Source organism: Bubalus bubalis, chromosome 10 (genome assembly GCF_019923935.1).
Source record: "Bubalus bubalis isolate 160015118507 breed Murrah chromosome 10, NDDB_SH_1, whole genome shotgun sequence".
NCBI classification, from domain to species: domain Eukaryota; kingdom Metazoa; phylum Chordata; class Mammalia; order Artiodactyla; family Bovidae; genus Bubalus; species Bubalus bubalis.
In genome coordinates, this window is record NC_059166.1 from 84,471,972 (window position 1) to 84,616,150 (window position 144,179).

The window sequence follows — 144,179 nt, forward strand, 5'->3', positions numbered from 1 at the left end:
AGGAACTGTACTAACCATTAACATTGCTAATCTACCTAAAATTACATTTGTGGTGGTCAATCTATATAATTCTTTTTAATTGTCTTGGTTTTGGATGTGGTTTTCTCAACATAAGAATATACTATAGAGTATTCAGAGAACTATAATCTTTCCCCCACAGGAAGAAATAGTTAGCAATGGTTAACTATCACTAACTAGCTATTGCAATGGTCATTTCTTTTTTGTACCTACAAAGTAAAATTTAGAACATTTTCTGTGGTTACTTAATTCAATTGTTAATGAAGAGAGGTATATCACAATAGCTTTTTAAAACATTTTTCAATATCTGTTGATGAATTTATTCTCTTTAAAGTATATTCATTGATAACAATTTCAGTGGTAAAATGTCATAATTTAACTCTAATGATCTTTATCTCATTCGACCCACACAACAACTATTTGAAGAAGATAAGGAATGTATTATCATCATTTATCAGATAAGAAGAGCCTTAAGGAGACTCTTGTCCAGGCCTTGGGCCTTGTCCATACCCACACATCTTAGGGCCAGAGATAAAAACAGAACTGAGGCCTCCTGATTCCGGGACCAGGATGCTTTCCATTATAACATACTATCTATCTTCCTAGTTGCTCTTTTTTTTTTTTTTTTTTAAATTATTGACTTATGTATTTATTGGCTGTGCTGGGTCTTCATTGCTGCGGGCTTTTCTCTAGGGGCAGCAAGTGGGGGCTTCTGGCTAGTTGTGGTGCTCGGGCTTCTTATTTCGGTGGCTTCCCTGTTGCAGACTCCGGGCTCTAGAGCACAGGCTCAGTAGTTGTGGTGCCTTAGCTAAGTTGCTCTGTGGCATGAGCAATCTTCCCAGACCAGAAATCAAATCCATGTCTCCTGCATTGGTAGGTGGATAGGGTTTCTTGACCACTGAGCCACCAGAGAAGTCCCCTAGTTGCTCCTAAAATCTGTGATCTGTTGCATACAAAGCAAGTGCCAAAGAAAAATTCTATCAGTAAAATGAGCAATGTCCTAGTTAGGAATCTAACAAAATATGATCAGACTATGTTGTTTTCCTTTGGTCTTGTTCTTATTCTAGACCAAAAAGGAATAAATAAATTCATACTACCAGAAATTTACCAAGAAACTGGTTATTTCACAGTTTTGAGGATTTTGTGCCCCATACTAATTCATATATCATCCTTTATTTGGAAATCTTTTGTATTATTCTGGACCAAAATAGATAGGTAATATTAGAAATGTTGCTGAATCTGATTCATTTTTGATAATTAAAATTTGTGACATTGCAGATCAATTAAATTAGCTCCGCCCAATAGACCTTATGACTTACAGATGGTTTAGTTTCTTGGTAAAAATGATCTCAGTAGAGCATGAGAAAATAATGTTTCTTTCACTTTCTAGTTTGAGTTTAAAACTAGGGATAATTTTATGATTGTTTAGGCCCTATTCACTGCTAAACCCTTGCAATTTTATTCTATACATGCTCTGGCTAGGGAGAACACTGTCCAATTTACAAAGACATTTTTTCTTTAAAGAATGCCTGTTGATTCTAGATATAAAATTGACTGATGTCAAACATTTAAAAGAAAAGTAAAAGTTATAGAAGGCAGAGATGTGATGGGGAAATTACTCTTGATTTGAGTCTCAAAAAAATAGGTAGAGCTTAATATATGTAGTAGAAACTCACTGAATGTTTGTATATAAATTAGTTTAACATGTATTCATGACATATATCTTAGCTTTTATCTTTTCTAGAAAAACCAGTGATATCCACAGTCTAGGTTAGGAGATCCTGTTGTTTCTATTGCCCCTCAGCATACTTCTGTAGCAATTTGTCATCAATGGTGTCGTTGAGATTAATATCATTTTTATTACTACATTTACTGGGGCGGCCAGAGACTGAGGCAGTGAGATTAACTCATCTTCCAAGGTTACACAGTTAGTAAAGGAAGAGTCATTAGTCAACACTTACTACTCTTTATTATACTTGTTTTACTTGTCTTTCTGCTGCACTGTTGATTCTTTGTGGATTACACCTGAGTAATCAGCTTCTACAATATCAAGAGCAACCAATATTCTTTGAGTAGTCATACTGTTTTACATGTCTGATTTCATTTAAATCTCACAACGTACGTATGCTTAGGTACCAAATTCAACTGATTGTACCATAAGATACATTTGGTAGTTATTTCTTTTGAGATAAACCACATAATCGAAATGATTTCAAAAGGCTATAATTATTTTTCACATTTTATTTATTGATGATTTTAAAATAATCTTATTCTTCAGAATAGATTGAATATAAATGAAAATTGCAAAGTACAGTGTTCCCATATACACCCCACAGAGTTTCCCTTATTATTAACATCTCATTTTCATATTGCATATTTGTCACAGTTGCTAAGCCAATATTGAGTCAGTACTTTATTCAAACTTTCTCAGTGTTTCTTTTTCCTTTCCAGGATCCCATCCAAAATACTATGTTACTTTTAGTTTTCAGGTCTCCTTAAACGTCTCTTGTCTATTACAGTTTCTCAAACTTTCCTTGCTTTTGATGAACTTAGTTTTGTGGAGAACTAAGATATTTTGACTTCCCTGGTGGCTCAGATGGTAAAGCATCTGCCTACAATGTGGGAGACCTGGGTTCAATCCCTGGGTTGGGAAGATCTCCTGGAGAAGGAAATGGCAACCCACTCTAGTATTCTTGCCTGGAAAACTCCATGGATGGAGGAGCCTGGTAGTCTACAGTCCATGGGTCACAAAGAGTCGGACATGACTGAGCGACTTCACTTTTTCAAGCTATATTTTTGTAGAATACTCCTCAATTGGAATTCACCTAATGTTTTTCACATGATTAGACTGGGGTTATGGGCTTGGGGGAATAAGACCACAGAGGTAAAGTGTTATTTTTATCACATCAAAGCAAGGGTACATATTATCAATCTTTCTTATCACTGTCACTGTTGACCTTGATCATCTAGCTTAGGTAGTATTTGTCAGATTTATCTACCAAAAAGTTACTTTTTTTCTTCCCTTTCCACATTGTACTCTTTGGAAAGAAGTTACTACAAGCAGCCCTTACTTAGGGAGTGGGGTGTTATACCCCATACCATCGAGTGGGGAGTAGCTACCTAATTTTTTAGAATTCTTCTGCAAGGGATTTCTCTCTTCTTCCCCCTATATTTATTTGTTCAATCACTTCTATCTGTTTGGACTCATGGATCTTATTTTACACTTTGGGTTACAAGGTAATACTACTTTCTCTATTTTTTCACTCAAAGTGTTCCAGCTCTGGGCACTGGGAGCTCTTCCAGTTGTTTCCTGTGTCCCTTTGTCAAAACTCACACCAATTTGCATTTCTTTTCTTGAGCACTTCGTGACTTCCTGGTACTAAAGGATGTTTGGGGATCATCTTATACATTCCTACCCAAGTCCTAGAATCAGTCATTTTATCTTTGTTTACTTTGATAGGAGAATAGTGTTAGGAACCAAAATCTGGGTACTAAGTGTGCTTGTTGCCCAGAAGGCTGTCACTGCCTCTAAGCCCTCGCAGCTGACAGAGCAAAGATACATGTGTGTATACACATCTCTATCAATAAATTAAGCTAATCATGATTTATATGGATTTCTCCAACTCTATTACCCCATGGCTAATTTATAATAATCTTTTCCTTGCTTATTTATAAGCTTCTACTTCAACAATGAGAAACCTGGCTCATGCTATTCTCCATCCAGTTAATTAATTGTTCAGTTCCAGTGGACTCATATAGCAGTATCAGAACTGTGGACTTATACTCCTGTGGCAAACAACCTTAGCAACTAGAGTACATTGCCTATAAGCATTTCCTTTTGCCTTTAGTCTTATAGACTCTGCTGCTGCTGCTGCTGCTGCTGCTAAGTCGCTTCAGTCGTGTCCGACTCTGTGTGACCCCATAGACAGCAGCCCACCAGGCTCCCCCGTCCCTGGGATTCTCCAGGCAAGAACACTGGAGTGGGTTGCCATTTTCTTCTCCAATTCATGAAAGTGAAAAAATAAAGTGAAGTCACTCAGTTGTGTCCGACTCCTAGCGAGCCCATGGACTGCAGCCCACCAGGTCCCTCCATCCATGGGATTTTCCAGGCAAGAGGACTGGAGTGGGTTGCCATTGCCTTCTCTGCTTATAGACTCTACTCACTTCCAAATATACTAGGGCAGCAAATTTTACCCTGACCCTCTTCAATGTGGTTGTTCCATACATTCTGTAATACACTTACATTCTTTTGTCACAGCCTGTATTCCATCCTGCTATTCCCCAACCTTCTAAATGAATAATATATTAAGGCTCACTCTTTGCTCTAAAGCTCTATGGATTGTGAGAAATGCATAGTGCTATTTATCTACCATCACAGTATCATATACAATAGCTATATTACCCACACAATTTCTTGTACTAGACATATTTAGCCTCTTCCTATCTCCCTGAGCCCTTTGGAAACCACAGATCTTTTTACTTTCTCCATAGTTTTGCCTTTTCAGAAATGTCAAATAATTGGAATTGTACATTATGTAGCCCTCTTCACACTAGTTTCTTTCACTTAGCAATATACATTTAAGTTTCATCCATGTCTTTCATGTCTTATTTCTTTGTTTTGCTGAATAATATTCCACTGTATGAATGTACCACAATTTCTGTATCCATTGATCTATGGGAGAGCAGGTTGGTTGCTTTAAGTTTTTGGTGGTTATGAAAAAGCTGCTATACATATCTATGTGCAGCTTTTTGTGTAGACATAAATTTTCAGATTAGTTGGGGAAATATTCATGAGTACAATTTCTAGATTGCATGGTAAGACTATGTTTAGCATTGTAAAAAACTGCCAAACTGCCTTCCAGAGTGGCTGTACTACTTTGCATTTCTGCTACCAGTGAATGAGAGTTTCGTCTAATGTGTACCTTAACCAGCGACTGGTGTTACCAAGGTTTTCTTTTCCTTGTTTTTTTTTTTTTTAATTTAGTCATTCTAATAGGCATTTAGTAGTATCTCATTGTTTTAATTTGCTGTTCTCTAATGACACATGATACTGAGCCTCCGACATGTTTCTTTACCATCTGTATATTTTCTTTGGTGAAGTGTCTGATTCTTTTGCTTAATTTTAAACTGAATTGTTTTATTATCGTTGAATACTAAGAATTTGTTGAATGCTAAGAATTCTTATTATATTTTGGATACAAGTCCTTTATCAGAAAAATGTTTTGCAAGTATTTTCTCCAAGTCTGTGGCTTGTTTTTTCATTTTCTAAACAGTCTCTAACAGAGCAGAAGTTTTTAATTTTAATGACTTATCAGTTTGTTTGTTTTTGGCTGTGCCATGTGGCATGTGCGGTCTTAGTTCCCTGACCAAGGATTGAGTCCATGCTCCGTGCAGAGGAAGTGTAGAGTCTTAACCACTGAACTGACAGGGCAGCCTCTTAATTTTTTTTTCATGAATTGTGACTTTGGTGTTGTATCTAAAAACTCATCATCAAAACCAAGGTCACCTAGATTATATCCTATGTTTTCATCTAGAAGTTTTATTATTTTACATTTTACACTTAGATTTGTGATCCAGTTTGAGTTAATTCTGGTGAAAGATGTATGGTTTTTGTTTTATTTTGTATATGGACACAATTTTTTCCAGAACAACTTGTTGAAAAGACTATTCCTTTTCCATTGAATTGCCTTTGTACTTTTGTCAAAGATCAGTTGAGTATATCTGTGTGTCTCTTTCTGGGGTACTTCTTCTATTGTTCTGTGTATACATCCTTTTCTCAGTGTTGCACTGTCTTGATTACTGTAGCTTTACAGCGACTCCTGAAATCAAGCAGTGTAAGTTCTCCAATTTTGTTCTTTTTCAGTATTGTGTTAGCTAGTGTAGGTCTCTCTCTTTTTTTTAATTGAAGTATAATTGACCTACTGCTGCTGCTGCTAAGTCATGTCAGTAGCGTCCGACTCTGTGCAACCCCATAGACGGCAGCCCACCAAGCTCCTCTGTCCTTGGGATTCTCCAGGCAAGAACACTGGAGTGGGTTGCCAGTTCCTTCTCCAATGCATGAAAGGGAAAAGTGAAAATGAAGTCGTTCAGTTGTGTCCGACTCTTTGCGACCCCATGGATTGTAGCCCACCAGGCTCCTCCATCCATGGGATTTTCCAGGCAAGAATACTGGAGTGGGTTGCCATTGCCTTTTCCGAATTGACCTACAAGACTATGTTATTTCCAGGTGCATAACATAGGTGACTCAGTATATCTATACATTAGAAAATTATGACCATGATGTCATTACCATATCACCCAACAAAGTTGTTGCAATATTATTGATTGTATTTCCCCATCTTTACATTTAATCCCTGTCACTCTTTTTTTTTTTTTTTTTTGGTAACTGGAAGTTTATCTCCCTCACCTATTTCACTCATCCCCTATGCCCTTCCCCTCTGGCAACCACATTTGTTTTCTGTAGGTATGACTGTTCTATTACATTTTTTCATTTGTTTTGCTTTTAGATTCCACATATATGTGAAATCATACAGAACTTGTCTTTCTAAATTTGATTTATTTTTCTTAGCATAATACCCTCTAGGTCCATCCATGTGGTCACAAATATAAAGATTTCATTCTTTTTTTATAGCTGAATAATAAATCTACTGTGTGTGTGGATATATCTCTATCCGTGTGTGCATATATGCTAAGTCACTTCACTTGTGTCTGACTCTGTGATCCTATGGATTGCAGTTACCAGACTACCCTGTCCATGGGATTCCCCAGGGAAGAATACTGGAGCAGATTCCTATGCCCTCTTCCAGAGGATCTTCCCAACCCAGGGACTGAACCCAGGTCTCCTGCATTGTAGGCAGGCTCTTTACCACTAGCACCACCTGGGAAGCCCATCTATATCTATAGCTATATCATCTGTCTAGCTATACACATCTTCTTTATCCAGTCATCTATTGATGGGTGTGACAGACTTTATTTTCTTGGGCTCCAAAATCACTGCAGATGGTGACTGCAGCCATGAAATTAAAAGACGCTTGCTCCTTGGAAGAAAAGCTATGACCAACCTAGACAGCATATTCAAAAGCAGAGACATTACTTTGCCAATAAAGGTCCATCTAGTCATGTATGGATGTTACAGTTGGATTATAAAGAAAGCTGAGAGCCGAAGAATGATGCTTTTGAATGGAGGTGTTGGAGAAGACTCTTGAGAGTCCCTTGGACTGTGAGGAGATCCAACCAGTCAATCCTAAAGGAAATCAGTCCTGAATATTCATTGGAAGGACTGATGCTGAAGCTGAAACTCCAATACTTTGGCCACCTGATGCGAAGAACTGACTCACTGGACAAGACCCTGATGCTGGGAAAGATTGAAGGCAGGAGGAAAAGGGGACGACAGAGGATGAGACAGTTGGATGGCATCACTGACTCTATGGACATGAGTTTGAGCAAGCTGTGGGAGTTGGTGATGGACAGGGAAGCCTGACGTGCTGCAGTCTATGGGGTCACAAAGAGTCAGACATGACTGAGCGACTGAATTGAACTGAACTGATTGCTGTGTACTTAGATTGCTTCAACATCTTGGCTATTGTAAATAATGCTGCAATAAAACTAGTGTTTTTATTTTCTTTGGAAAAATACCTGGAAATGGGATTGCTGGGTCACATGGCAGTTCTATCTTTAATTTTTTGAGGACCCTTCATATGTTTTCCATAGTGACTGAATTAACTTACATTCCCACCAACAGTGTGCAGAGGTTCCCTTTTCTCCACATCCTTGCCAGCCCTTGCATTTCTTGTCTTTTTGATAACAATTGTCACAGGTGCCAGGTGCTATCTCATTGTGGTTTTAATTTGCATTTTTCTGATGATAGAGATGTTGAGCATCTTTTCATGTGCCTGTCAGCCACCTGTATGTCGTCTTCAGAAAAAACGTCTATTCAGATCCTCTGCTCACTTTTATTTTTTTATTGACTTCTGAATTTTATTTTTCTTTCAATTACATTATTTTAAAAATTTATTTATTTTTTAATTAAGAGATAATTGCTTAACAGAATTTTGTTTTCTGTCAAATCTCAGCACTTTTTAATCAGCTTTTTTCTTTGATATTGAATTCTTTGTATATTTTGGTTATTGACTCCTTATCAGATACATCATTTTCCATGATCTGATGGGCAATTTTAAAAGAGTATTTAAACTGCTGTATGAGAAGGAGGAAAGAAATGCATGCAGAGAGAGCAGATAAGGGGTGGATGAAGTGATTAAGGTGAGGAGGAGGTGATGGAAGCTTAGGTTAAAGTGTATGCAGCGGAGCTGAGCGAAGTGGAAGGAGTCAAGATACGTTTTGCAGTAGCAGTGATCGGGCTTGGTCATGGATTCGATATGGATGGTAAGGGAGGGTAAAGTGTCGGTGATGGCTTGGGGCATGTGTAGTAATGAAAGAAGATGAAGCAAGAACAGACGTGGGGGAAATATGTTCTAACATCTCAGATTCAGACGCCTGAGGCCCATCAAAGACAAAGTACCACACGAGCTGTGAGATTTATGAACTTGAAAGAAGGCTGTACACTGGAAATACACATTTGGGAGTTATACAAAGATGGCAACCAATGCCATGAGAATGGATCAAAAGGCAGGAGGTGTAATATAAGAATTCTGATATTCAAAGATGAGAAAGAAGAGGAGGAGCTAGTGAAAAAGAATGAGAAAGGGGGAGCAGATATAAATGACAGTAGAGAAGCCAAGACTTTCCTTCAGCTTTGCCTTTTAATTTTGTCCATGGATTCTTCAGGGTCACGGCTGTTTCTCCAAGGTCTAAGGAAGGTCATTCACTTCTGTGCAGTTGTTCTTCTCCTGCAAATGTCCTACTGAACAGCTGCTGGGCCCCAAACACTTTAGCTCATCACTAGCAACTTTCTTTAAATTCAATCACATATGGCCATTTTCCTGAAGGCATCCCCAGAATAAATATCAAGATGGCTGGTGAAAGATGGCTTCTGCAGTCAGCTAAATGCTGGCCTGGAATCAAAAGTCAGATTTTCAATACTAAGTCCTTGAAATTCAGCCAGTCTCTTTATCACGTGAATTGGTTTTCTCTCAGGGGTCTCTTTTGTCTTCTGCTATGATGAAACCAGACTGACTGTCAGTAATGGGAAGGTAAGAGCAAGGTGAAGAAGTGTTCTCCTTAACACTTTCCATTTATCATCAGATTTCATGGTCAAGGTCTATATCATTGGTGAAGATGGTGATATTATAGGATGTAGTAAATGAAAGAACTGTAAACCTAGAAATACTCAGTTGAGTGTGATAGACTCTTTCTGGATTATAACCAAGCCAGAAGAACTGGGAGCAATACTGTGCTTTGGCACTCATCACTATGTCCCTGAATGCACAATATGGCCTTGAAGTATAGCTATGTGAAGAGAGATAGGACCAATAGCACTGATATAAAAGAGTCTAGACTGGGTGTACGTACTGGGGGTCTCAAAATAATGAATATTCAGTGCAAGATGTTTGGAGCTGAGATTCTTGGGCAGGGAGTAGTGTTTGCTCCTGGAAGTGTAGATTAGAATTTCCAGAAGTTACACAGTTTGAAAAAGACCATTCTGATTCATAATTCTGGTGGAGGTGGTGATGAGCGAGCCTCAGTTCAGTTCAGTTCAGTCGCTCAGTTGTGTCCAACTTTTTGCAAGCCCAGGAACTGCAGCATGCCAGGCCTCCCTGTCCATCACCAACTCCCAGAGTCAACCCAAACTCATGTCCATTGAATCGGTGATGCCATCCAACCATCTCATCCTCTGTTGTCCCCTTCTCCTGCTGCCCTCAATCTTTCCCAGCATCAGGTCTTTTCAAATGAGTCAGTTCTTCGAATCAGGTAGCCAAAGTATTGGAGTTTCAGCTTCAACATCATTCCTTCCAATGAACATCCAGGACTGATCTCCTTTAGGATGGACTGGTTAGATCTTCTTGCAGTCCAAGGGACTTCCAAGAGTCTTCTCCAACACCACAGTTCAAAGGCATCAATTATTTGGCACTCAGCTTTCTTCACAGTCCAACTCTCACATCCATACATGACTACTGGAAAAACCATAGCCTTGACTAGATGGACCTTTGTTGGCAAAGTAATGTCTCTGCTTTATAATATGCTGTCTATGTTGGTCACAACTTTCCTTCCAAGGAGTAAGCGTCTTTTAAAAATTTCATGGCTGCAATCACCATCTGCAGTGATTTTGGAGCCCCCAAAAATAAAGTCAGCCACTGTTTCCACTGTTTCCCCATCTATTTGCCATGAAGTGATGGGACTGGATGCCATGATCTTAGTTTTCTGAATGTTGAGCTTTAAGCCAACTTTTTCACTTTCCTCTTTCATTTTCATCAAAATGAAAGAAAGCTCTTTAGTTTTTTACTTTCTGCCATAAGGGTGGTGTCATCTGCATATCTGAGGTTATTGATATTTCTCCTGGAAATTTTGATTCCAACATGTGCTTCTTCCAGCCCAGCGTTTCTCATGATGTACTCTGCATATAAGTTAAATAAACAGGGTGACAATATACAGCCTTGAGTGAGCCTAACGTATACTTTATGCCCAGCCTCCAATATGCACAGTTAAAAATTATTATAGGGACTTCCCTGGTGGTCCAGTTGTTAAAGACTCCAAGCTTCTACTGCAGGGCATGTGGGTTTGATCCCTGGTTGGGAAACTAGATCTTGCATGCTGCAACTAAAAGATTCCCCATGATCAACAAAAAGATCCTGCATGCTGCAACCAAGACCTGGTGCAGCCAAATAAATAAATAAACAGTAGAAACATGCGATTCTAGATTGAGGAGAAATCAGAGCTAACCAAGGCCTTTGCATTTATGACTCTCTCATTTCATTTGACTCTTTCTTCAAAGATTCTTTTTTTGGTACTTATTTTTTTGAGCATTGTATTTTAAATGGAACTAAGATCCCACATGCTGAGTGGTCTGGCCACCAAAAAAAAGAAAAGATAAAAAAGACAAACAGAAAAAAATTATTATAATAAATCCAGTGAAATATAAATAAACTGGGAAAATACATTTGCAACATATATAGCAAACTGTTAGGGCTATAGTCCATGGGTTCATAAAGAGGAGGACATGACTGAAGCAACTTAGCACACACACACAGAGCAATAACTTTATTACATAAAATCTCTTATAAATCAGTAAGAAAATAGATGTAACTAATAGAAAGTGTGCAATGAATACAAGTAGACAGTTCTCAAAAGAAAGCTTAAATGCCAATAAACATGATTAACTGTTAAGCAACAGTAAATATCATTATCAGCCTATCTGGTAATGATTATAAACATAATTAAATTCAGCAAGAATAATGGGGTGTAAAGAAATGAGCACACTTTTATAATTTTGGTGGAATTATGAACTGATATACTTCTGGAGATTAATCAGTCATCAGATACCCAAAATTTTAAATTAAAGCTCCTTGACCTAGAAATTTCCCTTGTAGAAATTTATGCTAAGAATATAGTTAGACAAGTTCACAAAATTGTGTACACACATACTGGTGTACTAATAGTTAAATTGCTATAATAGCTCAAGTTGGAAACAATCTAAATTGCAGAGACTAAATAAATTGTGGTATATCCATATAATAGAATATTATGTAGTCAGTATTTTTACATTGAACAGTGCTCCTAATCTGTTGTTAAGAAAAAGATTTCTATTTTTAGAAAGCAGATTATAGAATAGCATTAAAATAAATAAACATTTTTGTAAAGAGAAAAGAACTTATATAGACATGTAATGCATGCATGCTAAGTCACTTTAGTCGTGTCCGACTCTGTGCGACCCTATGGACAGCAGCCCACCAGGCTCCTCTGTCCATGGGATTCTCTAGGCAAGAATACTGCAGTGGGTTGCCATTTTCTTCTCCAATAGATGTGTAAAAATCTGGAAAAAGAAGAGAGATGAGATTGTGAGGGATTTTCACTTCACTGTTTTATGTGTAATTTTTTCAATGCACAAGAATTATCAGGAGAATCAATATCCACTTCATATAATAAAAATAATTATATACAAGGTAACAAAAAGGTAAACATCCTAAAAAATTTTTAATGAAAGATGCCTTAAGGCAAAGATTGTAATTCCAAACTAGCTAAGAATATACGTGGCTCAGCCGTCTATGGGGTCGCACAGAGTCGGACACAACTGAAGTGACTTAGCAGCAGCAGCTGGTAAAGAATTTGCCTACAGTATGGGAGACCTGAGTTCTATTCCTGGGTTGGGAAGATCCCCTGGAGAAGGGAAAGGCTACCCATTCCAGTATTCTGGCCTGGAGAATTTCATGGACTGAATAGCCCATGAGGTCACAAAGAGTCGGACACAACTGAGCAACTTTCACTTTCACTTTCTTTCATGGTGTAATGGATACCACACAGTTTTTTACCTTTGTGGAGTAGGGGGTGGAATGGCCAGTGGAATTAACAGAAAACTAGAACTAATAGATAGCAATTACTATTGTATAGCCATCGATTTTCTTCATTTTCTGTGAGTATGATCCACTTGGCAACATTTACTTCTGTAAGATTCAGGGTCTCTCTACTGCTCTTTATCAGACTTCCTTTCACTCCTGACTCAACAGATTTTTAGGTTCTGCTTTCTTTGAAAGCATAGGTTGCTGACAATATGGACAACATGGAAATACAGAAACACTAGGGGAAAAAAGTGGATAGCTTGATTTATGTTCTTAACTCTGTATGGGCTGGAAGACATTTAAAATACATTTTGCTATTTTATGTAAAGTGCTCTTTTTATAATCATATCCTCTCCTTTAGTTTTTGTAGGTAACTGTGTTGTATTTATATTCACTCCCCAAGAAAGAACTCTGTTCTCAGAATTTTGCAGATACCAACCATGGATGCTTGTATTTGATTTTGTTCTGACATAATGCCACCAAGATCTTGGTTAGATGGCTGCCACTCTAGCTGAGTGGACATGCAAGTCTTCTGTTGCACAAATAGGGTAGGTAGACTTTGGGTTTGGTCAGCCAGTGGTGTTTGTACACACCTTGTGAATTGAGGACTGGCCTGTCAGTCTCCATGCTGGGTGATAGGTCAGGGCAGGTAAGTTCTAGGGCTCTGGTTCTTGATGTACGTTTGGACAGCCCATAAATGCAAACATACTACTCTTCCAGGTAGGTCATGGAGGTGGTGCAAGTGCCCTGCCTGACGTATCTGTCATCACTTGTCTAGGATTTTCGTATATGTGACAGGCGCCCCCTAGTGAATAGAGGCACTTAAGTTGGCCTCACTATAAAAAAGAGGCTGGGGAAATACCATCTGAAATGGTTTTAAGAATTTGATACTGTATTAAACAAGCAGAGACGCTGAGATTTTGCAAATGTGAAAGGAAAAGAGGAGAGGGATCTGCTCTCCATAGAAAGTATTCAGGATCTCACAATGCAGAAACAGTAGTCAATTTTCTAGATGAAATTCAAACTAATCTGAACCTTGCCAGACCATCAAAATAGAAGAGTAAATTGTTGATCATTATTCACTCTTATCCACTCCAGTATTCTTGCCTGGGAAATCCCATGGACAGAGGAGCCTGGCAGGCTACAGTCCATGGGGTCACACAAGAGTCAGACGGGACTTAGCAACTAAAACAACAATCCACTCTCCAAACTTGACAGGATGTTTTATACATAGTGTATAGCTTCTAGAATCAGACAGATGCACATAAATTTAGGTTGAGACTTGAGAAACCATAATTTCAATACAAAAACCTTCAATCTGGTTTTTTGATAAATTGCATTTTGTTCGGTTAATTTCCAAAAAAAAAAAAGAGCATATAATGAAGACTCTGGTTGCTTGTGTGATACAATAAATCAGTTACTTTTGGTTTTCTCTTCTCTCCTTAGAATGTCTGCCACTTACAGTTTTTTATGTTCTGAAAAAATATATTATCATTTTGACATAATCATAAATACTTATTTATAGCACTGGGTTGGGTCTTTGAAAAGGAACCCAAAATAATTCTTATCTTCCAGGATGCTTCCAATATAAAATAAAATCAAAGATCATATAACAGGTCAATTGGAAAACAAATAACTATGACAAAAGATAGTATTCAGATTATTGTAATACTGTCAAAGAGCACAAGAAATTAACACTGCACTCAAAGGCCTGTATTTATTGATCAATCAGTGGCCTTTAACTGGAGCATCCTAAATCAACAATTGGTGAAAAGGTTACACATAAAGTGGGTGACATGCTTAAATATCAAGTAGGTGAAAAGGTTATTGGACTATTCTCAAAGGTCTTGTTTGATGTCAGAAGCTAATTATGAACTGAGTGTAGTGTAGTTTTGGTACTTTTTAGAGGTTCATTTTTCAGGGCTAAGATTATCTTGTGGCCTCCTATCTTCTTCTTATCTAAACAATAAATAAACAAACAACTCTTCCCTCTTTTGCCTAGATTGCCTTTTGTCTCCTGAGTGATCATCCTTTCAGATTCACCACAACTCCTTCAGGTCTGAGCAGACTTCTCTAACTGAAAGGCCTCTCTAGGCCCTCTTTCTTCTCCTAAGGACCTCGTTTAATTATTATAATCTCATTGAACAATTACACTGCTTTGATTACTCCCTGAATATTAAAAGACTCTACCTAACAATAAACGCAAGCATTTATTCAAATTATTTGTAAACTTGTTAATGATTAGCTCCCCAAAGTCCATTCTCCATCACCGTAGCTCAGAAGACAAATATCCTTTTACTTATTTAGAAGGATAACTTCAGCATCTTCCTTATCGTGGTGACATCAGTGCAGGTGGAGGTGAAACAAACAAACCAACCAAAAATCAAAAACAAAAACCCAAGGGACATCGAAATGATTGACAAGTAAGGACCAAAGAATGTCGCTCATCAGCCTTGTCCACACGACTCCCATCCTTCCCCTGTCCTGTTTTCTAAGATGCATCCCGGGCGGATGCGAGGTCACCTGTGGGCAGGCGGAAGACTTCTCCGCAGCGGCCTAGAGGGAGAGGGAGGCGGGAAAGGGGCTGGGGATGCGGTGACCCGGGAGGAGAGGGCGCGGGGAAGCCCCCGTGCGGGTCTCCCCGGACGCCGCGGCCACAGCAGGGACCCGAGGCGCCTGCGCGGCCGCCGCCCCCGCCGCAGCATCCCTGCGCCGGGTCCCCGGGCGCGCGCGAGCGCGCGGGAGGGAGGAGGGGCGCGCTGGCCCCTCCGCCCCGCGCGGCCACGTGATGCCGGCCGAGGAGACTGGAGCGGCGGCGGCGGCGCGCGGCGGCAGACTGGTGCAGCGCCCGGCGCGCGCGGCGGCACCTCCTCCGCCTGCTTCTCCTTCCCTCCTTCTCCTCCCGGGAGCCTCGACGGTCCCTTGCCCTCCGCCCGGCTCCTCGCCGCCGCGTCCCCGCCGCCGCGGGGCCCCGAGGAGGAGGCGAGGACGCAGCTGCGGCGCCGCCGCCGCCGTTAGACGGGGGGACTCGCGGGGGAAGGGGGTCCCCCGGCCGCCGCCGCCGAGGCCAGCCCTCCCGCGGGGTCTCCGCTTTCTCTTCGCGTCGCCGCCGGCGCCCGCTCTCGGCCGGGATGGGGCTCCTGGACTCGGAGCCGGGCAGCGTCCTGAACGCGGTGTCCACGGCGCTCAACGACACCGTGGAGTTCTACCGCTGGACCTTGTCCATCACAGGTAAAGCCGCCGCCTCGCCATCCTCGCCGTCCTCTCCATTCTCGCCATCCTCCCCCGAGGGGGGCCTCAGCCTCGGCCCCGACTGCCCTCCGACCCCCGCCCGGCGGCTGTTGGGGTGCTGCGGGTCCGAGGACCGGCCGGCGGGCGGGCGGGCGGGCACTGGTTAAATCGGATCCGAACGTTAAGGCGCTCCCCTCCCCCGGCGCCCGCACGGTTTCCCTCTTGAGCTCCTTCCAGCGGGTCTCGCCAGGTTTCTCGGATGCAGGCGCTTCGATCGCAGCTGGAGCCTGGCGCAGGCCCGCCCCACCCTGTGGCCGCGCACCTGCCGGGCTCTGACCGTTCTCTCCGGCTCCGGGGTCTGCTGTAACCTTTAGGAACATTCCGTGATGGGGCTCGGGGGAGGGGAGCAGGGCCCGGGGTGGGGGTAGGGGGTCGCTGTCCTTTTGGGCTCCTGGTTGCCTTGACACACCTGCCCGTAATTTTCTTGTCTGGCTCGTCCGTCCGCAACATCGTTTGGAAGGAAAAGTCGGAAGCCATTGTTCGGCTCCTTGAACCTGGGAGGGGGTTAGTTTCGGAGGCTTTTTCATCCGCACGGAGGTTCCAAGTGATTGTCTGCGAAGGCTTTGCGCAGTGCAGTGCGGTCAGGGGGAGGGGGGGAAGCTAAAACAACCGGGAGAGAAATGGGGAATCTGTAGGATGGGGGGGTCTCTACAGCAGCACCTAGAGGTGGTCCCAGAAGCCTGCATGGGTATCATTTTCTTAAATTGACCAACTTTTCTCTTTCGCCCTCGCAGTTTAACAGGGATCCTTAGTTAACTGAGCTAGGCGGCTTTCCTGCCTAAGGGGAGGCAGTTGTTATACTTTACCATTTTTTTTTTCTTTATTTGCTTCAGTTACTTTTGGGTTTAAAGCGTTTACAAAATTTTAAAATAATAAACGAGGCCAACAGGATTTTAGGAGGGATCTTATGTTTTATCATTTGCCAGTCCTTTTGCAGTACTGCCCTTCATGCCAACAGTGGAAGAGGTTTACATGACATGTTACCGTCGTGCCTCCCTTCCCTAAAAATGGAAATATATTCCTATAGTTTGGTGTCTGTTGTATAGTTTGGTGTTTGTTGTTAGAGGCAGTGGTTGCAGCATGAATACATGGATATATGTTGTGGAAAAAAACGTATTCTGAAATTATTTCTGTGGGATACAAAATGATTTTTTGGCATTGCCTCGGTTTTAACTTCAGCAGAGTTCTTTTTGAGAAGATGTTAAGTTTGACAGTGAGAAATAAGCGATTTAATTAGCTGTTGCACTTGAAAATGGTTAAAAAGCAGTTTTTAATGGAGTCATTGATTTTTAAAGTCTCCCTTCTATGTAGTGTCCATTGAGGTTTTTGTGGTACCTACAAAAACTGGGAGAGATGTATCATTTCCTTCATCTCTGTGATTTTGGTTATTTAAACATTGCATCAGGGTTTCCCATTACACAATTGTGCAGAGCTGAACATCAGGCATATTGGTTGGCAGATAATTGCACTTTGCATATTTCAGACTCCAGACATTGTCAAGGTCCTCCAATCTCCATATAGCCAGCCACACCCAGGACTTCTCATGCCTGTCTGTCTTCCCTCCCTCAGAGCTTTCCCACCTTTGGGAAGGCTCCATTTCAGAACCATTGAGAACAAAGGTAGAATGTACCTTTCTGTGATGGTTAGTTCCTTCCTAATGATGCTGGTTGGAGAAGGAAATGGCACCCCACTCCAGTACTCTTGCCTGGAGAATCCCATGGATGGAGGAGCCTGGCGGGCTACAGTCCACGGGATTGCAAAGAGTCGGACACAACTGAGCGACTTTACTTACTTACTTACTTACTTAATGATGCTGGTATTAAAAAAAAAAAAAAGTCACAAATGAAGTGGGAAATTTCATGCAGTTGCCTCATGTGAAAGCTTTCCTCTGGCCTGTGAAGGGCAAATAAAATAATATAGTATCGTGGACCAAGCCTGAGAAATGAGAGTAGCTACCAGAAAGAAGTGACCTCTCACTAGCAGGTCAGAAGGAAGGTATTTGCCCATGCTCTGGCTATCCACTTACGAAACCTGAGACTGCTTCCTTGCTTTCTGTAATGAGCTACCTAGTGTAGGTAGATGGTATTTCTTAACCAACTTAGAGGCTTAGTGGGATATAGTCTGCTCTGCTTGCTGCTGTGTAAGGAGGACTATTTCAGACTCAGGCAGAAGAGCTGGTCTGAACCCAGCGCTGCCCCATTTCTTCTCACCCTGTCGCCACACCCCCGCTTCTACGCTCTCCTGTCTTTGACTGATTCATAGGACTGATTCCAAGAGGCCCTCCTTCCTATAACTTCATGAATATCTGGGTGAAGGAGTTTCAAAGTAGAAAAGTAGCTTAGGAGATGAGGCTGAAGAAAAAGTTGAAGAATTTGAAAGGAGGGTAAGATAAAAGTGGGCAGAGAGAAAGATGGTCTTGAGAAATAGTGGTGAGTATGGCTAAAGAATGCAGATCCTCCAGGGAGAGCAAGAGATGAACAAGGCTGCCTGCCCTGGAGCGCTTTCATCCCCACGTGGTAGCTGTGGGCTTCTTGCTTTCTGTTCTGTCAGTTCATTAAATATTTCTCTCCCCTGAGGTGTCTGCCTAAGTGTAAAGTTAGTGTCAAGGTTTCTGCCTAACTCTATCTACTTTGGGCAGTCTAATAGGAATAGTTACACACTTGGGGAGTACATTTGATGATTCCAAAGATTTTTGCCCTAGGGCAATGTCTGGAAAAATTAAAATTTTTTGCTATTATATTAAATGATGGTATTTAGTAACACATGTCCAAAGCAATGCATAAAAACCGGGCTTTTCAAAGACACATATCTAGCAAATGCAGAATATGTCCTGCAGTGTATGAACATGCAAAATGTTATTTTTACCATGTAATTAACAGTGTTTACCTTGGAATTGAAACTGTGAAAGAGCTGTACTCTTAGAAAACCTTCAAAAATAATTTTTCTCTGTATTTTTAGATATTTTGAACAAGTAAGTGAGTCTTAGTTTATAATATAAAGGAAAGTATAGACTGATACAGGACTTTTTTAATACCAGTTGGTGGCATGAGAATAGGTACTCTGATGTCATTGTGGTGTTTTCCTTCTGTTCTTTCATTTTATGAATACATTAAAAGCATTGGACTGGGATCCTAGGCTCAAAGTGTATATCTACTCAAGAAAAATTGTAGGTACGATTTCAAAACTGATGAGTCAATATCCCCAACTTACAAATACCCTAATTGTCTATATTTTCCATTGCATTTATTATTTTAGTAATTACTTATTAGTAGCATTTTGTGTTAGTAGCATTTGTGTTAATGCTACTTATTAGTAGCATTAACAAAGAAACATCTTAGAAAGTTAATAACCAGCATGTCCACTCTAAGGCCAGTTGTCTCTGGAGGTACCATATTTCTTTTTGACCACATGTTTGTAAACAGCCATTGTTCATGGAATATGTTTGCACATTGCATGTGTGCTCGGCAGGGCACTGCTCTATGTTCACTAATATAGCAGACTATAGTTGGGTGAAAAATGAGTTGTCTACTTGGGAGTTGTGATCAAAGTAGGTAGATGAGTAGGACTTGAGATCAGAATGTGAAAGGCCAGTCTATCTGACCTTCCCCTCACTTTGGAGGGTCAGATGGGAGAAGTGTGGTCCAAGAGGGTAGAGGCCTCTTGTGGGGTGATGATAAAATCTGGAAGCGAGGCTTGTATAAACTTTCCTTCTTATCTCATCACTTGCCATGTGCTGGCACTGTTCTGGGCTCTGGGATAGAATGAGGACAAGTGGTCACCACCCCAGGCAGCTTGTGAAGTCTGGAGATGACACCCATTCCAACTTCCTTGCTGTCATGGTCTCAAAGCAGTGTGGTCAGAGTCAGGGTCAGGCCTCGCTGGAGCCTGGGGAAGGTCAGGAAACTCCTCTACTCTCCGTGTCTCCACTTCCACTTGCCTGGCAGTCTTGAGTTGTGAGAAGGGTGTATGGCTCTGTCTTTAGAGTATTTAAGCTGTTTCACCATGTGAAATTGATGTGGATGCTGTTGGAGAGTGTTTATTAGGTTGACTAAAAATGGATGTCAAAACTAAAAGTCCATGGAAACTAGGAATGAGTTTAAGGGCCAGTGAGTCAGACAGGTGTGCTGAAACTTGAGGGCTCACGGAAGGGGGTGTTTAACTCAGCTCAGATAGGCAAGGGTCTGTTCCACAGTTTCCTGGGCCCCAGAGGCGCATGGGTCTTAAACAGGTTATTCAGTTACACTGGGGCTTCCCAGGTGGCATTACTGGTAAAGTATCCACCTGCCAATGCAGGAGAAGCAAGAGACAACAAGGGTTCAATCTCTGGGTCAAGAAGATCCCCTGGAGTAGGAAATGGTGCCCCACTCCAGTATTCTTGCCTGGAAAATTCCATGGGCAGAGGAGCCTGGTGGGCTACAGTCCATGGGGCCACAAAGAGTTGGGCACTATTGAGCATAGCACAGCATTATTGCATATTGATCTTGTTATTTGTCACAGCTAATGTATAGTTGTTTTTTTAAATCCACGTCATTATCTAAAATAGGTTTTCTGTTTGGACTAGTGTGGGAACTCATCATTTTCAGTGTTTCTTTGAGAAAAGACATTCTAAGTTCTAGACACTGAAAGACAAATACATGTTCATCTTCTAATGTGGTGTCTCCCTTAGGCCATGTTTTCAACGAAGTCCTCCTCTTACCTTTTTTCACAGCCTCCCTGCAGCCTCCAGGAAGTCCATGCTGCTGCAGGGTTTTGTCTGTTTGTTTGGTCCTGGACTCTAATGTCTGATACTCTTGTCCATTCCGCCAAAGTATCCAATCACAGATGGAATGCCAGGAGGGGAGAACAATGCAGGCTCTAAAACGGGAATCGGGACACAGTTTTACACAGTTAGATTCTTTGGCTTTGGGAAACAAGGTTTTAAGAATTACATAGATAATTATATCAGTGAGTGCTTTTGTGATCTTAAGAGCCACAGGAAGTTGGTCATCCTTTTAAAATTCAATGTTTTGTTTTTTTCCTAAGTCCTGTGATAATGTCATTAGTGAATGATTTAATGTTAACCAAAGTATTATCTTTGAATTATTGAGTCACTTATTATTTCGAATTAGACGTCTGTGGTCACATAGAGAAGAGTCGGGTAGCAGAATCTGTCTTTTCTCACGTTGAGATGGCTCTTTTTTCTTTTTCCTTATCAGGACATTTTTTCCTGTTCAAGGTGCCATTGTTTCATTTTCCCTTAGGATGAGAATGTATTACAATATATATGTTACAAAATCATAGGGATCTTGACTTTTGGAGAAGAGAGGGGAGTAAGAAGTACTTAGCCTCTCAAAACCCAGTTTCCAGCTCTCCTGTCTGCGCTGGTCCCTGTCCACAGGCCCGCAGCTCGAACCAACCTGGAAGACTCACGCTTGAGTAAAACAGGTGCACTTGATGTCGGCTGTCACACTGCCCTTGCCTTTCCTGCCCTTTGCCCTGGTTACCTTCCCACATGCCCTTCACCAGGCCCCGGCTCAGTCTCTCTCCCACGTGCCCAGCGCAGTTCATTGCTCCACCTGACCCCATTACCCTGAGCGCTCGCTCATGTGCCTTCTTGTGCAGTTTCTTCTGAGACTCTGTTTTCTTGCGCTGTTTTAACCTTCATTATTACTTATCTTTTCCCTTCTTTGTACTTTTCTCCCCAACACTGGGGAGTGTCCGTTCATCTGTTGACTTGACATGACTCTCTTAATCTAGCTTGATTTCAGATAGTGAAATTTCAGATACATTCTGATTGATAAATATTAGTAAGGCTTGGGATTACACTAAATTATGGAGAGTTTAAGGGGTTACAGTAAATTATGGAGAGTTTAAGAATGATCTTTATCATAAGTTAGTCTTAAATCAGTCAGTGTTGACTTGATTTAATGAAGGAATCAAACCATAAAATCACTTAGTAGCACAGAATATTCTCAAGAGATGTAGAACCAGATGCCGTTCTTCCTCTCTCTTCATCATCTGCACATAAGCACTGTGATGTGTGTGCAAGTGAGGCGTCCATGTGGTGTAGGAGATGGAGAGGACCCTGGACTGGGGTTTAGACTTTAGGCTTTAGTCCTGGACCTGCCACTAATTACCAGTGAGTGTGTATAGCGGGCACTTTGCTTTTCCAAGTCAACTTTTTTCATATGCAAATTGAGTTGAATTAGGTAATCTCTGCGGAGAAGGCAATGGCACCCCACTCCAGTACTCTTGCCTGGAAAATCCCATGGACTGAGGAACCTGGTAGGCTGCAGTCCATGGGGTCGCTAAGAGTCAGACACGACTGAGCGACTTCACTTTCACTTTTCACTTTCGTGCATTGGAGAAAGAACTGGCAACCCACTCCAGTGTTCTTGCCTGGAGAATCCCAGGGATGGGGGAGCCTGGTGGGCTGCCATCTATGGGGTCGCACAGAGTAGGACACGACTGAAGCGACTTAGCAGCAGCAGCAGCAGGTAATTTCTGAGGTCTCTCCTGGCTCTTAAATTCTAAATATAGGTGCAGCTTTAAAACATTCTTTACATAGATAAAGCAATTTCAAATAAACATATACTGATAAGTAATTGAAAACCTGACTCCAGGCAACAATTCCAGTCTTCACCAGTAAAACTGTTATTAGTGCTGTGTAAGGAGAAGGCAATGGCACCTCACTCCAGTACTCTTGCCTGGAAAATCCCATGGATGAAGGAGCCTAGTAGGCTGCAGTCCATGGGGTCGCTAAGAGTCAGGACACAACTGAGCGACTTCACTTTCACTTTTCACTTTCATGCATTGGAGAAGGAAATGGCAAGCCACTCCAGTGTTCTTGCCTGGAGAATCCCAGGGATGGGGGAGCCTGGTGGGCTGCCGTCTATGGGGTCGCACAGAGTCGGACACGACTGAAGTGACTTAGCAGCAGTGCTGTGTAAATATTAAAAATAACAAGTTCATGTTTAGTCCTTTTCACTTTCTCTTATTTGCGTCATAAGGGATAGGTGAAGGAATAAAAAAACGCAGAGATGCAGATATTTAAGCCCCTGTTTTTTTGATGTAGTACTATGTTTGTTGCTGTAATACTCTAATGATCTAGGTATTTCTCAAACAACCCAGAGTTAACTATTTTGTCAAAAATAATAGCAGTAACGTTAAAGAGTAAGTTTATTATTTTGAGGATGGCTTTTTACATGGTTTTGGAGAAGTTACTCATGATTTGAGGGGGCTTATATTTCTGCTTGTACAATGAGAAGATTTGAAACTACATGTCCCCTTCAGGCCTTTTTATTGAATTCTCAGAATAGCTCCTAAAGCAATGGCTTAGATAGTCTAAACTTAATTTTACTTCATACTTTTTTTCCTATAGAACATGCATATTTTATCATACATTATTAGAAAAGATTTTCAGTTTTAAGTACTCTTTGAGCATTTCTAGCAAATTTGGAAGTATGGCTTAAATTTTTTGTAAAATTGCTACTAATATGTAGGTTTTAGCATACAGGGAAAACAAAAGAAATTAAATGGTTTTGCTGTGTGTTCCTTAACTTTGGTTAGGCACTTTGGTATTAAAGCATCTTACTTTTGTCATTTATTCTTCTCCATGGAATATTGTAATTCTTAAAAAAAAAAACTCAATATAATACTTTATTTGTATTTAATTAGAATTTGAAAGTCAAATGCATTAATCCACTGAGGAATCAGTTTCTCGTTGTTAGGTGTGATCACATCAAGGCATTTGTGATTTTTGAACTGATTATTTGAAGGAGTAAGCTTCTCTTTTTTCATTTTGTTTGTTTATCAGATGAAAACTTAGGCACAGACATGTATTGTTAAAGAATTTCATGTATATTTGTTTACCCATATTCAGAGCAGCTCTGTTAATAATGGCCGAGAGTGGGAGCAACCCAAATACCCACTGATGGGTGAATAGATAAACTGTGATATATGCATACAATGGAATATTATTCAGCCTTAAAAAGAAAGGAAATTCCGACACAAGCTACAACATGGCTGAACCTTTTGCGCGTTATACTAAGTAACAGAAGCTAGTCAGGAAGAACCAAATACTGGTGATTATGAAGTCCCTAAAATAGTTATATTCATAGAAAAAGAAAGTAGAGTGGTGGTTGCCAGGGGTTGGGAAGGTGGTGGGGAGACAGGGACTTGTTTAATGGATATAGAGTTTCAGTTTCAAAAGATGAGAAAGTTCTGGAGGCTGGTTGCACAACATTGTGAATACATGTAACACTAATGACGTGTACACTAATGACATGTATACTTTAGAAACGGTTGAGATAGTAAAGTTTATGTATTTTTACTACAATTTTAAAAAGATTTTCATGTGTTGTAAAATTAATATAGCATCTCTAGAAATGATCTTTCTTTGGTGTTCATTGCCAAAACACTAAAACTGTTTGTTTGTTTGTTTATCATAAAATGTCTCTCTTTGTAGAGTATTCATGCTGCTGCTGCTGCTAAGTCGCTTCAGTCGTATCCGACTCTGTGTGACCCCACAGACGGCAGCCCACCAGGCTCCCCCGTCCCTGGGATTCTCCAGGCAAGAACACTGGAGTGGGTTGCCATTTCCTTCTCCAATGCATGAAGGTGAAAAGTGAAAATGAAGTCGCTCAGTCATGTCCGACTCCTAGCGACCCCATGGACTGCAGCCCACCAGGCCCCTACATCCATGGGATTTTCCAGGCAAGAGTACTGGAGTGGGTTGCCATTGCCTTCTCCGTGCTGTTGCTTTTTAAAAAAAGTACCCAAATGGTACTAGAAGGCTTCCCAGGTGGCACTAGTGGTAAAGAACCCACCTGCCAATGCAGAAGATGTAAGAGATGTGAGTTTGACCCCTGGGTCAGGAAGGTACCCTGGAGAAGGGAAGGGCAACCCACTACGGTATTCTTGCCTGGAGAATCCCATGGGCAGAAGAGGCTGGTGGGCTACAGTCCATGGGGTTGCAAAGAGTCGAACATAACTGAAGTGACTTAGCGCACATGCATGCAAATGGCCAGAAAGTAGCAAATGACAGGGACTACAGCCTTGGCTTTGTATTTTGCTTTACAGGATTACCGAGAACTTCACAACTCTGGGGTTTAGGCCTGGCCAGCAGTGATATTTTCCATGTTTAGAAGTTAACTTGTACGTGACAGTGTAGTGGAAACGAATTGAAAGAGGTTGTTTCATCTCTTAGCCCAGTGCCCTTGTTTCCCATTGTGCTCGCCCAGCAAGAAGGCAAAGTCTCTTATTTTACCTTACCTTACACTGCTTTCTCATGGACATAGTATCACCATATAGAATTCTAAATCTGAACAGAGTCATAATACCACTAGAGGTAATCTAAAGAAAAGCATCTGAAATGCTTAATGGTGCTGTAAGGGCTGTTGTATGAAATTAAACTAAAGTATTATATATATATACACACACACACACATACATATATATGTATATATATTTGTTGTTTAGTTGCTAAATTGTGTCCAACTCTTTTGTGACTGCATAGAATGGGGAAACAGTGGAAACAGTGACTGACTTTATTTTTCTGGGCTCCCGCCATGAAATTAAAAGACGCTTACTCCTTGGAAGGAAAGTTGTGACCAACCTAGACAACATATTAAAAAGCAGAGACATTACTTTGCCAACAAAAGTCCGTCTAGTCAAGGCTGTGGTTTTTCCAGTAGTCATGTATGGATGTGAGAGTTGGACTATAAAGAAAGCTGAGCACCGAAGAATTGATGCTTTTGAACTGTGGTGTTGGAGAAGACTCTTGAGAGTCCTTTGGACTGCAAGGAGATCCAGCCAGTCTATCCTAAAGGAGATCAGTTGTTCACTGGAAGGACTGATGTTGAAGCTGAAACTCCACTACTTTGGCCACCTGATGCAAAGAGCTGACTCACTTGAAAAGACCCTGATGCTGGGAAAGATTGAGGGCAGGAGGAGAAGGGGACGACAGAGGATGAGATGGTTGGATGGCATCACGGACTCAATGGACATGGGTTTGGGTGGACTCCAGGAGTTGGTGATGGACAGGAAGGCCTGGCGTGCTGCGGTTCATGGGGTCGCAAAGAGTCAGACACGACTGAGTGACTGAACTGAACTGAGACTGTAGCCCTCCAGGGTCTTCTGTCTATGGGATTTCCCGGGCAAGAATACTGGCGTGGGTTGCCATTCATTTCCTTCTCCAGGGGACCTTCCTGACCCAGAAATTGAACCCGTGTCTCCTGCATTACAGGTGGATTCTTTACTACTGTGCCAACTGGGAAGTCCATATACCATATATATGAATATATATATATAAAATATAAAAAGTGGTAGTGGTATTTAGCCTGAGAAGGTGAAGGTGACTTCCATATTATGGACTCGCCTAGGACCTTAAAAAAAAGTATATTCAAAGTGAATTATGAAAGTGTTTGCCAAACTTCATAATATAAGAACTAAAAACTTATTAATTAGTTATTTAGTGAAGAGGAATTCAGGATCCATTATGGATATTCAGCAAATAGAACAGTTAGCAAGAGAAGATCTTAACCAAAGTTTCCGTTAAAACACACCTCATACTCCAGTAGTATCTCAATGTTTTTTTACTTTTAGTTTTTTTAAAGCCACACTGATAGCACTAAGGGTGGTATTTGGACTTTGAACTCTCAGATTAGCACATGGAGGATGTTTTATGACTGCTTTTTCTGAGAAGCCCAGCAAAGTGTGAAAATGAGGTGAGAAGATTACTTGCCTGCATTCTGTCTTGGCTTCCTGTATGCATAACATTATTCTTCTATATCAAATGTACATATGTTTAAGTCCATTTCTTCATCATCAGATCAGATCAGATCAGTCGCTCAGTCGTGTCTGACTCTTTGCGACCCCATGAATGGCAGCACGCCAGGCCTCCCTGTCCATCACCATCTCCTGGAGTTCACTCAGACTCACGTCCATCGAGTCAGTGATGCCATCCAGCCATCTCACCCTCTGTCGTCCCCTTCTCCTCCTGACCCCAATCCCTCCCAGCATCAGACTCTTTTCCAATGAGTCAACTCTTCGCATGAGGTGGCCAAAGTACTGGAGTTGCAGCTTTAGCATCATTCCTTCCAAAGAAATCCCAGGGCTGATCTTCAGAATGGACTGGTTGGATCTCCTTGCAGTCCAAGGGACTCTCAAGAGTCTTCTCCAACACCGCAGTTCAAAAGCATCAATTCTTTGGTGCTCAGCCTTCTTCACAGTCCAAGTCTCACATCCATACATGACCACAGGAAAAACCATAGCCTTGACTAGACGGACCTTTGTTGGAAAAGTAATGTCTCTGCTTTTGAATATGCTATCTAGGTTGGTCATAACTTTCCTTCCAAGGAGTAAGCGTCTTTTAATTTCATGGCTGCAGTCACCATCTGTAGTGATTTTGGAGCCCCGGAAAATAAAGTCTGACACTGTTTCCACTGTTTCCCCATCTATTTCCCATGAAGTGATGGGACCGGATGCCATGATCTTCGTTTTCTGAAGGTTGAGCTTTAAGCCAACTTTTTCACTTTCCACCTTCACTTTCATCAAGAGGCTTTTCAGTTCCTCTTCACTTTCTGCCATAAGGATGGTGTCATCTGCGTATCTGAGGATATTGATATTTCTCATAGAGTTGTTAAATAATGCCTACTGTGAACATTAACATAGGTGTATAAAATGGAAATTGCAGCATTTTATAGTCCATAATGATCCTATACTAGAAGCTCAGTAAATAGCAGTGAGTTTCAGCATATGAAGATGGTATCTAAATTCATGGTTAAAAAGTATATATTATACATATGCATATACATCTGCCTCTCCTTGTGACCTATGACTGCCCTAAATCTCCCCCACTGGCTTTTATGAATATGTAATTTTTTAAACCATGAATATAGATATAGTCTGCACATGGTAGAACTCACTACTGTTTATTGAACTTCTATTATAGGACTTATGAATTATAGAAAGCTATGATAGGAATTTTATGTACTTTGTATTATTTAATGTTTCTTCGTGTCCTTAGAAGAGGACTTCCCTGGTGGCTCAGTGGTAAAGAATCTGCCTGCAATGCAGGAGACTTGGGTTTGATCCCTGGGTTAGGAAGATACCCTGGAGAGGGAAGGGGCAACCAACTCTAGTATTCTTGCCTGAGAAATCTCTGGTGGGCTGCTGTCCGTGGGATTGCAAGAGTCGGACACAATTTAGTGACTAAACCACCACCATGATGAAGAGATAGACTTAAAACTGTACAACTAGAAAGTAACAGAGCTGGGATGAAATTGAGATCTTTTACCTCCGTCTTTCATTGGTGACCTTTGCATAAAGCAACACAGCCTCCTTACTCGTCCTGCAAATACTGTTTTATTGTCCAGTCATCATGGTGAACATTTATTGAATGTTTATTATGGGCCAAGCTCTCTGACCAGTGCTTTGTATGTGTCACATTTAATCCTTATACTCCTTTGGGTTTAGTATGTAACTATCCCCATTTTATTTATTTTTTTTTTCAGTTAAATTTTTTTTTTTAATTATTTTTTATTGGAGCTTCCCAGGCAGGTTCGATCCCTGAGTCAGGAAGATTCCCTGAAGAAGGAAATGACTACCCACTTCAGAATTCTTGCCTGAGAAGTCCTATGGACAGAGAAGCCTGGCAGGCTATAGTCCATAGGGTCGCAAAAAGTTGGACATGACTTCACGATTAAACAACAGCATGTGTGGGTGCTCAATTGCTCAGTCGTGTCTGACTCTTTGTGGCCCATGGACTGTAATCCACCAGACTCCTCTGTTCATGGGACTCTCCAGGCCAAGAATACTGGAGGGGGTTGCCATTTTTTTCTTCCAGGGGATCTTCCTGACCCAGGGATCGAACCCATGTCTCTTGCGTCTCCTGTATTGGCAGGTAGATTATTTACCACTAAGCCACCTGGGAAGCCCAAGCAACAGCAACAGCAATTTTTATTGGAGTATAGCTGCTTTACAATCTTGTGTTTCTACTATCCCCATTTTCTAAGCAGATAGACCAACCTTCCAGATAATATCCATTTAGGACCAACCCTCCCAAATTAAGCCTTCGTGTAAATGATCTGCACCTCGTATCACACATTGACTCACTCACCTTGTCTGCGTTACTGCCTTTTCTCCTTTGAAGCTTCTGAGTCCGTCCCTATTTTAGCTGCTCTCTATGAGAAATTTTATAATTTCTCTCGCTTTTCACCTTTATTGTGTTCTCTGTACAGATATACTTGGAACCAGAATTCTTTTTTCTCTGTGTTAACTCCTTTCTTCATTCTTGCAGGCTCTTGGGTGACTAGTATACAGCTGAGTTCATAAAACTCTACGCTGGCCATTGAACCCCTCAGAGCCTTGCTGGTGATGACCTGCACTCTCTCCAGTCTGCCCATCACACTCTGACCTCTTAGTCTTTTCTCGCTCAGCCTCCGAATTCTTCAAGAGCTGCCCTTTCCTTCAGTTCATCCAGGCATTCTTCCAAACTGAAAGCAGCATTCTCTGCCCTGAGCCCAGAGTGGGTTAAAGCAGACAGACATTTCCCCTGGTCATCACCCTGACTCACCCCCGAGTCCTCCGCTATCTTCAGAATGTTTCATTTCTAGAGTAAATCTCAGCTGGTGACCTGTCCCCTTGTATCCAGACCTTTCTTCTCTGCTTCTGCCTATTTCATCTCACTGATACCCCAAATCTTCCTTGGCTTGAAGAATATATTAAGCATCAGATTTTAGACTGGTACACAGAAGAGGTGGTATTTAGTTTATCCTTGTCACAGAGATAAGATCTTTCTCAGACTCTTCTTGACAGCAGTTATCTACATTTGCTCATTAAAAATTTCTTTTAGCAAGTTTTTGCAAGTATTGTTGTAGAGATGCATCAAGGAACAAGGGCTGTAGCCCTGGCCCTCATGATACTTCTAATAATTGGAGGAAGACATTGACTACACCTCTTTGGGGTGCTTTCAGTGTACAGCATAACATGAAGTCACTGTTATTTTTTATAGTCTTTAGAGGCGAATGGATTTATAACAATATCACCTGAAGATTAGTGATTAGCTTCCAGGTGTTAAAAACATGGAGTTGATTTGCAGTTGTTGGTTCTAATTTATTAAGGAGGGGTGAATAGTTACAATGTGTAGTACATACTTCTTGATGTCTTGACTATACTCCAGAAGCTACTCAGTGTCTCTAGTTGGTTGCTGGACTTGTGTTTTTCTTTTGTCTGTGGGAGGTTAAGGGCTTCCCTGGTGGCTCAGATGGTAAAGAATACACTTAAATGCAGGAGACCCAGTTCGATACCTGAGTCGGGAAGATCCCCAGGAGAAGGGAATGACCATCCACTCCAGGATTCTTGTCTGGAGAATTCCATGGACAGAGGAGTCTGGCGGGCTGCTGTCCATCGGGTCACAAAGAGTCGGACACAACTAAGCGACTAAGCATTATGGGAGGTTAAATAGAGGTAGACGTTGTTAGAAAACAAAACTAGCTGATTTATTCAGGGAGGCTCTAGGAACAAACAAATCAAAATTACATGACTTGATCATGTATTATATAAAGTAGGCCCACACTTCTGAATAGACTAAAGCAGTTCTTAGACTTTAATGTGTTAATCACCTAGAAAACTAATTAAAGCACAGCTCTGGCTTAGTAAGTCTTAAGTGAGGCCTGAGAGTCTGCATTTCAAGTAAGTTTCCAAGATGTGCTTTTCTGCTAGTGCAGAGACCACACTTTCTTTTTTTTTTTTAATTATGTATTTATTTTTGGCTGTGCTGGGTCTCCACTGCTGCAAGCAGGGGCTCCTTGCTAGCTCCAGCGTGCGGGCTTCTTGTTTTGGTGGCTTCTCTTGTTGTGGAGCTTGGGCTCTAGGGCTCGTGGGCTCGGTAGTTGCAGTTTGAGGGCCCTAGAGCTCGGGCTCAGTAGATGGGGTGCTCGGACCTAGTGGTCCCTCGGCATGTGGGATCTTCCCAGACCAGAAATGAACCTGTGTCCCCTGCACCAGCAGGTGGATTCTTAACCACTGGACCACCAGGAAAGCCTGGGACCGCACTTCAAATAGCACAAGGATGGAGTTTTAATGTTTTTGATAATCTACTATGTACTACATACTAGGGCTTCCCTGGTAGCTTGGACGAAAGAATCTGCCTGCAGTGCAACAGTTCGCTCCCTGGGTTGGGAAGATTCGCCTTGGAGAAGGGAATGGCTGCCCACTCCAGTATTCTTGTCTGGAGAATCCCAGAGGAGCCTGGCGGAGTACAGTCCATGGGGTCGCAGGGAGTCAAACACGACTGAGAGACTGACACCGCAATCACTGTGTACTATGATAGGAAAACAAGAATTTCAAAATATTATTTTAAAATTTTAAAATATTTTTAAGAATTTTAAAATAATGTTATTAATATATATTTAAGAGAACCACAGCAATGGCATGGATTTATATAGAATACTTGTTTTTTTTCCCACTCCAACAGAGACTTTGTATTTTTTTTTAGAATGATATTGATCAAGGACTCTTGCTCATTTTATAGGAATCAAAAGGGCAGTTTAGAAATATCTTGAATGTTAGGAATCTGTATAGTTATAAAATTGAGTCACTTTGCTGTACAGCTGAGACTGGCACAACAGTGTAAATCGACTACGTGTGTGCTCACTCACTTAGTCGTGGCAGACTCTTTGTGACCTCATGGACTGTAGCCCACCAGACTCCTCTGTCCGTGGGATTCTCCAGGCAAGAATACTGGCGCGGGTCCCCATTTCCTTCTCCAAAGGATCTTCCCGACCCTGGGATTGAACATGCGTCTCCTGGGTCTTCTGCGCTGGCAGGCGGTTCTTTACCACTGAGCCACCTGGGGAGCCCTGTAAATCAACTGCACTTCAATAAAAATAAAATGTCTTGACTGTCGATTCTCACAGTAGCCATAATAATAGTAGCTGTTTTCTAGATACTTTGTGGCCTTCAGTGTGCTTGGGCTCAACCATTTGTGGGTGCAGCCACCGTGGGAACCTCTGTGGTTTTAGAGATCACGTCCCTGCCCTGTCTGGCATGGGACACAGTTAAGCAGACAGTGCCAGGACAGTGTCATGGCATGCTAGAGGCAGTCACAGCGTGCTTTAAAAGTTTCAGAAGAAATTCATGTTTAGTGAATTTTGAGTGCAAAAAGGGTTCGTGTTGGAGTGGCTTCCTGCAGAGGGTTTTCAGTTTGAACCTCAAAGCAACTCTGATTTGGGTAATCTAGTGGCGCTAGTGGTAAAGAATCCACCTGCCAGTGCAAGAGGTGTGGGTTCGATCCCTGGGTCAGGAAGATCCCCTGGAGTAGGAAGTGGCAACCCACTCCAATATTCTTGCCTGGAGAGTTCCAGGGGCAGAGGAGCCTGGCGGGCTACAGTCCATGGCGTGGCAAAGAATCAGACGCGACTGAGTAACTGAGCACGCACACATTATCACCTGCATTTTACATAGGAGAAAACTGCGGCCCAAGAGTTTCAGGTTCAAAGCCATGGGGCTGGAAAATGACCGATAGAGCTGGAATCCAGCTGTTGTCAGTTCAGGTCCTGCCCTCTGTTCCTGAGTGCCATATTCCCTCTGCTTTGTGTGACTCCCCAAGTCGTCACCCAACTAAGATTATTCCCTCCTGTAACCATGTGCCCTTCCTTATCAATTCTGGGAATTTGAATCTTCTAAAATTTTAAATTTTTACTAATTTTTCTTTTGATGGCCACTGAGCCACCTGGGAAGCCCTGTAAATCAACTGTCAGCTTAGACTACTTGCAGAAGAAAGTTCCTTCTAACTGGTAGAAATCCCAAGTTCTTAAAAGCTTTAGAAGAAATAAGCCTTTCAAGGAAAGAAGAGGCCTATAGAGCTTTTTAAGAAAATTGTTTTACTATACATAGTTTGTTGTAAGAATTAATTACAGTTGTTTGTATACAAGTAGAAGTTTCCAAGGACTTGGGTTACTTCAAAACTATTGGACTAAAAATATTTTATTATTTATTAAAATCTGGCTTACATTTTCTTAAAAGGATGCTTTTGCTTTTTTAAAAAAACTTTTTTCAAATAATTAAAAATTTAGAGTTAGACTTGTTATGCATTTGCTCTCCTGAATAAATTATAAAATGTGCTATATTCTCAGCATATTATATATGCTAAGAATATGTTATAAAATATATATGCTGAGCATATGTTATAAAATATTCTGTCTTCTCACTTTATAGTCTTCTGCTAAGATTAATTGCTGATGGTGATTTTTCTCTAATTTGGTTTAACTCTTGGGAGAGAGGAGGATTTAGTGGTTTGATTATTGTCAATAGTAAAGACAGTGCTGACATGTACTGAGCTCTTGTTCTCTGTCAGACAGTGTACGTCGTGTCTTTTTCCTCCCAGCAACCCTAACATCACCCATAAAGTCAGAGAGACTGGGTAGCTTGCTGGGGCTTATTCAGCTGGTGAATGAGAACGCTGGTGTCATAAGGCTGCTAGTCCGACTTGAGAGTTCATATTCAGAGCCTAGAGAACACCTCTAGGTTGGGAAGAAAAGGCCTAGAAGACATAGAGGGCTTGGCTCTTAGCCAGAGGGGCTCAGATGATCCCTGACATAGGACCCACCTTCCAGGTGATCCCTAACACATGACCCACCTGCCTGGAGATGCAGAGGGAACAGGGTGCAACAGAAGGAAGGGCCTGTGGCGTCCACGTGTGCTGGGAACGTACCCATTTAACTATCACCCATCAACCTTGTGAGACAGTTATTTTTTCTCATTAAAAAGAGTTGGAAAGAACAGTTGATCCTGCATCCATAGAGTCTGTTGCCCATCCCCTCTCTTGGTCCTCACGTCTTTCTCTATTTTCTCTTCCTTCCTCTCTGGTTGCTTCGCAGCCATTGATCCCACTCTTCCCTTAGGTGTTCCCCAGGGTTCAGCCTTCATTCGTTTTAGTCTTTCATTCTGTGTGTTCTTTCCCTTGTGACCTGAAATCCTGGAGGGGTTCTCACTGCCAGTGACTCCTCTGTGTTTCTGCTGCCCTGGCAGTCATCTGCAGCTCCAGACCCTGCTGGATACCTCCTGCTGGGTGTCCCACGAGTGCTTCAGACAGAAGAGGTTTAGAAAGCACCTGATTACCTCCTGCTCCTCTTCCTTTATGCTCTGTCCCAGATCCACAACTTCACCATATGTGCCACCAGCCGGGCCAGAAATCTGGGAGTAACCCCGAGCTTTTCTTTCGCTCTCACTTCTCACATCCACATCAGCCACCAAGCCTGTAGATTTTGCTCTTGTGACTTTCACATCTGCCTATCTTTTCCATTGGCAGTGCAACCCTTGAATCCAGGTTACACTCATTTCTTGCACAGTGTAGTGGTCTCCAAGGCTGGCTGCCCCGCCCATCAGCATCAGCAGGGGAATTTGAAGGTTGTAGTACTGAGCCCTACCCACAGAGATGTTGATTCAGTAGATCTGGGGTGGAAACTAGGAATCTACATTTTTAATCAGCAGATGGTTCTTCTGTGGGCAACAGACAGATACTTGAAAACCACTGACCCAGCTGGTTTTCCTGCCTTTCCCCTTCAGTCCATCCCCTGCTGCCTCCATCAGCATCTGCTGAAAGCCACATGTGGTCTCCAGTTTCTAACCAAGGAAGCATCTCTCTGTTATCTACAGGATAAGTTCCAGCCTCTTCAGCAGAGTTTGTGAGACTCTCCCAGGTCTAATCTGACCTGTAAATCTCTAGTCATTTCCTGTCATCTTTCCTTGTATATATCCTCTACCTCGGGCTTCCCTTGTGTGTCTCAGCTGGTAAAGAATCCACCTGCAATGTGGGAGACCTGGGTTCGATCCCTGGTTGGGAAGATCCCTGGAGAAGGGAAAGGCTATCCACTCCAGTATTCTGGCCCAGAGAATTCCATGGACTACTTGTATAGTCCATGGGGTCGCAAAGAGTCGGACACGACTGAGCGACTTTCACTTCACATCCTCTACCTCAGGCCTGCTTAGATTCCAGAGTAAGTTTTATTTCTTGATTTGTGGCTCCTTATACATATGGTTCTCTCTGCAGGAAAGCCTTCTGCCCTTCCTATCTGCTTGCCAAGTTTCTCCTCTTTTCTTCAAGGAATGGTTTGGGCATCAGCTCCGGAAGCTGCCCTTGTCACCTCTCTCCTGTCCCCAGACTGGCCTCTGATGTTGCTCTCAGAATCCTGCAAAGCAATTGATTTGTCATGTCTGTCTCCTCTAGTAGATGATGAGTTTTGAGAGGTAAAGGACAAAATGACCTGTCCCCAATCAGTGAGCTCAGAAGGGATGGAAGGGCTGTTCTATTTACTATGCTGGGTGATTTTTAAGATGTAAGTTAGGTTAAGAATAAGCAAAACTGTTGGTGGGGAAGGTATTCAAGGGAAGCCCCACTTCAGATGGACCGTATTTTTGGTACCATTAAAAAAATAAAGGTATAATTTACACATATTAAAGTGAACTCTTTTCTAGTGAACAGCTTGTGAGTTCTCTTGAACACATAGTTGTTAAACATTACATGGCCTTTTAATATAGATAAATTGTATGATTATTGACCAAACTAGTGTATGTCAACCAGTCTCACTTGGCATGAGCTTTGTGAAACAGTCAGAGTGTTTTAGATGAAAACAGTTTTTTGAGAAAGAAGTTAACCCTAAAGGGTCTGGAAGGTTAAGGTAATATGTCTTGGTAATTCTTATTTTTGAAATAAAGTTCTTTGCTCCGAAACTTGATTTGCAGTAACATTTAACTTTAGATGTGCTTAACTTTAATTTAAAATTAATTTAATTATTCACAACTTAAATAAAGGAAACTCATTTCCAAAGGAGACAGCTTTTCTACTTATAGAAAGAGAGACCTCATGGTTAGAAATTTCTGAATTTATAGGCATAATTTATTTTGCCAAAGCCCTTCTCATGGGTTCTGTGGAAATAGAGAATAAATCTGGTGCCTCTTTAGGTCTTTCAGTATTTGATGAGGCCTCCTCTTTCAAAAGCTATGCATCCTTGGTCTTTCCTCAGTATTTGGTGTCGTGTCTTCCAGAGCGTCGTGACCCTAGACCAGGTCTGCTGGATGCAGCACCTGAGAAGGTGCGAGCCTCAGTGTGTTTATCTCTTGTCCTTCTTTCTGCTCAGAGAGCTTCTGTAAGTCTCTCTTGTTTTCTTTCCCTTTAAGGACCATGATGGATAGTCAGAGTTCTATTTGAAAAATTCTTCAGGCCTATAATTTAGGCCTGAAATCAGTGGGCATGGTGACTGAGAAGGTGGGCTCCACCTTCTCCTGCAAGTCTCTTGGTCTCTATGCATCTCATTTTTAAAATAAAGGGATCATTTCTAAATCTGAAATTCTACACATCTAATTTATTATTGTTTTTTAGTCGCTAAGTCATGTCCGACACTTTGCAACCCCATGGACTGCAGCATGCCAGGCTTCCCTGTCGTTCACCATCTCCCAGAGTTTGCTCAAACTCATGTTCATTGAGTCAGTGATACCATCCAACCATCTCATCCTCTGTGGTCCCCTTCTTCTCCTGCCTTCAGTCTTTCCCAGCATCAGGGTCTTTACCAATGAGTCAGCTCTGCACATCAGGTAGCCAAAGTATTGGAGCTTCAGCATCAGTCCTTCTAATGAATATTCAGGGATGTGCAACGTGAAAGGCTTAAAATTGTTAGTGAAAGTTGCTAAGTCATGTCTGACTCTTTGTGACCCCATGGACTGTAGCCCACCAGGCTCTTCTGTCCATGGAATTCTGCAGACAAGAAGGCTAGAGTGGGTAGCCATTCCTTTCTCCAGGGGATCTTCCTGACCCAGGGATTGAACTCAGGTCTTGAACCCAGGTCTCCTGCATTGCAGGCAGAGTCTTTACCATCTGAGACATGAGGAAGGCCCAAAATTGTTAATAAATAGACTCAAAAATAAGAGCAAAATCATCAAAATAGGACGGCATAGACATGTTAGTAAACATATTAATAAAATAAAATACAGAAAGAAGACAATATGACGAATCAACTAGAGTTCAATTTATATACTATTTGTGCCATATTGACCCTCTCCCTCCCCTGTAAGAGCTTTTCATAGAGAGCATTCCCAAGAATGTTACATAAAACCCATTTGAATCTTGATATTCCTTGATGACAGAATCTGACTTCAGTGTTGGCAAGAGGGATAGTGTTTCGATAGAATTTTTCTTTTTTTTCCACCCCTAATAAATTCATGGTGTGGAACCCCACCCATCACTGTGTACGGACAGCATACCAGAAACATGTCTTCTTTTACTCTAATGTGCATGATATATATTTGGATCCCGTGTAACTCAAATAACTAGAGGATTTAATTCCTTCAAAAGATTATTTAAGGGCTTCCCTGGTGGGTCAGTGGTAAAAAGTCTGCCTGCCAATGCAGGAGACATGGGTTCGATCTCTGGTCCAGGAATATCCCACCTGGAGTAACTAAGCCTGTGCACCCCAGCTACTGAGCCTGTGCTCTGGAGCCCGGAAGCCGCGACTTCTGAGCCCACGGGTTGCAACTGCCGAAGCCCACATGCCCTAGAGCCCACGCTCAGCAGTAAGAGAAGCCACCGCAATGAGAAGCCCTGGTACCACAATTACGGAGTAGCCCCTACTAGCCGCAACTTGAGGAAAAAAGCCCGTACAGCCACAACGAGCCAGCACAGCCAACAATAAATAAAGAGATAAAAAGTGATTATTAAAAAAAAATAAACACCAAACTCAGAAGAAGAGGTCAGACCAGAGGCAGAGGGTGTGGGGATAGGGCATTGGAGGATGGCCACAGGACAGTGTGTGATATAAGGAGAATACGTGCAGGGCTCTGGCTGTGAGAAGTGGGTCCCTGGCCAGCGAAAACTGCTTGTTTTCCTAACCCAGTATTCCTTATCTTCAATCCCATTCTTTCTCTCTGTGAAACAGTGAAAGCTGCTCAGTCATGTCCCAACTCTGCGAACCCATGGACGGTAGCCCACCAGGTTCCTCTGTCCATGGGATTGTCCTGGCAAGAATACTGGAGTGGGTTGCCTTTTCCTCCTCCAGGGGATCTTCCCGACCCAGGGATCAGACTGGGGTCTCCTGCATTGTAGGGGGATTCTTTACCATCTGAGCTACCAGGGAACCCTTCTTCTCCTTGCTGTTGTTGTAAAAAATAGCCATTTTTAGAAGTTAGAAGAAAAACTCCCAAGGGGTCACTTAGTGTTCTGCTACTCAAGGATGGTCCATGGAACATTGGCATAGCCTCACTTGGAACTTCTAGAAAGTACAATCTTACTTCTAGAAAGTAAATCTTCCTAAAGGTGAGCCATACCCCCAAGCTACTGAGTCAGAACCTTCACGGTAACTATGCTCCCAAGTGATTCTTTTTCTTGTTGAAGTCAGAGAAGCGCTAATCCAGTTTCCCTGCTCCCCATCAGGCTTTACAGATGAAGGGAATGAGGACAAGTTGTGCCCTTAAGGTCTTACCCACAGTCGCAGAGCTGGCCTTAAAAGAGCCCGCCTGTCTGCTAGTGGAGTCTCGCATGCCTTCTCTGTTGCGCCTGTTACTCCTTTTCTACCCCTTCCCACCTCTTTTATCCCTGTTGGGCTCTGTCGGTATTTCTTCCTGTCTAGACCTTCAGCTTCTTACTCGTGTCTCTTTAAATATCTCTGTTCCATGAGTAACACCGTGCATTAAAAGATGGGCATTTTTTTTTCCAAAAGAGCTTTCTTTTATTTTATTGAAAGATTTCAGTTCTTTGAAAAGTAACAGTCCTGAACGAAATGCCAACTTTTATGTGGTTTGAGAGAGTCTGTTAAAGAGAACCTCAGTTCTCCCACCATTCAGAGTTCATTGTTCTTGGTTTTACAAAATTATGATGATATAACCAATCATTTATGTCATGTGTAAACTTGCTATTCAGGTTTAAGGAAAATAATATTCAAATTAATATTTTAAGCAAAGTTTGAGGCTTACGTTCAAGGGTTGCAACAACCAATGTGTGTTTTGTAGAACTGTTTGTATTTAATGGTCAGGAAGATCCCCTGCAGTAGGCAGTGGGAACCCACTCCAGTATTCTTGCCTGGTGAATCCCATGGACGGAGGAGCCTGGGAGGCTACAGTCCATTGGTTCACAAGAGTAAGACATGATTGAGAACGAGCATGAGCTCTTGAAGATTCAGTTCAGTTCAGTCGCTCAGTCGTGTCTGACTCTTTGTGACTCCATGATCAATTAACATTCTTTCTTTTTAAATTTTTTACTAAACTTTTTATTTTGTATTGAGTATGGCCACTTAACAATGTTGTAACAGTTTCAGGTGGACAGCAAAGGGACTCAGCCACACATATACATACATGTATCCATTTCCCCCCAAACTCCCTCCCAAGAATGCGCATTTTTATTTATTCTTGATTTGGGGGAAATTTTGGACCCACCTCTCTAATTTTCCCTTGCTTGATGCTCGGAACTGCCTTTGAAGTCAGTAGGAATTGTGTATATAAGAGTAAGAAATAACGTATAATGTTAGAAATTAGAATCGCCTTAAGGTGAATTTATCTTCCTTTCTTTGTTACATAGTCAGTTCAGTTGCTCAGTCCTGTCCAACTCTCTGCGACCCCGTGGACTGCAGCACACCAGGCTTCCCTGTCCATCACCAACTCCCGCAGCTGCTCAAGCTCATGTCCATCAAGTCGGTGATGCCATCCAACTGTCTTGTCTTCTGTCATCTCTTTCTCCTCCTGCCTTCAATCTTTCCCAGCACCAGGGTCTTTTCCAGTGAGTCAGTCCTTCCTATCAGGTAGCCAGAGTATTATAGTTTCAGCTTCAGCATTAGTCCTTCTAATAAATATTCAGGACTGATTTCCTTTAGAATTGACTAGTTTGATCTCCTTGCAGTCCAAGGAGCTCTCAAGAGTCTTCTCCCACACCACAGTTCAAAAGCATCAATTCTTTGGCACTCAGCTTCCTTTATAGTCCAACTCTCACATCTATCATGACTACTAGAAAAACCATGGCGTTGACTAGATGGACCTTTGTTGGCAAAGTAATGTCTCTGCTTTTGAATATGCTGTCTAGGTTGGTTATAACATTTCTTCCAAGGAGCAAGCGTCTTTTAATTTCATGGCTGCAGTCACCATCTGCAGTGATTTTGGAGCCCAAGAAAATAGTCTTTCACTGTTTCCATTGTTTCCCCATCTATTTGCCGTGAAGTGATGCAACCAGATGCCATGATCTTAGTGTTTGGAATGTTGAGTTTTAAGCCAGATTTTTTCACTCTTTTCTTTCACCTTCATCAAGAGGCTCCTTAGTTCCTCTTTGCTTTCTGCCTTAAGGATGGTGTTATCTGCATATTTGAAGTTATTGATATTTCTCCTGGCAATCTTGATTCCAACTTGTGCTTCATCCAGCCTAGCATTTCACATGATGTACTCTGCATATAAGTTAAATAAGCAGGGTGACAATATATAGCTTTGATGTACTCCTTCCCCAATTTGGAACCAGTCTGTTGTTCCATGTCCAGTTCTAACTTTTGCTTCTTGACCTGCATAGATTTCTCAGGAGGCAGGTAAGGTGGTCTGGTATTCCCATTTCTTGAAGAATTTTCCACAGTTTATTGTGATCCACACAGTCAAAGCTTTGGTGTACTCAATAAAACAGAAGTAGATGTTTTTCTAGAACTCTCTTGCTTTTTCTATGATCCAGCAGATGTTGGCAATGTGATCTCTGGTTCCTCTGCCTTTTCTAAATCCCAATTGAACATCTGAAAGTTCTCAGTTCATGTACTGTTGAGGCCTTGCTTGGAGAATTTTTAGCATTACTAGCATGTGAGATGAGGGTAATTGTGTGGTAGTTTGAACATTCTTTGGCATTGCCTTTCTTTGGGATTGGAATGAAAACTGACCTTTTCCAGTCCTGTGGCCACTGCTGAGTTTTCCAAATTTGCTGGCATATTGAGTGCAGCACTTTCACAGCATCATCTTTCAGGATTTGAAATAGCTCAACTGGAATTCCATCACCTCCACTAGCTTTGTTCATAGTGATGCTTCCTAAGGCCCACTTGACTTTGCCCTCCAGGATGTGTAGCTCTAGGTGAGTGTTCACACCATCGTGATTATCCAGGTCATGAAGATCTTTTTTGTACAGTTCTGTGTATTCTTGCCACCTCTTCTTAATATCTTCTGCTTCTGTTAGGTCCATACCATTTCTGTCCTTTATCGTGCCCATCTTTGCATGAAATGTTCCCTTGGTATCTCTAATTTTCTTGAAGAGATCTCTGGTCTTTCCCATTCTATTGTTTTCCTCTATTTCTTTGCATTGATCACTGAGGAAGGCTTTCTTATCTCTCCTAGCTATTTTTTGGAACTCTGCATTCAGATCTTTCCTTTTCTCCTTTGACTTTTGCTTCTCTTTTTTCCTCAGCTGTTTGTAAGCCCTCCTCAGACAACCATTTTGCCTTTTTGCATATCTTTTTCTTGCAGATAGTCTTAATCCCTGCCTCTTGTACAATGTCATGAACCTCTGTCCGTAGCTCTTCACGCACTCTGTCTATCAGATCTAATCCCTTGAATCTGTTCATCACTTTCACTGTGTAATTGTAAGGGATTTTGACTTAGGTCATACCTGAGTGGTCTAGTGGTTTTCCCTAGTTTCTTCAATTTAAGTCTGAATTTGGCAATAAGGAGTTCATGATCTGAGCCACAGTCAGCTCCTGGTCTTATTTTTGCTGACTGTATAGGGCTTCCCCGTCTTCAGCTGCAAAGAATATAATCGATCTTTCTTTGTAATTTTCTTTGTTACATAGATTATCTCATAGCAGAGTTCTTTTGCTCTTTGCATCTATCCCATGGGAAAAGCCCTCTAGTTTGTGGATGGAGGTGGGACACCCCGGCAACTCCTTTTCTCATGACCGGAAGTAGAGCCAAGCTTTAGGATTTAGGGGCTTTGTATTAGTCTTTTTCTATAATATAGAAAAATAGAGATCTAAGTAGATAAATACCCCATGTTTTAAGGGGCCTTTTGACATAGAAAGATATGAGTGCAGAAGGACAGCATAGTGACATTAAAGAAGACTGCCCAAGCACTAATGAGACCACAGTGGCACAGTGCCTTCAGTAAAAGCCGTCCCACCGTCTTTTAAATTATCCTCCCTATAAGAGGACTACTATCCCTCCTGTCTTTTAAGTATTTTAGTTTATTTTTAGTTCTGGAATATGTTTTGATTTGAGTGACAGACCATAATTTCTATGAATAGATAAGATAGTAGGCTTCCACTGTAAACTATAAAGTGAAAACAGTTCCTCTGGGTTTTCTATTCTTGTTCTCATATTTGTGTTTTGTTTTTTTTTTTCCTTCTTTTTGAGTCAGTATCCCATCCTTGTTGTTGTTTAGCCACTAAGTCGTGTTCAACTCTTTGTAACCCCATGGACTGTAGCCCACCAGGCTCCTCTCTCCATGGGATTTTTCCAGGTGAGAATACTGGAGTGGGTTGCTGTTTCCATCTGCAGAGGATCTTCCTGACCCAGGGGTGGAAACCACGTCTCCTATATTGCGAGGGGATTCTTCTTGACTGTGTCACCTGGGAAGCCCCATCCCACCCTTCTAGCAACTCTTCTTTTATGGAAACCATAGTTATTAAATCACTTCCCAACTTTGGAAGCTATGTGATTAAATATTTTTGTACTTGTGTTTCACATGTTCTATCTTATTTTCTGTTGACAGTAATATAGGAACAGACTAATTTATTTTTATGTAAAGTATTTTGAAAGATAATTAACTTATCCAGAGCTGTTTCACATATATAGTTTTAATAAAACTGACAGTTTAAATAGAGAGACATTGTAATGAGCAATCAAATTACATTCCTTTAGGCTAGGTTTTAGGAATTGGCTAAAATTTTTTAACTATTGAGAAATATATTATTTTCCTCAAAATACAACATAGAAATAATATGCATTACCAAGAATAAATTAGACATTAGATTCACAACCTTCAAAATGCCATTTAGCTTTTAGAAATATAAAAATTGACTTCAGTGTCTTTTTATAATGTAAATTTTTGTCTACCTCATATTTCATTATTATGCATCTCAGAAATATTTGTGGCAAAACTGTTATAAATTTGATTCAAGATTACATATTTGAATTTAAAGACAGCTGACTCAATTTAAATGAAATAATGTGTTACATTGGAGATATATATATTTACACATACATAAGGTAAATGATTTATAGCTTTAGAGAAAAGCACTTAAGTTGATTATATTCATGGGAAAAGAATAAATTCATGTTCTCAAGAAAAAAGAAAAATGTCTTGAATATGGTGGTTGCCATTTAAATAAATTATCAAACTGTAATGACCTCTAACTTAATCCTCAACTTAATTAAGATATAACCATACTCTTGTCTTCAGCATCCAGAAATGTTCCAGGGGATGGCTTCCATTCTCCACACCTTTTCAGATTACTAAATTTTTCCTGCTTTTAGCATAGGAGGGAGCAGCTTCCAAACTGTGCTGATTTATTTCACATGTTTAATATAAGGTCAAGTTTCTCCTTTAAGTATTTTCTGTCTGTGAAACCTTTGATTAACGTTTCATCCCAAGCCTATTCTGTATTTTCAATGAACCTTGTTTCGTCTCTTTGTTGTCAAGGTTCTCTGTCAAGTGTATAAGGTGTACCTTATATAATGCAACTTCACTTCCAAAAGCTACTCCCAGGAATTGGTCTTGTTTCTTTGGTTTAAATGTCATGTAGTTTTTAAATGTATATCTTTTTAATTGGAGGATAATTGCTTTACAGCATTGTGTTGGTTTCTGCCTCACATCAACATAAGTCAGCCATCGGTATACATATGTCTCCTCCTTCTTGAACCTCCCTCCCACTCTGTCCCACCCCTCTAGGTTGTCACACAGCACTGGCCTGAGCTCACTGCATCATACAGAAAATTCCCACTGGCTATTTTACATATGGTAGCATACATGTTTCCATTCTACTCTCGCAATTCATCCCACTGTGTCCACAAATCTGTTCTCTATGTCTGCATCTCCATTGCTGCCCTGCAAATAGGTTCACCAGTACCGTCTTTCTAAATTCCATATATGTGTTAATATACGATATTTGTTTTTCTTTTTCTGACTTACTTCGCTTTGTATAATAGGGTCTAGGTTCGTCCACGTCATTAGAACTGTATGTCATGTGTTTTTGTTGGACCTCTAAGGATCTGTATTTGGTCACGGAGGAAAGCTAAGTTGAAATGTGGCACTTCCTAATAATTTCATTTGATAAAATGTTTATCATGTAATGAATTTTGTGTCCCCTCTGTAGATAAACGCGTCGAGAACTGGCCTCTGATGCAGTCTCCACTGCCTACACTTTCCATAAGCACCCTGTACCTCCTCTTCGTGTGGCTGGGTCCAAAATGGATGAAGGACCGAGAACCTTTCCAGATGCGTTTAGTGCTCATTCTCTATAATTTCGGGATGGTTTTGCTTAACCTTTTTATCTTCAGAGAGGTAGGTTTACTAAAGTTCACTTTATACTTCCTCAGGTCTGTTGCAAATTAGAAAATAAGAATGTGTAAAACTATGATTGGAATGTTGTGCCGTAAGATAACTGTTAGCTCCTCTAAGGGTAAATTTTATGTTATTGACATAAGCATGGATAGCAAAAATCTGAAACATACATAAAGTATAGGACTTGTTTAAAGTGAAATTTGGGAGCAGACAAACTGGATTCTAAAATAACCCTTACTAGTTTTTCTGACATTGGAAGTTCCTTAACTTTTTTGAGGCTCATTTCCCCCATCTATAAAATGGGCATAATACCTATCTTCTAAAGTATCAGAGATAAGTGAGATAATTTTTGCATAGTGTTTAGAACATATTAAGACCTCAGTAAATAGTTGTGGCTATTTATATTTCTCATTCAGCAGTTTCAGGTTTGGTAACTGATGAAAATATGCAGATGTAAAATACTGATTTCAAATTTAAATCCTACCACATAATATAATTGTATTAATATTTTAGGTTGGAACTAAAATAAGTTAACTGTTATACAGCTGTTGCTGCTAATCAGTGTATACTTTTCTGGACAGCAAGAAATTCTCTATGGCATTTTAAAAGGAAATCCTAAAAGCTAGACTGACCCAACCACTTTTTTAAGTTACAAGAGTGAAAGGAGTTTGTTTTCCAAGAGACTCCTCATTAGTGTTCAACCTGAACCCAGCAAGCTGAACTGGTGATGCTAAGAAAATGAACCGTATGCTCCTTTTAAAAAATCTCTTTAACTAACAGCGTAGCCTATAGAAACTCAACATCATAAAAAGCTTTAATTTATTTGGCTACTTTACCTAATTTGTTAGATGCAATCCACTCTGGTTCAAAACTAGAAACCCATGCAACTCTTGCAGCATGGTTAATCACAGTTTCTCTTAATATTATAATACAGATAGAATGTCTCAGTCCAAATTTTACATGTCATTTTAAATTTAGATTTCAACTTAAGAATAAATTGATGGATGATTAATTTTAGAAATTCCAACATATTAAATGTTTAGTGCATTTGAAATTTATTTTTAAGACAATATTGCTTTTAAAAATATTTTGGAAGTTTGCACATTGTATGTAGTGCTTTTAAATGCTGTATCTTCTAAAACTTTACTCCAAATGTTATTTGCTTTTTCCAGTTATTCATGGGATCATACAATGCAGGATATAGCTATATTTGCCAGACTGTGGATTATTCTGATAACGTTCATGAAGTCAGGGTAAGTACATTAAAAATACTGGTAATCAGTAGAAGTTGGTTTAATTTTGTAGTCTCTAGTCTGTGAAAAACATGCTTTAAATGTAGTGGTAAAACTATAGTGGGATTGTTTTGAGTCAGTAAAACTACTTTTTAAAAAATATACATAATTTAAAATCCATTTTCCTTCCCCATTATCTTTTCTCATTTGGTGATTTGAGAGTGAATATGTGTTGGACTACTGAAATGCAGTACTCAAAAGATAATAATAATAATAGTTCCATGTTTAGTATAAAGATTATATTTTAGATTTTTGGTTTTTTGGGTCAAGAATAGAAACTCTTGAAGTTGAATTCATTTGTTAAGAAAGTATGAAGAAGACAAATATAAATGATTTAATGTTTAGTAAATTAGGCATAGCACAGCTTGTATAGGTATAAACCCAGTTTTTATTTATATTTGAGAAAAATAGACTAGTAATACAGTGTTATCATATTTTACTTTGTAGTCACCTACATCAGTAAAATTGCCATTTTACTCAAGTGAAGAAACAAATTATCTTACTTTGTTAAGTATTTATTGAATGCCTCTTGTATACTGTGTTCATATTAAACATGTGTCCATAACATATGTTATATATATGTGTGTGTTTTATATTAGATATAATATATGTAGTAATAATATAATATGTAGTAGCTGGCCCTGAAAAAAAATAGCTCTTTAGCATTGGGGTTCAACAATATAAACACCAGTATTCATCAAGACCCAAGATTTGCTTTAGTGTATTTATGATTTTATGCCTCTGTCTTCATTTCCCCATTAGAAGACTTAACATGCTGATGAAAAATCACCCCTTTTGGTTGTCACGTTGGTTTTAATCATTCAACAAATGTGTATTGAACATCGGCTATACACAGATAGTGCGATGGTACTGGGAACCCAAGTGGAAAGGCAGACAGGGATGCAGCCTTTGTGGAGCTGACTTTCTAGCTAAGGTGGGAGAGGCAGTTGTGTAAACAAAAGGTTAACCAGGAGCTCAGACCTGAGATTGCCTGAGGGGAGCCCCTTTGTTTTGGTTTGTTGCTAGAGAACCTTCTCCTGGTTGGAGCAGTGGAGCACTGGTCTTGCTTGCATCTGGAGAGAGAAAAGGAAACGTGTCGGACTTGCTTTCTTTGAGGAGTGAGCTTAGATAAACCCTTTGGGTGAAACAGCATGTTAACGTTTGGGGGATAAAGTTTTTAAAATACCACTTTGGCCATTGTGTGCCTGCCCTCTGGCATGCATAAATTGATCAGTTCTTTAAAAATGTAGCTGTTGTGAGACCTGAAATCTAGGAGGAGAAAGGACAAGAGTGGCAGCAGATTGTATTTGAACATTTCTTCCCTCTCTGTTATTCCGAGATGTGGCAGAATAAGTGTTTTACTCAGAGACTCATCTTTGTATTCGTTGTTATGTAGCTAAGAACGATCTTCTCACTTTGATATAGCTATTCAGTTCCCTGGTGGCTCAGATGCAAAAGAACCTGCCTGCAGTGCAGCAGACTTGGGTTTGATTGCTGGGTCAGAAGATCCCCTGGAGAAGGCAGTGGCTACCCATTCTAGTATTCTCGCCTGGAGAATTCCATGGACAGAGGAGCCTGGCGGGCTACCATCCATGGGGTCGCAAAGAGTCAGACACTACTGAACGGTTAACACTTTAACAAACTAGAAAGAAGGATTGTTAATTACTGTTTATGAATCATTGCTGATTTAGAGTGCCAGATAAGAGGGAAAATAAGACATGACCTCTTCCCTTCTAGATAGAGTTTGCATACTCTGTTGCGAAGTCAAGTCCAAGTCCACAGACTATATCTCACCAGGCTCCTCTGTCCATGGAATTCTCCAAGCAAGAATACTGAAGTGGGTTGCCATTTCTGGCTCCAGGGGATCTTTCCGACCCAGGAATCAAATCTATGTCTCCTTCATTGGCAGGTGGATTCTTCACTGCTGAGCCACCTGCAAAGCCCCTTACTGCACCAAAATGTTACACTTTAAAAGGATTTTCCAGGCAGTAGTACTGGCGTGCGTTGCCATTGCCTTCTCCGACTAACATAATAGTGAATATTAAATATAATGTTGCTGTCAGTAGTTCCCTATTTCAAGTTTGTTTTCAAACAGCTTTATCATTTTCAACAATGTTATTATGCAAACAGACTCAGTAAATAATTCTCAGTTTGTAAATACATTATTTTTTTCTTTGGCTGTTCTCTTTTTTCCTTGCCTACACTTTATAATCATAATTTTGTTTTTCAAAAGCGAACAGCCAAACCAAAACAAGCACAAACCCATGGCATCCAACAGGTGCTCTTATCAAATGAAGAAAGACCCCATCAGCTCTGAAGAGCCTAAGCCTTCCTGTGAATGCATCTGCCAAACTGCTGACACACACAGGTTTACCGTCAGATTTCAGTTTTGTACCGGCGCCTTTGCTGTTGGTATATAGGGCAGATGTCATAGAAAATACTTGACATAAGAAAGATGAATCTAGATTACTATTTTAGTGGGATTCTTGTGAAATATTTTAAAATGTATATACAGAGGTCACCTCTCACTGGATCCTTGGATCCTTAATCTCAGCGTGTAATGTAATCTTTCTCCACCATCTGGTGTCTTAATTAGAGCTCAGGAAAAGAAAAGACTTACTCATGTAAGCAGGATTATATTTATGACCTAGGAAATATTTGTTGCGTGTGTGTGTTTATTGCAGTTTATCATTTTAAAAATTTCACTGCCTAATAAAAAATAATGTGGTTAAGTATTTTGTTGCACATGTTAAAGTGAGAAAGAGAGACCAGTTGCTACTCAAGCATACTTGCAAGAATATCTGAGGCTGGAATATAGGCTAGTCATGAACAACTGAAATACCTTTATAGAGTAAATATCTCAGTTTCTCTACCACATTGAAAACCATAGCAGTTGAAAGTGTTCACAGCACTGCAATCAGCAGGTTGGTACCCATGACATCCAGCTATGAAACAGACTGAAAATTTCCTCTGAACTGTTGGCACAGTGTAGATATAGATTTGGACTCTTTTATTTCCCATCCTGTTCCCCATGAATAGATGCCTACGTTTCACACCCACTTAAACAAAAATGATTCTATGCCTCATACATTTTGTGCAGTAAAAATTGCTTCAGACTTAACTTTAGTAGACAACCATGTGATAGTATCATCCTGGTGTTTATAAAATGCTTTCCCTTTCTTTCTGCAGATAGCTGCTGCTCTGTGGTGGTACTTTATATCTAAAGGAATTGAGTATTTGGACACGGTGTTTTTTATCCTGAGGAAGAAAAACAACCAAGTCTCTTTTCTTCACGTGTATCATCACTGTACCATGTTTACGCTGTGGTGGATTGGAATTAAGTGGGTTGCAGGAGGACAGGGTGAGCATCCTCAGGAATATGTCCCCGTGTACTAAATTATATAAATGTGTCGGGTGGAAAGTGGTGAGAATTTGACTTGGTCTAACAGCAGCCCCCTCCAGTTTTCTTGCCTGGAGGATTCCATGGACAGAAGAGCCTGGCGGGCCACAGTCCATGAGATCACAAAGAGGAGGCTCATGACTGAGCAACTAACACACACCCCCACAAATATATAACTTACTTCCAGGCTTAATTATTCCTGTGTTAATGTCACTTTAAAGAAATTTGAAGAAAGTAGAGCTTTAGCTGTTTATCTGTGACTACTTTCACACCTAAAGATTTACCCCAGAGATTAGCATAAATGAATCCCAAATGTAGCAAACAGTATTTTGAGAGGGAGCAATTCTAGTGGTTCTGATCCAGAGGATACCAAGATAGAACTTCTCCATCTGAAGGTTCCGTCTCTTCTCCAAGCCCAGAGCCTGCTCTTGCTCTCAAATAGGCCCCAGTGCACCTACTGCTTCTTACTCAAAGGAAATTGTATGTAGCCTTCTCAGTATTGAAGAGAATCTGAACTCATAGTTTGGCCAAGATCTGCCTCCAGGTTTTCAGATGCCTGTACATTGGAGATAATTCACATCATTGAGCTGGAAACAGACCGTTCCTCTGATGGGGACCCAGGGTACAAGTCATACTACACTTCACCTTGCTACTTTACTTTTAAACTATTTAGAAATCTAAGAAATGAGTACTATTTTGTTGTAGCTATGTGTATCGGCATGTGTAAAGACAATAATGAAGGATTTACAAATCTGTTTAAACCATTATATGTACCCTGGCTTTTATTCCCCCAAGAGCAACAGAATGAAAAATGATGTTGGCAGTGTTAGGACCTACTTAAGTATATTGGGGCCTATTTGAGCCACTTGGGAAGTCCTTTGCCTTGAAGAACACCCATTTTTATTTATATGGTAAAAGCCCGAGTCTAAACTGGAAAAATATTTGGCATTATCTGAAGAGAAGGCTTGTCCATTAGAACTATTTTACAACTTTTATTTCTCATCTATACTCAGAATTAAATGTTGGAAAATAATGTAGATTGATTTATTTTACATTCAAATGGTTTATCACCTAAATAAAGATTTCTGTGTCTTGTAACTACCTCTTTTCTAAAGCATTTTTTGGAGCCCAGATGAATTCCTTCATCCATGTGATTATGTATTCATACTATGGGTTAGCTGCCTTCGGCCCGTGGATTCAGAAATATCTCTGGTGGAAACGATACTTGACCATGCTGCAGCTGGTGAGTTCTCAATTAAAACACTGAGAATGTTAGACTCTCATTAATTGTGAAGTGCTGAGTTATTTTCAACCATTTTATGTTACCAAACTGGCTTTCTCTGTGCTCCAACAATAGGAGTTGAAGTTGATAGAATAGGAAACAGGAGTCCAAAATGGCAGTGGCTAAAAGACAAGGAAGGGAAAAGCCCGCGCAAGTAGAACAAAGGAAGGTCTGAGGACCTCAGGTGAAACAACAGCACTCTTGGTTAGCCCAATTTGCATTGGGCAGGCCCAGGAGGAGGGAAAAACATAAAAAGAGGAGCCAAAGGGCTCTCTCTCTCTCTCTCTTTCTCTCTCCCCTCCACCCTGCACGCTGGGGCATTCTTCTCTTCGCGTCTTTGGGTCAACATGCCCTCACGCCTCGAGGATGGATCTTCCTGCTATTATCTAAATAAAATGGAGCTGTAACACTGATTTGTCTAAGAGCTATAACACGGTCCATTTGAACCCTGAGAGCTAGAACGCGGTCTGTCCAAGACCCGAGAGCCGTGACACGCCAAGCGCTTTAATGTCCGTCGCTCCAAATCTTTGTTGTGGACGAAACAGAACCGAGGAGCATACACTCGCCTGACAGAAAAATAACTTCTTTCTTAGTTTTTTCCCACTTAAAATGTTATTATTACCTCTCTTCATTCTGCCCTTAAATAAAATTTCTGGTTTTTACTCCCATTTTTCCATCCTTGTGAACAGATCCTATACATTTAGAATAGGAAAGTTGTGTAGAAGTCACAGAGCCAAGGAAGGGGTGGGGTAAAGGATGGGACCAAGGGGAACTTCCCTGGCCACCCAGTGGTTAAGGCTCCATGCTTCTACTGCAGAGGGTGTGAGTTTGATCCCTGGTCAGGGAACTAAGATCCCGTATGCAGTGCTGTGTGGCCAAAAAATAAATAATTTAAAGGACCAAGGATCAAAGAACTCTTAATTCTCTAACACACAATCCTTAGAGAGCAGAGCTTGGTATACTCAAATGTTCATCTTCAGAGCAGACAGTTCGCAGCACCAGCCCCTAGTAGGACTTCTGGTAGCATCTGGGTGACTCAGTGCAATCTTCAGAGCTAAAGCACCAGCCCAGTAATCAAACCGGAAATCCAAAACCAACCTGGTAGCTATTCTTCAAGCCTTGGAATTTATTATAATTTGCTTTAATCATAGCATGTGCACAATTTTATCAGTGGAATCACATTTGGAAATATCATTCATCTCTGTTTTAAGTTGCCAAACAACAGGCTACCCAAACAGGAAGCACAGCTTTTGGGGAGTGCTGGGTGTGCAGGACTCATTTGTAAGTAAAATGCTACAGGAAGCTTCCTCCAGTTTTTGTGTAACCTGTTTACACAGTTTGTATAATTCATTTCTCTCAGTTATTAGTAAATGGACCCAAGAAAATGAGATGAAGACAGAAATCATGTGAACTGTTGTTACCTACTTTGTGGGAAGACTGCACCTGATTCTCCTTGAGCGATGCCCCACTCAGTCACCCCCCAGTCACCCCACCACCCTTTTCCAGCGTTGCAGGTTCTAAGAATCATTGTGAAATCAAAAGTCCCTAAAACCTGGATTTTGCCTTGGGAAACTTTTAAAGTTTTTTAGTCTGATAGAAATTTGGAGCTATATATGGGATAAACTTTTAAAATAATATTTAATATAATAATATTGATAATGCTATCCTTAACAGAGAAGCTGCAATTGCCCATTTTAAATAGGGTGTTAATTTTGTGAAGGGTAGTGTATTTCCAAGGCAGAAGTTCTCACAGCAGTGAATCTTGTATGTTAACCTTGTAAAAAATTAAGTGTTTAACCCCATGGAATTAACCCCATGGAATTCATAAACTCTTATATTGAGAACCATCCTCTCCTTTTATACTTATTATCAAATATCTACTAAGTTTTACCAAGAATCTTAGTTTTTAAAGGATTGTGTTAATTCAATTTTTAAATTAATTTTTAATTAATTTTAAAATGCATATTTACCTGTCTCCTATAAGATAACAGATAACCATTTTGATAAACTCATTTTTAAAAGTATTTTTAAAAGTATATGTACCAGCTTGCTAACAACTTTGTGGAAAGAAATCAATATATTTGGGAGGAAAACAAAAACTGAAGTGCCTTCACTCTCTTAGGCCAGTGATAGTCCCTCTCATTAGATAATGTTATTCAGTATTATCCAAAAAATAATCCCCAGGGTCCAGAGGCCAAGGGCCCAGGAATCATGGGGATCAATGCAGAGCCCTGCCCTCAGGTGGTACTCGAGGGGAGAGATGGACAGTCCAGAAGTCAGCAGATGCAAAAGGCATAATTCCTATGAAACAGAAAACCAGCACAATCCAGAACCCTTTGGTTAAAGGGATGGAGGACCCCATTGGGTGGGGGTATTTGGGTCCTAGCAGGAAGCCCTCGTTGAGGACACGGTTTTGAGATGTGGCCCGCGTGAGAAGGAGCCAGAGATCTCTTAGGTCGTGGGCGCTGGGTCACGCACGGGCCTGTCTTAGGAGCACAGAAGGTGCCAAGGTCGTGACGAGCTGTTTGCTACCCAGAGTAAGCGTACCTGTGCTGTTCTGTTTTTCAGGTTCAGTTCCACGTTACCATCGGGCACACAGCACTGTCCCTTTACACCGATTGCCCCTTCCCCAAGTGGATGCACTGGGCTCTCATTGCCTATGCAATCAGCTTCATATTCCTCTTCCTTAACTTCTATGTGCGGACGTACAAAGAGCCTAAGAAAGCAAAACCCGGAAAAACAGCAATGAATGGTATTTCAGCGAATGGTGTGAACAAATCCGAAAACCACCTAGTGGTAGAAAATGGCAAGAAGCAGAAAAATGGAAAAGCAAAAGGAGAGTAAAGCGAACTGGGCCTTACCTGGTGTTGACAGTGAGGAAGTTCCCACTTCATTTAAGATTTCAGGGAAAACAGAAGCAAATGAGGGTTTGAGGGTGGGGAGCAAAAAGGCAAATGTGCTCTATGTATTATTAGTAACCTTTAGATTGAGTAAAGTGTTAAATACAACACCCAGATGTTTTATTTATGAAGTTTTTATTTTAAACATTTTTTTTATCAGCCTTGTTGTTGTCAGACCAAAGCAATCATCACGTGACTTTGGAGACCCTTCCCCCGCGCCCCTCCCCCTGCATTCACATCAACAGTGCATGAGATTTTTCATTTCTCTTCATCCTTCAGTTTGATGATCACAGAAACATGGTCTTTATGCATTTTTTTTTTTTTTTTTTTTTAGCTAAATTGCAACTTAAGTACTGATGAAAATCAGTTATCTTATCTTTTCTGGTCCCAAACTGAAAATGCAGATATTTTAAAACGTGCACATTTGAATTCATTTGCTGACTGGAATGATCAAGTCTCTCCACCTGTAGTCCAAAGATACCCTTTTGGTTGGAATTAAATTTTAAAAATCTGATGATCTTTGTAGACTCTTAGAGGCTTTATGATGATGGTGTTGGTGAAAATAGAATTACAGTTAAATCCTGTCCAGTGGCTCAAAGTTCACTGTGACCTGCAGCACAAATCACTGTGGGAAACAATTTTTGTGATGAAAAGGCAGCCTTTCAATACTCCTGTTACTACTAGGTATATATTATGAAAATTAAGATTACTGTCTGATTGGAACATGAAACAACTCATGTGTCTACTAGTAACATCATAAAATAGTTCTACATTTATGTGCTGTTAGAAGAGAGTATGTTGATTTTTATCAGGCTTTCCTTGTTTTGATTTGTGGCTGTTACTGATTTTTCATATGTGGAAATATACCTACCTCTTCTGTTGGAAAGAACATTTAAAATTAAATAAATTTTAATTAAAAAATCAAGGAGTCCTCTAATGTAAATTTTAATACTAACTTTCAAATTCACTAACTTTTTTTTTTTTTTTTTTACATATAGCGTACAGCAAGCTTTTTTGTGAAATTATCCTTCTCTTTCAATGTGTTTAATTTTGGAGTGATATTTTTCTGTGTCAGAGTTGCAAGATCTTATTTGTAACTAGATACGAAGTGTAAACCCGTTTTGGTGCGATATTCTTGACTCCTTGGTGCTAAAGATCATTAAATTCAATGCTTGATTGTTACAAGGTGTTAATTGCTAAGACATAAAGTGAGTAAAAGTGAGAGTAGTCAGAACCAGAAAATTAAATTTGCTCTTTACCAATGAAGTATTTCATGTAATGTAAAAACAACTGGAAATTCACTAGGAAAGAACACGTACTATGTCTTATTACATAGGTTAAATTGCTAGTGGGTATTGCACAGAGATCTTGTGACCAAAAAATAAAAAGGCATGAGTATTTCTAAGTATCTTTAAGATATCAAAACTGCATGTGCAGGATGTAATGCTGTTTGTGCAGACTATTTCAGAATACTTTGTAAACTATGAAATATTTATTGTGCTTTCAAATTACACACTCCCCCCCTCCCCCTTCAAGGCATGCAGACATGAGAACTACAGAAAATTTGCAGCACGTAATAGTTTGATCTAGGAGGATTCAACACTTTTGTTTTTACCGCTCAGTTTGTAATGACTAGAGATTTGTAAATCTTTGTGAACATTCTGTACTGGTTCCCTAGAGCTATTCATTCCCCGCTACCTGATTTCAGCACAATAAATATACTACTGCTGTGGGAAAAATGATTTTTTTGGCTACTCAGTTTGTTATAATATAAATCTGCTAGATATTTATTTATTTAATTCAGTTGTTAATATTCTAAATTATTCCCTGCTGCCAATTTCTAATGTAGACAAGAAATGAAACTAGAACTTGGGTGTCAATAATTTCTGGCAAAAAGCTTATTTTTTCATGGTAGCATATTTTTATTTTAAAACTTAGATGTTTCTTTGGAAGAATTTTTGGATCCTGACATATCCTTTTGTTGTGAATTCTTACATTTGTCATTTCAAATGTAAGCTTTTTTTAAAGAAACTTTTAATTTTATATTGGAGTGTAGTTGACTAATAATGTATCGGTTTCAGGTGTACAGTGAAGAGATTCAGTTACGCATATCCGTGTATCTATTCTTTACCAAATTCTTTTCCCATTTAGGTTGTTATATAATACTGAGCTGAGTTCCCTGTGCTATGCAGTAGTAGGTCCTTGTTGGTTATCCATTTTCAATATAGCAGTGTGTACATGGTAACACTATTTAATGGTGTGCTGTTTTTTGTTCTAAAAATAAAGTTAGCAAGTTCTCCTGTTCTGATATTTAAATCCTCCTGTCCTTACTATACTTTAAGTTTTTTTTTTTACCAAAGATGATTTTAAGATATAATAAATACAGCCTTTTCTGATTGCTTTCATAATTTCTCTATCACCCCACTAAATACACATGCCTCATATGTAAAAATCAGTGAGGAGGATTGCATCCTCTTTCTGGTAAAACTTTGTCATTAACTTAAAAGTTTTCTAACACAGAAAATAGGGAATTTCTGAAATATTTGCATTGACTAGAAATAGTTGAGATGTGTTAGCAGTGTGTTTTCCCATTGAATTGATAACTATGGCTCTCTTTCTTCTCTTTTCTGTGTTACTCCTGGCTCTGTTTTGCTGGTGGACGCTGACTAGTTCCAGTTTTAGCATTATTAATTTAGTTATTCTCTTTCTCACTCTTTCTACACATACTCTGAGGCATTCAAAACTATTTTCCTATAGATGATTATATTCACATTTTAGAACATGAAATCTAGCAGTGCTTTTTTATTTATCAGGAATATTTTAATTTGAAAGCTTGCTTCATATAGGTTAGTTAGTTGCTCAGCCATGTCCGAATTTTTGCGACCCCACGGACTGTAGCCCACCAGCCTCCCCTTGTCCATGGAATTCTCCAGGTAAGAATGCTGGAGTGGGCTGCCATTCTCTCCTCCAGTTCTTCCTGACCCAGGGATTGAACCAGGGTCTCCCACATTGCAGACACATCTGAGTCATCAGAGAAGTGCTTCATAGAGGGATACCCTATAAATGAGAAAGAGAACCTAGAGATGGAGGTGATTTTGCTGTCATATCTGTTAATAATGTAGTTGAAGCCTTGGGTATTGACTGTTGGGGCAGAGCTTTTGAATCTCACCTTCAGTAGAATGTGACGGCATGCTGAACTGTTCACAGTCTCTCGGCTCTTTCCTTATTAGCGCCTTAACCTCAGCCAGCCGTAGTTGTAACATTGTCCTTACTGAGAAAGAGATGACTGTGGATGTATGGGCTGTAAGTGGCATCCTCACGACAGACCTGGGTGACTCAGAGTTAGGATTTTGCTGGATGATCAATAGGGTCCAAGAGCTGAGAGGCTGAGCAACTGCCCAGGCACACAGCATCTGAGCAGGAAACACAAAACCTGCTTGATGAAATCAATCATCTGCCACTCGGCAGGTAAGCAGTTTTGACAGGTAACCTCAGAAAGCAAGTCCTTACTACTGGGTTTTATAATCCATCCTTAAATTAAGCTTAGGTACTTCAGGCAGGGGCTTCCCTGGTGGCTCAGCATTAAAAGAACCCACCTGCCAATGCAGGAGATGTGAGTTCGATCCCTGGGTCAGGAAGGTACCCTGGAGGAGGAAATGACAACCTATTTCAGGACTCTTGCCTGAAAAATCCCATGGACAGAGGAGCCTGGTGGGCTATATAGTCCATGGGGTGGCGAAAGAGTCGGACACGACTTAGTGACTAAACAGCAACAACAGTTTTAGGCGGAGGACATCTGAACCAGAAGGATCTTTGTGAAAAGGAAGAAATGTAGAAACATTTCTTGTGTCAAAACACTGATCACACAAGTGTTTTTTCAGGTCAGTTTTCCTGATGTAATAGAGGGAATGCACAAGTGTCAGTTGAAGGGCACAGCATTTTTTTTTAAGGTTTTATAATAGGAGGCTGTAACATAACTCGGTGTTCCTGAAGATTCAGAAGTCTAAATTAAAAGTTATAATTGACATACAGAACAAATACCAGGTGAGGACTGTGACATATGAAAAGATGGTAATAGCTTCATTTGGATGGTGACTAATTACCATCCTGGCAGGGGATGATCTGAATTATCTCTTGGTGTCCTTTTGCACTTACAGGTATAAATTTTGCTGTATCTTTTGAGAAATTAAATGTTTTTCTATCTGTTTAAAAGAAATCCCAGAACTTAAGTCTCCTTTTTTGTCTTTTTCATTTTACAACATAGAGACATGTTTACATGTCCACATGTGACCAAAATTTCCTTCATACTGTTATTTCTTGGAGATCCATCTGATCTTAAATTGAAATTCAACTAGAATTTTTTTTATTTTTTTCTATTCGCATAAGTATGTGCATGCATGTCACTGGCTTCACCTGTGTCTCACTCTTTGCATCCCTATGAACTGTAGCCCACCAGGCTCCTCTGTGCATGGTGATTCTCCAATCAAGAATACTGGAGTGGGCTGCCATGCCCTCCTCCAGGGGATCTTCCCCGGTCCAGGGATAGAACCCACATTTCTTACATCTCCTGCATTGGCAGGCAGGCTCTTTACCACTAGCGTCCTCGTAGGTGAGGTTTCCCCAAAGAATCTGTTCTTAAAGCAGTATCTTCTTTAAGAATAAATGCATGCTGAAACACATCATTTGATATCTATCTACCTAATCTAATGCAGCTATCAGAAAGTCACATTGTAACTGAACATCTCCACAAAGAATATGTCCACATTAAAAGCCATTCTAAGATGAAAAACTCTGGGAAGGTTTAAATAATACAACCATTTCTAAAAAGACAAGGTCTTGAGGTTACTGGATATCCCACTTTAAATACAAGACTGTGCGTTGTAAAGAGTATTTGTCAGCCCACAGGCATGTTCTGTATCCACTGTCAGTCTCCACATACCCTTGAATCCTTTTCTTTCAATTTTAGAGAAGCCAGTCAGGTAGTTCCTTTCCTCAGTTTAATTTTTTTTTCTTCCTTTTTTTCATTTGCCATGAAGAGAAAGGAAAGCATCCAGTTGAGATTCATTCTTTGTCATCCCTGATGCTGTAGGCTTAGACTAAGATTCTCCTCCCTGTGAGGTAGCTATCCTAAGAACCAGTCTTTCAAGAATAATGATTACCAAGCTATTTGGTAATGAGAGGGTGGGTAGCTTATTAGTCTTGCACAGTATTATGTTAGTGACATTCACACCTCACCTTTGAATATGATTTATGTTCTAATTTCCTCAGTAAATCTGGGAACCAAACACACTTTAACATTTTTCTAAGCAGATTATATATAGTTAGGGTTTATCAACTGTATACGTATATGTGAATTTCAGATATTTTCCATGTTCAATTCTCATAGTGAAAATTCAAGATGTTATTTGGTCACAAAGATAGTTGCTCATTAAAGATATATTTATTTGACAACGTTTACATGTTTACGTTAGACTTGGAATTATTATCACCAGCCCTTGTAAAAGTGGTGTCTGGTCTTTTTGTCAGAAAGAAAAGGAGTATGGGAGCTAGTCCCATATGGGAGTATGGGACTTGAATTTGGGGAACAAATTTCTAATTTATCCTCAGAGTTGAAATTTGGAGTTTACATCCCAGAGTCTTCCGTACATAGTAACTACTTTGGAAATCCAGCCCCATCTTTAGGTTTGTGTGCTGGATGTTAACAACTCTATGAATCCATTCCTAACCCTTTGAAATGCTCTCCTTCCGTCCTTTCCTCCCTTTGTGTTACAGTCTGGAGGATGAAAGAGTACATTTCTCAGACTCCCACACAAATTCAGGTGAGCTAGTTACTTGCTGCTGCTAAGTCGCTTCAGTCGTGTCCGACTCTGTGTGATCGCATAGACGGCAGCCCACCAGGCTCCGCCGTCCCTGGGGTTCTCCAGGCAAGAACACTGGAGTGGGTTGCCATGCCCTTCTCCAGGGGATCTTCCCAACTCAGGAATCAAACTGGGGACTCCTGCATTGCAGGTGGATTCTTTACCATCTCATCCACTAGGGAAGCCTCAGGGAGGCACTTATGAGACTTTTGAAAGACAGAAGGGAGGTGGATGCCATCTTTCTGTAGTAATGCAATTGTATGAGTAGACTCCTTACTAACATATATGTTGGCAATAGCTGAACTGCATGTTCTACTGTCTTGGCACCACGTTGGTGAAGGCAGGCACTGGTAGTGGTGATAACAGTCATGGCAGATGTGGTCATGGGAATTTGAAGTCAAAGACTTAGCGGGTGGCCTCCTGACTTTTATTCCCCCAAGTTACCAGTAATAGTATCTAATCCTTTGAATTACAGCCCTTTCTGCCTGAAATACATTGAGTGATATCTGTTGCATGCAGTGAAGTATTACATACTTCATGTAAGTATTACATTACTTACATAATGAAGTATTCAGTACCAAAATGTAATCAGGAAACAGGCTGCTTGAGATAAGAAGGTGGCATTGCTTATCTGACCTCGTTGAGTTTATAGGCAGTGACAATTTCATGACCAGTGGGAAATGAGATACTATTTTCCACGTAGCAGATAGCTGACATTTTCACCATGGTCACCTAGAACAAAATAACTACTAAAAGCAAAGTCTTTGGCAGACCTAGTGGTGGCATTATTGAAGTATTGTGATTATGTAAAGTTTAAAATAAAATAAAATTAAAAAAAAAAATAAAGACTTGAGTGAGATGGATGTTTCTGATTGCCCTGCAGAGCTATCAGAAAGAAAAATCGCTCATTCCTAGCTGCCCTAAGAGGCCCTCTTACATCTTGTAGTGGGAGATCTCACCTTAAAATGAGCTCCAAAGTTTGTCCAAAGTGGTGGCAGAATTACCACTGAAGTTCACAGCCTCAATAAGTGAAAGTTGTGGTGTTAAGTGGGAAAGAGTGGGAACCAAAGAATTGGAATGGGGACATTTGGATGGATTTGGATGAATCCGAGAACCTGAATTTCTAAATCCCATTGAATATCTCTAGCCAAGAAAAGCAGCACTTTCTTCCTGGTCAGATATTAGTCCTTGGTTACTTGAGATCCTGTAATGACTTCAACCAAGGTTGTTGTTGCTCTTCAGTCCCTAAGTCCTGTCCGACTTTGCAACCCCATGAACTGCAGCTTGCCAGGCTTCCTTGTCCTTCACAATCTCCTGGAGCTTGCTCAAACTCATGTCCATTGAGTCACCCAGCCATCTCTGTTGCCCCTTTCTCCTCTTGCTTTCAATCTTTCCCAGCATCAGGGTCTTTTGCAACGAGTCAGCTATTCACATCAGGTGGCCAAAGTATTGGAGCCTCAGTTTCAGCAGCAGTCCTTCCAATGAATATCCAGGGTTGATTTCCTTAAGGACAGACTGGTTTCATCTCCTTGAAGTCCAAGGGACTCTCAAGAGTCTTCTCCAACACCATAGTTCAAAAGAATCAGCCTTCTTTATGGTCCAACTCTCACATCCATACACGACTACGGGAAAAACCATAGCTTTAGACTATACAGACGTTTGTTGGCCAAGTGTTGTCTCTGTTTTTTAATACACTCACTATGTTTGTCATAGGTTTTCTTTCAAGGAGAAGTGTCTTTTAATTTCATGGCTGCAGTCACTGTCTCACCCAAGGTGGAGACCTTCTAAAACAATGCTGATCTTCCTCGTGTCTGCTTTCTACTCTTTTACTGTCATCAGATCTGCCAGAAGAATTAGAGCATGCTCCAGGGAGAAAACACAGAATCTATCCTGGGATGAGATAGCCTAGAATTAACAGATCAGATCAGTCACTCAGTCGTGTCCGACTCTTTGCCACCTCATGAATCGCAGCACGCCAGGCCTCCCTGTCCATCACCATCTCCCGGAGTTCACTGAGACTCAACGTGCATCGAGTCAGTGATGCCATCCAGCCATCTCATCCTCTGTCGTCCCCTTCTCCTCTTGCCCTCAATCCCTCCCAGCATCAGTCTTTTCCAATGAGTCAACTCTTCGCATGAGGTGGCCAAAGTACTGCAGTTTCAGCTTTAGCATCACTCCTTCCAAAGAAATCCCAGGGCTGATTTCCTTCAGAATGGACTGGTTGGATCTCCTTGCAGTCCAAGGGACTCTCAAGAGTCTTCTCCAACACCACAGTTCAAAAGCATCAATTCTTTGGTGCTCAGCCTTCTTCCCAGTCCAACTCTCACATCCATACATGACCACAGGAAAAACCATAGCCTTGACTAGATGGACCTTTGTTGGCAAAGTAATGTCTCTGCTTTTGAATATGCTATCTAGGTTGGTCATAACTTTCTTTCCAAGGAGTAAGCATCTTTTAATTTCATGGCTGCAGTCACCATCTGCAGTGATTTTGGAGCCCAGAAAAATAAAGTCTGACACTGTTTCCACTGTTTCCCTATTTATTTCCCATGAAGTGATGGGACCGGATGCCATGATCTTGGTTTTCTGAATGTTGAGCTTTAAGCCAACTTTTTCACTCTCCACTTTCACCTTCATCAATAGGCTTTTTAGTTCCTCTTCACTTTCTGCCATAAGGGTGGTGTCATCTGCATATCTGAGGTTATTGATATTTCTCCCTGCAATCTTGATTCCAGCTTGTGTTTCTTCCAGTCCAGCGTTTCTCATGATGTACTCTGCATATAAGTTAAATAAACAGGGTGACAATATACAGCCTTGACGTACTCCTTTTCCTATTTGGAACCAGTCTGTTTTTCCATGTCCAATTCTAACTGTTGCTTCCTGACCTGCATACAAATTTCTCAAGAGGCAGATCAGGTGGTCTGGTATTCCCATCTCTTTCAGAATTTTCCAGTTTATTGTGATCCACAGTCAAAGGCTTTGGGACTTGGATAATTTTTCCCTGCCTTGATTCTATGAATGCTAAGCAAGCAAAAATAAACATGTCTTAGGGTTACCCTGAAATTATTTTTAAAGAATTTTACAGAATTGAAATTATTAATATATATGTACTTATCAGAATAATTTGAGGACATAACAGTGAGGAGTAGCTTTAATAATTTGTCAAATGTTTAACCTGAAATCAGGAAAACCTGGAATCATTAATGGCCTGCATCAGAGTGAGACATATGTTAGAAATTCATTGTGTTAACGGAGGAGAGACTCCAAAGGCTAAGGGTGTTAGGAATGTTGCAGGTTATTTATTGCATGTGACTCTCCTTGACCGCTGTCTCATCATATTTGAGAAATACAGTGTTAACTGTACGTTGGTCATATGTCCTTGAAAATTTCTGTAGTGGCTGTTTTCTGTAGGCTGTGGACTGTAAGGAGGAAAACTTCTTCTACCCTCTTAGATTCTTGACTGTTTGGTTCAGTTCAGTTGCTCAGTCGTGTCCGACTCTTTGAGACCCCATGGACTGCAGCACGCCAGGCCTCCCTGTCTATCACCAACTCCCAAAGTTTACTCAAACTCATGTCCATCGAGTCAGTGATGCCATCCAACCGTCTTATCCCCTGTCATCCGCTTCTCCTCCCACCTTCAATCTTTCCCAGCGTCAGGGTCTTTTCAAATGAGGCAGTTCTTCGCATCAGATGGCCAAAATATTGGAGTCTCAGCTTCAGCATCAGTTTTTCCAATAAATATTCAGGACTGATTTCCTTTAGGATGGACTGGTTGGATCTCCTTGCAGTCCAAGTGTCTCTCAAGAGTCCTCTCCAGTGTCACTGTTCAAAAACATCAACTCTTCGGGGCTCAGCTTTCTTTATAGTCCAATTCTCACATCTCTACATGACTACTGGAAAAACCGTAGCTTTGACTAGACAGACCTTTGTTGGCAAAGTAAAGTCTCTGCTTTTTAATATGCTGTCTAGGTTGGTCATAACTTTTCCAAGGAGCAAGCGTCTTTTAATTTCATGGCTGCAATCACCATCTGCAGTGATTTTGGAGCCCCCCAAAACAAAGTCTGTCACTGTTTCCATTGCTTCCCCATCTATTTGCCGTGAAATGATGACCGGATGCCATGATCTTAGTTTTCTGAATGTTGAGTTTTAAGCCAACTTTACCTGTGAATTAAACTGACAAGAGTTTTTATCAGGAGAAGAGCTTTATAACATTTATTGATGTTAATATTTTTAATTTTATATGCATAGGTGAAGAAATAAAAAACCTGAAGAAATGGTTAGCCTTGGGAATTATATACCATTTTAACAAAAGACAACAAATTGTAGAGAAGTGACTGGACAAAGGATTCTAGGGCTCAGACTTTGTAGGAAAGTAACTAGAAAACATATGGGAGAAACTCATGGGAGACAGGGTTATTTTGTAAGGTTGTTTTTTATTTTTTCATAGTGCAGACTCATCTCTGTTCCTTCTTTGTTTTCAGGGATAAGGGTTGTTCTCCCTTTTCTGATACAGGAGGAGAGGAAACAGCCTCACAGGGAAAATTTATTCCCTGCTGTTAGGCAGTCAGAGGGAGGGCAAAGAGCTCTTTCTGTGTCTGCTTTTTCTCAGTTGCCTGCAGCTCAAAAAATCCTTGTTGTCAAAGTGAAGTGCTTTGGGGTAATGTACTCTGATCCTTCAGGATGATGAAGGAGGGAAAGTGCTGTTTCTGAAATACATTCTCTGACTTCAGTAGGAATGATGGTATTGCCGATTGCTAGAGGCCAAATGCCAGTACTTAAATGCCAAAATGGACATGGTTATAGTAATGGGCAGCTGAGTCTGACAGTTATTATTATTAGGCCATGCCACATGGCTTGCAGGAAATTATTTCCCTGACCAGGGATTGAACCTGTGCCCTCTGCAATGGAAGCATGGAGTCTTAACCACTGGACTGCCAGGGAATTCCCCTGAGTCATTATTAAAATAGCTTCATCTGTATTTATGTGTGTGTGTGTGCATGCTCAGTCATGTCTGACTCTTTATGACCCCTTGGACTGTAGCCCACCAGGCTCCTCTGTCCATGGAATTTTCCAGGCAAGAATGCTGGAGTACATTGCCATTTCCTCCTCCAGGGGATCTTCCTGACTCAGGGATCGAACCTTCATCTTTTGCATATCCTGCATTGGCAGGAGTCTTCTTTACCAAGTGCACCACCTGGGAAGCCTGAGTATTAATGGTGGCTGTTAATTTATTATGATGTCCCTAGGACTGAAACAGATAGGCAACCTACTTGATTTCTATCTCTCACTCTAAACTTAGTGAGCACAGGTGTGGCTTGAGTCTCCATGATAGACACAGCCCCCACACCAGTTTCTATACTTGAGTCATTTCATAGACCCAGGACTTCCTAAATGAAAGGAATGTGGGAATGTGGGGTTCCCTTGAGAAAATTCCCTGTGACATTGTCACAAGAATGCAGTATAAATTCTACTAGCTTTCACCCAAAGGGAAGGGAAATAAGCAGACTTCAGGGGAATTACTGGATCACTGAGCCCATGCTGATCGTCAGGCACCCAAATTCCCACTGTGACCATCAGTCAAAACCGAGGCTTAAAGAGGCTGGGGGATAAAGGTAATTTTGGCCGAAGTCCATCTCACAGTGGCCCCATGGATCCCCAAACCTACACTCTTTGGCTCCTGAATGTACAGTGGATTAGTCATACTCAGTCTTTGGCTGAATCTCAACATTGGTTCCCTGAGTGGAATGAGGGCTAATATAGATTAAAGGCCCAAGTCAAAGCCCTTAAATATCAATCACCTCCTTCTTGAAACAGTGGACCAAAAGGAATACCATGTTTCTCCATGAATGTTAGAGGTTCATGCCAGCAACGAAGGCATGAAGATTCAGGGGTGATTATTTTTATTATACACTAATTTAACTCTCCAATTTGACCCTAGCCAGATATTGGAGAGTCTTGGAGAATGACCGTGGATTATTTATGCATATATGCATGCATGCTTAGTCCTATCTGACTGTGCAACCCCCTGGACTTTAGCCTGCCAGGGTCCTCTGTCCGTGAGATTCTCCAGGCAAGAATCCTGGAGTGGGTTGCCATTTCCTCCTCCAGGGGCTCTTCCCAACCAGGGATCAAACCCATGTCCCCTGCATTGGCAAGCGGATACCTTACCACTGAGTAATCTGGGAAATGTTAACTTAATCATGTAACTCCAAGTTCAGTGGCTGTTCTACTGCTGCTGCTGCTAAGTTGCTTCAGTCGTGTCCAATTCTGTGCGACCCCAGAGACAGCAGCCCACCAGGCTCCCCCGTCCCTGGGATTCTCCAGGCAAGAACACTGGAGTGGGTTGCCATTGCCTTCTCCAATGCATGAAAGTGAAAAGTGAAAGTGAAGTCGCTCCGTCATGTCTGACTCTTAGCGACCCCATGGACTGCAGCCCACCAGGCTCCTCTGTCCATGGGATTTTCCAGGCAAGAGTACTGGAGTGGGGTGCCATTGTCTTTTCCAAGTGGCTGTTCTAGACATGGTCAATTAACTGCAACAAATCAATATAATTTTGACATCTGATACTTAGCTATCAATCTTTAAATGTTTTTCTTCTCCTTTCCAATAAAGAGGAAACAGAAGTAGTTTCTTTCACCTTTATTTTTTTGTGGTCTTACTGCAGGATAGTGTTGATTATCTAGTATTCTATAATAATCTATAAATCCTGTTTGTCTCATTGCACCATAAGATATTTCTTGGTTCATCCTGCTATTGGATGTGGTGATTAGTGATGAGATGAGGTAGAAAGTGAAAGTGTTAGTTGCTCAGTCATGTCCAACTCTTTGCGACCCCATGGACTGTAGCCTTCCAGGCTCCTCTGTCCATGGAATTCTCCAGGCAAGAATACTGGAATGGGTTGCCATTCCCTTCTCCAGGGGATCTTTCCAACCTAGGGAATGAACCCAGGTCCTCTGCATTGGAGGCAGATTCTTTACCATCTGAGCTACCAAAGAAGCCCAGGAGGTGGGAAAATACCATGGTTCCTTGCTAAGTGCCCAAGAGGTGGTGGGAGTGGGAAAAAGCGTGTAAATTCAAAAGCCATGACATCAACAGTTTGGGGCAGTCCAGTGGTCTATAGCAGATGGGGATTTTTTTTTTTGTCTTCAGTGAAAGACAATTGCTATTCTTTGTTACCCATCAGTATTAAAGAGGTGAATTTCTTAGACTGCTATATTTCGCTGGACCTTTGAAACAGCATATATACATTTAAGGGGCTACTTTAACCAACTTATCAAGTAACCCATCAGGCTGCTAGTTCTGGACGGATCCAGAGTAGGAAATGGCTTTGTTCCTACTATGGACTGCCGTGCAAGTTACTCTGCTATTTGAGCCTTAAGATCCAACAGATCAAATGGTTCTTGAAGAATCTGACAAAAGGCAATCCTATAGGGGCCTCTGGCCAGCCTTAATGTAGAATTACAGTGCAGTCCTCTAGGGCTTTAGGGTAAAGCCACAGTCTAGTCTCCAAATATGCTATTTTAAAGAAACAGATCTTGGACTGCTTCCAGACTGTGGGAGAAATTTGTGTAGCTGACCACAGACTATCACATGACCATGGAAGCTGTACTGCCTATCGTGGACTGGGTGTTATCCGATTCATCGTGTCATAAGCTAAGCCATGCACAGCAGTACCCTTTCATCAAGTGGACGGCCACGAAGGCCCAGGTGAGTGGCGTGGGCAGTGCCTTACCCTGCCACAGCATCAGTCCTGCTGTACTGTCGCTTCCCTCAGCCCACGAGTTTGACCTCTTGAAAATTTCTGTGAAATATAGATTGATTGTGTTTACACGCGTCTGATCCATTCTGCCTTGCTTTGTGTCCTAGGACACTGACCCATGTGGACACTGCATCACTTTGGCTCCCTGATCAGCTGGATCTAATCAATAGGAGATCAAAAGTGGACGGATAGAATGCATAGAACATCTGTTCCATGCTCTTTCCCTACTTGGGTGATGCATCTCTGACCCTAGCTACTTCCCTCCACAACTGCAGTCCCTGCTGGGAAATCTATCCACAGTTTTAATTCTCACTAAGCTCTGGGAGCACTGCTTTCTTCTCTCATTTCTTCACTTCTACAGGTGATAACAGCATCACACTCTTGCTAGGGTCTGGGTACCGCAACATCATTTGTTCCTTTAACCTTGCTTACACCTCTATAAGCCATCTCTATAAAAGGTTTTTCATTTAAACCATCTGTGATGAATTTTCATTTATTCTGGAACTCTGATTGAGAAAATGAAAAAGAAAATAATTGTGCCTGGTAAATACCCTTATGGCAGAAAGTGAAGAGGAACTAAAAAGCCTCTTGATGAAAGTGAAAGAGGAGAGTGAAAAAGTTGGCTTAAAGCTCAACATTCAGAAAACCAAGATCATGGCATGTGGTCCCATCTCTTCATGGGAAATAGATGGGAAAACAGTGGAAACAGTGTCAGACTTTATTTTGGGGGGCTCCAAAATCACTGCAGATGGGGACTGCAGCCATGAAATTAAAAGACGTTTACTCCTTGGAAGGAAAGTTATGACCAACCTAGATAGCATATTGAAAAGCAGAGACATTACTTTGCCAACAAAGGTCTGTCTAGTCAAGGCTATGGTTTTTCCAGTGGTCATGTATGGATGTGAGAGTTGGACTGTGAAGAAGGCTGAGCGCCGAAGAATTGATGCTTTTGAACTGTGGTGTTGGAGAAGACTCTTGAGAGTCCCTTGGACTGCAAGGAGATCCAACCAGTCCATTCTGAAGGAGATCAGCCCTGGGATTTCTTTGGAAGGAATGATGCTAAAGCTGAAACTGCAGTACTTTGGCCACCTCATGTGAAGAGTTGACTCATTGGAAAAGACTCTGATGCTGGGAGGGATTGGGGGCAGGAGGAAAAGGGGATGACAGAGGATGAGATGGCTGGATGGCATCACCAACTTGATGAATGTGAGTTTGAGTGAACTCCGGGAGATGGTGATGGACAGGGAGGCCTGGCGTGCTGCGATTCATGGGGTCGCAAAGAGTCGGACACGACTGAGTGATTGAACTGAACTGAACTGAAATACTATTCCACATAAAATGCAAACACAAGCTGGAAATGGACTGCAGCAGTGTTACAGCTTCACTTGTGAGCCAGCCTGAAAATGTGTGAAAGGATGTATGTATGTATGTGTTAGCTGCTCAGTCATGTTCAATTCTTTGCAACCCCATGGACTGTGGGCTGCCAGGTTTCTCTGTCCACGGAATTCTCCAGGCAAGAATACTGGAGTGGGTTGCTATTTCTTTTGCCAGGGGATCTTCACGACTCAGGGATTGAACCTGAGTCTTTTGGGTCTCCTGCATTGACAGATTCTTTGCCACTGTATCACCTGGGAAGCCTATCCTAATATTGTTTGATTGTGGACTAAAGTAACTTGAATTCAGGCAAAGAAGATCATGAAAGGAAAGAGTGTGATTTCCTAACTAAATACTGAAGCGCGTCAAAATTTATTTATTAACACAATAAATTCAAAGAACTTTCTATATTAGCATTTATTGTTTTATATTAGGAATTAATTTGCACTTATTATAAGACAGTACTGGAATAGCTCTGGTTAGAATAGCAGGAGAGATAATCAGATTAAGGGCTCCTGGTTGGGCACTGTGACAATAATAGAAATTAATGACTTTAAATCCAGAGGGGCCTGCCATGGATTCCTGGATTAAGAACCATTACTAATACCATGCCAATCCCTGTATACATCTATAAATCGCCTGCAGTTTGAACATAAATGTAATGGTGCATAAAGCTATTATAAACATCCATGTGCAGGTTTTGTGTGGACATGTTTCCAACTGCTTTGGGTGACTACCCAGGAGCAAATTGCTGGTTCATGTGGTAGGAGTATGTGGTTTTTTTTGGTAAGAAACTACTGAACTGTCTTCCAAAATGGTTGTACTGTTTCCCACTCTTGCCGGCAACAAATGAGAGTTCCTGCTGCTCCACATCCCTGTCAGCGTTTGATGTTGTCAGTTTTGGAGGCTACTGTTCTAATGGGTGTGTAGTGTCATCTCACTGTTATTTTCATTTGCAATTTTCTAATGACATAGAATGTGGAGGATTTCTTCATATCTTCATTTGCTGCCTGTCTGTCTTATTGGATGAAGTATCTGCCCAGGTCTTTTGCCCATTTTAAATTTGGATTGTTTATTTTCTTACTGTTGAGGTTCAAGAGTGCCTTGTGTATTTTAGGTAGCGGTCCTTTGTCAGATAGGTCTTCAGCAAATATTTTCTGTTAGTCTGTGGCTTGTCTCCTGCTGTCTTGATAAATCATATTTTTTAATTACCTTAAACTTATGCTTCATTTTTTAGAGCATACAGACTAGAGGAAACATATTCCAGGTTTGTTTTATTCTTGCTAGTTAGACATAAATTGTGATTTTATAAATATATTGAGTCATAACGATCAGACTATTATGAAGGCAACGGCTCTGACTTCTTGGAATAATCAGTCACAGACATTTAATCATTTACATTTCTCATTAATATGATTAGTTTCATTTATATATTGCTGAAACGAATCAGCCCATTTTTGCCATCATTGTGCTATAGACTCAGCAGGGAAAGAAGGGATTCTTTATTCCAGTAAAAATTTGAGGTGGCTTGGTTCATCTCATATTTTATTTTTATAGTTAAAATTCATGTTAGTTTGCCCACTTCTATATCACAATTGGGTAGTCAGGTTTAAAGAGAACTCAATGAAATATTGCTGGAAAAGCATTTAGCCTATGGCCTGGCACATACTACTGCTACTGCTGCTGCTAAGTCGCTTCAGTCGTGTCCGACTCTGTGTGACCCCATAGACAGCAGCCCATCAGGCTCCCCCGTCCCTGGGATTCTCCAGGCAAGAACGCTGGAGTGGGTTGCCATTTCCTTCTCCAATGCATGAAAGTGAAAAGCGAAAGGGAAGTCGCTCAGTCGTGTCCGACTCTTAGCGACCCCATGGACTGTAGCCTAGCAGGCTCCTCCGTCCATGGGAGTTTCCAGGCACATACCAAGTGTTCAGTAAACAGTCCATGTTACCACAGGGTTTCCGTAATTTTATTGCCACTGTAGTAATTACAGCATCTTGTTAGTACTGTCATATAGTTGTAATATTACATAATAATTTGACTTATAATGTCTCATTTTTAAAAAGATTATTTATTTTGGGTTGTGCTGGGTCTTCATTGCTGTATGCAAGCTTTCTGTAGTTGCAGAGAGTGGGGGTTACTCTCTAGTTGAGTTGCGTGGGCTTCTCTTCACGGTGGCTTTTCTCGTTGCAGGGCACAGGCTCTAGGCACTCGGGTTTCAGTAGTTGTGGCATCCAGGCTCAGTAGTTGTGGTGCACAGGCTTAGTTGCTCCCCAGCATGTGGAATCTTCCTGAGGCAGGGACTGAACCCATGTCCCCTCCATTGGCAGGCACATTCTTATCCACTGTACCACCAGGGAAATCCAATTTGTCTCATTTTGATTTATACTTACCAGCAATCTTGGGAAGTGCTTCTCACCTGCCATGGTTTTCACAGTGCTGCTACATGGCCAGCTCAGTTTAGGAAAGAGATTAACACTCCAGACTGGGAGCCTATTTCAAGCAGTAGCATCAATTAATAAACATTATATGCAATTAGACGTTCCTATTCATGGAATGAGAAGAAGTGGGTTACCATGACCTAGTGGGACCTCTTATCATTGTGGGTGTAGAATATTATTAACTATTTTCTGGTGAGTGTGAAGGGTCAAAAGTGACTAGAAGAAGAAGTAAAAAGAAATAAGACATATGAAAGTTATATGATTTTTTCTTATAGAGTTACTAAATATTTAGCATAAATTAATACATTGCTTTAATCTTGGTCTCTGAAAGTTTTATTTAAATATAAATAAATCTTAATATGAAAATACATACAGACACACATATATATTTATATTGTATCATTGTGGTGTAAGTTCTTCTTAAGATACCTCCATGTGGCTATGGAATTGTACTGAAATTAACTGTCTTTCAAAGACTTAATTTTGAACATCTTTATTGATGATTAAAATTACAGCAATTTATAAAGTTTGTAAAGGTTGAGATAAAGGTTAAAATTTCAACAGTTTATGCAACTTTTACCCTTTCATATTCAAATTTAAGTCAGAGGTTTCCTAATTGTAGGCATAATTTACATAAAAATTTGGGAAACAGTACTGTAATTGAGGGAACAATTCCTTGTCAAGAGGTAGCATATTTCTGTCAGAATTTAGATGTTATACAGAAAGTTTGCTTATCATTTTAAGGTAATCGTTCTTTATACTCTCAGATTAATATCGAATACACTCATTTGACAAGTGTCTTGTCATTTCTCTCTATGTACCAATTATTGTGTTAGCTGAGGAACATAATAATATACATGCTAAACTTTAAAAAATGTCCCAAGTATTTCTTTTTTTTCAAAATACATCCCAAGGACTTCCCTGGTGGTATGCTGGATTGGAGTCCGCCTGCCAGTTCAGGGGACCCAGGTTTGATTCCTGGTCTGGGAGGATTCCACGTGGAGCTAAGCCTGTGGGCTACAACTACTGAGCGTGTGCTCTAGAATCTGTATGCCACAACTACATAAGCCCGTGCACACGGAGCCTGTGCTCTGCCACAGGAGAAGCCACCGCAATGAGAAGTCTGTGTAGTAGTGCAAAGTAGCCCTCGCTTGCCACAAGAGAAGGCCCAGGCATCAGTGAAGTCCCAGCGCAACCAAAAGTAATCAACAAGATAAAATATTAAAAAATGCATCCTAAACTTTTGAAGAAGCCAATGACTTGTGGAGAAGATGGGCAAAGAAAATGAAATATTTTAAATGGTGCTAAAAACTAGATCCAGAGAGGAGAGAGAGTTAGAACCACTTCATAAAAGCTTGCTTCTAGTTTATAAAGAGTTTCTTTGTGTATTTGTGTATTTTGTGTATTTCTTTGTGTATTTCTAGACACATAATTTTTTGTGTCTAGACATGCATATATTTGTGTTTAACATTTATGGCGGCCAGTGCTATCTTAGGTGTGACATCTAAGTGTGACAAACACCTGTTTGTTCTCTGTATCTACAAATCTGAGTTTCGTTTGTTTTTTTGTGTTTTAGATTCCACATGTAAGTGAAATCATACAACGTTTGTCTTTCTGTGTCTGACTTAATTTAACCTAGTAAAACACCCTCAAGTTCTATTCCTGTTATCACAAATGGCAAGATTTACTTCTTGTTTATGGCTGAGTAGTATTCGTGCGTATGTGTGTGTGTGCATGTGAGAGAGACACCTTCTTTATCCATTCATGCATCATTGAACACAGATCATTACAGTGAACACAGGGGTCCATATACCCTTTTGAATTATTGTTTTCGTACCCTTCAGAAAGAACCCCAGAAGTGGAACTGCTGAATCATATGATAGCTCTATTTTTAATTTCTTTTTGAGTAAATTCTATACTGTCTTCCATACTGGCTGCATCAGTTTACATTCCCATCAATAGTGCATGAGGGTCCCCTTCTCTCCCTATCCTCACCAATACTTGTTTTTTTTTTTTTAATAATGGCCATTTGGACAGGTGGGGTGATATGGTGGTTTTGACTTGCATTTCCCTGGTGATTAGTGATCATGAGCATCATTTCACATGCCTCTTGGCCATCAGTATGTCTTTGGAAAAATATGTATTCATATCCTCTGTCCATTATGTCTTCCCTTGTGGCTCAGCTGGTAAGAAATCCATCTGCAATGCAGGAGACCTGGGTTCAATCTCTGGGTTGGGAAGATCCCCTGGAGAAGGGTAAAGGCTACCCATTCCAGTATGTTGGCCTGGAAAACTCCATGGACTGTATAGTCCATGGGGTCGCAAAGACTTGGACACGACTGAACAACTTACACTTTCATAAAATATTTTTCCATTTGTGTCCTTTTCCATTTCTTTCACCAGTGTCTTATACTTTTTAGGGTACATGTTTTTCACCTCCTGAGTGAAATTTACTTCTAGGTATTTTATTCTTTTTGATGTATTTGTAAGTGGGATTTTTTCTTGATTTCTCTTTCTGATAGTTTGTTATTAGTGTATAGAAGTGCAAGAGATTTTCATACATTAATTTTGTATCCTACAACTTTACTGAATTAGTTTATTATTTCTAACTTTTTTTTTGGCAGTGTCTTTAGGATTTTATATGTATAGTATCATGTCATCTGCAAGTAATGGCAGTTCTACTTCTTCCTTTTCAGTTTGGATTCCTTTCATTTCTCTTTCTTGCCTACTTGCTGTGGATAGGACTTCCAATACTAACTTGAATAAAAGTGGCAAGTGTAGGCATCCTTGTCTTCTTCCTGATCTTACAAGAAAATCTTTCAATCAGGTGTGAGATAAGCTGTGAGTCTGTCATACATAATCTTTATTATGCTGACATATAATGCCTCCATACCTACTTTGCTGAGGGTTTTTTTTAATCATAAACGGATGTCACATGCTTTTTCTGCATCTGTTGAGATCATCACATAATTTTTATCTTTTATTTTGTTAATATGGTGTGTCACATTGATTGATTGGCAAATGTCGAACCCTGGAATAAATCCCACTTGATCTGATGCATGATCCTTTTACATATTATTAATTTAGTTTGCTATTATTTGGTTGAGAATTTTGCAACCATGTTCATTAGGGATATGCATGCATGCTAAGTTGCTTCAGTCGTGTCTGACTCTGTGCGACCCTATGGACTGTAGCCTATCAGCTTATCTCACACGTAATTGAAAGATTTTCTTATAAGATGAATTTATTGAGACTTGTTTTATGGTTCAGTTCAGTTCAGTTCAGCCACTCAGTTGTGTCTGACTCTTTCAACCTCATGGACTGCAGCACACCAGGCCTCCCTGTTCATTACCAACTCCTGGAGCTTACTCAAACTCAGTCCATCGAGTCGGTGATGCCATCCAGCCATCTCATCCTCGGTTGTCCCCTTCTCCTCCTGCCTTCAATCTTTCCCAGCATCAGGGTCTTTTCAAATGAGTCAGCTCTTTCCATCAGGTGGCCAAAGTACTGGAGTTTCAGCTTCAACATCAGTCCTTCCAATGAATATTCAGGGCTGATTTCCTTTAGGATGGACTGGTTGGATCTCCTTGTAGTCCATGGGACTCTCAAGAGTCTTCTTCAACACCACAGTTCAAAAGCATCAATTCTTTCGCACTCAGCTTTCTTTATAGCCCAACTCTCACATCCATACACGACTATTGGAAAAACCATAGCTTTGACTAGGTGGACCTTGTTGGCAAATAGTGTCTCTGCTTTTTAATATGCTATCTAGGTTGGTCATAACTTTTCTTCCAAGGAGTAAGCATCTTTTAATTTCCTGGCTGCGGTCACCATCTGCAGTGATTTTGGAGTCCAAAAAAATAAAGTCTCTCACTGTTTCCATTGTTTCCCCATCTATTTGCCACAATCCATTCTAAACAAGATCAGCCCTAGGTGTTCTTTGGAAGGACTGATGCTAAAGCTGAAACTCCATTACTTTGGCCACCTCATGCGAAGAGTTGACTCATTGGAAAAGATTCTGATGCTAGGAGGGATTGGGGGCAGGAGGAAAAGGGAATGACAGAGGATGAGATGGCTGGATGGCATCACCGACTCGATGGATGTGAGTTTGAGTGAATTCCAGGAGTTGGTGATGGACAGGGAGGCCTGGTGTGCTGCAATTCATGGGGTCGTAAAGAGTTGGACACGACTGATCGACTGAACTGAACTGAACTCAATGGGACCAGATGCCATGATCTTCATTTTCTGAATGTTGAATTTTAAGGTAACTTTTTCATTCTTCTCTTTCACTTTCATTAAGAGGCTCTTTAGCTCTTCTTCGCTTTCTGCCATAAGGGTGGTGTCATCTGCATATCTGAGGTTAATGGACTGGTTAATATTTCTCCTAGCAATCTTGATTCCAGCTGTGCTTCATCCAGGCCAGCATTTTACATGATATACTCTGCATATAAGTTAAGTAAGTAGGGTGACAATGTACAGCATTGATGTACTACTTTCCCAATTTGGAACCAGTCTGTTGTTCCATGTCCAGTTCTAACTTTTGCTTCTTGACCTGCGTACAGATTTCTCAGGAGGCAGGTCAGGTGGTCTGGTATTCCCATCTCTTGAAGAATTCTCCACAATTTCTTGTGATCCACACAGTCAAAGACTTTGGCATCGTCAATAAAGCAGAAATAGATGTTTTTCTGGAACTCTCTTGCTTTTTCCATGATCCAGCAGATGTTGGCAATTTGATCTCTGGGTCCTCTGCCTTTTCTAAATCCAGCTTGAACATCTGGAAGTTCCTGGTTCACGTACTATTGAAGCCTGGCTTGGAGAATTTTGAGCGTTACTTTGAGTGTGTGGAATGAGTGCAATTGTGCAGTAGTTTGATCATTATTTGGAATTGCCTTTCTTAGGGACTGGAAAGAAAACTGACCTTTTCCAGTTCTGTGGCCACTGCTGAGTTTTCCAAATTTGCTGGCATATTGAGTTCAGCACTTTCACAGCATCATCTTTCAGGATTTGAAATAGCTCAACTGGAATTCCATCACCTCCACTAGCTTTGTTCGTAGTGATGCTTCCTATGGACCACTTGACTTCTCATTCCAGGATGTCTGATTCTAGGTGATCACTCACACCATCGTGGTTATCTGGATCATGAAGATCTTTTTTGTATAGTTCTTCTGTGTATTCTTGCCACCTCTTCTTAATATGTGAGCCACCTCTTCTTTATGGCTCAACATGTGATCTATTCTAGAGAATCTTCCTTAGCACTTGAATAGCACTTGAAAAGAAAGTGTATTCTGCTGCTTTGGAGTGGAATGTGATGTATATATTGAATTGATCTGATGTAATGTGTCATTTTAGTATATTATTGATTTTCTGTCTGGATGATCTATCCATTGCTGTAAGTGGGATGCTAATGTCCCCTGCTATTATTGTATTGATGTCTATTTCTCTTAAGTCTATTCGTATTTGCTTTATATAATTTGGTCTCCTATGTTGGATGCATATATATTTATAAATGTTATAACTTCTTTCTAGATTGACCCCTTTATCACTATGTAATGCCTTTCTTTGTCCTTTCTTATCGTCTTTATTTTAAGGTCTATTTTTTCTGATATGAGTACAGCTATGCCAGCTTTCTTCTTGTTTTCATTTGCATGGAATATCTTTCTCCATCCCTTCACTTTCAGTCTGTGTGTGTTCTTACTTCTGAAGTGAGTCTCTTGTAGGCAGCTTATAGTTGAGTCTTGGGGTTTTTGTCTTTTATCCATTCAGTCACTCTGTATCTTTAGATTGGAAGATTCAGTCCATTTACATTTAAAGTAACTATTGATAGGTATGTACTTTCTGTAATTTTGTTAATTGTTTTCTAGCTGTTTTTGTAGTTTGTCTTTGTTCCTTTCTTCTTCTCTTTATCTCTCCCCTTGTGGTTTCATCATTTTCTTTGGTGTTGTGCTTAGATTCTTTTCTCATTCTCATTTTCCTTTGTGTATTTACTATTAATTTTTGTTTTATGATTACCATGATGTTCACATATAACATTCTTTTTATGTGAGTCTATTTTAAGTTGGCAGTAACTTAAATTTTGACACATTCCAAAACTCTACACTTTTAGCCCCCCCACAACATTTTATATTTTTATGTCACCTTTTCTGTTATTTTATATATCCCTTAACTAGTTATTATGGTTGTTGTTGTTGTTCAGTCACTAAGTCATGTCAGACTCTCTGCAACCTGATGGACTGCAGCACATCAGGCTTCCCTGTCCTTCACTGTCTCCCAGTTTGCTCAAACTCACGTCCATTGAGTCAGTGATGCTATCCAGCCATCTCATCCTCTGTTGCCCTCTTCTCCTCTTGACCTCAATCTTTCCCAGCATTAGGGTCTTTTCCAATGAGTCAGATCTTTGCATCAGGTGGCCAGCTTCAGCACCAATCCTTCCAACAAATATTCAGGACTGATTTCTTTTAGGATTGACTGGTTTGATCTCGCTGTTGTCCAAGGAACTCTCAAGAATCTTCTCTAGCCACCACAGTTCGAAAGCTTCAATTCTTTGGCACTCAGCCTTCTTTATGGTCCAACTCTCATCCATACATGACTACTGGAAAAACTATAGCTTTGACTAGATGGATCTTTGTCAGCAAAGTAATGTCTCTGCTTTTTAATACACTGTCTAATTTTGTCATAGCTTTCCTTCCAAGGAGCAAGCATCTTTTAATTTCATGACTGCAGAAATTTGGTTAACTTTACTACTCTTATCTCTTACCCTTTGACCTTCATACTAGTTAATAGGTTATTAGTCTACTACCTTTACTATTTTCCTGTGAGATTTTTACTTTTGTGTGTTTTCTTGTTAGCAGTTAACTGTGTTTCTTTTCAGCTTAAAGATGTCCCTTAATATTAATAAATAGTATGGCTTGTTTAGTGGTGATTAACTCCTTCAGCTTTTGCTTAGCTGGAAAAATTTAACTCTCCTTCAATTCTGTATGATAATCTCACAGGGTAAAGTATTCTTGGTTGGGAATGTTTTCCTTTCAGCAATTTGACTATGTCATACCATTCTCTTCTGGCCTTCAAAGCTTCTGTTGAAAAATCTGCTGGTAGCTTTTTGAGGTTTCCTTTGTATGTAACAAGCTGTTTCCTTTTGCTGCTTTTAAGATTCTCTGTCTTTAATTTTAAAGACTGTGAATGTTATTCTTCTTGATATGGTTAAGATATTGTAAAGTATTTACAATATCTTCACTTTTTAAAGTTCCTTTTTTTTCTGCTCTGTCTAGGTGAGTTCCATGCCTTTGTCTTCCAGCTTGCTAATCCATTCTTCTGCTTTATACAGTCTGCTATTGAACCCTTCTATTATTGTATATTTTAGCTCTTGACTTCTCTTTTATACTGTCTGGCTCTTTATATTCAATATTTTATATTTTATATCTCTTTATTGAAGTTTTCAATAAGCTGTGCTCGTTCATTCTTCCCCAAATTTGGTGAGCATCTTTGTAATTATTAATTTGAACTCTTTATCCAGAAGATCGCTGCTGCTGCTGCTAAGTCGCTTCAGTTGTATCCGACTCTATGCGACCCCATAGACGGCAGCCCACCAGGCTCCCCCGTCCCTGGGATTCTCCAGGCAAGAACACTGGAGTGGGTCGCCATTTCCTTCTCCAATGCATGAAAGTGAAAAGTGAAAGTGAAGTCACTCAGTCGTGCCCGACTCTTAACGACCCCATGGACTGCAGCCTACCAGGCTCCTCCGCCCTTGGGATTTTCCAGGCAAGAGTACTGGAGTGGGGTGCCATTGCCTTCTCTGATCCAGAAGATTACTTATCTCCATTTTATTAAAGTCTTTTTTTTTTTTTTTTGAGGTTCTTGCCTTGTTCTTTTGTTTGGAATATATCCCTCAGTCTCCATATTTTGCCTGACTCTCTAAGTTTGTCTTTTATGTTATTAAGTGGAATACCAACCTCTCCCAGTCTTGAAGGAGTAGTCTTGTGTAGGAGATGGCTTGTGGGGCCCAGAAGTGCAACCCACCTTAGCAAGCAGTGTCAGGAGCTCAAGAGGCATCCCCTGGGTGGGCTGCACATGCCCTCAGCTACAGCGCAGGTGGGTGAGCTGTGGTCATGCTCTGGCACAGGTTGAGTGGATCATACCCTCTGGAGCTAGCAGATTAGAAAGAGAGTGTCAAAATGATGCCTGCCAGCACCAGCATTAGCAATATAGAATGAAGTCACAAAAATGGTGTTCCACTAGCCCCTCCATCCCTGGAGAGAGTCTCAATAGATTCCTGTCTCTCCAGCAGATGCTTTAAGATTAGCATGTGGGTCTTCTTCACTTTTGCTTTCGGTGCTTTTCAAGCTGTTGCTTTTCCCTGGGTCTTGGGGTAAGTGAATCTGCACCTGAATCCTTTAAAAGCAGGTTTCCTATTCTCTACAGTTCTATGGCGCTCCTGAAAGCAATCCCATTGGTTTTCAAAGCCAGACATTTGGGGGTGGGGGCTTGTCTTAATGGTGACTTAACCAAGGGTAAGGAGTGCCTGATATGGAGCACAGAGCCCTCACCTCTCAAGGAGAAGCTCCATATTTTTGAGATTCCTTTTAATTGTGGGTCACCTTGCCTAGGTAAGGTTTTTGGAGTGTATCTCCTCCTATCTTACCACTTTTGCTGTGGGCCTTTAATTCTTTATTGTGGAGCTGATGTTCATCTAGTTTCAAGATCTTTTGCAGCTGAAATTACTCCATATGTAGCTGTGGTTTTGTTGTGCCCGTGGGAGAAGGTGAGTTCAGGACCTTCCCCTGCTGCCATCTTGAATTGCCTTCTAGAAACCCTTGGAGGATACAGTACAAATGGAACATACAGCTTCTCCAGAAATCAATTGACCAATTCATTGACTGAAACATGTGCTTATGGAAACATGAAACTGGGAGGATATGTAATTTAAAAATCACCTTATTTTGACTATGTTTATAAAAAGATAGTCATGATACAACTAGAAACCTCTAACCAAGTTCTTACAGCCAGCCAGAGCCTGTACTAGAATCCATGTTTCCTCATTTCCTCTTTCCTAGTCTGTACTGTCATTTTTAACATCAGAAGCATTAGTGTGTATATATATATATATATATATATATATAGTATATATATATATGTGTGCATGTGTGTGTGTTTGTGAAATATATATATATATATATTTATATTTGGCATATATATGCCAAATGCCAATATATCACTATAAGAGAATATGTAATAAATACTCAAGAACATTAAGGAAAATTGTGAAGATGTTAAAAACAAGAGCTAGTTGAGACCCAGTTGAACCAAGTCATGTTGTAATTATTAATTTATGCAAGAGTAACTAACAAGGTATTTACTATCCACAAAGGATGATGACAGTTTGCCTTGCTAAGCAAGTCTGGATTCATTGATACTAGTTTAGATTGATACTATGGGAATGCTCCCTAGGTGTAGTGATATTACACAATGCACTAAACCTCTGTATCAGTAGTCTCCTCATTATTGTTGGGTTATTAAACTTCAGGCCCACTCCCAGGACCTATTGAATTTAAAGTTCATTTGAAATTAAAAGTTGTACTTGAAACTTAACCATTAAGAGAATCAACAACATTTATCTGGGAAGACTTTCAGGATTCTAACTGGAGGTGCCTGTTCCACAGCTGACATCCCCAGCATGATGAGAACAGGAACACCAAGAGTTTCAAACCATTCAAACCATTTCTAAGCTGGCACATCTACCAGCTTAGAGCAGGATGATCAAAGGTCACAGTCTGGGTACAGGGGACAATAAATCATGGAGGAAATAGATCAGTGGGAAATAAATACCTCAGTGGGTTATAAGCCTCCTATCAGATTACAAGTTCTTTGAGGGGTGAGATAGTATCTTATTTATCTCTGAAAACATGTTTCAAGCCTTAGGGTTTGGCAAAAGGAGCTATTTAAAAATGGCTGCTGTGATTTGTCTAATAATGGCTGAAGTCATTAATACACAATTCAGCCCAGGAGTAAACAGCAGGCTGCATCCAGGGACCAAAAGAAAAATAGACGTCCCCTTTTTAGAAAGCTTCACATCTTGGAAATTAAATCAACAGTTCCTGAAACATAAGGATTATTATTACTACTATTATTAAATGCTATTAAATGTTAACTATTATTGTTACTTCTAATGATTAAATACCTATTATAGCCTTTTCAACACTGCCTCACTCATCTGTTTAACCCAGAAATTTCCATTTCTAAAATTTACATTTTTAAGCCAGAATTTATCCATTGTCACCATTTTATTTTATAAATATTCTCAATTTCCTAAGTATAAGATGCTATCCTAAGGAATTGGTAGGTTCAGCCAGGGAAACTCAAAACTACTGATTCAGGAAGAAGGTTTGGTTGCAAGTAAGAAAAAACACAAATAAGAGTAGTTTAAATTAATAGTTTTATTTTTTCTTACAAAATCAGAAGTCTGGAAGCTGAGAGTACAGATATGGTGCAGTAGCCATTTTTTAACAGGCTGAAGAAAATAATTCATGTAATTCTTTAAACAATTTTTATCCTTTTTTCTCTACTGATCTCAACTTTATTTAAAATTTTGGTATTTTGTTCATCATATATTTTTTGCACTAATTCTGATTTTTGAAATATTAAACTTGATTACTTTTTAAAAAAGAGTATCTTCCTAAATGTTGTGCCTGAAACAAAAAACTTTACTTGCCTTACCCTAGTCCTGGCCCTGCGTTATCAGTTACAATAACAGGGCTTGTTAAACACATGTACCTTCATTATTTTTTAATTGATATCTTCAGTTATTTTTTAATGTTCTGAAGCTTCAAAATAAGGGAAGCTAGTTTAGAAACAAAGAAAAATAGGAGCTTGTGTTTTCAACTGTTGGAAACTGGAGTGGAAGGACCATAAAATGCATGAAAAAGGACTCTTTACTAAAGACATATGGGTTTCCCTGGTTGCTCAGACAGTAAAGAATCTGCCTGCAATGTAGGAGACCCAGGTTCAATCCCTGGGTCAGGAAGAACCTCTGGAGAAGGGAATCCTCTGGAGAAGTATTCTTGCCTGGAGAATTCCAAGGACAGAGGAGCCTGGCAGGCTTACAGTCCATGGAGTCACAGAGAGTTGGACACGACTGAGTGCCTAACACTTTCACTTTCACTTTACTAAAGACATGGGTCTTGGCCCCCACTTCACCCTTTAGAAGCTACGAGCCAATGAAGTAAAGTGAAGTCGCTCAGTCGTGTCCGACTCTTTGCGACCCCGTGGACTGTAGCCCACCAGGCTCCTCTGTCCATGGGATTCTCCAGCCAAGAGTACTGGAGTGGGGTGCCATTTTGAGCCAATAAGCAAGTCAAAAATCCTCTACTGGCTGCGGTTCCTTCAGTGCTAAAATGAAGGTCTGAAAATCTGCCTTGCCTGTCCCTCAGAGATCTAATGAGATCAAGAGTGTGAAAAACTGGAAATGTAAAGGTGCAAAAGACCTTCATAAACTGTAAAGTACCCATTGAGAAAGTGAGCTGGGGACAGAGTGAAAAGGAACAAAGACTGAGAGTCACAGGGACTTCCCTGGCTGTCCAGTGGTTAGACACCCCTCGCTGATGGCCGAGGGCCCAGGTTTGCTCTCTGGGCAAGGAACTAAGATCCCACAAGTCTCGTGGCATGGCCAAAAAAAAAAATCAGAGTCAAAGCATTCTGGCTACAGTCCAGGCCAGCCCTCGTTCTGCTGCTGGGGGAAGTGAGGCCTGGGGCACACACCTCTCCCCCTACCTTAGGCCGATAAGTAGGTGCAGAGACGAATGAGGACGCAGCCTGCTGGGCCTGGTCTGGGTCCTGGGCTCCTTCTCTTTTTCATGTTTTATACAATGTTTAGAGGTTACACTCCACTTCCAGTTCTTAACAAAATACTGGCTTTCTCCTCCATGTTGTACAATGCATCCTTGTAGCCTGTCTTAACACCCAACAGCTGATGCCTCCCACTCCCCACCCCTTTATTGCTGGGCTCTTCCTCTTAATGCAGTTATGATCTCGAGATGTCAGATTCAGGGAAGAATCAGGAAGGTCCTTCCTTCAGGGAAGAATCAGAAATGGAGAGACAGACTCGTGTCCTTAATGAGAGAGGAAAATGAAGGGAGCACAGGGAGACAGAAAAGAGATGTGATGTTGAGAGGCTCTTCCTGAGCTGTGAATAATTTCTCCTGGGACTAGTAAAACTGGCGTTTCCAGGCTCCCCTTGTGAGGTGTAACCACACAGACGAATCACTGAAGAGTTAGACTAACCAGGTTTTCCAATCCTGGTTGGTTTTGCTGTGGTACACAGACACTGGCTTAACAGAGAGCAAGGTGAAAACAGGAAAACTATGATCCAACAATTAATCATTTATGTTTACAAGTAAACCGTCTTTGGAAAAAAAATTTACATTAAAGTCACATGGTTCTTACATAACAATTTATTTTAGGAACTAAAGACAAGCACCTGGAAAATGATATTTTTAGTAAAGGAAATTCTTTCTCTAAATGTCTTCATTCTCATGAAATTAAAAATTTTGCAAAGCTCCACCCAATTCCTTATTTCTATACCTGACTCATCAACCTTATTACTATCTTTTACATAGTACATCATGCACTCTAATGACAAGTGAGAGAGTTTTATGGACATTAGTCTTAAATGGAAAAAAAATTATGAAAGCTAAGAGTAAGTAAACTAAAATTTGGCTTAATAATCTTGTCTCATGGCATGCAGGGAAACAGTTCAAAAATTAAAGGCAAGCAACATCTTTTATCTATTGTGAGCAATGATATGTAAGGCGACAGAATTATCTGCATCTTCTCTAGGTCATTCCTAAAGTCTAATTGATCCTTGAGAGTATTTATAACATGCCAAGAAGCACTCCAACTGTTTTCTGGTTCCTGTAAATACCTAGCCTGTTTCTGCTGAACTCCACCCAAAAGACAAATTAAATTCCACTGACCTGTTTGAAATAATTGTGCTAAGCTGCCAGCAAAATCCTTGCATCACCTTAGCAATCAGATTTCCTAAAGCTTGGCTACTCCTCATGAAAATATTAGGAATCCTACATGAAATTGTTTAATCACCCATGAGTAGCCACCACACTTCATTCCTGGAAAGGGTGGGTCTATCCCATTTAAAGGCAAGTGTTAGGCTCTGTACTCCTGCTTTGAGTGACTGATATTCTCTCCATAAAAGAAGAGATGGTGCATCTTTTGCAGTATTGAGACAGGAATTTTTGAAGGTGATATTATTGCAGGAAACACACAAGACTATTTTATTAAAATATTGATTTAAACTGCCATGTTGGTTTTAAGTGTATCACAAAGTGATTTAATTTTATACATATAGTTGTTGTTCAGTCATTAAGTCATGTCTGACTCTTTGCAACCTCATGGACTGTGGCCCACCAGGTTCCTCTGTCCATGGAATTCTCCAGGCAAGAATACTGGAATGGGTTGCCATTCACTTTTCCAAGGGATCATCCTGATCCAGGGATCAAACCCAGATCTCCTGAACTTAAGTATATTCTTTACCATCTGAACCACCAGGAAACCATATATATATTCTCTTTAAGATTCCTTTTCATTATAGGTTATATATTGAGTTTAGTTCCCTGTGCTATACACAGTAGGTCCTTGATAGCTATCTATTTTTATATATGGTAGTGTATATATTTTAATCCCCAAATCCTAATCTCTCCCTCCCACACAAGACTATTTTAACAGCATCTGCTTTCTGAGAGGGTGGGCTCACATAGCTGCTATGGTCCTCTATAACATATGGATAGAGGATCCCCAGTGTCATGAACAAACTTTTCTCTTCCGCAGAACTTTGGAATCTAAAGCAAGAAAATTGTCATTCTGTGGAAGAATCATTTAAGCCATTATCCAATGTATGCATTGTATACAATAATGTATTACTGCTAACGGTAGTAATCTTCAGATACCAGAATGAGGAAGTGAAGAAGTGAGGAAGATCATATAAACTAAGAGGAACTGGGAGATAGCTACCTGAGATTCTGTCTTTTGCCTGGTGACCTGGTTCAATGTTGGGTTTAAATTTTGCTTAAAAGAATTGTTTGGATATGAGAGGAAGGATAAAATGTTGTCCCTTAGAAATCATTCCTCCTATGACCTCAGTCTCCACTTTCCCCATTTCCTACACCTAACCATCAAACCCCATCCACCTGTTGATTATCTAAAGGGAATACTGGCCCCACGAATAGAAAATCAGCTTGGTTAGGTATTATATGAAGCTGAGCTGTAAAAGGGGGAATAGGTTAGAGCAGTGGTTCTAAAACTTTAGCAGGTGTATCCGTGACCTGGAGAGGATGTAGAACACAGATGCTGGGCCCTACCTCCAGAGATTGTTCATTCAGTAGGTGTGGGTGGGGCCTAGGAATGTGCACATTTGACAAGTTTCCAGGGGATGTTGATGCTTCAGTCAGTAAACTACAGTGTAACTAGAAGGTGTTCAGAGTCACCCCAAAGATCAGCACTTACACAAATTTGGCCATTTCCACTGTCATTTTCCTGTGCCACCATTCCATGATTAGCTTTTTAGGGGGAACCAGTTCTAATTAAGAGGGTCAGGTATTTGGTGAGAAGGGCAGTGCTGCTACTGAGGATGTCGATCAAAAGGAAGAAAAATATCACAGGACAGGTTGAGTCTGACCAGGTATCCAGTGTAAGTAAAGGGAAACTAATTTAATTAACACGAGTTTATAATGTTCAGTGTCATGTAGTGCAAATCCTTCTTATTAACTTCTTTTTTCCCTATTTTGTTATATTTGTTTATTTTTTTAGATTTTGTGTGTAAGTGATAATACGTGATATCTGTTTTTCTGCCTGACATTTCACTAAGCATAATACCCTCTAGGTCCATCCATGGTACTGCAAAAGGCAATATTTATTTTTTTAAGGGCTTAAGTAATATTCCAATGTATATGTGTACCACATTTTCTTTATTCATGCATTTGTCTACGGACACAGGTTGCTTCCTTATCTTGGTTGTTGTAAATAATGCTGCTTTGACCACTGGGGTTCATGTATCCTTTCAAATTAGTGTTTTCATTTTCTTCAGGTATATACCCAGGCACGGAATTGCTGGATCATATGATAGTCCTTTTTAAAGTTTTTTTGGAACCTCCACACTATTTTCCACAGTGGCTATACCAATTTCAATTCCCACCAACAGTATGCAAGGGTTCTCTTCTCTCCACATCCTGCCCAATATTGTTATTTATAGACTGTGATGGTGGCCTTTCTGACAGGTGTGAGGTGGTATCTCACTGTGGTTTTGATTTACATTTCTCTAGTGATTAGCAATGTTGAGCATATTTTCATGTGCCTGTTGGCTATCTGTACATCTTTGAAAAAATGTCTATTCATGCCTTCTGCACATTTTAAAATTGCATTGTTTGAGGTTTTTTTGGTATTAAGAGCATCTAGCAGTGCACTCCCCTCTGGTCACCAGAGCCGTGTGTTCTAGGGGTGCCCTCTATGTGGACTGCAGTCTGGTAGGCGTGGCTGTCCCCTAGTCCAGTTAGTCGCCAGGCCCTGCCTTATGCGGAGGCTGCTGGCTGCTGGTTGGCGGGGCCAGATCATCAGGTGGCTGGTTGTAAACCCTCAGGGGGGTCCCGGAGCTAGTGCTGGCTCACTTTTGGGCAGAACCGGATTCTGAGATGGGTGGTTGTGGGGTTGGGCGTCTCAAATCTTCACCAGCCTGCTGGTGAGTGGGCTTGGTTCCTGACTTGGGTGGCTGTGGATTCTGAGGTGTCTCACACAGATGCTGGCTGGCTGGTGAGTGAGACTGAATCCAGGGGTAGTAGGCTGGAGGGACCAAGATGTCCTAGAACTGTTATTGGCCTGCTGGTGGGCAGAACTGGGATCCAGGGGGTCTCAGGACTAGTGCCTGTTCCCTGGGTTCTATGGTCTCTGGCTGCAGGGCCCTGGGGAGGGGGACCTAAAGTTGGTGTTGGCCTATTGGTGGGTGGGACTGGACCCTGGAGCTGCTGGTGAGGGGCCCAAGATATCTCAGAGCTGGTATTGGCCTGCTGGAGGGTAAGGCTGAGACCCAGGGGGTCCTAAGGTTGATGTCTGCCTGATGGACGGTGTCACTGGGGCCCAGGGGGTCCTGGGGCTAGTATGTGGGGCTGGGCCCTGGACCCCTGGTAGGCAAGGCCATATCCTGGGGTGGCTAAGAGTTTACCAGGTCTTAGGGCAGCAGGCATGCTGGTGGGTGGGCCTGCTCTACCAGAGATGTCCCAGTACTTGACGCCAACAGGCAAGTGGACAGGACCAGGTCCTGGTGCTGAAAGTTAGAGGTGTGTGTGTGTGTGTGTGTGCGCGCGCGCGCGTGTTAGTCTCTCCGTCGTGTCTGATTCTTTGCGACCCCATGGACTGTAGCCCGCCAGGCTCCTCTGTTCATGGAATTCTCTAGGAAAGAACACTGGAGTGGGTTGCCATTTCCTTCTCCAGGAGATCTTCCACACCCAGGGATCAAAACTGGGTCTCCTGCATTGAAGGCAGATTCTTTACCATCTGAGCCACCAGGAAAGCCCAATAAGTTAGAGGGAGGAGTCCAAAATGGCACTTGCCATCACCAGTGTCCACGTGGAAGAATAAACTCCACCAAAGGGTTTCCGCCCCTGTGTCCCCAGGGTGAGCTCCAGTTGCCTCCTGCCTCCTTGGAAGACTCTCCAAGATCAGCTGGTAGATCTGAGCCAGGCTCCTATTAAACACTGCTTCTGCCCTTGGTCCCGGAGCATGTGGGATTTTCTGTTTGCCCTTTAAGGGTTGAGTCTCAATTTCCCATAGGCCTCTGGGTCTTCCCACTGGCTTTCAAAGCCAAATGTTGTGGGGACTCTCTTCCAGGAGTGGGAAACCTGATGTGTGGCTCAGACCCCTCATGCCTTGGGGAGGACCTCTGCAGATTTAGTTGTTCTCCCATCTATGGGTCACCCACTTGGGGATATGGGTCTCGACTATACCATCTGTCACTCCTACCCATCTCATTACAGCTCCTTCTTTATATCTTTAGTGGGATAAGAGCTTTTCTGCTAGATTGCAGTCTTTCTCATCAATAGTTGCTCTGTAAATGGTTGTAATTTTGCTGTGCCTGGGAGAGGTAAGCTCAGCATCTTCCTAGTCTTCCATCTTGGCCTGAACCTCTCATAATTCCTTCTTGTTAACTCTTTAAAAACATGTACTGGCTCCTCTCTACTCATTTGTGTGTTAGTCACTCAGTCGTGTCTGACTGTGACCCCATGGACTGTAGCCCGCCAGGCTCCTCTGTCCATGGAATTCTCTGGGCAAGAATACAGGAGTGGGTTGCCATTTCTTACTCCAGGGGATCTTCCTGACCCAGGGGTCAAACCCAGGTGCCCCACATTGCAGGTGGATTGCCATGTTATAAGTTGCAGCATTCAGAATTTTAAAAATTATATCCATTTTCTAAACAAGATGGCAATTGTAACAAAAATTTTATTTTAACCTGTAGTTTGTTTGAGTGATTTGAGATTCCTAAAAGTGGCTATATTTCTACTGCTGTTAAATATTTTGTGGTTAATTTCTGCCTGTTTGAATGTAATCAGAGAATGTGGTCAGGGCAACTACTATGCATTGGAAGTCTTTGTAAAATTGCCATGATGTTTCAAAACGGTGTATTTTCTCTAGAGCATAAAATTGAATATTTAGTCAATCAGAGTTTTAATTACATTGTTCAATTTAAAATTTTTTAATTACTTTATTTTTAATTGAAGGATTTTTGCTTTACAATATTGTATTGATTTCTGCCATACAACAACATGAATCAGCCATAGGTATGCATATGTCTCCTCCCTCTTGAACCTCCCCCCATCTCATACCCTATATTATTCAAATTTTAAAAATTCTTATTCATCTTTTATTTATTACCTCTTAATCCTGTACAGCGTTTGTAGCTATTTAATCCTATTTCATTTTATCTGGCTTTCCTACCTCTTCTTTTCTTTCCTTGAATTTTCTTTACACATCCCTCAATGTTTAAGCATTATTTACTTAAATGTGTCTTATAGAAACTGCATTTACATTTGGTATTCTGGTCTTAAATTGAGGAAAGTAGGGAAAATCACTAGACCATTCAAGTATGACCTAAATCAAATCCCTTATGATTGTACATTGGAAGTGACAAATAGATTAAAGGGATTAGATCTGATAGAGTGCCTGAAGAACTATGGATGGAGGTTCGTGACATTGTACAGGAGGCAGGGATCAAGACCATCCCCAAGAAAAAGAAATGCAAAAAGGCAAAATGGTTGTCTGAGGAGGCCTTCAAAACAGCTGTGAAAAGAAGAAAAGCAAAAGGTAAAGGAGAAAAGGAAAGATATACCCATTTGAATGCAGAGTTCCAAAGAATAGCAAGGAGAGTTAAGAAAGCCTTCCTCAGCAATCCTTCCTATGCAAAGGAATAGAGGAAAACAATAGAATGGGAATGACTAGAGATCTCTTCAAGAAAATTAGAGATACCAAGGGAACATTTCACGCAAAGATGGGCACAATAAAGGAAAGAAATGGTAGGGACCTAACAAAAGCAGAAGATATTAAGAAGAGGTGGCAAGAATACACAGAAGAACTATACAAAAAAGATGTTCATGACCCAGATAACCACGTCAGTGTGATCACTCACCTAGAGCCAGACATCCTGGAATGTGAAGTCAAGTGGGCCTTAGAAAGCATCACTCCGAACAAAGCTAGTGGAGGTGATGAAATTCCAGTTGAGCTATTTCAAATCCTGAAAGATAATGCTGTGAAAGTGCTGCACTCAATATGCCAGCAAATTTGGAAAACTCAGCAGTGGCCACAGGACTGGAAAAGGTCAGTTTTCATTCCAATCCCAAAGAAAGGCAATGTCAAAGAATGCTCAACCTACCACACAATTGCACTCATCCCACACACTGGCAAAGTAATGCTCAAAATTCTTCAAGCCAGGCTTCAACAGTACATTAACTGTGAACTTCCAGATGTTCAAGCTGGATTTAGAAAAGGCAGAGGAACCAGAGATCAAATTGCCAACGTCCAATGGATCATCGAAAAAGCAAGAGAGTTCCAGGAAAACATCTATTTCTGCTTTATTGACTATGCCAAAGCCTTTGACTGTGGATCACAGCAAACTGTGGAAAATTCATACAGGATGGGAATACCTGACCACCTGACCTGCCTCCTGAGAAATCTGTATACAGGTCAGGAAGCTACAGTTAGAACTGGACACGAAATAACAGACTGGTTCCAAATTGGGAAAAGAGTATGTCAAGGCTGTATATTGTCACCCTGCTTATTTAACTTATATGCAGAATACATCATGAGAAACACTGGGCTGGAAGAAGCACAAGCTGGAATCAAGATTGCAGGGAGAAATATCAATAACCTCAGATATGCAGATAACACCACCCTTATGGCAGAAAGAGAACTAAAGATCCTCTTGATGAACGTGAAAGAGGAGAGTGAAAAAGTTGGCTTAAAACTCAACATTCAGAAAACTAAGATCATGGCATCTGGCCATCACTTCATGGCAAATAAATGGGGGAAACAGTGGAAACAGTGACAGGCTTAATTTTGGAGGGCTCTATAATCACTGAAGATGGTGACTGCAGCCATGAAATTAAAAGATGCTTGCTCCTTGGAAGGAAAGTTATGACCAACCTAGACAGCATATTCAAAAGAAGAGACATTACTTTGTCGACAAAGTTCTGTCTAGTCAAAGCTTTGGTTTTTCCAGTAGTCATGTGTGGATGTGAGAGTTGAACTATAAAGAAAGCTGAGCGCCAAAGAATTGATGATTTTGAACTGTGGTGTTGAAGACTCTTGAGAGTCCCTTGGATTGCAAGGAGATCCAACCAGTCCATCCTAAAGGAAATCAGTCCTGGGTGTTCATTGGAAGGACTGATGTTGAAGCTGAAACTCCAGTATACTTTGGCCACCTGATGTGAAGAACTGACTCATTTGAAAAGACCCAGATGCTGGGAAAGACTGAAGGCAGGAGGAGATGGGGATGACAGAGGATGAGATGGTTGGATGGCATCACCGTCTCAAAGGATATGAGTTTGAGTAAACTCTGGGAGTTGGTGATGGACAGGGAGGCCTGGCGTACTGCAGTCCATGGGATCAAAAAGAGTCAGACACGACTGAGCGATTGAACTGAATTGAACTGAACTGGTTCTGGTCCAACCTGAAACCCTTTCATTTTTAATAAAAGATTTAAATCCATTTGTTATCAATCATAAAAATTATCAAAATGGATTGTCCATTTTTATAATTTTGGTATTTTATGGTTTGTCTCTATTTTTATTTTCCTTGTTGTTTTTAGTATTATTTTATGGTTTTGTAATTCCAATATTTTGAAAAGTTTGCAGCAAATTTTATTAGTGATTAGCTTCCAATTTTGGAAAACTTACTTGCTCCTATTTTATAACCCTCTTGCCATCACTCAATTATTTTCAACACCCCAAAAGTTTCCTTTGAGTCTTTTACCACCCTAATGGGCCCCAAGTGACCACTGATTTCTTTTGTCACTATATATTAGATTTTTTTTTACCTAGAATTTCAGATAAATAAAATAATATACTCTGAACTCATCTGTGTCTACCTGCTTTTGCAAAGCAGGTTTTTGAAATTATCCTTGTTGCGCACCAGTAGTTGGTTCTATTTTGTTGTTAAGTAGAATTCTTTTGAATGGATATACCACATTTATCTATTCATTTGTTGATGGCCATTTGGATTGTCTCCAATTTTTGACTACTATAAATAAAACTGTTAAGAACATCCTTGTACAAGTCTTTGTGTAGGCCTATATTTTCATTTTTCTTGACTAAATACCTAAGAGTAAAATTGCTAAGTTGTATGATACTGTATGTTTAATTTTTAAAGAAGCTACTAAACTGTTTTCCAGAGTGACTATATCGTTCTACCTTCCAAGTGTTTTTCCATATCTCCACAGCATTGTCTTGCTTTGTTTTTGTCAGTTTTCATTGTTTATTTTAGTTATTCTAATGGGTATGTTGTGGTATCTCATACAGTGTTTAATTTGAAAATTCATCATGCTGATAATATTTCACATCTTTTATGTGTTTTATTTGTAAAGTGTCAATTCAAATGTTTTGCCTATTTTTACATTGGGTTGTTTACCTTCTTTTTTAATGAGTTGTAACTTTTCACTTTCTGGATATAAGCTTTTGTCAGATATGTGTTGCAAATATTTTCTTTCAGTTTGTGGCCTTTGAAGAGCAGACATTTAAAATTTTCATGAAGTTCATTTCATTGATTTTTTTCCTCCCTTTGCTTAATGCTTTTAACTTCCTGTATAGGAAATCTTTCCATATCAAAAGGTCACAGATATTTTCCCCTATATTTTCTTTTAAAAAGTTTTATAGTTTTAGATTTTGTTAGATTTCCTATCTTAATAGCAGTTAAATTTTGTGTGTCATGTAAGGTAAGAGTGATTGCTCATTTTCTCCCCCAAATGAATATCTGATTGTTTCCATTGCAATTGCTGAAAAGACTCTCTATTCTCCATTTAATTACCTTGGCACCAATGCAAATTAATGAATACATACACATGGATTTATTATTGGAGTCTTTATTCTTTTAATAACCTAAATGTTTATCTTTATACCAATACCACTCTGTCTCTATTACTGTTTAAAGATACAGAAAGTCTTAAAGTCAGATACTATAAACCTCCAACTTTGTTCTTTTTCAAAATCTTTTTAGCTATATTCTAGGCCCTTTGATTTTCCAAATAAATTTTAGAATTTTCTTGTCAGTTACTACAAACGGTCCTACTAGAGTTTTAATTGGGAATGTTTTGAATCTATAGGTGAAATTTAGGAAAACATCCAGCTGACATCTTAACAATATTGAATCATCTGATCCATGAACATTCTGTATCTCTCCATATAGATCATTAAATGTTTTTTAATTCTTCAAGAACCATATATTTTTGATTCCAGATTGTTCTTTTCTTTATGACTGCTCACCCTACATTCACAGATGAATTTTTATCTCAAATTAGAAAATTTCTGAAGTGCTTTTTTTCTTTGAGTGAATCTATTTAGAAGAAAGGAATTTCAGCTTTATCAAAAGCCCTTGTCTTCTTTAATAAATCTAGCAGGTTTTCTCTGGTGGTTCAGAGAAAAGTCTCACTATGCTGACTTTCTGCTGGTTATAGTCACATGCTCTTGGAAAAGAAAGAGGAATTCCCTCCTTGGAGTTGGGTTCTTTTATTGTGCTCATCTGCTCCAGGAGAGAGCCTACCACACAAAACTTCTGTTCTTTCCACTGCCTACCCTTAAACCCTTGAAAGTGAAGTGAAACTGTTAGTTGCTCAGTTGTGTCTGACTCTTTGCAACCCCATGGGCCATAGTTCACCAAGCTCCTCTGTCCATGCAATTCTCCAAGCAAGAATTCTGTTGTGGATGGCCACTCCCTTCTCCAGAGGATATTCCCGACTCAGGGATTGAACCCTGGTCTCCTGCATTGCAGGCAGATTCTTTACCATCTGAGCCACCAGGGGAGCCCTGGTATATACCTTGAGTCTCATACAAAAATATTATGAGTGAAGTAATCTGGTATGTAATGGCTGCTTTGCAATAATCAGCATGTGTCAGGGCAAGTAGGTGGAGGTATAGATGAAGCAAAATTGACCAGGAAGTGATAATGGTTCAAGCTGGGACGTGTGGGTACATTGTACTCTCTCTGCTTTGCATATGTTAAAATTTTCTATAATTAAAAGCTTAAAAAGAATCAGTCTCAGCCATAAAAAGGAATGAAATAATGCCATTTGCAGAGACATGAATAGACCTAGAGACTGTTACACAGAGTGAAGTAGGTCAGAAATAGAAAACTAAATATTGTATGATATCACTTTTATGTGACATCTAGAAAAATGATGAAATTATATGTAGAGTAGAAATAGAGACACAGAGGCAGAGGACAAAGTTACAGATATCGATGGAGGAAGGGGGAGGTGGGATGAATTGGGAGATTGGGATTGACATACATACACTGCTATGTATAAAATTTGGGGGGCTCCAAAATCACTGCAGATGGTGACTGCAGCCATGAAATTAAAAGACTCTTGCTCCTTGGAAGAAAAGCTATGACCAGCCCAGATAGCATGTTCAAAAGCAGAGACATTACTTTACCAAAAAATGTCCATCTAGACAAAGCTATGATTTTTCCAGTAGTCATGTATAGATGTGAGAGTTGGACTATAACAAAAGATGAGTACAGAAGAATTGATGCTTTTGAAGTGTGGTGTTGGAGAAGACTCAAAAGTCCCTTGGACTGCAAGGAGATCCAACCAGTCCATCCTAAAGGAAACCAGTCCTGAATATTAATTGGAAGGACTGATCCTGAAGCTGAAACTTCAATACTTTGGCCACCTGATGAGAAAAACTGACTCATTTGAAAAGACCCTGATGCTGGGAAAGATTGAAGGCGGGAGGAGAAGGGAACAACAGAGGATGAGATGGTTGGATGGCATCACTGACACAATGGACATGAGTTTGAGTAACTCCGGGAGTTGGTGATGGACAGGGAAGCCTGGCGTGCTGCAGTCCACAGGGTCGCAAAGAGTCGGATATGACTGAGTGACTGAATTCAACTGAACTGATATATAAAATACATAACTAATGAGACTCTACCTACTATATCGCACAAGAAACTCTACTCCACACTCCGTGGAGATCTAAATGGGAAGGAAATCCAAAAAGGAGGGGGTATATGCAAACACGCAGCTGACTCACTTTGCTGTACAGCAGAAACTCACACAATATTGTAAGCAAACTATACTCCAATAAAAATTAATAAAATAAAACTAGTGAGGTGGATGAAACTAGAGCCTGTTATACAGAGCAAAGTAGGAAAGAGAAAAACAAATATGGTATATTAAAGCATATATAGAGAATCTACAAAAATGGTACTGATGAACCTACTCGCGGGGCAGGAATAGAGACATGGATATACGGAACAGAGCTGTGGACACAGTGGGAGAAAGAGAGGGTGAGACAAATTGGGAAAGTAGCATTGATATATATGCACTACCATGTGTGACAGATAGCGAGTGGGAAGCTGCTGTATAACACAGGGAGCTCAGCTCGGTGCTCTGTGACAACCTAGAGTGGTGGGTTGGGGTGGAGTTGGGGGGAGGCTCAAGATAAAGGAGATATCTGTCTACTTACAGCTGATTCACATTATTGTACAGCAGAAACCAACACAAAATTGTAAAGCAATTACCCTCCAGTTAAAAAGTTAATAAAATAAAAAGAATCAGCCTGTGTTCAAAGAACCAAGTTATGTATTTTCCCCCTATCACTGAGTTCTTTGCTTTCACATTTTAAAAATGTGGGTATGTGGGGGAGACTTTTGTTCTACTCTGGCTGTATCACCTCCATCTCAGACATCAGGATTTTGGATTATTGCCAAGCTGATCTTCCCAAAAACATGGCTGAAATAAGTGAACTGTTGGGAAGATCCCCTGGACAAGGAAATGGCAACCCACTCTAGTATTCTTGTCCAGAGAATCCCATGGATAGAGGAGCCTGGTGGGCTACAGTTGCAAAAGAGTCAGGTACAATTTAGCAACTAAACAATATCTTACGTGATCTCTCAGATCATTTGCTGTCACTGAGCAGTCACTTGCCCCCTTTCTTTCATGTCCTATCGGAAAACAGTTGTTTCTCCTTTAGTGTCACGGACTCCCTCTGTTTTCTGTAGTGCTAATGATTGGCTTAATCCTTGGTGTCCTTCTTTTTTCTCTGTATGCCTTTAATTGCTGATCATTCCAATTCCATGGTTTCAACTGTCATTTCATTCATTCACTTCATATGTTAATTTGTTCTGGCCATTTGACTTGCAATCTACTTTGATTTACTAAATTTGTAGAGTATTAATCTGTTGATTTGTTTTCCAAACATTTTAAACTTCTTCTATGCCACAGACACTTTAAATTAATTAATTTATTTTAATTGGAGGATAATTGATTTGCAACATTGTGGTGGGTTTTGCCATATATTGACATGAATCAGCCCCCCACATGTGCACATCGTAGTTTCCCATCTAGGGGTTGAGCTCCAGTCCCCTGCATTGAAAGACAGAGTCTTAACACTTGGGCCACTGGGGAAATCCCTCATTTCAATTTTTTTTTTTTTTTTTGCAAAATCAAAATTAATAAATGTTTAATTAAATGTCTAGAAAATATAGCTATGTCAACATATGAACCACAAGTCAATTCACGTTCACATAGTTACATATCACTTATATATATATTTAAAATTAATTAATTTATAGTAATTGGAGGCTAATTACTTTACAATATTGTAGTGGTTTTTACCATACATTGACATGAATCAGCCATGGGTGTACATGTGTCCCCCTTTCTGAGCCCCCTTCCCACCTCCCTCCCCATCCCATCCCTCCGAGTCATTCCAGTGCACCAGCCCTGAGCATCCTGTCTCATGCATCGAACCTGGACTGATGATCTATTTCATATATGGTAATACACGTTTCAATGCTATTCTCTCAAATCATCCCACCCTCGCCTTCTCCCATAGAGTCCAAAAGTCTGTTCTATGCATCTGTGTCTCTTTTGCTGTCTCACATACATGGTTATCATTACCATCTTTCTGAATTCCATATATATGCGTTAGTTTATTGGTGTTTTTCTTTCTGGCTTACTTCACTCTGTATAATAGGCTCCAGTTTCATCCACCTTATTAGAACTGATTCAAATGTATTCTTTTTAATGGCTGAGTAATATTCCATTGTGTATATGTACCATTGGAGGAGGAAATGGCAACCCACTCCAGTGTTCTTGCCTGGAGAATCCCATGGATGGAGAAGCCTGGTAGGCTGCAGTCCATGGGGTCTCACAGAGTCGGACATGACTGAAGCAACTTAGCAGCAGCATATGTACCACAGCTTTCTTATCCATTCATCTGCTGATGGACATCTAGGTTGCTTCCATGTCCTGGCTATTGTAAGCAGTGCTGCGATGAACATTGGGGTACATGTGTCTCTTTAAATTCTGGTTTCCTTGGTGTGTATGCCCAGCAGTGGGATTGCTGGGTCATATGGCAGTTGTATTTCCAGTTTTTTAAGGAATCTCCACACTGTTCTACATAGTGGCTGTACTACTTTGCATTCCCACCAACAGTATAAGACGGCTCCTTTTTCTCCAAACCCTCTCCAGAATTTATTGTTTGTAGATTTTTTGATAGCAGCCATTCTGACCGGCGTGAGACCTCATTTCATTTTATATGTAAAGAAATTTAGTGATTTGCTCAAGATTACACGACTGGTGATGATCAGGGCCAGAAAAATAGTTTTCCTGGTTCCCAAGTATGGATTCTTTTCACTACTTGAGGATCCTGAGGTAAATTCTTTTCAGCTTCTCTTAGCATTTCCAGAAGGATGTTACTGGAGATGTTGTTGTTCACTGGCTAAGTTGTGTCCGACTCTTTCAAACCCCATGGACTTTAGCATGCCAGGCATCCCTGCCTTTCACTGTCTCCCAGAGTTTGCTCAAACTTGTGTGCGTTGAGTTGGTGATGTCACCCAACCATCTCATCCTCTGTCACCCCCTACTCCTCCTCCCCTCAATATTTCCCAGCTTGAGGTCCTTTCTAACGAGTCAGCTCTTCTCATCAGGTGGCCAAAGTATTGGAGCTTCAGCTTTAGCATCTGTCCTTCCAATGAATGTTCAGGGTTGATTTCCTTTAGGATTGACTGATTGGATCTCCCTGCTGTGAGATGTTAACTGATGCTCTTTGAAAAAAAACCAACAGAAACCTAAATTTGGGAACTATAGAAAGTATAAGTGATTTCTTTTCTGCTAGTACTCTCTGAACCTTTGACATGCTAGTGTACATTGTGAATATACAATGCACACCATCTTATATAACATTTTCCAGAGGTATTTGACCAGAGAACCAGTGCTTCATAGCCCTTCTCAGGTCTTGTTTCCACCAGAATTAATCTGAGAAATGTCATCCTAGAAAATGGGAACTCTAGATCGCAGCACTAGTTTTTAATCTGTTTCACTCACCAAGAGAAATCCTAACTTTACAATCCCCCGCTTGACTACACAACAACAAGGTTATTATGAGTTGAGTCACGCATCATTTTCAACTCTCGTCACACTTTTTTCTTGAGCTCAACTCAGCTGATAGCTCAAGGAGGCCCTCAACTTCTGGCAGAGAACCAGCTGAGTCTGTGTATACATGCCTGGGAAAATCAGATTATTAGTTAATAGGAGCCTCCACATTTGAAGCAGTTGCTAAATTCAAGGCACCAGGGCAAGTATTTTTATAAAGCATTATCTCATTTAATCCTCATGCCTATCATGGGGAGAAAGTACTAATGTGAGCTCAATTTTACAAATGTGAAAATGAAAGTCCAGCAGAACATGCCTGTTGTTAAAAAAAGAAACGGACAACAGGCTCAAAATGGAGTCATCTGTGCTAAACCCACATCACCAAATTGAGACATAGTACCTGAACTAACTGCAGCTTCAGCCTCCCCCAAGAATGTAATCACCAGCAAGTCTGGAATTTTCTGGTCAGCACTAGTGAGGTAATTCACCTGATAGACCCATCCTGTCCCCTGAAGGAAGGTGACCCTGGCGGAAATGTTCTGCTCTTTCCTGTTCCCTGCTCTTTCTGTCTATAAAGTCTTCCATTCTATACAGTTCCTTAGATCTCTTTTCTAAGAGATTTGTTAAATGGAAGGATGGCCAATTTACAAATCATTCAGTTCAGTTCAGTTCAGTCGCTCAGTTGTGTCCACCTCTTTGCGACCCCATGGACTGCAGCACGCCAGGCTTATCTGTCCATCACCAACTCCCGGAGCTTGCTCAAACTCACGTCCATTGAGTCACTGCTACAAATCATTGAAAAAAGTTAGTTAGATCTTTAAATTTACTCAGTTGAATTTCATATTTTAACAGACTGGATGGTGGTGTCACTCCAGTGAACTTCTGATGGCTTGAGAAACAATGAGAAACACAGGCATGAAGTGAAGTAAAGTGAAGTCGTTCAGTCATGTTCGACTCTTTGCGACCCCATGGACTGTAGCCTACAAGGCTCCTCAATCTATGGAATTCTCCAGGCAAGAACACTGGAGTGGGTTACCATTTCCTCCTACAGGGGATCTTCCAGACCCAGGGATCGAACCTGGGTCTCCCACATTGCAGGCAGATGCTTTACCATCTGAGCCACCAGGGAAGCAACACAGGCGTGATATCTGACAACCCTTTGAGTTCTCTGTGTTTCTCACCATTTCCCAAGACTGTCGGTAAGTTCCTTCCAGTGTCTCTCTGTGTCAAGCTCTTGATCTACTTGACTTTCCAGTCAATCCCCTAATTGACTGGAATCCTGAGTTCCACATCAGAAACTGCTTATCATTAGGGACACAGTTTCCTTCTTCATTAGCAAACCTCAGTCCTTGGTTGTGTTCCCACATTTCACGTTGGGACCTGCTGGCAGCAGGTACCATTCCTCCTTTGTATGGAGTCAGTCACAGTCCCCATTCTTGGGGGTTTGCTTTCCTGGCATCCAGTACTCTCCTTAGTTCCAAGTTCCACCCTGAGAATTGATGGTGGTGTGCACAGTGCCTTCCCTTGACCAGGCTGCAGTAACATCTCTTGGTTACTACTGGCATGGTGCAGCGCCTGTTTGTTTGTCTTGTTTTGTGTGGATAAAGGTCATTGCTAATGGGAACATTTAAAAGAAAAATGCCGTGAAACCAGTGGGCATGAGTCAAGCAATTAAAAGCTGTTAAGAGTGCCACCTAACCCAAAGACTCCAGTGTTACGATAAGCTCATCATGGAATGGGTTAGATTGACAGTAGATCACACTCTAACCTCGAGATAATTTCCTTGCAATGATGTACATTGCAAAACACCATACAATTGCCAACACCATACCACATCCCTCTTAGGTATTAATCAGGTTCCAAAAGACCCAAAAGGCTTAGCCAAAAGAAATGGGATTTTTAAATTCAAAAGAGCACATCATTTTCCAACACACACGCTTATTTTATATTTAAAAACGGTGATTCCAGAAACTCTAGATAGTTACAAAAATGGCAAAATCTCGCTTAGAAAAGCCTAGAATTATATTGTTGTTTCATGTCCTGAGAACTTAGCTTGGTAACTGTCAAGCTGTGTGTAAGTGTTCAGTCCTTCAGTCGTGTCTGACTCTTTGTGACCCCATGGACTGTGGCCTGCCAGGCTCCCCTATCCATAGAATTCTCTAGGCAAGAATACTGGAGTGGGTAAGCCATTCCCTTCTTCAGGGCATCTTCCTGACCCAGGGATCAAACCGTATCTCTCTGCATCTCCTGTGTTGGTGGACGGGATCTTTATCACTGTGCCACCTGGGAAGATGCTTGAGAGCCCCCAGTATGAGCAGGCATAAATGTGGGTTGAAATCCATTTGCAGCTAAAGGTCCCAAGAAACTGCTGTCAGGAGTATTCTGATGGAATAAGTTCATTTAAGAAGTACACTTGAAAATTGTTGTTGTTCAGTCACCAAGTCATGTTTGACTCTTCGTGACCCCATAGATTGCAGCATGCCAGGCCTCCCTGTCTGCCACTGTCTCCTGGAGTTTGCTCAAGTTCATGTCCATTGAATTGATGATGCTACCCAATCATCTCATCCTTGTTGCCCTCTTCTCCTTCTGCCCAGTCTTACCAGCATCAAAGTCTTTTCCAATGAGTCAGCTCTTCGTATCAGGTGGCCAAAGTATTGGAGCTCAGCTTCAGCATCAGTCCTTCTAATGAATATTCAGGGTTGATTTCCTTTAAGATTGACTAGTTGGATCTCCTTGCAGTCCAAGGGACTCTCAGGAGTCTTCTCCAACACCACAGTTCAAAAGCATCAATTCTTCTGTGCTCTGCCTTCTTCATTGTCCAGCTCTCACATCTGTAATGACTACTGGAAAGACCAAAGACCGTGTCCTTGACTATACGGACACTTGAAAGTAAGGCTTCCACAATTAATCAAGTAGAATATGATACCTATTTTTTAAGGCATTCTTTTTTCCCTGTTATTTATTCATTTATCTATGTTTGGCTGCTCTGGGTCTTTGTTGCTGTGTGGGCTTTCTCTAGTTGTGCCGAGTGGGGGCTACTCTCCAGTTGGGGGTCCGTGGACTTCTCCTTGCGGCGGCTTCTCTTGCTGTGGAGCACAGGCTCTAAGCGCTCAGGCTTCAGTAGTTGCAGCACAGGGGCTCAGTAATTGTGGTGCACGCGCTAGTTGCTCCCTGGCATGTGAGATCTTCCTGGACCAGGAATCAAACCCACGCCCCCTGCATTGCCAAGGGGATTCTTAACCACTGGATCACCATGGAAGTCCTAGGCTAACTATTTTAATTGGTATGCAAACTCCCCCAGAAGACTTCAAGATTCTAAAAATAGCTTCACTGAGAGATTCTTTGCAAAAGGGTAATGAAAAATTAAAAGACATACAAGGTGAGAGGTACCCAAAACGAAAGGCTGTAAGACCAACACAACAACTGCAGCTCATCTCTACTTTCATTTGAGCAGTCTGTCAGTACAGGAGCTGCAAAGAGACACGGGTTCAATCCCTGGGTCAGGAAGGTCCCCTGGAGAAGGAAATGGCAACCCACTCCAGCATTCTTGCCTGGAAAATCCCATGGACAGAGGAGCCTGATGGGCTACAGTCCATAGGGTCACAGAGAGTCGGGCATGACTGAGCGACTGTGTGCACACATACAGAGTCATTCTAGTAATCCTTAGTCTGAACTATCCTTCCTGTCTGAAGAGACTGTGACTATAAACTAAAGCCCACCAACTTAGTGGTCTTGCAGACACCCCTCCACATATCTATCCTTGAAGGAGGACCCCTGTACGGGTCCCTCCAAAAGTTGATGGGACTCTGGGATTTTCTGGTAAAGTGTTATGTTATTCCTTTAAACACTCAGGGAAAAGCTAAATTAAAATTAATGGAAAACTTTGCCAAACTGTGGTAGATACTGAAGCTACAGGAAAGAGGATCCTGGGAAAATTGGTAGAAACCAGATAAGGGTGAAAATTCTTACCAGAGTCAGCTCTCCCAAATCTTTGCAGTATCCAGTGAAAGTGTTTGGGCTTCCCAGGTGGTGCTAGTGGTAAAGAACCTTCTTGACATTGCAATGCAGGAGACATTAAGAGACAAGGGTTGAATCCCTGGGTTGGGAAGATCCCCGGGAGAAGGAAATGACAAGCCACTCCAGTATTCTTTCCAGGAGAATTCCATGGACAGAGGAGCCTCGCCAGCTACAGTCCATGGGGCCACAAAGAGCTCTCTCAAATCTTTGTAGTATCCAGTAGAGAGAGGAAAATACCTTCTGCACCCTTTATGTGGATGCCTCTTGAGTCCAACATCTTGTTCAATATTGCCATAAATATATACTGTTTGTCCTGGCTGAAACCTGACAAGATATTTAAAGGGTTTGTTTTTTTTTTAAAGTAACTTTATAGTCAGATACATATTTGTCAGAAATTGGAAACTGATCTTCAGCATCTGATAGGAATCTTTTTAGGTTTCCTCCCCTAACCTAAAATGAAACTATGAACCCAGAGGGAAAGAAAAGCCTTCTAAAGCCTTTGTGAAAGGATTTATTAAAATATTCCAAAGACAAACAGCTCTAAATCCAGGGCGCAGAAATCTTTTGATTTTATCTTAGTTAGGAATCTCCCTGATATTAACAGCAACACAACAACCACAAATTAAAGACAATGTAGTTGGATGGGGATGAATCTATGATGTGATTTAGGTTGAAATCCAATTGTTTAAGGAATTGAGAGCAACTGTTCTTAGCTTACAAATCCTTGCAAAACTAGAAATGCAACTCTACAGGCAATTAAAAATCTATCTGTTCCTTTTTACCAATTCCCAAATGTCCTCTATTTATCTCAGTTCAGTTCAGTCGCTCAGTTGTATCTGACTCTTTGCAAACCCATGGACTGCAGCATGCCAGGCCTCCATGTCTCAAAAGGCTTGTAAATATTTTGAAAATTCTCGCATTAGGAAACCAAAGCCTTTCTTTGGGAAAATTGCATTTTTTTTTTTTTCTTTTTTCTCTGTACTTTTGAGACCTAAGTGTAAGTCTCTTACACACTTCGGGGAGGTAACTCTTATCAGAAGGAAAACTAGAAGGGGAAAGGTCACTTGAAACTTAGGCAAATAAAATTTTTTATAAATATCTCCTCCACAAATATTAGTAAAAATCTTGAGCTATCTGAGCAGGTATCTTAACTTATTCTATCTACCAAAAAAAGAACTTAGATCCAACTTCTTTTATAACTAGTGAGTTTTGTATCACTGTAACTGATTCATGGCAGTACTTTTTAAATTACTGCCATATATATAATCATCTTCCCAGGTGGCTTAGTGGTGAATATATGTATCAGATCAGATCAGATCAGTCGCTCAGTCATGTCCAACACTTTGCGACCCCATGAATGGCAGCACGCCAGGCCTCCCTGTCCATCACCAACTCCCGGAGTTCACTCAGACTCACATCCATCGAGTCAGTGATGCCATCCAGCCATCTCATCCTCTGTCGTCCCCTTCTCCTCCTGCCCCCAATCCCTCCCAGCATCAGAGTCTTTTCCAATGAGTCAACTCTTCACATGAGGTGGCCAAAGTACTGGAGTTTCAGCTTTAGCATCATTCCTTCCAAAGAAATCCCAGGGCTGATCTCCTTCAGAATGGACTGGTTGGATCTCCTTGCAGTCCAAGGGACTCTCAAGAGTCTTCTCCAACACCACAGTTCAAAAGCATCAATTCTTCGGTGCTCAGCCTTCTTCACAGTCCAAGTCTCACATCCATACATGACCACAGGAAAAACCATAGCCTTGACTAGACGGACCTTTGTTGGCAAAGTAATGTCTCTGCTTTTGAACATGCTATCTAGGTTGGTCATAACTTTCCTTCCAAGGAGTAAGCGTCTTTTAATTTCATGGCTGCAGTCACCATCTGTAGTGATTTTGGAGCCCAGGAAAATAAAGTCTGACACTGTTTCCACTGTTTCCCCATCTATTTCCCATGAAGTGATGGGACCGGATGCCATGATCTTTGTTTTCTGAATGTTGAGCTGAAAGCCAACTTTTTCACTCTCCTCTTTCACTTTCATCAAGAGGCTTTTGAGTTCCTCTTCACTTTCTGCCATAAGGGTGGTGTCATCTGCATATCTGAGGTTATTGATATTTCTCCCGGCAATCTTGATTCCAGCTTGTGTTTCTTCCAGTCCAGCGTTTCTCATGATGTACTCTGCATATAAGTTAAATAAGCAGGGTGACAATATACAGCCTTGACGTACTCCTTTTCCTATTTGGAACCAATCTGTTGTTCCATGTCCAGTTCTAACTGTTGCTTCCTGACCTGCATACAAATTTCTCGAGGCAGATCAAGTGTTCTGGTATTCCCATCTCTTTCAGAATTTTCCACAGTTTCTTGTGATCCACACAGTCAAAGGCTTTGGCATAGTCAATAAAGCAGAAGTAGATGTTTTTCTGTAACTCTCTTGGTTTTTCCATGATCCAGCGGATGTTGGCAATTTGATCTCTGGTTCCTCTGCCTTTTCTAACACCAGCTTGAACATCAGGAAGTTCACAGTTCACATATTGTTGAAGCCTGGCTTGGAGAATTTTGAGCATTACTTTACTAGCGTGTGAGATGAGTGCAATTGTGCAGTAGTTAGAGCATTAGATGTGTGATATGTTATATTTTCTACCTCTAGATGGTATTACCAAAATTAACTTGTAAAAGAACTCTATTTTTTTTAAATTTTTCTAAAGAAAAGTAAGCACTTATATGAATCACATATTTATAAAATTCTTATAAATATAATAAAAACTAACCCAAATGTTTTTCAAGTTCATGTGATATGAGATAATTTTTAGTAATTATAATCTAGTTTAAGTTCACTGGTATAATTAAAATAGACATCTCTTTAGGGTTATCAACATCAAAAATAATGCTGACTTACAACGTTTATTCTACTTGGGTTTATTAGTCAAATAAGTTCATGTTCCTTTACAAAATTTGTCACTAAGACAAATAATTTTTACAAGTAATCTAAACATAATTACTGAGAACAAGTGAATCAAAAAGCTATAAGTAGGATAAAATTTTTAAGTTAAATTTTAAATAGTTTCCTTAAGTATTTTTGGTACCCTGAGAACTTAAAGTTTTGCTAAGTTCAATCAAATGATGGATGGTCAGTAAATTTCTAGATCATTTCCAAATAAGATAAAGTCTGAAACATTAATTACTGAATATGAGTTTATCTACTTTTGGCTTCCTTTTAGAGGAACTAAGGTTATGGGTCTATTAGTAAACATGTTTGTGCCATGCTGAGAAATTTACTATGAGAAAATTTACATTTCCAGAAGTTATGAAAAGTATAAGTCTGCCAGTTCACAGTATGAAACAGTTCATAATTGTTTACTTCTTTATTTTCATTAAAATTAAGGTTTTTTTAAGAGCTAAAAACTCTAACATATTTAATTAAGGTTTGAAGAAAAGTAATCTTTGGTAAAGAATTTTATGCATGGACAGGACTGGCTAAAATTGGAATGAATTTAATTGAGTGAATGAGTTTTATATGAAAAGTAAACTGGTGAAAAATTGGTTTCTCTCTGTTAAAAGGACAAAGTTTTCTTAGACTATTGGTTCGCTCTTGATAAGAGATTGTAAAAGGTTCTCTTTGCCATTTAAAGCAATCTGCCTAGAAAACAAAGATTCTGTGTTTTGTCACGGTAATTTCCCATGTTGTCTTTATAAGGTCTTTGATTACTTAAGAAAGTTGAATCTTCTCTATTAAAAGAGCTAAGTTTAAAAAAACAACAACAATTATTTAACTTTCCATATTGGCCTGTGAAGTCTTTGATTGTTATGGTGGTTAGATGTATACATAACAGGGTGTTTTGTTTTGCTTTTTTTTTTACAGTGATTTATGATCCTATTTCACAAAGAGTTTCAAGTTTTAAAACGTCTTTTAAAAAAATTCCCCAAATCAGATCCTAAATGAAGTCTTTATGATTTTTTTTAATTGTATTTTATTTTTAAACTTTACATAATTGTATTAGTTTTGCCAAATATCAAAATGAATCCGCCACAGGTATACATGTCTTCCCCATCCTGAACCCTCCTCCCTCCTCCCTCCCCATTCCATCCCTCTGGGTTGTCCCAGTGCACTAGCCCCAAGCATCCAGTATCGTGCATCGAACCTGGACTGGCAACTCATTTCATACATGATATTTTACATGTTTCAATGCCATTCTCCCAAATCTTCCCACCCTCTCCCTCTCCCACAGAGTCCATAAGACTGCTCTATACATCAGTGTCTCTTTTGCTGTCTCGTACACAGGGTTATTGTTACCATCTTTCTAAATTCCATATATATGCGTTAGTATACTGTATTGGTGTTTTTCTTTCTGGCTTACTTCACTCTGTATAATAGGCTCCAGTTTCATCCACCTCATTAGAACTGATTCAAATGTATTCTTTTTAATGGCTGAATAATACTCCATTGTGTATATGTACCACAGCTTTCTTATCCATTCATCTGCTGATGGACATCTAGGTTGCTTCCATGTCCTGGCTATTATAAACAGTGTTGCGATGAACATTGGGGTACACGTGTCTCTTTCCCTTCTGGTTTCCTCAGTGTGTATGCCCAGCAGTGGGATTGCTGGATCATAAGGCAGGTCTATTTCCAGTTTTTTAAGGATTCTCCACACTGTTCTCCATAGTGGCTGTACTAGTTTGCATTCCCACCAACAGTGTAAGAAGGTTCCCTTTTCTCCACACCCTCTCCAGCATTTATTACTTGTAGACTTTTGGATCTCAGCCATTCTGACTGGCGTGAAATGGTACCTCATAGTGGTTTTGATTTGCATTTCTCTGATAATGAGTGATGTTGAGCATCTTTTCATGTGTTTGTTAGCCATCTGGATGTCTTCTTTGGAGAAATGTCTATTTAGTTCTTTGGCCCATTTTTTGATTGGATCATTTATTTTTCTGGAGTTGAGCTGTAGGAGTTGCTTGTATATTTTTGAGATTAGTTGTTTGTCAGTTGCTTCATTTGCTATTATCTTCTCCCATTCTGAAGGCTGTCTTTTCATCTTGCTAATAGTTTCCTTTGATGTGCAGAAACTTTTAAGGTTAATTAGGTCCCATTTGTTTATTTTTGCTTTTATTTCCAATATTCTGGGAGGTGGGTCATAGAGGATCCTGCTGTGATGTATGTCAGAGAGTGTTTTGCCTATGTTCTCCTCTAGGAGTTTTATAGTTTCTGGTCTTACATTTAGATCTTTAATCCATTTTGAGTTTATTTTTGTGTATGGTGTTAGAAAGTGTTCTAGTTTCATTCTTTTACAAGTGGTTGACCAGATTTCCCAGCACCACTTGTTAAAGAGATTGTCTTTAATCCATTGTATATTCTTGCCTCCTTTGTCAAAGATAAGGTGTCCATATGTGTGTGGGTTTATCTCTGGGCTTTCTATTTTGTTCCATTGATCTATATTTCTGTCTTTGTGCCAGTACCATACTGTCTTGATAACTGTGGCTTTGTAGTAGAGCCTGAAGTCAGGTAGGTTGATTCCTCCAGTTCCATTCTTCTTTCTCAAGATTGCTTTGGCTATTCGAGGTTTTCTGTATTTCCATACAAATTGTGAAATTATTTGTTCTAGCTCTGTGAAGAATACTATTGGTAGCTTGATAGGGATTGCATTGAATCTATAAATTGCTTTGGGTAGTATACTCATTTTCACTATATTGATTCTTCCAATCCATGAACATGGTATATTTCTCCATCTGTTAGTGTCCTCTTTGATTTCTTTCACCAGTGTTTTATAGTTTTCTATATATAGGTCTTTAGTTTCTTTAGGTAGATATATTCCTAAGTATTTTATTCTTTCTGTTGCAATGGTGAATGGTATCGTTTCCTTAATTTCTCTTTCTGTTTTCTCATTATTAGTGTATAGGAATGCAAGGGATTTCTGGGTGTTGATTTTATATCCTGCCACTTTACTATAGTCATTGATTAGTTCTAGTAATTTTCTGGTGGAGTCTTTAGGGTTTTCTATGTAGAGGATCATGTCATCTGCAAACAGTGAGAGTTTTACTTCTTCTTTTCTAATTTGGATTCCTTTTATTTCTTTTTCTGCTCTGATTGCTGTGGCCAAAACTTCCAAAACTATGTTGAATAGTAATGGTGAAAGTGGGCACCCTTGTCTTGTTTCTGACTTTAGAGGAAATGCTTTCAATTTTTCACCATTGAGGATAATGTTTGCTGTGGGTTTGTCATATATAGCTTTTATTATGTTGAGATATGTTCCTTCTATTCCTGCTTTCTGGAGAGTTTTTATCATAAATGGATGTTGAATTTTGTCAAAGGCTTTCTCTGCATCTATTGAGATAATCATATGGTTTTTATTTTTCAATTTGTTAATGTGGTGTATTACATTGATTGATTTGCGGATATTGAAGAATCCTTGCATCCCTGGGATAAAGCCCACTTGGTCATGGTGTATGATATTTTTAATGTGTTGATGGATTCTGATTGCTAGAATTTTGTTAAGGATTTTTGCATCTATGTTCATCAGTGATATTGGCCTGTAGTTTTCTTTTTTTGTGGGATCTTTGTCAGGTTTTGGTATTAGGGTGATGGTGGCCTCATAGAATGAGTTTGGAAGTTTACCTTCCTCTGCAATTTTCTGGAAGAGTTTGAGTAGGATAGGTGTTAGCTCTTCTCTAAATTTTTGGTAGAATTCAGCTGTGAAGCCGTCTGGACCTGGGCTTTTGTTTGCTGGAAGATTTTTGATTACAGTTTCAATTTCCATGCTTGTGATGGGTCTGTTAAGATTTTCTATTTCTTCCTGGTCGAGTTTTGGAAAGTTGTACTTTTCTAAGAATTTGTCCATTTCTTCCAGGTTGTCCATTTTATTGGCATATAATTGTTGATAGTAGTCTCTTATGATCCTTTGTATTTCTGTGTTGTCTGTTGTGATCTCTCCATTTTCATTTCTAATTTTATTGATTTGATTTTTCTCCCTTTGTTTCTTGATGAGTCTGGCTAATGGTTTGTCAATTTTATTATCCTTTCAAAGAACCAGCTTTTGGTTTTGTTGATTTTTGCTATGGTCTCTTTTGTTTCTTTTGCATTTATTTCTGCTCTAATTTTTAAGATTTCTTTCCTTCTACTAACCTGGGGTTCTTCATTTCTTCCTTTTCTAGTTGCTTTAGGTGTAGAGTTAGGTTATTTATTTGACCTTTTTCTTGTTTCTTGAGGTGTGCCTGTATTGTTATGAACTTTCCCCTTAGGACTGCTTTTACCGTGTCCCACAGGTTTTGGGTTGTTGGGTTTTCACTTTCATTCGTTTCTATGCAAATTTTGATTTCTTTTTTGATTTCTTCTGTGATGTGTTGGTTATTCAGCAGCGTGTTGTTCAGCCTCCATATGTTGGAATTTTTAATAGTTTTTCTCCTGTAATTGAGATCCAATCTTACTGCATTGTGGTCAGAAAAGATGCTTGGAATGATTTCTATTTTTTGAATTTACCAAGGCTAGCTTTATGGCCCAGGATGTGATCTATCCTGGAGAAGGTTCCATGTGCGCTTGAGAAAAAGGTGAAATTCATTGTTTTGGGATGAAATGTCCTATAGATATCAATTAGGTCTAACTGGTCTATTGTATCGTTTAAAGTTTGTGTTTCCTTGTTAATTTTCTGTTTAGTTGATCTATCCATAGGTGTGAGTGGGGTATTAAAGTCTCCCACTATTATTGTGTTGTTGTTAATTTCTCCTTTCATACTTGTTAGCATTTGTCTTACATACTGCGGTGCTCCCGTGTTGGGTGCGTATATATTTATAATTGTTATATCTTCTTCTTGGATTGATCCTTTGATCATTATGTAGTGACCATCTTTGTCTCTTTTCACAGCCTTTGTTTTAAAGTCTATTTTATCTGATATGAGTATTGCTACTCCTGCTTTCTTTTGGTCCCTATTTGCATGGAAAATCTTTTTCCAGCCCTTCACTTTCAGTCTGTATGTGTCCCCTGTTTTGAGGTGGGTCTCTTGTAGACAACATATGTAGGGGTCTTGTTTTTGTATCCATTCAGCCAGTCTTTGTCTTTTGGTTGGGGCATTCAACCCATTTACGTTTAAGGTAATTACTGATAAGTATGATCCCGTTGCCATTTACTTTATTGTTTTGGGTTCGAATTTATACACCATTTTTGTGTTTCCTGTCTAGAGAATATCCTTAAGTATTTGTTGGAGAGTTGGTTGGCGGTGCAGAATTCTCTCAGCTTTTGCTTGTCTGAAAAGCTTTTGATTTCTCCTTCATACTTGAATGAGATCCTTGCTGGGTACAATAATCTGGGCTGTAGGTTATTTTCTTTCATCACTTTAAGTATGTCTTGCCATTCCCTCCTGGCTTGAAGAGTTTCTATTGAAAGATCAGCTGTTATCCTTATGGGAATTCCCTTGTGTGTTATTTGTTGTTTTTCCCTTGCTGCTTTTAATATTTGTTCTTTGTGTTTGATCTTTGTTAATTTGATTAATATGTGTCTTGGGGTGTTTCGCCTTGGGTTTATCCTGTTTGGGACTCTCTGGGTTTCTTGGACTTGGGTGATTATTTCCTTCCCCATTTTAGGGAAGTTTTCAACTATTATCTCCTCAAGTATTTTCTCGAGGTCTTTCTTTTTGTCTTCTTCTTCTGGGACCCCTATGATTCGAATGTTGTAGCATTTAATATTGTCTTGGAGGTCTCTGAGATTGTCCGCATTCCTTTTAATTCATTTTTCTTTTATCCTCTCTGATTCATTTATTTCTACCATTCTATCTTCTAATTCACTAATCCTATCTTCTGCCTCTGTTATTCTACTATTTGTTGCCTCCAGAGTGTTTTTAATTTCATTTATTGCATTATTCATTATATACTGACTCTTTTTTATTTCTTCTAGGTCCTTGTTAAACCTTTCTTGCATCTTCTCAATCCTTGTCTCCAGGCTATTTATCTGTGATTCCATTTTAATTTCAAGATTTTGGATCAATTTTACTATCATTATTCAGAATTCTTTATCAGGTAGATTCCCTATCTCTTCCTCTTTTGTTTGGTTTGGTGGGCATTTATCCTGTTCCTTTATCTGCTGGGTATTCCTCTGTCTCTTCATCTTGTTTAAATTGCTGAGTTTGGGGTGTCCTTTCTGTATTCTGGCAGTTTGTGGAGTTCTCTTTATTGTGGCATTTCCTCGCTGTGTGTGGGTTTGTACAGGTGGCTTGTCAAGGTTTCCTGGTTAGGGAAGCTTGTGTCTGTGTTCTGGTGGGTGGAGCTGTATTTCTTCTCTCTGCTTTCGAAGAGTTGGGTTGCTTTTCTGGGTGCCTGATGTCCTCTGCCGGCATTCAGAAGTTGTTTTGTGGAATTTACTTGATGTTTAAATGCTCTTTTGATGAATTTGTGGGGGAGAAAGTGTTCTCCCCATCCTACTCCTCTGCCATCTTGGCTCCTCCCCCAGTCTTTATGATTTAAACTAACTTTGGGGTTTCCCTGAGGGTCCCTGGAAAGTTTTAAAAGATTTATAAGAGTAAAAACAAAGATTACTTAGACTTATTTGATGTGCTAAATTACATGGGAAGTGTTGTCAAATATGAAGTAATACTAAGGCTTCTTTATACCATATTTGTATATGTTATAAATGTTCCAGAAATTGTATATTCCTGAAGTCTGATATGTCCTGATATAATGTTACCACAATAATTCCAGTTATCATTTTAAAATGTTATGTGTCACCAAAATAACCACATTTCCTCATTAATTCTACTGTAATGAACTCTCATGAGGCATTTTTTTTTAATTTAATTTAATTTTTTAACTTTATAATATTGTATTGGTTTTGCCATATATTGAAATGAATCCGTCATGAGGCATTTTTAAAAGCCTTTTGTAATTTACAGAAAGTTAGCATCTTCCTAGGAGGCAAGTGCAGTTGTAAAGAATCTGCCTGCCAACATAGGAAATGCAAAGAGACACAGGTTCGATTCCTGAGTTAGAAAGAAGCTCTGGACTAGGAAATGGCAACCCACTCCAGTATTCTTGCCTGGAAAATTCCATGGACAGAGGAGCCCGGCAGGCTACAGTCCATGGGGCCACAAAGAGTCAGACACGACTGAGCGACTGCGCACACACATTGTTTTACTAAACTCTTTCTTCCCTTTACTCTGTTGTTGGCCTGGAAATGCCTCCACTTGTATCTCCCAGGCCATTGCTAAGGTGGGGGGTAATCTTTGAGACTGTTGGATTTGTCAACACAAACCCTTATCTGTCCATGATGCGTGAGACCCCTGACCCATTTCCCTGTTTCTGGTTAACAACCCCAAACTTGGGGAATGCTGCACCCAGACTTTATACAAAAACAGGGACAGCAAACAAGGGTAACCAAAATAAAACTTCCTGTGTGGTCTACCGACACTTAACATTTTACTGGCATCCAAGGTTGTCATCCTTCCAGTCCTGAGCCACAAATTCAAATGGGAATTTGCAGGAAGCATTTATAATTCAGGGTTTGCTTCCTTCAGTGGGGCCCTGCTTCCCTGGCCAACACCACCTGCTGCACCTGGATTAATTCTTCTGGGGAAGTTGAAACTCACTCACACAAGGTCACTGAACAAGTTACTTGGTTTAAAAAGGTGACTCCTTCAGCAGGGTCTGCCTTTGACTTCTTTGATTTTGATTGGTTTGGATCTTAGGGACCATGGCTCCAGAGACCACTCCAGACTTTGGGAATTATCTTGCTTAACAGGATAATTATATATATATAACTCATATTATTTATATTTATATATATAACTCATATTTTATATATATATATATATATATAAAATTCACAGTAGTCTTCCTAATGTGCTATATTCTCTCAAGACTTTAAGTGCATGTTCACAGCCAACAACCACCAAGAAAATGATCTCCCTGAGTCTGGAGCATCAGAAAAGGAATGAACAGAATGCCTGACTTAAAAATCGTGAACCTGAAGTAATAGCCTGTGACTATCACAGAAATTAAGCCAAAACAAGAAAAAGTCATGACCTGTGAATACAACAAAAGATCAACAGAAACTTGAAAATCTTTAGAGCAGTAGCTGCTCACTAATGCCTTAAAAATTTCTTTGAAAATTAATTTTTATTTATCAAAATAATAGTACTAAAATGTGTTATTGGAGTATAGCTGGTTTTTTTTTTAGATTTTTTTAAATTTTATTTTATTTTTAAACTTAACATAATTGTATTAGTTTTGCCAAATATCAAAATGAATCCACCACAGGTATACATGTGGAGTATAGTTGTTTTACAATGTTGTGTTAGTTTTTACTGTACAGCAAAGTGAATTGGTTCTACACGTACACATACCCCTTCTTTTTGGGATTTCCTTCCAACATTTAGGTCACCACAGAGCACTGAGCAGAGTTCCCTGTGCTATGCAGCAGTTTCTCATTAGTTATCTATTTTATACATAGTATCAATAGTGTATGTGTATCAGTCTCCCAGTTCATCTCACCTCTCCTTTCCCTCTTGGTATCCATACATTTGTTTTCTACATCTGTGTCTATACTTCTGCTTTGTGAATAAATAGTCTGTACCAATATTTTTCAGGTTCCACATATATGCATTCTGTTCAGTTCAGTCACTCAGTTGTGTCCGACTCTTTGCGACCCCATGAATCGCAGCACGCCAGGCCTCCCTGTCCATCACCAACTCCCGGAGTTCACTCAGACTCACATCCATTGAGTCAGTGATGCCATCCAGCCATCTCATCCTCTGTCGTCCCCTTCTCCTCCTGCCCCCAATCCCTCCCAGCATCAGAGTCTTTTCCAATGAGTCAACTCTTTGCAGGAGGTGGCCAAAGTACTGGAGTTTCAGCTTTAGCATCATTCCTTCCAAAGAAATCCCAGGGCTGATCTCCTTCAGAATGGACTGGTTGGATCTCCTTGCAGTCCAAGGGACTCTCAAGAGTCTTCTCCAACACCACAGTTCAAAGGCATCAATTCTTCGGTGCTCAGCTTTCTTCACAGTCCAACTCTCACATCCATACATGACCACAGGAAAAATCATAGCCTTGACTAGACGGACCTTTGTTGGCAGGGTAATGTCTCTGCTTTTGAATATGCTATCTAGATTGGTCATAACTTTCCTTCCAAGGAGTAAGCGTCTTTTAATTTCATGGCTGCAGTCACCATCTGCAGTGATTTTGGAGCCCCAAAAAATAAAGTCTGACACTGTTTCCACGGTTTCCCCATCTATTTCCCATGAAGTGATGGGACCGGATGCTATGATCTTCGTTTTCTGAATGTTGAGCTTTAAGCCAACTTTTTCACTCTCCACTTTCACTTTCATCACTTGTGGCGGATTCATTTTGATATTGGCAAAACTAATACAATTATGTAAAGTTTAAAAATAAAATAAAACTAAAAAAAATAGGCTTTTAATATACAATATTTGTTTTTCCCTTTCTGACTTACTTCACTCTGTATGACAGTCTCTAGATCCACACACGTCTCTACGAATGACTCAGTTTCATTCTTTTTTATGGTGAGTAATATTCCATTGTATATATGCACCACATTTTATCCATTCCTCTCTCAATGAACTTTTATGTTGTTTCCATATCCTGCAATGAAGAGTGAAAGTGTTAGTTATTCAGTTGTGTTCAACTCTTTGTGATCCCATGAACTGTAGCTGACTAGGCTCCTCTGTCCATGGAATTCTCCAGGCAAGATTACTGGAGTGGATAGCCATTCCCTTCTCCAGGGGATCTTCCTAAACCAGGGAATGAACCCAGGTCTCCTGCACTGCAGGCAGATTCTTTACTATCTGAGCCACCCGGAAGCCCCACTATTGTAAATAGTGCTGCAATAAATAATGAGGTACATGTGTTTTTTAAATTATGTTTTGCGTTTGTTTTTTTTTTTTTTTTTTTAGTATATGCCCAGTACTGGGATTGCTGGGTCACACAGTGGTTCTATTGTTGGCCAATAAGCATAGGAAAAGATGCTCAACATCACTAGTTATTCAGTTCAATTCAGTTTAGTTGTTCAGTCATGTCTGACTCTTTGTGACCCCATGGACTGCAGCACGCCAGGCCTGCCTGTCCATCACCAACTCCTGGAGTCTACTCAAACTCATGTCATTGAGTCGGTGATGCCATCCAACCATCTCATCCTCTGTTCCCCTTCCCCTTCTCCTCCTGCCCTCAATCTTTCCCAGCATCAGGGTCTTTTCAAATGATTCAGCTCTTCGCATCATGTGGCCAAAATATTGGAGTTTGACCTTCAACATCAGTCCTTCCAGTGAACACCCAGGACTGATCTCCTTTAGGATGGACTGGTTGGATCTCCTCGCAGTCCAAGGGACTTTCAAGAATCTTCTCCAACACCACAGTTCAAAAGCATCAATTCTTTGGTGCTCAGCTTTCTTTATAGTCCAACTCTCACATCTCTACATGACCATTGGAAAAACTATAGCCTCGACTAGACGGACCTTTGTTAGCAAAGTAATGTCTCTGCTTTTTAGTATGCTGTCTAGGTTGGTCATAACTTTCCTTCCACTAGTTATTCAGTTCAGTTCAGTTGCTCTTTGTGACTCTTTGTGACCCCATGAATCACAGCACGAAATGCAAATTCAGAATTACAATTCATATCACCCCACACAGGTCAGAATGGCCATTATCACAAAATCTACAAACAATAAGTGCTGAAGAAGGTGTGGAGCAAAAGGAACCCTCTTGCACTATTGGTGGGAATGTAAATTGATACAGCCACTATGGAGAACAGCATAGAGGTTCCTTAAAAGTGTCCTTGATTTTGGTCACATCTCAGTGAAACTAAGAGTCTGATCAAAGGGGGGAATTGTTTAAAAAAAGGCAACCGGCCCCATATGGAGACACTGTGCTAAGCCCATGTTACCAAACTGAGACTTAATACCTAATGTAATTGTCGTTTCTCCTGGAGGAGGGCATGGCATCCCATTCCAGTATTCTTGCCTGGAGAATCCCATGGAAAAGGAGCCTGGTGGACCTTAGTCCATGGGTTCGCAAAGAGTCAGACACAACTGAAGCAATTCAGCGTGGACACACATACATAATTGTCATTTCAGTCTTCCCCAGAGTGTAATCACCCATCAGTCTAGAATTTCCTGGTCAACCTTAGTGAGAAAAGCCACTTGATAGAACTCTTTTGTTCTCTAAAGGAAGGGGACCTTGCCTGAAACAATCTGCTCTTTCTTTGGTCCTCCCTGCTTCCTGCATAGAAAACTCTTCCATTTTGCACAGTTTGTCGGAGTTCCTTTCTATTTGCTAGATGGGATGCTGCCCGATTCATGCATTGTTTAAAAAAAAAAAAAGCCAAATAGATCTTTAGATTTACTCTGTTGATTTTTGTGTTTTAACAGCATCCATGGACACACAGGTGGCCGTGATGAACTTGAATCTCACACTCTGATCTGTCTCAACAGAACCCATACATTTAGCTCCACACTCTTATACTCTGACTCTTTATCAAAATATCACAGAGATTAATTTGATTAAATGAATAGAAGAAAGTAACAGAAGAGACTAGTGTGTATGTCTGTTACTGAACCCAGGTCTGCCTGCTTGCCGCTCAAAAGCCATTACAGAGGCCGGGTTGGCAGAAAGGGAAGTTTGTTTTATTTTGGATGCCAGTGACCAGGGACTGGGAGGAGAGAGGACGTCTGTCTAAAGGCCGACTCCACCCACTGACAATCAGTGGGCAAGAGCTTTGTGGGCTGAGGGAGGGGGCTACATGCAGAAGCAGCAGTCAGCTCTGACAGTTACCTTGAAATTGATCATCAGTGGTCTGACCAGCGTCATCCTGATTGTTTTAAGTACAATTAATCTTCAGTTCCCTCATAGCTCAGTTGGTAAAGAATCTGCCTGCAGTGCAGGAGACTTGGGTTCGATTCCTGGGTCGGGAAGATCCCCCTGGAGAAGGAAATGGCAACCCACTCCAGTATTCTTGCCTGAAGAATCCCATGGACAGAGGAGCCTGGCGGGCTACAGTCCATGGGGTTGCAAGAGGTGCTCGCGACTGAGTGACTCTCACTACTACCACTAATCTTCGGTTCCAGAGTAGGTTTGTTTCCATTTCCTTGAGGCCCGTTCTTGGCGCTGTGGCAGTTTATGTCACAGCCTCAGTCTAGTCATCATGTAGCTGACTTCTTCCACCTGGTGGGGGTTTCAGTATCTCTAAGACAGCTCACAGGCTATGGCTCAGAGTATTATCTACAGCCCTTGAGAAGAAACTAAAGGTCCTTGACTATGTTTAATGACTGAACTATTATTACTTGGTCTCCTTTGACTGTTTTCCTTTGTTCTTACTTCTCTGATTAAACTTATTCTTTGGCTAAAGTTTTTCCACAGAAAGAAGGCAGGCTGAGGACATGGGGGGCAAGGACCAAAGGGTCCTGCTCAGTTTCATGTCCACTCACGGGTACTTACGGCTGCATTCTCAGCTCCCAGTTCAGTGGCTAGCACGTACCAAGGGCTTAAGAAATCTCTGTTGGATAGAAATTGGATTGCATGATATAGAAACAATGGAGCAAATGAAGAACAGTGTCAAACAACACAGTCTCTTCACCCAGGAGGAGAAAAATCACATCGCTCTTTGGAATTTCTGGAATGATTTTGAGAGCTGTGTGTTTCACCAGGTCATAATTTCCCTGTTGGCTCATGGAATTAGAGAATCAGTCACTACCGCTGGGATGGGCTGGCATCATCACCACTGTTTTTTGTCTCTCTGTTATTACACAATGGCATTGCAGCAGGCATGAGTAAGGCATACTTACACAATCTTGAGTTTCTTGAAGAAGAAGTGCCTGTTAATCATATATCAACTCCTCGCCAGCCCAATAGGTAGATTTAATCTTGGATATTTAAGTAGATGACATGTCAGCAATATAGACAGAAGTTTTATAAGGAAAGAAATAAAAAGAAGAGGTAAAAATCATTTTCCAGGTAGCTTATTCAATTGCAAGAGAGACAAATTGCTAACATGATGACAGGGAAGTGAATCGCTGTATTAGATGAGTTTCGCACACCAAGATCAGATAACAAAGTATACATACTGTGAGTGATGATTAAAGAAGAAAACAGTAATCATTTAAGAGTAGGAATGGTGCGAATAACCAAGGATTAATTAGGAAAAGCAACAGATTGTTAGCGGGAAATGCACACTTAGTCAAAGGGCTTGAAACTATCCTTTTTTAGTTCTGTTCTTTTATTAGTTTTTAAAATTGAAGCATAATTGATTTTCAATGTTGTGTTGATTTCTGCTGGACAGCAAAGTGATTCAGTTAAACATATATGTACTCTATTTCATATTCTCTTCCATTATGATTTATCACAGGATATTGAATGTGGTTCCCTGACAGCCATGTCAGACTCTTTGTGACCCCATGGACTATACAGTCCATGGAATTCTCCAGGCCAGAATACTGGAGTGGATAGCCTATCCCTTATCCAGTGGATCTTCCTGACCCAGGAATCGAACCAGGGTTTCCTGAATTGCAGGTGGCTTCTTTACCAACTGAGCTACCAGGGAAGCCCGCTCTGTGTGGTAGAGTAGGCCATTATTGTCTATCCAATCTATAAATTTTAAGTCTAATCAGGTGACCACCACATGATTCAACAAAATGGGATTCAAAAACTCCTTATCTGCTTTCAAAAAATTCTGCACTTCTTAAAGCTGAAGATATTCAAAAAGAGTGTTGCTGACTCCCTTTCCACTCATGTGTCCATTCACATAAGCCCCAGAGTGCACAGTGATTGTTTTCACAACAGGAACATCTCTATGATCTGTTGCACTTTTATTTATTGACTTAATTTTACTCAGACTCTTTATGGACAGAATTTGAGGAGGTGTGCATGCTAAGTTGCTTCAGTTGTGTCTCACTCTTTGCAACCCTATGAACTGTAGTCTGCCAGGCTCCTCTGTCCATGGGATTTTCCAGGCAAGAATACTGGATTGGGTTGCCATGCCCTCCTCCAGGGGACCTTGCTGGAATCGAACCCATGTCTCTTTTGCCTCTTGTATAGGCAGGTGGGTGTTTTACCACCAGCACCACCCGGGAAGCCCAAGGTTAATGAAAGCAAGCAGTTCTTATTCAACCTATTCACAACTCCTAGCATAGCCTGAAGCATGGTGAGCAGTTTAAAAATGCATGTTTAAGGAATGAATAGAGGATCTATGGCCTTCCCTGGTAGCTCAACTGGTAAATCCGCCTGCCATGCAGGAGACCCCAGTTCAATTCCTGGGTTGAGAAAATCCCCTGAAGAACAGATAGGCTACCCACTCCAGTAATCTTGAGCTTCCCTGGTGGCTCAGATGGTAAAGAATCTGCCTGCAATGCAGGAGACCTGCGTTCAACCCCTGGGTTGGGAAGACCCTCTGCAGGAGGGCATGGCAACCCACTCCAGTACTTTGGTCTAGAGAATCCCATGGACAGAGGGGCCTGGCAGGCTGCAGTCCTTGAGGTTGCACAGAGTCGGACGTGACTGAGGCGACTAGGCAGCAACAGCACAGGATCTAAATGACTAAGGAAAAATCTAGTTAAAATAGTCATTACTATATTTTGGTTCCAAAATCATTCCTTTCATGAGACTAACAATTCCTTGGAAGGCATGCAGGTTCTATTCCTTATATAATCTAGTATCAAGTGGAATTACTGGTTTAAGGAGCTTATGTCTCTACTGGGGCTGTAAGTAGCCAAATGCCAGTGAAATGTCATAGAAGACATCACCAGAATGTTCACATATCAATACTACTCTCTAGAAATATACCAGTTCCATCACCAAGTACCTTAACTTTTCCTTTCCTGACAAAGTTATACTAAAATAATAACAATAACTTTTATTAGAAAATTCCCTTAAAAATGTAGAAGAATTTAAAAGAGTAGTGGATGTGAGAGAACATCACATCACTGAGTTTCAAATGTGCTAAAAATGCAGATTCCCGGGTCCCTCTCCAGACCTACAAGATCAGAATATTCAGGAGATGAGGCATGAAAATGTACGTACTTTAAAAACTAAGTAATATTTTCAGAAGCACTGCCATCTCCTTTGTCATCTAAAGGACATTTGGTCTAGAGGGGCGAGCTGATGAGACCCAGGATGCAGAGTTCAGAGTTCCAAGCAAGCAGGACAGAGTCATTCTTCTGCCTCTTTGCCATCCACTGTTCAGCTGACCCTTCCATATTTTCTCTTGATGCTTGCTTCTTGATTTCTAGCATCCATTCCCTAATGATTTGATCCTCCTTCTAAGCACACAAGTAGCTTCCTCTGGTATTCAAGGATAAGTGCCATACACTGGCAAGAGATGAACTTGGCAGACGTGGGTTTGTGTCTTGGCACTCGCTGAATGACCTTGGTCAAGTTACTCCACTTCTTTAACCTGTCATTTCCACATCTGTAAACACTTGTGCAGTATTGATCTCACAGCATTACTATGTGCTCTGGCCTGAAAGTTTGTGTAGATCCTTGCAGACTTGTATGTTTTAAATCCTGGCTCTCAATATAATAGCATTTGGAGGTGGGACTTTGGGGAGGTAATCAGATTTAGATGAGGTCATAAGGATGGGACCTCCATGATAGGATTAGTGCCCTTAGAAGGGGATGAATAAAATAAAGCTCTTTCTCTCTCCTCCATGTGAGGGTATCTTCAAGCCAGGAAGAGGACTCTCACCAAGAACCTGAACATGTTAACACCCCAAGCTTGGTTTTCCAGTCTCTAGAACTGTGTGTAATAAATATCTGTTGTTTAAGCCACTCAGGCTAAGGCATTTTTGTTGTAAGAGCCTGAGCTGACTAATATACCATGAAGATCACACCAGAGAGTGCTTGGCACATATTAGATCCTCAATAATTGTTATCTTCCTTATGAGTTATTCTAAAAAGGGGGAGTACTTGATATTTTAATTTCCTGTGCAACTACCTACCACCCTACCCTGTGGGATGATGGATCTGGACTAAGATGGATGCCAGGTGGCAAAAGTCCAGCACATTTGTGTAGCAATGCTTTCAGAGAGGCAATTTGGCTAAAGGGGGCAACTTCTAGGGGATTTGTCTTGAAAATTCAAAGCAAGATGATTGTTTTTGGATTCTGTGCTCTTCAGGTGGATTGAGGGAGACTTATGGAGACTAAAAGTCACCTTGTCCCCTGTTCAGTTCAGTCTCTCAGTCGTGTCTGACTCTTTGCGACCCCAAGAACTGCAGCACACCAGGCTTCCCTGTCTATCACCAACTCCCAGAGCCTACCCAAACTCATGTCTATTGAGTTGGTGATACCATCCAACCATCTCATCCTCTGTCGTCCCCTTCTCCTCCCACCTTCAATCTTTTCCAGCATCAGGGTCTTTTCAAATGAGTCAGCCCTTCGCACCAGGTGGTCAAAGTATTGGAGTTTCAGCTTTAGCATCAGTCCTTCCAATGAACACCCAGGATTGATCTCCTTTAGGATGGGCTGGTTGGATCTCCTTGTAGTCCAAGGGACTCTCAAGAGTCTTCTCCAAAACAGTTCAAAAGCATCAATTCTTCGGTACTCAGCTTGCTTTATAGTCCAACTCTCACATCCATACATGACCACTGGAAAAACCATAGCCTTGACTAGACGGACCTTTGTTGGCAAAGTAATGTCTCTGCTCTTGAATATGCTGTCTAGGTAGGTCATAAGTTTTCTTCAAGGGAGCAAGCGTCTTTTAATTTCATGGCTGCAGTCACAGTCTACCGTGATTTTGGAGCCCAGAAAAATAAAGTCAGCCACTGTTTCCACTGTTTCCCCAACTATTTCCCATGAAGTGATGGGACCGGATGCCATGATTTTCGTTTTATGAATGTTGAGCTTTAAGCCAACTTCTTCACTCTCCTCTTTCACTTTCATCAAGAGGCTTTTTAGTTCCTCTTTATTTTCTGGCATAAGAGTGGTGTCATCTGCATATCTGAGGTTACTGATATTTCTCCCAGCAATCTGGAGTCCAGCTTGTGCTTCATCCAGCCCAGCATTTCTCATGATGTACTCTGCATAGAAGTTAAATAAACAAGGTGACAATATACAGTCTTGACGCACTTCTTTTCCTATTTGGAACCAGTCTGTTGTTTCATGTTTTCATGTCCAGCTCTAACTATTGCTTCCTGACTTGCATACAGGTTTCTCAAGAGGCAGGTCAGGTGGTCTGGTATTCCAATCTCTTTCAGAATTTTCCACAGTTTCTTGTGATCCACACAGTCAAAGGCTTTGGCATAGTCAATAAAGCAGAAATAGATGTTTCTGGAACTCTCTTGCTTTTTCGATGATCCAGAAGATGTTGGCAATTTTATATCTGCTTCCTCTGCCTTTTCTAAAACCAGTTTGAACATCTGGAAGATCATGGTTCATGCATTGCTGAAGCCTGACTTGGAGAATTTTGAGCATTACTTTACTACATGTGAGATGAGTACAATTGTGCAGTAGTTTGAGCATTCTTTGGCATTGTCTTTCTTTGGGATTGGAATGAAAACTGACCTTTTCCAGTCCTGTGGCCGCTGCTGAGTTTTCCAAATTTGCTGACATATTGACTGCAGCACTTTCACAGCATCATCTTTCAAGATTTGAAATAGCTCAATTGGAATTCTATCACCTCCACTAGCTTTGTTCGTAGTGATGCTTCCTAAGGCCCACTTGACTTCACATTCCAGTATGTCTGGCCCTAGGTGAATGATCACACCATCGTGATTATGTGGGTCGTGAAGATCTTTTTTGTGTAGTTCTTCTGTGTATTCTTGCTACCTCTTCTTAATATCTTCTGCTTCTGTTAGGACCATACCATTTCTGTCCTTTATTGAGCCCTTCTTTGCATGAAATGTTCCCTTGGTGTCACTAATTTTCTTGAAGAGATCTCTATCTTTCCCATTCTGTTGTTTTCCTCTATTTCTTTGCATTGATCACTGAGGAAAGCTTTCTTATCTTTCCTTGCTATTCTTTGGAACTCTGCATTCAGATGCTTATATCTTTCCTTTTCTCCTTTGCTTTTCACTTCTGTTCTTTTCACAGCTATTTGTAAGCCCTCCTCAGACAGCCATTTTGCCTTTTTGCATTTCTTTTTCTTGGGGATGGTCTTGATCCCCAATGTCACAAACCTCTGTCCATAGTTCATCAGGCACTCTGTCTATCAGATCTCATCCCTTAAATCTATTTCTCACTTCCACTGTATAATCATAAGGGATTTGATTTAGGTCATGCCTGAATGGTCTAGTGGTTTTCCCACTTTCTTCAATTTAAGTCTGAATTTGCCAATAAGGAGTTCGTGATCTGAGCCACAGTCAGCTCCTGGTCTTGTTTTTGCTGACTGTATAGAGCTTCTCCATCACTGGCTGCAAAGAATATAATCAATCTGATTTTGGTATTGGCCATCTGGTGATGTCCATGTGTAGAGTCTTCTCTTGTGTTGTTGGAAGAGGGTGTTTGCTATGACCAGTGCGGTCTCTTGGCAAAATTTTATTAGCCTTTGCCATGCTTCATTCTGTACTCCAAGGCCAAATTTGTCTGTTATTCCAGGTGTTTCTTGACTTCCTACTTTTGCATCCCAGTCCCCATAATGAAAAGGACGTCTTTTTGGGGTTTTAGTTCTAAAAGGTCTGGTAGGTCTTCATAGAACCGTTCACCATCAGCTTCTTCAGCATTACTGGTTGGGCATAGACTTGGATTACTGTGATATTGAATGGTTTGCCTTGGAAACGAACAGAGATCATTCTGTCATTTCTGAGATTGCATCCAAGTACTGCATTTCAGACTCTTTTGTTGACTATGATGGTTACCCCTTAATACTCACCCCTTAATACTACCACTGATGGCCTGGGCTCTTACCACCAGACTTCTGTCATTAAAGTCTCTGCCTGCCTTGCCTTGACCCTACTAAAGCCAGTGTGCTCTGCAGCAGGTAATCTTTGGTGTGGAGATGGTTATGATATATATAGTTTCATTCATTTATTCAACAAACAGTCATCAGTTCAGTTCAGTTTAGTCGCTCAGTCATGTCCGACCCTTTGTGACCCTATGGAGTGCAGCACACCAGGCCTCTCTGTCCATCACCAACTCCCAATGCTTGCTCAAACTCATGTCCATTGAGCCAGTTCAGTTCAGTTCAGTTGCTCAGTCATGTCCCAATCTTTGCAACTCCATGGACTGCAGCACACCAGGCCTCCCTGTCCATCACCAACTCCCAGAGCTTACTCAAACTCATATCCATCGGTGATGCCATCCAACCATCTCATCCTCTGTCATCCCCTTCTCCTCCTGCCTTCAATCTTTCCCAGCATCAGGGTCTTTTCAAATGAGTCAGCTCTTCGCATGAGGGCCAAAGTATTTGAGTTTCAGCATCAGTTTTTCCAATGAAGGACTGATTTCCTTTAAGATCGACTGGTTAGGTCTCCTTGCAGTCCAAGGAACTCTCAAGAGTCTTCTACAACATCATACTTCAAAAGTATCAGTTCTTCAGTGCTCAGCTTTCTTTATAGTCCAACTCTCACATCCATACATGACTATAAAAATGACCATAAAAAAAATGGGTTCAATTGAGCCACTGATGCCATCGAATTATCTCATGCTCAGTCATCCCCTTCTCCTCCTGCCTTTGATCTTTCCCATCATCAGGGTCTTTTCCAATGAGTCAGTTCTTCACATCAGGTGGCCAAAGTATTGGAGTTTCAGCTTCAGGATCAATCCTTCCAATGAATATTCAGGACTGATATTCTTTAGGATTGACTCATTTGATCCCCTTGCTGTCCAAGGGACTCTCAAGAGTCTTCTCCAACACCACAGTTCAAAAGCATCAATTCTTCAGTGCTCAGCCTTCTTTATGGTCCAGATCTCACATCCATACATGACTACTGGAAAAAAGATAGCTTTGACTAGACGGACCTTTGTTGGCAAAGTAATATCTCTGCTATTTAATATACTATCTAGGTTGGCCATAGGTTTTCTTCCAAGGAGCAAGCGCCTTTTAATTTCATGGCTGCAGTCACCGTCTGCAGTGATTTTGGAGCCCAGAAAAATAAAGTCTGTCACTGTTTCCATTGTTTCCCCATTTATTTGCCATGAAGTGATGGGACTGGGTACCATGATCTTCGTTTTTTTGCATATTGAGCTTTAAGCCAACTTTTTCACTCTCCTCTTTCACTTTCATCAAGAGGATCTTTAGTTCCTCTTTGCTTTCTGCCATAAGTGTGGTTTAATCTGCATATCTGAGGTTATTGATATTTCTCCCAGCAATCTTGATTCCAGCTTGTGCTTCTTTCAGCCCGGCATTTCTCATGATGCACTCTGCATAGAAGTTAAATAAGCAGGGTGACAATATACAGCCTTGACATACTCCTTTCCCAATTTGGAACCAGTCTGTTGTTCCATGTCTGGTTTTAACTTTTGCTTCTTGACCTGCATACAGATTTCTCAGGAGGCAGGTAAGGTGGTCTGGTATTCCCATCTCTTGTAGAATTGTCCACAGTTTGTTGTGATCCATATAGTCAAAGGCTTTGGCATAGTCAATGAAGCAGAAGTATACGTTTTTCTGGAACTCTCATGCTTTTTTGATGATCCAATGGATGTTGGCAATTTGATCTCTGGTTCCTCTGCCTTTTCTAAATCCAGCTTGTACATCTATCTGGAAGTTCTTGGTTCACATACTGTTGAAGCCTGGCTTGGAGAATTTTGAGCATTACTTTGGTAGTGTGTTAGATGAGTGCAATTGTGTGGTAGTTTGAGCATTCTTTGGCATTGCCTTTCTTTGGGATTGGAATGAAAACTGACCTTTTCCAGTCCTGTGGCCACTGTTGAGTTTTCCAGATTTGCTGACATATTGAGTGCAGCACTTTCACAGCATCAGCTTTTAGGATTTGAAGTGGCTCAGCTGGAATTCCACCACCTCCACTAGCTTTGTTCATAGTGATGCTTCCTAAGGCCCATTGACTTCACACTCCTGGATGTCTGGCTCCAGGTGTGTGATCACACCATTGTGATTATCTGGGTCATTAAGACTTTTTTGTACAGTTCTTCTGTGTATTTTTTCCACCTCTTCTTAATATCTTCTGCTTCTGTTATGCCTGGGTGGTTTCTGTCCTTTATTGTGCCCATCTTTGCAGGAAATGTTCCCTTGATGTCTTTCATTTTCTTGAAGAGATATCTAGTCTTTCCCATTCTATTGTTTCCTTTTATTTCTTTGCATTAATCATTAGGAAGTCCTTCAAGGAACTCAGGGTGTAATCTGGGAGTAATTTCTGGATCCTAGAAACTGTGCTGTGCTTCCATTCCACAATCTTGACATTACCCTTGTTTCATGAAACAGTACAAGCCAGCCATGTCTTATAAAACAGACTCATATTTATCAATCCTTCCATGCAGGTCCAAGTCCAGTCATCAGTTGAGCATGTTAAGAGTGGAAATGAGGATTTCCTTTGTGGCTCAGTGGTAGAGAATTTGCCTGCCAATGTAGGAGACACTGGTTCAAGCTCTGGACCAGAAAGATTCATATTTCACAGAGCAATTAAGCCTGTGTGCCACAACTATTAAGCCAGTGCTCTACATCCGTCTAGTCAAGGCTATGGTTTTTCCTGTGGTCATGTATGGATGTGAGAGAGTTGGACTGTGAAGAAGGCTGAGTGCTGAAGAATTGATGCTTTTGAACTGTGGTGTTGGAGAAGACTCTTGAGAGTCCCTTGGACTGCAAGGAGATCCAACCAGTCCATTCTGAAGGAGATCAGCCCTGGGATTTCTTTGGAAAGAATGATGCTAAAGCTGAAACTCCAGTACTTTGGCCACCTCATGTGAAGAGTTGACTCATTGGAAAAGACTCTGATGCTGGGAGGGATTGAGGGCAGGAGGAGAAGGGGATGACAGAGGATGAGATGGCTGGATGGCTTCACTGACTCGATGGACGTGAGTCTGAGTGAACTCCAGGAGTTGGTGATGGACAGGGAGGCCTGGCGTGCTGTGATTCATGGGGTCGCAAAGAGTCGGACATGACTGAGCGACTGAACTGAACTGAACTACAGACAGACTGCCATTACTGAGCCCATGTGACCTAGAGCCTGTGCTCTGCAATAAGAGAAGCTACTGCAATGAGAAGCCCCCATGCTGCAATTAAAGCATAACTTCTGCTCACTGCAACTAGAGAAAAGCCCACATAGCAAAGACCCAGCACAGTCAAATATAAACACATAACAAATAAATAAATAAGACTTAAATGTTAAGAAAAAAAAGGATGGAAATGAAATGTAAGACCAAATTCCACAGTCGGGGCTGACAGTAAGCACTTCAGCTTTTTCCTCTCCTGATATAGCAGTCACTCCCTGAGGGTGAGAGCAGGTTTCTTCTTTATTTTTAATTCAAAGCCACTAGTGAATTTCCAGTTCATTTAAATGTATCTGAGTGCCAGGCACATTATAGATAAGAGTCTCTTGAGCTTGAAGTCTAAAGGAACACACTTTGACAAATCACTCGGGCTCAACGGGGAGAAGGGCTTGGATTTCTTCCCCGCAGGAGATGACAACAGCGATCCCACAGTCATCAGTGACGGAAGGAGTGCAGCCCAAGGTGAGACCGTCTCCATGAGTGCAAGCTATTCCAGAGGTACTCTTCCAGTGTACTTTTAATAGAAGAAAGGGAATCTCCATTTCTGCTACTGGAAGCAGGGCCACTTTCTTGCGCAAGGGCTCCGAGGAAAATGGATCTCGGTTTAGTCAGCTATAAGCTTGGCAGGTCCCTTTTCCTGTCCTCCAGGACCACGGTGAGAATGCGGACTCAGGAGCATCTTACCCCAGGCCGGCTGCCCGCTCGGCTGGTGTGATGTCCGTGATGGCCACTAGAGGGCGATGAGCTTCCGGACAACCACGGTGCCTGAGAGACCACGGTGGTCCCCGTAGCCCAGGGCCCACTTCCCTCTGACCCGGCTCAGGTGTCACTCAGGTGTGTTTAGAACGCCCTGGAAACAGAAGGCATGAAAACAGTTAAAGACAGGATTTCCAGGCAAAATACAGGACCCAAGTTAAATCTGAATTTTAAACAAATAACAAATACAAATGTTAAATCATTGTTTATTTAAAAGTCAGATTTAACCACGTGTTGTGTATTTTTCTTCTCTAAATATGACAGCCCTCATCAAAGGCCAAAGGGGCCTGGAAAGAATGAAAACCTTTCTAGGAGGCGAGGGGCGGGAGGCGGGGGTGGGGTGGGGGCAGGGTGGAGAGACAGTTTTTACTGCCTTCTTATTTCTTGAATCTAGAACAAAGCTTTGCATCCTTCGGATTGGAAAGCCTTATTCTCTTCACAGTTGGCAGAAAAGCAGAGTTGCACCCTGAAGCTGTGGCTAGGAGAAACATGTATTCTCTATACCAAAACACCTCCATGATCTTTTCCATGGACAAATGGATCATCAAAGTCCTTCCTATGTTCAGAATTTCTCCAAAAGGTGTAAATATTTTTTAAAGAGAACATCCCAGCTCAGGCTGCCATAACAAAACATCACGGACTGATTGGCTTAAACAATAGACGTGGGTTTCTCACAGTTCTCAAGGTTAGAAGTCTGATATCAGGATGCCAGCAGGGCTGAGCTCATGGTGAGGGCTCGTTTCTTGGTTTGCAACAACCACCATCTTACTGTGTCTTCACATGGAGGGGAAAAAGCTCTGTTCCCTACATCCCCTTTAAAGGCACTAATCCCATTATGGGGCCTCAGCCTCAGGATCTCATTGTACCCTAATCACCTCCCAAAGACCCACTTCCAAGTACCACCATCGCCTTGGGGTTAGGGCTTCAACATATGGCTTCTGGAAGGATAAAAACGTTCAGCCCATAGCAGAGGAAAAGAAGGAAAGCTCTGTCAGTGAACTTCCTGAAAGATTGCTGGGCAACCTGTGGGGAATCAGTACCAGGCGAGAAAAAGGTATAGATTTAAAAGCCCAGGTTGACAGGCAACAGGCTACGAGGGGAACCAGGTGTGAAGACAAGAAAAATGAGGACCCCCAAGAAAAAGAGGGCTGGGGTTATAATTGCTACATTTCCAGTTGATGCTGTTGTCCAGTCCTGGAGTCCTTTTGAGGATGCACTGAGAATCTGAATCTGTGGCTCATAGCAAGTTAACAGTAACTTCGGAGGCCCCAGTGCATGGTCATGAATTGCTATTCATCAGTGAGAAGTCTTCTCACACTGAAGGAAGTCAGTCAGTCTCAAGGAGCGTTTTTATTTCTCTGAGCACTTAGAAAATGCCCTTTGTGTCCTAATAAAGGGGCCTTGTGCTCACCGTCAGCCAGCATGGCTCTCCAAGCTTTGCTTCTTTCCTTGTTTCATCTTCAGAGGGTTACAAAGATACATGAAATAACGAGAAGGTTCTTAGGACAAATGTCTTTACAAGCATCACAGAAGGAAGCATTTCTTCTTTGCTTCCTTTGCCCCAAGGTCGGTATCAAGCAGAGTTCCTAATTGCTGGAAGAAGCTGCATCTGAGAGGACATTTAAATGACCTTGAAGTCACAGCACCATCCTGCACTCCTGCAGGTTGAGCATTTTTCCAAAACAATTGTGAAGCTGGTGACGTTAATATCGAATTAAAGCAGCAGGGGGCACAGTTTCTTCACAATGCGCTGGGCTTTTTTTTTATTATTAGGAAAAGAGAAAAAAAAAACCCACCTAAGCTGTTTCTTTGTGCTGTTTTTGAGATCAACCCTACCGGGTAAATAATCCAGATCTCAAAATGTCACACACGTATTCATTTTACACAGAAAAAGGCAAACTAAGCCGTCTAAGAGGAGTAGGTGAATTTACCGACAGTGCCCTGCTAATGATATCATTTTTGCACTAGTAATTCTTTATTTTTATTTTTTAAATAAACAATCATAGAGTGAGAATGTGTAGGACTGTACTGTACGTGCAAAGTCCTGCAGGCAAAGGCTTTTTAAAAAATTTATTTCAGGTTTCTCCCTAGAAACTCCGAGCATGGTGGTGACCCCCATTCTCCGGGGCTCTAGAAAATTAGAAGGCAGATTTCAAACGATTGATTTCATCAGGATTTGTGGCAGTTACCGGCAGGGGTTGTGTTTGGTATCTGTCTTGCGTTTTGAGACAGGTTGTGTGTTTAGAATACCTCCAAATGAGGTTGACGGTATTTTCTTTTGGATTTGCTAAAACGGAGTAGGAATCAGTGTGCTTGACCCGCAGCTGCGTCCATATGTGAATGCATATACATACACTGTTCATGTACAGAGCCCTGCTGCCAGCTCCCGCGTTGTGCCACACTCAGTCCTGTCTTGAATTAATCCCCTTATTTCTTTTGGCTTTCATTTTATCACCTTCAAAAGCGAAAACAGCTTACCCCTATTACACAAGAATACTGAAGATTCTGAAAATCTCACCATGCATGCATGCTAAGTTGCTCAGTCGTGTCCATCTCTTTGCGACCCCAGGGACTGTAGCCTGCCAGGTTCCTCTGTCCATGAGGTTTTCCAGGCAAGAATACTGGAGTGGGTTGTCATGCCCTCCTCCAGGGGATCTTCCTGACCCAGGGATCGAACCTGTGTCCCTTATGTTTTATGCACTGGCAGGCAGGTTCTTTACCACTAGAGCCACCTTTAATCACTGAAGAGGTCACCTTAGCAAACTCTTTGGGCTTCCCTGGTGGCTCAGCAGTAAAGAATCTGCCTGCAGTGCAGGAGACAAGGGTTTGATCCCTGGGTTGGGAAGATTGCCCTGGAGTAGGGCATGGCAGCCCACTCCAGTATTTTTACCTGGAGACTCCCATAGACAGAGGAGCCTGGCAGGAGACAGTCCATGGGGTCTCAGAGTCGAATACGACTGAAGCAACTGTGCAAGAGCTCTTTAAAATAATTCTTACTAAATTCAGTACTAATAACAGCCCACACTTGCACAGAACTACTTCTGTTTCAAGTTTGAATTTTTTTTTTTTGCATTTATCAACTCATCAAATTCTTCTTCAGAGGGGTTAAGAAATTTGCCCAGATTCACTGATTTTGTAAAAGGTGCAGCAGAGATACAAAGACACACACTGGCTCTAAAACTTATGGGCAAGATGTAGAATTTTAAAATTTTAATTTTTGGAATATGTAATAATTCACAGGTTTTAAAAGCCAAAATGGTACACAGTGAGAAGTTTTGGTTCCACTCCATCCACCCAGTTCTGCCATCTGCTCACTCCCTTGCAGTACACACAACCGGTATTTTCTGCAATTACAAACAAAAACAAATGTGAAAGTTTATCCTCCCCTTCATGAAACAGAAAGCATTGCATTGTGGTCACTATGCTAAACTTGGCTTTTCCACTGAACCATTTGCCCTGGGACCTTCCCAGAACACAACAGAGAAGGCATCCTCCTTTGAATTCAGCTGCATAGTATTCCATTGTGAGGACCTACCATAGTTTACTTATTAATTTTTGAAAGATTATTAATTAATTCATTTATTTATATTTTTTGGCTGCGCTGAACAGCATGTGGGGTCCTAGTTCCCCAACCAGGGATCAAACCCTTGTCCCTTGCATTGGAAGCGTGGAGCCTTAAACATCAGACTGCCAGGGAAATCCTACCGTAGTTTAATAAACCACTCTCCACCTACGGAAATGGCTTGCTTCTCATCTTGTTGTGCCTTGCTAAGTCGCTTCAGTCGTGTCTGTCTCTGTGTCCCCATGTACTGTAGCCCACCAGCCACCTGCCAGGCTCCTCTGTCCATGGGATTGTCCAGGAAAAAGACTGGAGTGGGTTGCCATGCCCTCCTCCAGGGGATCTTCCTGAACCAGGAATAAAACCCACACCTCTTACATCTCCTATTTGGCAGGCAGGTTCTTTACCACTATCGCCACCTGGGAAACGCTCACATCTTACAGTATTGGTCAATTCCACATCCCATGCCTCTGTGCATCATTTTGTAACTGTGCAGAGACTTCTGCAAGACGAGTTTCCAGAGGAGGAGAATTGGGTTAAAGAGTGAAAGTATTTGTAACACGTATTGCATAGATATTGCCACACAGTACGCACTCAAGATGACACTGTTTCTGCCTCTTCCAGAAACATTGAAATCACTCATTTTCCAACAGTCTTACTAACAGAGTATATTGTTGAACTTTTGGATTTTTGCCAATATGATAAGTGAGAAGAGCATCTTGACATATTTTTAATTAGCATTTTAAAAATTATGACTAATATTGAGTTTATTTTCATTGGATTAAGGGCCATTTGGGAAGATCCCCTGGAGGAGGGCATGGCAATGCACTCCAGTATTCTTGCCTGGAGAATCCCATGGACAGAGGAGCCTGGTGGGCTACGGTCCATGGGGTCGCAAAGAGTTGGACACGAATGACCGACTAAGCACAGCTCAGCATACTTCTTTTTATGTGATTTGTCTATGTCCTTGCCTGTTTATCTGTTTTATCTCAACTTTTAGCAGTTTATATATATTAGAAAAATAAGCCATTTTCACATGACAGGAGTTGCAAATATTTTTCTTGCTTTACATTTGCTTCCTATTTTAAGTTTCTGAGTGTATTTTTAAATTTTTATGTGCTTGAATTAAGATGTAAGACTTTATCTTATATCAAATACTTTATGATCTCACTTATATGTGGCATCTAAAAACACAACAGACTAATGAAAAGATCAGAAAGAAGCAGACTTATTTGAGAGCACAAACTAGTGGTTTCCAGTGGGGAGAGCCAAGACAGGGGTAGGGGAGTAAGAGGTGCAAATTATTAGGCATGAGATCAGCCCTGGGATTTCTTTGGAAGGAATGATGCTAAAGCTGAAACTCCAGTACTTTGGCCACCTCATGCGAAGAGCTGACTCATTGGAAAAGACTCTGATGCTGGGAGGGATTGGGGGCAGGAGGAGAAGGGGATGACAGAGGATGAGATGGCTATATGGCATCACTGACTCGATGGACGTGAGTCTGAGTGAACTCCGGGAGTTGGTGATGGACAGGGAGGCCTGGGGTGCTGCGATTCATGGGGTCACAAAGAGTCGGACACGACTGAGCGACTGAACTGAATTGAAGCTACAAAGATATATTGTACAACACAGGAATAATAGCCAGTATTTTATAATAACTATAAATGGAGTGTAACCTTTAAAATTTATGAATCACTGTATGCACCTGTAACACACTGTACAGCAGCTGTACTTCAATTTAAAAAAAGGTGTAGGACTTTAATGTTATAAGTTAACAACTATTCAAAGTGTAAATAGATTTTATTCAATAAGACTATGTTACTACTGTGCTTCCAACCTTGTACTAAATGTTTGGGACAAAACTTCTCCCTTGGGAATGTTGCTAATCTGGTGGGTGAGATGGCTGGATAAGTCAGTCATTCCCGTGTGCCAGTGGTAAAGTGTTAGGGAAAAGAGAAGTATGGAAAGGGGCTATTAGATTACAGATGGTTGGTCTAACTTTGAGAACTTTGTGAGTGATTTCACAAAGCAAGTCATTTTTAAGCAGGGTCTTGAGGAGTTTGGCAAATGAAAGGGAAAGTAGGGGGCAGGGTAAGTCCTCATAGCCTGTCTCCTTAGGGATGAGGTCCATTGGTAGCATTTGAAAATTTTCTTCCCTCCTGACCAGATAGGTTAATTTTCCTTGCATCAGTCTGCCAACACTCAGGAAACAATCCCAACTATCTCTTAATTGAATGAGGCAATATAGTACTCTTACCTGAAAGAAACTTAACCATGATTAGAATTCTGCAAAGGGAGGTAGGCTTGCGATGGCTTCAGACCCTTAACGTCCACCTAATATTATCCTCTTCTAACCATTGATGTCAACTCTGGCATTTTGAACTTCCCTGTGACTTAGTTGGTAAAGAATCCACCTGCAATGTGGGAGACTTGGGTTCAATCCCTGGGTTGGGAAGATCCCCTGGAGAAGGGAAAGGCTACCCACTCCAGTATTCTGGCCTGGAGAATTCCACACTGTATAGTCCATGGGGTCACAAAGAGCCGGACATGACTCAAGAAACTTTCGCTTTCTGGTATTTCACCTCTAGAATGAAGAAAAGAAAAAAGGCTTCAAAAGGCATTCAAGGCTGGTGTGTCTATAGTCTTAGATTGTGAAAACTCTAATAGTTTTTTTTTTTTCTTGTAGGTGACTCTCACAGTTTCTGCAGAGTTGGAAGTTGTTTTCACAAGGTCCTCAATCACCTAGTCCAGTTTGAGTAGGAGCCACAGTTGAATCACAAGCAGGGACAGACTGGAGTCAGCTACTGATCAGTCTTTGGGAGCTGAGAAGCTGGGACTGGCCACATTGGCTCAAGTGGCAGACACAGCTGTTGCCTACCCAATCCATTCTCCTCTCTGTCTCACCAGTGAAGCTCCTGTCTGGTTATGAGAGGCAAGGAGACCCACCCAGCGGCGTACTATGACCAGTCTGATCTAGTCTAGGCCAATCATCCCAATCTAGTTCCTCTCTTTCAAAACTGGATGTCTGGCCTCCCCTGAAGCTCAGGTTGGTGTGACCCTGTTAGGGCCAATAATACACAAGGGAAAGTCTGCAGACAGGCTTCTGGAAAAGCTATGGCTTTCCTAAAGTAAACAGACGCATAGCTGGAACCTGCCTTTACTGCTTCATCCTGCCGTGAATGCAGATGTGATGCCTGCCACCACAGCAGCTATCTTGGGACCAAGAAGCCTGCTAAACAGTGACACCAGCTCTGACATCATGTCCATCACTTAACATAGCAGATGCCCATGTCCAGACTTCTTAGCATGTGAGGAATATAAACGTCCTCCCCCTCTTAAGCTACTGTTGATCAGGTTTTCTACCAAGCTGTCATCCACCTGCCAATGCAGGAGATATGGATTCAGTCCCTGGATCAGGAAGATTCCCTGGTAAAGGAAATGGCAACCTGCTCCAGTATTCTTGCCTGGAAAGTCCCATGGACAGAGGAGCCTGGCCGGCTATAGTCTATGGGGGTCACAAAAAGTCAGACATGACTGTGCGACTAAACAACAGGAACTCCAGGCAGTCAAGCATTCTCTAGGCAGCAGCATTGTGGCCACTTAGAATGCAGTAAGATCAGCTTGCGACACTGCTAAGGAGACAACAAGCCCAGGTGGATTTAGACAATCTTAATAAGATCAGTGTGTGTCAGTTATCTGCGTCTCTGTCCCGCAGGACAACACCAAACCCAAAGGGCCCAATGATGAAGGTGACATGAGCAGGGGGACGCTGTTCCTGAGGACCCCGAGCTGCTTTAGAGTCTGCATCTGTTTCTGAAGGCTGGGGGATGGGTGGAAAGTCCCATGGCTCCTAGGGACCAGGGGAACAGATGAGAAACTGCCTTGTGGCATCTCCCACAGGTCAGGCAGTTGGATGGGACATGGCTCGGGGACATCTCCTCTCAAGACTGCCTCTTTCGCTGAGTTCCTGAGAGGATGATCGAAGGTCACTGAGACAAGTCAGGCTGCAGCGGGGCCTTGCCTCCAAGGCTTATGTGGGGACCTGGCATGAGAGCAGCCATGATGGAGCTGGTCCCCTACAAACTGCACATAAGAGCCTTTCTGACTGAAAGAGTTCTCATCCCAAGGCAGCATGGGGGAAAGGACTTAAGCTTTTTAAAGGACACAAGTTTTTCAGAGGAATAAAGTATTCTGCTTAGAGTCTTATCTTTTGCTGAACTATTTCCCAGTATCTCACAGGATTAACTACAAGGACATTTCCCTTGTATGTCAAAGTACATCCTAGACATTTGCAAGGACCAATTCCAAGGTCTTGAGTGTGTGTTTAAACACGTGTGAAAGCAAAACATTAGCAGCATACTCACAGACCCCACACACTGTATTAACTTGCTTTCTGCAGCTGACTTCGGAAGTGATGTGTCTAATGACATGTTCCAATTTATCCCAGCCATGCAAACTGGCTTGTCTCACTCTGCTTTATTAAATATATGATGCAGATGTAGAAATGTGACATTCCAATCCTAACAAGCCTTAAAAGAAACATTTTTACACTCTCGCCTCTCCATACCTGAAAGACAAGCTCAACTCACTGCCGAAGTAGAGGGCAAGTAACAAGGCTTGTTCATTTGCCACCCAAACTAGCACTGCTAATTCATCAGTCACATCTACCACATCGGGAGGAGACGTTACTGTTGCTCATGAGTCAGAGTCCGCATAGCCTATCACCTTAACGTCCTGAAGTAAAATTTATGACTGGTTATGACTCACTGCCTGTTGGCTTGCTCTTGGCTTTGACTGACCTTCCTTTCCCTTTGAGGCATTCCAAAATCATCCCTTCTCAAAACACAGCTCTCTGAGTTTCCAATGCTAACTGTGGGTTTAGTTTTCCAGTAGGACGATGACTTAAAGATAAATATGGGTGGAAGACAATCCATAAATTGGATATATGGATATCCATATACATCCACATATATATGATGACTGGAGCAGGAACTGGCTGTTCCAAGAATACTGGAACCCACTTCAGTATTCTTTTTTTTTTTTTAATTTAAATTTATTTTAATTGGAGGCTAATTACTTTACAATATTGTATTGGTTTTGCCATACATCAACATGAATCTGCCACGGGTGTACATGTGTTCCCCATCCTGAACCCCCCTCCCACCTCCCTTCCCGTAGCATCCCTCCGAGTCATCCCAGTGCACCAGCCCCAAGCATCCTGTATCCTGCATTGAACCTGGACTGGCGATTCATTTCTTATATGATATTATACATGTTTCAATGCCATTCTCCCAAATCATCCCACCCTCTCCCTCTCCCACAGAGTCCAAAAGACTATTCTATACATCTGTGTCTCTTTTGCTCTCTCGCATACAGGGTTATCGTTACCATCTTTCTAAATTCCATATATATGCATTAGTATACTGTATTGGTGTTTTTCTTTCTGGCTTACTTCACTCTGTATAATAGGCTCCAGTTTCATCCACCTCATTAGAACTGATTCATATATATTCTTTTTAATGGCTGAGTAATGCGCCATTGTATATATGTACCACAGCTTTCTTATCTATTCATCTGCTTATGGACATCTAGGTTGCTTCCATGTCCTGGCTATTATAAACAGTGCTGCGATGAACATTGGGGTACACGTGTCTCTTTCCCTTCTGGTTTCCTTGATGTGTATGCCCAGCAGTGGGATTGCTGGATCATAAGGCAGGTCTATTTCCAGTTTTTTAAGGAATCTCCACACTGTTCTCCATAGTGGCTGTACTAGTTTGCATTCCCACCAACAGTGTAAGAGGGTTCCCTTTTCTCCACACCCTCTCCAGCATTTATTGCTTGTAGACTTTTGGATCATAGCCATTCTGACTGGCGTGAAATGGTACCTCATTGTGGTTTTGATTTGCATTTTTCTGATAATGAGTGACGTTGAGCATCTTTTCATGTGTTTGTTAGCCATCTGTCTGTCTTCTTGGGAGAAATGTCTATTTAGTTCTTTGGCCCATTTTTTGATTGGGTCGTTTATTTTTCTGGAGTTGAGCTGTAGGAGTTGCTTGTATATTCTCGAGATTAGCTGTTTGTCAGTTGCTTCATTTGCTATTATCTTCTCCCATTCTGAAGTCTGTCTTTTCACCTTGCTTATAGTTTCCTTTGTTGTGCAGAAGCTGTTAATTTTAATTAGGTCCCATTTGTTTATTTTTGCTTTTATTTCCAATATTCTGGGAGGTTGGTTGTAGAGAATCCTGTTGTGATTTATGCTGGAGAGTGTTTTGCCTATGTTCTCCTCTAGGAGTTTTATAGTTTCTGGTCTTACATTTAGATCTTTAATTCACTGTGAGTTTATTTTTGTGTATGGTGTTAGAAAGTGTTCTAGTTTCATTCTTTTACAAGTGGTTGACCAGTTTTCCCAGCACCACTTGTGAAAGAGATTGTCTTTTCTCCATTGTATATTCTTGCCTCCTTTGTCAAAGATAAGGTGTCCATAGGTGTATGGATTTATCTCTGGGCTTTCTATTTTGTTCCATTGATCTATATTTCTGTCTTTGCCAGTACCATACTGTCTTGATGACTGTGGCTTTGTAGTAGAGCCTGAAGTCAGGCAGGTTGATTCCTCCAGTTCCATTCTTCTTTCTCAAGATTGCTTTGGCTATTTGAGGTTTTTTGTTTTTCCATACAAATTGTGAAATTATTTGTTCTAGCTCTGTGAAAAATACCGTTGGTAGCTTGATAAGGATTGCATTGAATCTATAGATTGCTTTGGGTAGTATACTCATTTTCACTATATTGATTCTTCCAATCCATGAACATGGTATATTTCTCCATCTATTAGTGTCCTCTTTTATTTCTTTCACCAGTGTTTTATAGTTTTCTATATATAGGTCTTTAATTTCTTTAGGTAGATATATTCCTAAGTATTTTATTCTTTTCATTGCAATGGTGAATGGAATTGTTTCCTTGATTTGTTTTCTCATTATTGGTGTATAGGAATGCAAGGGATTTCTGTGTTGATTTTATATCCTGCAACTTTACTATATTCATTGATCAGCTCTAGTAATTTTCTGCTGGAGTCTTTAGGGTTTTCTATGTAGAGGATCATGTCATCTGCAAACAGTGAGAGTTTTACTTCTTCTTTTCCAATCTGGATTCCTTTTATTTCTTTTTCTGCTCTGATTGCTGTGGCCAAAACTTCCAAAACTATGTTAAGTAGTAGTGGTGAAAGTGGGCACCCTTGTCTTGTTTCTGACTTCAGGGGAAATGCTTTCAATTTTTCACCATTGAGGATAAGGTTTGCTGTGGGTTTGTCATATATAGCTTTTATTATGTTAAGGTATGTTCCTTCTATTTCTGCTTTCTGGAGAGTTTTTAATCATAAATGGATGTTGAATTTTGTCAAAGGCTTTCTCTGCATCTATTGAGATAATCATAGGGCTTTTGTTTTTCAATTTGTTAATGTGGTGTATTACATTGATTGATTTGCGGATATTGAAGAATCCTTGCATCCCTGGGATAAAGCCCACTTGGTCGTGGTGTATGATCTTTTTAATGTGTTGTTGGATTCTGATTGCTAGAATTCTGTTAAGGATTTTTGCATCTATGTTCATCAGTGATATTGGCCTGTAATTTTCTTTTTTGTGTGGCATCTTTGTCAGGTTTTGGTATTAGGGTGATGGTGGCCTCATAGAATGAGTTTGGAAGTTTGCCTTCCTCTGCAATTTTCTGGAAGAGTTTGAGTAGGATAGGTGTTAGCTCTTCTCTAAATTTTTGGTAGAATTCAGCTGTGAAGCCATCTGGACCTGGGCTTTTGTTTTTTGGAAGATTTCTGATTACAGTTTCAATTTCCATGCTTGTGATGGGTCTGTTAAGATTTTCTATTTCTTCCTGGTCGAGTTTTGGAAAGTTGTACTTTTCTAAGAATTTGTCCATTTCTTCCACGTTGTCCATTTTATTGGTATATAGTTGCTGATAGTAGTCTCTTATGATCCTTTGTATTTCTGTTGTCTGTTGTGATCTCTCCATTTTCTTTTCTAATTTTATTGATTTGATTTTTCTCCCTTTGTTTCTTGATGAGTCTGGCTAATGGTTTCTCAATTTTATTTATCCTTTCAAAGAATCAGCTTTTGGCTTTGTTGATTTTTGCTATGATCTCTTTTGTTTCTTTTGCATTTATTTCTGCTCTATTTTTTAAGATTTCTTTCCTTCTACTAACCTGGGGTTCTTCATTTCTTCCTTTTCTAGTTGCTTTAGGTGTAGAGTTAGGTTATTTATTTGACTTTTTTCTTGTTTCTTGAGGTGTGCCTGTATTGCTATGAACTTTCCCCTTAGCACTGATTTTACCGTGTCCCACAGGTTTTGGGTTGTTTTGTTTTCATTTTCATTCGTTTCTATGCAAATTTTGATTTCTTTTTTGATTTCTTCTATGATTTGTTGGTTATTCAGCAGTGTGTTGTTCAGCCTCCATACGTTGGAATTTTAAAAAGTTTTTCTCCTGTAATTGAGATCTAATCTTATTGCACTGTGGTCAGAAAAGATGCTTGGAATGATTTCTATTTTTTTGAATTTACCAAGGCTAGCTTTATGGCCCAGGGTGTGATCTATCCTGGAGAAGGTTCCGTGTGTGCTTGAGAAAAAGGTGAAATTCATTGTTTGGGATGAAATGTCCTATAGATATCAATTAGGTCTAACAAGTCTATTGTATCATTTAAAGTTTGTGTTTCCTTGTTAATTTTCTGTTTAGTTGATCTATCCATAGGTGTGAGTGGGGTATTAAAGTCTCCCACTATTATTGTGTTATTGTTAATTTCCCCTTTCATACTTGTTAGCATTTGTCTTATATATTGCGGTGCTCCTATGTTGGGTGCATATATATTTATAATTGCTATATCTTCTTCTTGGATTGATGCTCTGATCATTATGTAGTGTCCTTCTTTGTCTCTTTTCACAGCCTTTGTTTTAAGGTCTATTTTATCTGATATGAGTATTGCTACTCCTGCTTTCTTTTGGTCTCTAGTTGCATGGAATATAAAAATATGGAACGCTTCACTAATTTGCGTGTCATCCTTGTGCAGGGCCATGCTAATCTTTTCCGTATCGTTCCAATTTTAGTATATGTGCTGCCGAAGTGAGCACCACTCCAGTATTCATGCCTGGAGAATTTCATGGACAGAGGAGCCTGGCAGGCTACAGTCCATGGGGTCACAAAGAGTCAGACATGACTGAGTGACTAACACACACACACACATACACATGACTCACCACAGCTCTCCACAGTGAGAAAAATGAGATGAGCTTATTATTGCCCAGGGGAACAGATGCTCTTTGAGTTTGGTTCAGTTCAGTTCAGTCGCTCAGCTGTGTCTGACTCTTTGCGACCCAATGGATTGCAGCACCCGAGGTTTCCCTCAGATCAGATCAGATCAGTCGCTCAGTCCTGTCCGACTCTTCGCGACCCCATGAATCGCAGCACGCCAGGCCTCCCTGTCCAACACCAACTCCCAGAGTTCACTCAGACTCACGTCCATCGAGTCAGTGATGCCATCCAGCCATCTCATCCTCTATCGTCCCCTTCTCCTCCTGCCCCCAATCCCTCCCAGCATCAGAGTCTTTTCCAATGAGTCAACTCTTTGCAGGAGGTGGCCAAAGTACTGGAGTTTCAGCTTTAGCATCATTCCTTCCAAAGAAATCCTAGGGCTGATCTCCTTCAGACTGGACTGGTTGGATCTCCTTGCAGTCCAAGGGACTCTCAAGAGTCTTCTCCAACACCACAGTTCAAAAGCATCAATTCTTTGGCACTCAGCTTTCTTCACAGTCCAACTCTCATATCCATACATGACCACAGGAAAAACCATAGCCTTGACTAGACGGAACTTTGTTGGCAAAGTAATGTCTCTGCTTTTCAATATGCTATCTAGGTTGGTCATAACGTTCCTTCCAAGGAGTAAGCGTCTTTTAATTTCATGGCTGCAGTCACCCTCTGCAGTGATTTGGGAGCCCAGAAAAATAGAGTCTGACACTGTTTCCACTGTTTCCCCATCTATTTCCCATGAAGTGATGGGACCGGATGCCATGATCTTCGTTTTCTGAATGTTGAGCTTTAAGCCAACTTTTTCACTCTCCACTTTCACTTTCATCAAGAGGCTTTTGAGTTCCTCTTCACTTTCTGCCATAAGGGTGGTGTCATCTGCATATCTGAGGTTATTGATATTTCTCCAGCAATCTTGATTCCAGCTTGTGTTTCTTCCAGTCCAGTGTTTCTCATGATGTACTCTGCATATAAGTTAAATAAACAGGGTGACAATATACAGCCTTGATGTACTCCTTTTCCTATTTGGAACCAGTCTGTTGTTCCATGTCCAGTTCTAACTGTTGCTTCCTGACCTGCATACAGATTTCTCAAGAGGCAGGTCAGGTGGTCTGGTATTCCCATCTCTTTCAGAGTTTTCCACAGTTTATTGTAATCCACACAGTCAAAGGCTTTGGCATAGTCAATAAAGCAGAAATAGATGTTTTTCTAGAACTCTCTTGCTTTTTCCATGATCCAGCAGATGTTGGCAATTTGATCTTTGGTTCCTCTGCCTTTTCTAAAACCAGCTTGAACATCTGGAAGTTCATGGTTCACATATTGCTGAAGCCTGGCTTGGAGAATTTTGAGCATTACTTTACTAGCGTGTGAGATGAGTGCAATTGTGCGGTAGTTTGAGCATTCTTTGGCATTGCCTTTCTTTGGGACTGGAATGAAAACTGACCTTTTCCAGTCCTGTGGCCACTGCTGAGTTTTCCAAATTTGCTGGCATATTGAGTGCAGCACTTTCACAGCATCATCATTCAGGATTTGGAATAGCTCAACTGGAATTCCATCACCTCCACCAGCTTTGTTCGTAGTGATGCTTTCTAAGGCCCACTTGACTTCACATTCCATCACCAACTCCCGGAGGTTACTCAAACTCATGTCCATTGAGTCGGTGATGCCATCCAATTATCTAATCCTCTGTCAACCCCGTCTACTCTTGACTTCAATCGTTCCCAGCATCAGGGGCTTTTCCAATGAGTCAGTTCTTCACAACAGGTGCCCAAAGTATTGGAGCTTCAGCTTCAGCAGCAGTCCTTCCAATGAATATTTAGGACTGAGTTCCTTTAGAATTGACTGGTTGGATCTCCTTGTACTCCAAGGAACTCTCAAGAGTCTTCTCCAACACCACACTTCAAAAGCATCAATTCTTCGGTGCTCAGCTTTCTTTATAGTCCAACACTCATATTGATACATGACTACTGGAAAAACTGTAGCTTTGACTAGATGGACCTTTGTTGTCAAAATAATATCTCTGCTTATTAATATGCTGTCCAGGTTGATCATAGCTTTTCTTCCCAGGAGCAAGTGTCTTTTAATTTCATGGCTGCAGTCACCATCTGCAGTGATTTTGGAGCCCAAGAAAATAAAGCCTGTCACTGTTTCCACTGTTTTCCCATCCATTTGCCATGAAGTGATGAGACCAGATGCCATGCTCTTTGTTTTTTGAACATTGAGTTTTAAGTCAGCTTTTTCACTCTCCTCTTTCACTTTCATCAAGAGGCTCTTCAGCTCTTCTTCACTTTCTACCATAAGGGTGGTGTCATCTGCATATCTGAAGTTGTTGATATTTCTGTCAGCAATCTTGATTCCAGCTTGTGCTTCATCCAGCTTGGCACTTCCCATGATCTAGATTCCTTGGTGACTCAGACAGTAAAGCATCTGCCTGCAGTGTGCAAGATCTGGGTTCGATCCCTGGGTCAGGAAGATCCTCTGGAGAAGGAAATGGCAACCCACTCCAGTACTCTTGCCTAGAAAATTCCATGGATGGAGAAACCTGTTGGGCTACAGTCCATGGGGTCACAAAGAGTCAGACATGACTGAGTGACTTCACTTTCTTTCTTCTTTCTTTCTACTCTGCCTATACTTTAAATAAGCAAGGTGACAGTATACAGCCTTAACGTATTCCTTTCCTGATTTGGAACCAGTTATTCCATGTTTGATTTTAACTGTTGCTTCTTGACCTGCATACAGATTTCTCATAAGGCAGGTAAGGTGGTCTGGTATTCCCATCTCTTGAAGAATTTTCCACAGTTCATCATGATCCACACCATCAAAGGCTGTGTGGATGAAGCAGAATTAGATGTTTTTCTGGAACTCTATTGCTTTTTCTATGATCCAACAGATGTTGTCAATATTATCTCTGAAAGATGAACACCCCAGGTGGGTAGGTGCCCAATATGCTACTAGAGAATAGGGGAGAAATAACTCCAGAAAGAATGAAGAGATGGAGCCAGAGCAAAAACAATGTGCAGTTGTGGATGTGACTGGTGATGGAAGTAAAATCCCATGCTGTAAAGAACAATATTGCATAGGAACCTGGAATGTTAGGTCCATGAATCAAGGTAAATTGGAAGTGGTCAAACAGGAGATGGCAAGAGTGAACATCAACATTTTAGGAATTAGTCAACTAAAATGAACTGCAATGGGCAAATTTAATTCAGATGACCATTAACTCTATCTATGGGCAAGAATCCCTTAGAAGAAATGGAGTAGCCCTCATAGTCAACAAAAGAGTCCAAAATGCAGTACTTGGGTGCAATCTCAAAAATGACAGAATGATCTCTGTTCGTTTCCAAGGCAAACCATTCAATAGCACAGTAATCCAAATCTATGCCCCAACCACTAATGCCAAAGAAGCTGAAGTTGAATGGTTCTTTGAAGACCTAGAAGACCTTCTAGAACTAACACCAAAAAAAGATGTGCTTTTCATCATAGAGTACTAGAATGCAAAAGTAGGAAGTCAAGAGATACCTGGAGTATCAGGCAAGTTTGGCCTTGGAGTACAAAATGAAGCAGGGCAAAGGCTTAACAGAGTTTTGCCAAAAGAATACACTGGTCATAGCAAACACCCTCTTCCAACAACACAAGAGAAGACTCTACACATGGACATCACTAGATGGTCAATACCAAAATCAGATTGATTATTCTTTGCAGACAAAGATGGAGAAGCTCTATACAGTCAGCAAAAACAAGACTGGGAGCTGACTGTGGCTCAGATCATGAATTCCTTATTGCAAAATTCAGACTTAAATTGAAGAAAGT

The 144,179-nt window shown here is 40.8% G+C and overlaps 1 protein-coding gene and 1 non-coding gene across 2 annotated transcripts; one reads left to right on the forward strand and one right to left on the reverse strand.

Annotated features, from left to right (window-relative positions):
• Positions 1-15,317: 15,317 nt before the first annotated feature.
• On the forward strand, positions 15,318-54,851 carry ELOVL4 (ELOVL fatty acid elongase 4). Its single transcript, XM_006053418.4, has 6 exons — positions 15,318-15,698; positions 44,048-44,235; positions 45,408-45,488; positions 48,717-48,888; positions 50,043-50,170; positions 52,778-54,851. The coding sequence occupies exons 1-6, from the start codon at positions 15,599-15,601 to the stop codon at positions 53,051-53,053; spliced, it is 945 nt and encodes a 314-aa protein (XP_006053480.1). The 5' UTR covers positions 15,318-15,598; the 3' UTR covers positions 53,054-54,851.
• Positions 54,852-140,091: 85,240 nt separating this feature from the next.
• Positions 140,092-140,197, reverse strand: LOC112587685. The gene has a single exon (XR_003112184.2). It is a non-coding gene; the product is annotated as a U6 spliceosomal RNA (small nuclear RNA).
• Between the last annotated feature and the right edge of the window lie 3,982 nt (positions 140,198-144,179).

What these genes read in the sequence shown, in the direction of transcription:
- ELOVL4 (XM_006053418.4), top strand. Translation starts at nt 15,599, where the DNA reads ATGGGGCTCCTGGACTCGGAGCCGGGCAGCGTCCTGAACGCGGTGTCC. An exon ending in CTGGACCTTGTCCATCACAG is followed by an intron (nt 15,699 to 44,047) that starts GTAAAGCCGCCG and finishes TCCCCTCTGTAG; the next exon opens with ATAAACGCGTCGAGAACTGG. An exon ending in GTGGGTTGCAGGAGGACAGG is followed by an intron (nt 48,889 to 50,042) that starts GTGAGCATCCTC and finishes TCTTTTCTAAAG; the next exon opens with CATTTTTTGGAGCCCAGATG.